This window comes from Chelonia mydas, chromosome 25, assembly GCF_015237465.2.
Source record: "Chelonia mydas isolate rCheMyd1 chromosome 25, rCheMyd1.pri.v2, whole genome shotgun sequence".
In the NCBI taxonomy this organism is placed as follows: Eukaryota; Metazoa; Chordata; order Testudines; family Cheloniidae; genus Chelonia; species Chelonia mydas.
In genome coordinates, this window is record NC_057858.1 from 4879777 (window position 1) to 5022843 (window position 143067).

At 50.1% G+C, this 143067-nt stretch overlaps 2 protein-coding genes across 9 annotated transcripts; both read right to left on the reverse strand.

Moving 5' to 3' along the window:
- Nucleotides 1-7740: 7740 nt before the first annotated feature.
- On the reverse strand, nt 7741-82447 carry REXO1 (RNA exonuclease 1 homolog). 8 transcript variants are annotated; one of them, XR_005223402.2, is made up of 17 exons: nt 82173-82446; nt 53510-55299; nt 48991-49092; nt 45626-45827; nt 41119-41282; nt 38525-38662; nt 37330-37453; nt 35529-35642; nt 32683-32820; nt 29400-29513; nt 27126-27199; nt 17933-18043; nt 16940-17055; nt 15758-15896; nt 12960-13080; nt 10922-11012; nt 7741-10063 (listed from the first exon to the last, which is right to left on the reverse strand). XR_005223402.2 is itself a non-coding variant. In XM_037886098.2 (16 exons), exons 1-16 carry the CDS (start codon nt 82336-82338, stop codon nt 10975-10977), a joined length of 3651 nt encoding a protein of 1216 aa, XP_037742026.1. In that variant the 5' UTR covers nt 82339-82446; the 3' UTR covers nt 7741-10974. The 8 variants fall into 8 exon arrangements, 6 of the variants coding, with proteins under 6 accessions (XP_037742026.1, XP_037742025.1, XP_037742027.1 ...); XR_005223401.2 differs by having other exon boundaries at nt 10922-11518; XM_037886098.2 differs by having other exon boundaries at nt 7741-11012.
- A 12216-nt stretch (nt 82448-94663) lies between these two features.
- Nucleotides 94664-117438, reverse strand: KLF16 (Kruppel like factor 16). Its single transcript, XM_037885639.2, has 2 exons — nt 116759-117438; nt 94664-104742 (listed from the first exon to the last, which is right to left on the reverse strand). Exons 1-2 carry the CDS (start codon nt 117168-117170, stop codon nt 104444-104446), a joined length of 711 nt encoding a protein of 236 aa, XP_037741567.1. The 5' UTR covers nt 117171-117438; the 3' UTR covers nt 94664-104443.
- Nucleotides 117439-143067: the final 25629 nt, after the last annotated feature.

Genomic DNA, 143067 nt, shown 5'->3' on the forward strand with positions numbered 1-143067 from the left:
CCTGTTCCTAACAGACATAGTTATGCCGGGAAAACTTTTAAGTGTAGACCAGGCCTTTCTGAAAATGTGGGTGTTTCTGAGGTCATGGAGTGTCAGAACCAGGATTAGAACTCAGGACTCCCTGGCTCATGTCCAGCGTACCCCGACACAAAGCAATTACACCTGGTACCCGCCTGACCGAGCCCTCTGTCAGCCAGGTCCTTTCCCACTGTGCTAGCACTTGGTGTATCAGTCCTTAAAGCTCACTGCCCTACTTCTCTCTGGGTCATACAATATCAAGGTTGGAAGGGTCCTCAGGAGGTCACCTAGTCCAACCCCCTGCTCAAAGCAGGACCAATCCCCAATTTTTACCCCAGATCCCTAAATGGCCCCCTCAAGAACTCACAACCCTGGGTTTAGCAGGCCAATGCTCCAACCACTGAGCTATCCCGCCCCCATAGGGCACAGGGACATAGGGCTCCCAGACACTCCTAACACAGGCAGTGCATGAAGTCCTAGAGGACTTTTACTATAGGAATGCGACAACCACAAGGGATTCCCATTGGTACAGTGTCTGGCAATGGCCAGACTGGGTCAGAGCAGGGTCCATCCAGCCCAGAGGCCTGTCTCCAACAGCCGCCAGAATCAACTGCTGGAGAGGAAGGTGCCGCGATGGGGTAACCTGCCACCCACGGTCTTTCCCCCATTCCCTGGTACTTAGAGGTCAGCTTAAAAGGGACCATAGGAGTGTAAGAGCCGGCCCTTGTGCTGTTCTATCTGGCACCCTCAGCATGCAAATACCGCCAGGCCCTAATTTAGGCTGAGCTGCATAACCCCACCCTGGGAGGCACGGAAGTATTACCCCCACTTTACTGAGGGAAACTGAGGCACAGGGCAGCTTGAGTGACTTGCTCCTGGTCACACTAGGAGTCGGTGACAGAGCCAGGAGTAGAAAAATGACGACGGTAAATCGATCTCAGGCTTCAAGGCTTCAGCCAGGTGTCTGCAGGGGTCAGGAAGGAATGTTTTCCCCCAGATGCACATTTGGCAAGCCGCATCCTGAGTCTTTTTTCACCTTCCTCTGGAGCATCAGAGATTGGCCTCAGCTGGAGACGGGACACCTGCGAGGTGGACCCATGCTCTGAGGTGGGACACAGAATCCTCTTTCTAGAGACCTGGCTGCTGGGTGTTGCTCACATGCTCTGGGTCATACTGATGGCCAGCTCTGGGGTGGGGAAGGAATTTCCCCCAGGGTCAGACTGGCAGGGAGCTTGGAAATGCTCTGGTCTGAGTAAAGGCTTCGGAGTTAATACAGAGGCTCTGGGTGAGATGCAATGGCCTGCGTTATACAGGCTGCCAGACCAGATGGGCGGACGGTCCTTTCCGGCTTAAAACTCTATGAAACGATGAACCCCGGCTCTCCCAGGGCCCAGTCCACTAAACTCATCCTTCCTCCTCTGAACTAGAAAAAATGAAGCCAGACTTTGGGGGGAACCACTGAAAACGAAGGGCCGGAGCAAGAAGCCTGCCTGGGGGCGGGGGGTGTCGATGCAGCAGCTCGTCTGGCTGTGAGGAGGGACAGCAGATGTGTTTGGGGCTCCCGCTCAATGAGAGAATGGGCCATGACACACTGGTGTCACTCGGTAAAGAGCTTACCCTCTCCACCATGCAGGGCAGAGCAGATTTCTCGCCAGCCCCCCCAATTTCTGATCAATACTTTCCCGTCTCCCCCTCCCCTTCTGTCACTTTCACGCCATGGCGTTAGTGGGGCCCCTTCCAGCCGCTCACACTTCTTAAGGGACCGGACAAAACGAGTTGAAGGCTTTTTAAAGACGGGATCGATCATCCCCGCTCACCTCTGACCCTGGGAGCCGGTTGGCTCTATGGAAAGAGGTCAGCTGCACAGACGCCCTGTGAAAGCAGCGCGGCGGGGACCCGGCTTCATGCTGAGCCGGCATTTGCCAGGAGAGCCCCAGCCAAAGCCAGCTCTTTCTTTACCAAAGGAGAAACGACCCCCACCCCCAATTAACCAACCCAGAGAGGTGACTCCCAGGGCACTGCAGCGTCCGGGTGCAACAAGGGCCCCGGGAAGTGCTCCATGCTCCCTGCCAGACGAAAGCACTTTGCAAACGTTCTCGGATTTATAATCCACTCATTAATCCAATGCTGCCCCCATTTCACGGAGGGGACCAAGGCACCCCGAAAGGGTGTGACTCACCTAGGCTCACCCGGCTAGTCGCTGGTAGAACCAAGCAGGGATCTCTGAGCTCGCTGGAGTCCCCTGCTTTAAAGGTAGAATCAGTGAATCCACAGTTGTGCACATGGTCTTCGCGAGGGAGCGCACGCCCAAGGTCCAGCCCCAAAGGGGCGAGCGGCTACTGCTTGAGCTAAAGCAGCATCTAGTGGGTGGCATCCCTCTGTTAGCTGCTAGCGGTAAAGGGTCTGTGACACACGTGATCAGTTCCAATTCCAGGTAGTAGCGGGCCGCGTGTTTCTCTCTCTCACACCCACACCCAATATAGACATAAGCATACACCCTGGGCTGCATTTGACCCCCAGCTGATGGTTGCTCTGGTGTGAACGACCACGCGAGGTGCAGGACGAGAGGAAACCAGACTCCATGTCCCGCTGGCTGGTTGCTAGACAGCATGTGCCCAGCTGCTGGGACTCGGGGGCAGCGTTCGCACTACAAAAGGGGAGCAGCACCAACCACACTGAGCACTTTAAACAAGGGGCAGAGTGGAAATCAAAAACCCTCTTCCCCTTTCTTGCGTCATTTGTATTGCACCAGTCACCACAGCGTCCAGAGGCTGCAGCTGAGGAGAGCTCTGGCTGTCTGGCCACGTGTCCTCGGCTTGCCGGGGTCAGATTGTCTGTTTGTGGTATTGATCTCCCCCCGTCACTGTAATATCCAGCACCTTGGAGCCTTTGATGTGTTTATCCTCTACCAGGAGGTAGAGCAGGGATGTAACTGAGGCACCAAGAGACAAAGTGACTTGGCCAAGGTTACCCAGAAATCTGTGGCAGAGCAGGGCCTCGAATCCAGGTCTCCCAAGTTCCTTGCTTTCCAGGGACACAAACAGCAGCTCGGCCACCACTGAAGTCAGTGGCCTGTGGGTTCATGGCTTCATCCATGCTTTGGAAACTCTCCTCCCAGAGGCACTTTAAAAAGATATTAATTCTCTATGCCCGGTGATTAACCAGGCAGTACACTGCAGTGAAAGCCCGGCAGACAACACTCTGGCACCAGCGTTCCAAGGGAAAGGAGGGTTAATGACAACCCCAGATCAGATTTCCTTTGAGCAATGGACATTGTCCCCTTGGATCATGTGCCAGCCCCCCTCGCCCACCCGCACACACTTCACGCTGCAGAGACGAGCCCTGACAGCCCGATCAATCCCCCAGCAGGTCGCTGCATCCGTGACAACCCCGCAGACAGAGGGATCCCAGTGGCACGAATTGGCCAGTAAAGAGCTTACACTGAGAAATTAACTAAAGACAGGCTTTAAGACAGGCTCAGCCTCCCTGATCGATACTCTGCACACCGCAAGGCTCTGGGCCGCAGTGCCCCACGGAGCACCAGCACGACAGGACAAAGGGGTGGGAGGTTAACGCCGGGGCTTCCGGATCGGCCGGATCGATCAGCTCCATCACCTCTGACCTCGAAGGGAGCCCGGATGCCACTATCAACGGGCACAGACACAGGGGACAAGTGGCATCGCCGCATCTAGGTTTGTTTCAGCGCCTCTTGTCTGAAGAGGACTTCTGGCACCTTAGAGACTCACAAATTTATTAGAGCAAAAGCTTTCGTGAGCTACAGCTCACTTCATCGGATGCAGCTTATGCTCTAATAAATTTGTTAGTCTCTAAGGTGCCACAAGTCCTCCTTTTCTTTTTGAGGATACAGACTAACACGGCTGTTACTCTGAATCTTGTCTGAAGATGACACAAATTCTTTCTCCGAGACCCTGTGCTGTGTCTTCATCCTGGCAGGTGCTGTTTGGCCATGAGTTTAAAGCAAGGCAGGTTGCTCCTGTGGTTAAGCCGCAGAGCCAGGACTCAGGAGATGTGGGTCCAATTCCCAGCTCTGACACAAACTCACTGTGTGACCTTGTATACGTCTTTTAATCTCTGCAGCTCAGCTGCCCACCACCAAAATGGGAAGAAGAAGCCTTCCTTTCTCTATTCAGACAGCCAGTTCTTTGGGGCAGGGCCTGGCTGCTGCTGCAAGACACGTAATAAATTATTATAAAGGAGACTTGGGAAAGGGTGGGTAAAGAACTGCAGGGTTTAGGTGTTTTTGTCGGTGCCTTATGAAGAATACAGAACCCTAAATATTTCTGCTCCTGCTTTTTGAACTTAAGAACAGCAGGGAGGTCAGGCCTTCCCTTCCCTGGCTCTGCTGGAGGACTCAGAGATATGCATCTTGGGAGCTGTCTCTGTCCTTCGCTGAGCGAGGGGGTTCTGGATGTGTAACAGAGACCCTTGCTCCCAACCCTTACTCAGGTGTTTGAGTTAAAGGGGTTCGGGTAAAAACAAACGAAAAACGACACAGGATTTTCGACAGCGTGAGAGAGCTTCCCTCCCCCACCCACTTAAATGGGTCTCGCTGTGCTAACAACCCAACGAGGTCTGCAGCTGATCCAGTGTCCAGCGCGAGACAGGGTGGACCAGGTGTGTGTTTCAACCCATATCGAGAACAAGAGCCTACTGACTGTTTGTAAAGCAGGACGGGCTGTTTTTCTAGCAGATCTGCTCTAGGAGTTACAGTGGGGGCTGGGCAATGCAGGAGATCAAACTAGGTGATCCCAGGGGTCCCTTCTGGCCTTAGAATTTATAAACCTAGCAGCAAACGGAGCAACTCCAGAGGCCTGGGCAGATCCCAATCCCCGCTGATGAGCCCTGCTGACAGGACCAGGGACCTTCAGCATCTAAAGCACCAGCCTCTGCCTTTGAGCTAACAGCAATAGAAGGCTGTTATCCTCTATGTGGATCAGCCACAAGAGGGTGACCGGCCGCATTTGCCCAACGTCATATATAAAGCAGCAAAAAAGGGCAGAGACTGTAACCCTGACCTACCCACCCTCACCCCAGGGACATGTTTTCGGTCTCACACTTCCGTACAATCGGCTTCCTGGAGAGTCAGCCAAGAGCGACGTGCAGACCTGGCCTGGGGCTTGAAAAGCTTCTCCTTAGGGGCTAGGGGAGCCGGAGGGTTTAATGCCAGTCCATAAAGGCTGAGAAGGGGTGAGACGCCTCCCCCACCAGCACTTTAATTCCTCCCCCATTTGGGAGATTGATGGGGCAGGAGTAAGGGAGCGTGGTCGAGGGGCTGGAACAGGAGCAGGGGCTCTGGGGTGAAGACTCCTGGGCACCCAGCCCAGCTCTGGGGCTGGGTGGGAGCTCGTGGTGAGCACAGGGGAACTGGGAGGAGGGTGTGGACCGGCAGGCCGGACTCCTGGGTTCTATTCCCCGCACTGGGAAAGAGTGTGGCCCACCGTTTAGGGGAAGAGGCAGTGAGGCCGGACTCCTGGGTTCTGCCCCGAGATCCGGGAGAGACGCAGGGGGCTGGGAGGCAGTGCGCTGCATAGCGCCGCTGGCCTGGCAACCCACGCTGGTTTAATGTGCAAGTGCGTTGAGATCTTTGGCTGACGGGGGCAATTGCTTTGGCCTTGATGCTGCAGGGCCTGGTGCGGGGCACACGCTGGCTGTGTTACACAGGCACAAGTGCCTGGTGGGCGAGTCTCAAGGCCCTGGCACACCGGTCTCCCTATGGCCCAGAGTAAAATCAGGGCAGGGCCTAGGTGCAGGAACCTTAGGCTATGGCTGCACTGAGCTCCACTCCCCCTTTGTCCCTGCCGGAGGACAGAAGCGCTCCCACCAATACCGGATTGGGGCCCCCAGCACAGCACCCCACCCCGTGCTGCCCAGGATGACGCCCTGGTGCACAGCCACGCCTTTCCCTAATGCTGGAGTGTGTCCCTTAGGTCGTGGTCTCCCCTGAGGAAACAGGAGTTGGATGGTGAGGTCAGGGGCCCCCCACTGCCGAGCTCCACTGGGCCAATCACACCTTTGGTTTTCAGAGCATTGATCACCACGAATTGCAGCTCAGTCCCTCCCCTTCCCCCTTGCTCTCCTCCCCCCAACCCATGAAATAGCAAATCCCTGCCCCTTACCGCAGAGCCAGGGCCCTTTCCAAACACTCATCTTCCTACCAGCCCTCTGTCATCACCAGCTCCATTGTACAGAGCAACGGAGAGTGAAGGGGCTACCCACGGGCACACAGCCAGGCTGGGGCAGGGCTGGGAGTGGAACCCAGGAGTCCTGACTGCCAGGGCGAGGCTGGGACCAAAAGGCCCAGCGTCTCTGCAGGTGTAAGAAAGCCGCCACACTCTTCGTAACGCAGCCATGGCTGCGGCGCAGGGAAGGCAGAAGTTCCTGTTGAAACCAGCCCCCTTGCCCGTTAGGCTGGCGGCTCCACAGAGCCTGCTGCTGCATTTCCCCTCTCGCAGCCCCACCAGCTCCAGCCGGGCTCAGAAGGTAGCAGCACTGGCCCCAAGTCAGACTTTGATGTGCGATGTAGCAGTAAAATCAAGCTGTTGGGAGAGTTAATGACTGAATGTAGCCCAGTGGCCTCAGTTACGAACTGACAGGGGTAGGGGGCGCTAGGCTGGATGGGACGAGACACGCTGACCATGCACCATGTTTAAACAGCCTACAGGGGGGTTAGGGGAATTGTCTGCTGTTCACTAAACGTCAGGCCTGGAGTTTCGAATGGCCTTGGTGCTCTTCACTTCCTAGCCAAACCTGTTGTGTGCTGTGCTGAGAATGGAAATTCCACCCCAGAGTTGGCTGCATTTCAGTCACGGGTGAAACAATCCTTCACTCCATACCATTTGCCTAGTGCATTGGGGGTGTTTGATGAAAGCAAATGTCACCTTTTATCCTCCAGGCAGTTTATGGGGTAGACAGTCTCTCTCAAAGGACCCTTGACAGCAAGTGCTCGGTACAGACACCGAGAGCCCTAGACGTACTTAGCCTCATGGTCTTGGTCAAAATTTACCCTCATGTCCCTCTTGTACACAGCAATGCATTCTGGTTACCTTCCCTCCACCCACTGCTCTGCATGGGGCTGAAAGGACACTGTTTGCAATGTACTTTGCAACCCCCGTGAGATGACAGGTGCCAGGCATGGTGTGTAAAATGCTGCACTGGTGCACTATTACAGATGCAGTGCACGGGGGTAGCAATAGGCGAGCCCTGGTCTAGCGGATAAAGCAGGGCACCGGTACAAGGAGATCCTTGTTCTCGTCCAGCTGGTGACCTGGGGCAAGTCTCTCTGTACTTCTGCTTTGGCTCTAAGCTCTTTGGGGCAGAGGAAGTTGATGACTTGGGGGGAGGGATAGCTTGGTGGCTTGAGCATTAGCTTCCTAAACCCAGGGTTGTGAGTTCAATCCTTGAGGGGGCCATTTAGGGACCTGGGCCAAAAATTGGGGATTGGTCCTGCTTTGAGCAGGGGGTTGGACTAGATGACCTCCTGAGGTCCCTTCCAACCCTGATATTCTATGAATATACAGTGGTGCCAACCATCTGATCTGGATCGACTCAAGGGATGCTCCACAGGAAAAGCTCTGTGAGCAATGGGGTGGGCATCTCCCACCCATGGCACTGAACTGACACAAGAACACAGCAACGCCAGAGGGACAGTTCCGTTTTGGGAGCACATACCATCCGTGAGCCCCAGAGCTAGCAGCCCACATGTTTATTCAACACCTTTTTATTAAAAATTATTACAAAAAAGGAACAGGTTACCATGTTTATATACAGTCCAAAAATCTACCCACTTTGCTGTTACAGTGTCCGATGCGCTTCAAAGAAAGCATTACTGAAAGGGGGCAGCCCCCCCATGCCAGCTGGTTACCTGCAGCAGCATCTAGAGTATGCCACGTTTCCGGGCGGGGGGGGGGGGGGAGAAGAGTAGAAAAAACAGGCAGTGGGGAGGAGATAGAATTAGTAAGAATACAGTTAACAAGAGGCCTGATTTTAATCAGCACAGTGATGACTGGCACCCCATAGCTGCTTCCTGAAATGGGACAGAGTGGGAGGAAGGAACGAGGGACTGCAAAATATATAAAGCAACGTGGAATATTCCAAGCCCCTTTAACTAACAGCCAGAAACCTCATTTTAGACTGTTGTCCAGTATGGGCTACTTTACAACTGAAGCCCGTCATGGTGGATTGAAAATTGAAGGGGGAATGGAAGGAGAGCCATCATTTCCGCTGCTGGAAACCTGGCATTAAATGCCTCTCACAACAGGCAAGAGGAATCCATCCTCTAGCCCTTAACGAGGGCAGCTCATCCGAGTAGATGTGCCTCCTACCCCTCCTCTCACTCTCCACCCCACCCCCCATTGCTACATAGGCCCACACAAACATTGTGCAGCAGGCCCAGCTGCAGCAGAATAGCTGGGGAATCACCCCTTGTGCCATTCGCCCTCACGGGATGGCATCCACTGAGGGGTGGTGATATCCACTACCCAGGCCACTTCTGCTCTGGAACAACGGCACTTGGGCCTTTCTGGGGGAAAGCAGCCGGGGTGGGCGCAAACGAAAAGCAGAGGTGTGCCAGCCTAAAGGAAAAGCTGACTGGAAAGACATCCTGAAGGCAAGAACCTGCCTTGAATCCCGCACTGCTCCGAGCTTTATTGCTAAACAATGCGGTTCCTGGCAGTAACGGGGGCTGGGACGCTCGCCTCTTTCTATAGCCAGATGAACAGAACCAGACTGGTAACAGTCCGCAGTGACAATCCAGCAGCGAAGCTCATTAGCAGTAAAGATGGTGTAACCTCTAAGCTGTAGCTCCTACCTCTGGTGGGGAGAGGGGAGGAGGAGAGAAACCCATTCCTCCCCAGTAAACTTCCTCCACGTCCCCACCCACTCGGCAAGCAGCACAGCGCAAAAGACAGTAATAATGGGGGATTTCAATTGAGTTTTCTATTTTTATAGCCACTCATTTCCTGGAGCATTTCCTGCGCTGAGGGAGGGGCTGGGACACAGCGTGTTAGCGAGAGGGGAGATGGGCAAAGTGGACTGGCTGAGCCACTTGGGGATGGATCTTCAGAGAAAGTGGCTCAAGACCCGTTAACCCTGCTTCCAACCACAAACAGCCAGGAAGGGCAGGAAAGTGATGGAGCCTCTGGCTGATGGCTTTGCTCATGATTGCAGGTTTTTAAGGGCAATGTTGCAAATGAAGAACCATCGTCCCCCCCAACCAACCCCCAAATCCAAGCAAGCACATGGAGAAGATATGGTGAATATGGTGGTGGAGGCTGTAGTTCCAGGGAAGCAGCAAGGTTATATAGTCTGTAGTGAGGTTATAATCTATGAACGGTAACTGAAGCTAAAATAGAGAGAGAGAGAGACACTTTACGTGGGGGGAAAATACATCTCCCAGTGGAACACAATGTATTGGTGCTAAGTTACTCCTTCAGACAGAGTTCATCTGTCGTATTCAGCCAGCCACTTTATAACGGGAACAATGCAGCAGGATGTACTGTAGTAATGCCAGTCCCACACATCAGCCTGAGCACCCCCCCCCCCCCCCCCCACGCACAAGGTGCTATAGACTCCAGGGAGCAGACGATCTGCCGGGGAAGGCCCGGTGTGGTCAGCACTAGGGGAAGAGGGTGTGAATTATTCACTCTAGAACAGACCCCCTGGCGCCGCAGAGGCCTGGAACAAACGGACGGCAGCTAGTGGAAGCGACTTTCAGTTCTGGTCGCTGTGTGTTTGCTGATGGAGGCGGCATTAGCAAGGCAGCGTTCTGCCCTTCTAAAAGCCAGAGACGGCTGGGCTCAGCTGCTGCGCTGATCTCAGCTCAGACAAGATTCTGAACCAATGACCATTTCTCTCTCTCTGAGCCCTGAATGCAAAGGGACTAGGAAAAGGGGTGCCATGAATATGGTACATTTAATGTCAAGTCATCAAAGCCCTTGCTATTCCTGTGCACTACTGGTTTAAAGTTACTATTCATAAATAAACATTTATACTGAGAGAGTATAGAAACAGATGGGGTGGGGGAGTTCTGTAAAAGAGGAGAGAGAGGAAGAGAGTGAACTGGGGGATTTTTTTTTTTAAAAAAAAAACCCCAATTTCCATGAAAACCAGTTTAAAAAGTCCTATTTTCACCTATTGCTTTGATCTTGCTAAGTCAGTCCCCCACTAAAGGGATCAGTCTGCAGGGACCTCTGAACATTTTCCTGTCCAGTAACAGCCAGTGCTACCACCACCCAGCTCCTGTTGACAACCCTTGAGCCTTGCTTCTGACAAACACAATGGAGATGCTCTGGCAGCTGAAGGCGTGACCCTAGAGGAAGCCAGCTCCTGCCACCCTGCTGACAGCCAGAGGATGCAATGAGGAGCATTTGCTGGATGCCACAACCTAGCCAGCCAGAGTGTAAATCAGGCCCTTTAACACCACCTGCCCCCTCAACAAGTTAATAAGTCTAAGTTCCTCCTGTCCTTGACAGCTGTAAGTTGCTCTATGGCTTCAGAGCCTTCCTCACAGTCCTGGCTACCTTCCTGCCGTATCACTGAAACTGACTGCAGCAGCAGGTGGTTATGGCTTCCTAGCTGTCCATGGAGCATAAGACACTTCTGGCTTCTTCACCTGTTGCCACCCAGGATCTACAGAGCCCTGCACTTGTTCAGAAGGATCTGGGCACAGCAACTGTGCAAGTCTGCTGAAAGTCATCATCATTCCTCCTCCTCCTCTTCTGCCCAGCGTGGCTGTTTCTATTCGCTGCCTTTCAGGGGCATGCCATACTCCCTTGCAGTGGGTTCTTGCTACAATCCCTTCTCGGCGACCCAATTCTCAACCCACCAGCCTTTCTGCAATTCACATGTTAGCTACCAAACGTTCCCCGTTTCACACCCTTCTTACCCAACTTTTCTGTCTGTTTCTCACTGTCCAGCCACTGGGGACAGCTGTTTGCTTCAGAAGACAGAGGCAGATGCTGTGCAACCCTTCAAATCTAAATCAGAAATAAAAAAAAGAGTTGTCTACCTTTAGCTTCACAGAAAAGATCATTTCAGATGTATCCAACGTGCCTCTGAACACTTCTCCTAGAGAATAAAGAGCCTCTCTCTGGCTTTACTACTCAAAGCAGCCTTGCCATGCCTACAAGGCAACTACCGCATCCCAGAGCATCTCTCTGGTGGAGCCGAGAGGATCTCAGAGCCACGACCCGGCCACGTGACCATTGCCAGCTGAGAGCCTGTACCCTGTAGCTGCGCCAGCAGCAGACTCTACGTTCCATAGATACCAGCGAGTGCATAGGGGGATCTGGAATACGGCATGCTGCTGGGTACAGGTGAGCAGTGTTACTCGGAGTATTTATTACACTGCTTCAAAGAGGCGGAGGAGGAACAGGAGAGAGACCGAGCGCAAGTCATCGTTTCACTTTAGCATCTTCTTTGATCTTCCAGATCATCAGCTCCATGCAAGCGCTGGCGTCCTCACTGGAGTCATGACCTTCCACTGGGGACAAGAGACACAAGCGCTACAGTTAGCCACAGCCTGACAGAAGGGACAGGCATCCTAGGCCCGGCTTCTGGGCACAGATTCTAGAGAACATTAGAGTTCCAGGTTCTATTGGAAGGTGGGGGGACTAACTCAGACACTTAATTGGGAGCTAGTGGCCTCGAAAGCCCCTGCAGTTACATCAGGATCATCGCTCTAGTTGCACAGGGGGTGGCCAGATTCCATGGTTCAAACAGAGAAACAATGTTGTCGAGCGACAGCTGTTCTGCACAGAGCGGAGAGGAGCGACTCCGCGCTGCATGCCGTGCTGGGCACCTCATTTCAGAGGGAGGCCTCAGAACAGTCTCCTGGGGGAGTCTAGAGCAAAATGCAGCAGACACAGTTACGCTCTTCGGGGGAAACTCTGAGCTGACAGATGCCAGCGGGAGTTTCACACACCCAAGAGCAGGGCAGAAGTACTGGGGTATGTTATGTGGCTCACACAGCTGAATTCCCCTTACATCTCAGCACCACCATCAGCTCACTAGACCCCTCTGCACAAGGAGAAGGCAACCGCTGACACTTGCCTTACAGAAACAGACACCTCAGAGGAGAGCGCCCTGGAGCCTGCGCCCTCCCCATCAGAATGACCTGACTTTGGCATCAGAACTAGGCTCAGATTAAGGCATTCTGAGCCTGACAAAAATGAAGGAGTGGGAAGGGTAGTTTAGGACCACATCTCACTCCTGGCTCCTCAATCCTCCCCTGCCTGAAAGATCAAAAGAGAACTCTCAAAAACTTCCTGCTGCTCCGCCCTGCAAGGTTATTTATGTAGAGCTGAAAATATACAGAGGGCTTAACAACAGCCAGGCCAGAGAGCAAGATCCCTGCCCAAAGGAATTTGCAGTCTAGAGGCCCCGGTGGGTCCCGTGCAGTTAGACAGAGACGCGGGAACACGACTCACTAGCAGGCTTGCAACGTGGGTTTTCAGAAGCGGTTTGGAGGAGAGGTGCTGCTGTGCTTTAGTCAGTAGGCTGTCTCAGTGTGAATGGGGACATGACTTGCAGCTTTGAGACACAGGGAACAAAGAGGAAGGGTGGCTCAGGAGACGTGGGATCGAGTCCCAGCCCTGCTGTAGACTGCCACGGGCCGTGGGCAGGTCACTTACTCTCTCTCTGCCTCGGTTCCCATCTGTAATGCAGGGACAATAATGCTTCCTTTCTCCCACCCTTTATATTACCTTGTAAGAGTGAAAGGTGGTTGGGGCAAGGGCTGTCTGACTAGGAGTTTGCACGGCACCTAGTACAGTGAGGCCCCAATCTGAGCTATGCAGAGGCAGCTTGGTGGTGCACACGTGGTGGTAAGGGCAGACGGGGAGACAGGAGTGGAGGACCTCACACTGTAGGTGGAATTAGATGGGAAAGCAGCGTTCCCGTTTTCCCCGTCTCTGAAGTCTCACCATTGTCCTGGATGATGCGCTTGAGGTAGTCAGCCATCAGCGTCCGGAGTGCTCGTTTGTAAGGCAAACCCAGCCGGTGGGGAAAGACGACTGCAGTATCCACCACTGTGCTATGGATAAGCTGCGGGGGTGGGGGGAAAAAAAAGAGGGTGGTTTCTTTTTCCCTCCTCAGAACAGTCAGTGCATTAACTGAGATTAACCACACACCCCAGGTAAGACCTTGATCACCCTCAGGTACCACCTCCACAGCGCTCCCACCAAACCAGTTCCGTGGGCGGCTCTGGCTGAGCTGAACCGAAGCGTCCTGAGCAGCACCTTCTGCCAGCCAGAACGCCTGCCGGCCAACGCACCGACTCCCCTCCACAGGCAAAGCTGCTTATATCCACGTCTCAACTCAGCCGTTAAAACTCCTCCAAGTCTTTTCACAGCTCGTTACACAGTCAGAGCAGCTCCTTGAGATGGGTCCCTTTAAACAGAATGAGCTGTGCTTCGCAACATACTTGGATTTAAGCCATTACCTGCCACACCTCTGCACAAGCAGACTCTTGCCTCTTTTAGAGACAGGTCCATTGGTTTCTAAGCTCTGGCTGGGGCTTTGGAAGGGAATCACTTATAAGAGTTTCAAATTAGCTTGAATGGTTCTGTTCCTGCTCTATCTGCAGATGGATTTAAAGAGGGCTGGATAATCTGATCGCGTGTGTCGTTTGTAGTTAATATAGGATGAGACAGGGCGAGCAGATCTTATGGGCAGGGCACAAGCAAATCACTGCAGAGGCCGGGAAGGAATTTCCTGCCACTCACGTACATAACAGGGGCAAAGAGTTAACTTGTCTCTAGTACCAAGCATTGATCAGAGCTGGAGTCAGGATAATGGCTAGATAGTGGGTGAGTGGTTCAATCCAGCATGACAGAGCCCATGTGCTTTTGAAACAGTCCGTGCTCAAGTTTGCTCTGCACTAGAGAGCTCACACATTAATTCTCTGTGCTGGCCAGAGGAGTGTTTAACAGGGGCTATGAAGACGCCAGGGTGAGAGAGAGGTGAAGTATCATAAGGACTGGATTTAAGAATGGGGTGCTTGAAGTACAGCCCTGAGACGGAGGTAAATTTGTACATCTGGCCAGCGAGGGCAATTCCGGGAGAGCTCTCTTCTTTAGGTTTATGATTCATGACACAGGATGACTTGAACAGCACTTTGACTCTTCAGCCGCCCATCTGCCCCTTACTTTGTCTAGGCACTTGCTAATGTTGCGTGACAACTTGCAACTTACTCGTTAATCGTTTCATAGCTGAGCTATGGAAATGCTTTAGAACAGCTGCAGTTTAATGGAAACAACCTGCCGCGCTCTTTGAAGTGTAAAACTGCCAAACATTATGGATAATCTCCTCTATAGCACAGTCAAGTTTGGCATCAGCCCAAGCAGAATAATTACTTATGTAGATCAGGGAGACTGAGGAAACGGGATAAGACAGCTTTAAATATAAAACTGAAATGCTATTGCTATTTGAAGCTTGCTGTGGCCATTATTGGGATGTCGTCTTTACTGCCAGAGCCTTTAGAGATTATGACTTTGCACTGCACTGCCTGTAAAGCTTTGCTAGATTGCTTTTGGGTTCATTCTCTTGGCAGTTTCTGTGATGCTAAGAGAAAATAATGACTTTAAGAAGCCAACACAGTCATCTTGTGCTGATGAGACTGTAAATGATTTTTTTATTGTGATTACTGATACTTTGAGATCCTGGAAAGGAGGGTGCTATAGAAAGGCATGAGTGCAGGAAACTTCACAACGCCCCCATGAGTTAGTGAGTATTACCCCTTTATCAAATAGGGCTACATGGATAAAGGATGGTCTTGTGATTTGTGGGCTTGAACCAAGAGTCGATCTGCCAGACTTCCCCTGACCTTGGGGGAGTCACTTAGTGTCTCTGTGTTTCCATTTCTGTACAGTGGGGCAATGGCCCTGCCCTGCCCCACAAGAGAGTGGTGAGGATAAAAGACTGAGGAGCTCAGATGCTATGGTGATGAAGACCAGAGAAGCACCTTAGGGTTTGTCTATACACGAAATGCTACAGCAGCACTGCCTATCCGTCGGCATAGGCAACTCGCCTCCCCGAGAGGCAGCAGCTCGGTCAGCAGGAGAATTCTTCCGTCGACCTAGCCCTGTCTACACTGAGGGTTAGGGCAGTTTAACTACACTGCTCAGGATGTGGATTTTTCACACCCCTGAGCGACATAGTTAAGACAACTTAATTTGCTAGCACAGACCTGGCCCCAGATAGACAGAACGGTTAAAATGATTTGATCAAGGTTACACATTAAGTCAGTGGCAAACCTGGGGCTAGAATCCAGGAGTCCTAGTAGCCAGTCCTCTCCCTCCCGCCCAAAACTCTTAAAAAATTCATGAGAACGCAGTCTTGGTTTCAGGAGACAGTTTGACAGGCCGGCCCATCTCTGGGGTAGGATCCATTACAGGCCTCCAGAGGTAAGAGAGGGGTTCTCTTTCCACAGCTCACTCAATCCCTGACCGCACTGCTGAGCGCATCAACAAGGGAACCATCTGGGCCGCTGGGGATGGTGTTTCTCCTAGGTACAGATCACTAGGTGACTTGAAACACGGCTTGTGCTCCTGCGCAACCTATTGAGCGGCAGCCTCCAACGGCTCAGGGAAGGATCTACAGTGATCTTTCGCTCTCATGAAGGCGAATCTTACTGCATTACAAAAGGAACAGACCAGGCATGTAACAGGGACACAGTAAACACAGATTAAAGAACAGGAAGGGAGGAGACAGGGTTTGTTACCTTTAGTGCAAATAAATCACTTTCCAAGCTGTGTCCTATCAAAATCGTGTCTGTGCTGAACATGTTTAATAGAACAGCTTGCACGTCTCGCAGGGTGATGCTCGCGTTCGCCAGGTCCTCCTCCGTCACACCTGAAAACCTGCAGTGCGACAGCAACAGGGGACTTCTCCTTAGTGGGGCTGAACCATCCACGTCCTAGCAACCCCCACACATCTGGGGCAACGAAAACTTCCCAATCTCAAAGTTCTCAAGAATAAGCTTTCAGCCAAGCGATCCAGACCATTGAGACTTGGCGCACGACATGGTGACAGAGGCACGTTTTGGCACCCGCCCCATTACTGTTTAAGGCTGCAGTTCTGGTGCGGAGGTCCTGGTCTTCGTGGTAATTGTGAATCACATCTGTGAAGCTCACAGTGGCAGCTCCTTTGCCCTCGGGGCCTTGCGACTTGGCCCACGTGATCACTGGGCCACTCGGGTTTGGTGTATCCGCCCCTCCATAGAAGGAGACGGGCAGGTGGATGCACCAAACCTGGGTGACGTTGCGACCTCATGGGCCAGGTGCTGCCCCGCAGGACAGCAGCCACTGCAGCAGGGTGAGCCCACTCTCCACACCCTTTCAGGACCCCTGCTCCTCCACTTTCCATGACACACCCTTGGTTTTCCCACACCTCTGCCACGAAATGCAGTAACAATTTTGTGGATAAAATCACAGCCTTACTCATGTTTTCTGGGCCGTTTCAGCACAGCTGCTGGTCTGTTACAACAACGTGATCCACTGAAATCAGGGCTTCACCTGAGTGGCAGCCACAGTACTCAGCATAGCAGGTAAGTGGCTGGGCTTGAGGGGAAGTCCCCATGCCCTCTGTACGAGAGGAAAAGCAGCCACGAATGAGCTTTGCAATTCCAAATTCTAATCATAAGCCACATGCTGCAGAGGCAGCGAACTCAGCTGCTGGGGAGGAACGGCTGGAGGGGACTTGAGAAATGCCTTGTCATCACTTCTCGAGCCAGCTAAAGAGTGGTGCTGCTGACAGGCTAAGGGAGGGGAGCCATGCCAAGATATCAGTGTTGGGCTGCTGAAGTCATTTATTATTAAAAACTCTCTCTCTCTCCAGAAAGCAGAGTCAAAAGCCTTTTTAATGGCTCTGGCCATATTCCATCCAGGGGAGGGGCTGCTCTTACCTGGTGTTGTAGTCCACCACTTTGTTGTCAGGTTTGACAAAGGTGTCATAGACCACTTTCAGGTCAGAGTTGATCACTGTTACTCTTGTCAGCTCCAGTCCTTGCTTGGTGTAACACTGTCAACCGCAAACAAGCAAAGAGAGCTGGTCTTAGCATGGGGTTTGCAGTCCAGATCTCAGTATTTACGTGCCACCCCATTCACGTTAGCACCAGCGTCTCCTGCATTAGGACGCTGCACGGCCGGCTAGCATACATTGGCTAACACTGCTATTTTTCAAAAGAAATTTATCATCTTAAGTATGAACAGCAGCTGATCAATTAAAAAATACATCTCCCACTAACCCCCAGAATGTGCTATGACATCATATAGCCTGATAATCACGTGGTCTGCCAAAGGAAAAAAAGAAGAGTCTTATTTGATGCTAAATATGGCAGGTGAAGGAGAAGAATCTAGGAGTTGTATATGTACACCACAGCATGGCCTATAGACAGGCAGATCTACAGTACATGATCTCTGGAGCACAGCATCGGGGGGGAGAATCAGTTATTCAGACAGCAAGGTAACCTTCTGGTATAAATATTAATAAGAGTTCCACAAAGAGGCTATCTACAATTTATAATCCACTTTTTAAAATAACTTGATACGCAGTGATCCTGAACAGGCTTGCTCTTAATAAACCGTATCAAAAGGATGCTCATAAGCACTGGATTAGATCGTCCTGATCAGTTACATCCTGAGCCCTGGCTCCTCTTGCAAATGGATGAGAATGTACCGTTCCCATTGCTGACGGATAAGACTCCCACTCAGAGAGTAACTGTTGAACAGCATGCTGCATCTCAAGTGCAGCTTTTCTTCTTCTGGGAGACTGACAGGAGGAAAGAGATCTCTACAGGAGAGCGCTGCAGAGAGCTGCCCTGTTCCACCCCAAGCACTAGCCCTATTTCATGTATATGTTCCCCTTTCAGTTAGGATTTCTGCTCCCGGATACCCACCATTTCACAGTCTAAAGCATAGATTCCTGGATAGCCATCGGTAGTAGGCAGTTTCTCAAAAGTTTTCACAAAACCCTCAAGGTTCTCCTTCCGGCCATCTTGGACATGTTGCTTTAAAAAGAAAACCACACACACTTGTAAGACAAGAGCAAGTCCCTGAAATCCCATCACAAGCCAGACAAGACTCAGAACTAACTTTCCAACAGATCAAATCTCAGATTGAAATAAGAAAATTTCTTTACGTTTCCAACAATTACAAATGAAGAATACGATTGGCTGGCAAAAGGTTCCAACCGAGCAGGTACCTTGTAGAAAGGCAACAATTACACTGCAGCCAGCGATTATACAAGCGTACAGGAAAACATTTTATAAAGCAACAATTAGTGCTGTTATACTACAGGAAATACACAAGGCTGAAGGCTTGCGGGCAGCAACAGATCGGAAAAATGCAGGTATTCTGCAGCCTCACGCCACATGGTGATCCACTGCTTCCGATAACTTTACCATGGATAGCAAACCTGGCCACATACAACCAGAATCTCACCTCCACATGTTTCAGAATAACAGCCGTGTTAGTCTGTATTCGCAAAAAGAAAAGGAGGACTTGTGGCACCTTAGAGACTAACCAATTTATTTGGGCATAAGCTTTCGTGAGCTACAGCTCACTTCATCGGATGCATACTGTGGAAAGTGTAGAAGATCTTTTTATATACACACAAAGCATGAAAAAATACCTCCTCCCACCCCACTCTCCTGCTGGTAATAGCTTATCTAAAGTGACCACTCTCCTTACAATGTGTATGATAATCAAGGTGGGCCATTTCCAGCACAAATCCAGGGTTTAACAAGAACGTCTGGGGGGGGGCGGGGGGTAGGAATAAACAAGGGGAAATAGGTTACCTTGCATAATGACTTAGCCACTCCCAGTCTCTATTCAAGCCTAAGTTAATTGTATCCAATTTGCAAATGAATTCCAATTCAACAGTTTCTCACTGGAGTCTGGATCTGAAGTTTTTTTGTTGTAATATAGCAACTTTCACGTCTGTAATCGCATGACCAGAGAGATTGAAGTGTTCTCCGACTGGTTTATGAATGTTATAATTCTTGACATCTGATTTGTGTCCATTTATTATTTTACGTAGAGACTGTCCAGTTTGACCAATGTACATGGCAGAGGGGCATTGCTGGCACATGATGGCATATATCACATTGGTGGATGTGCAGGTGAACGAGCCTCTGATAGTGTGGCTGATGTTATTAGGCCCTGTGATGGTATGTGATAGATATGCGGGCACAGTTGGCAACGGGCTTTGTTGCAAGGATAGGTTCCTAGGTTAGTGGTTCTGTTGTGTGGTATGTGGTTGCTGGGCTGTCTGTAGGCAAGGACTGGCCTGTCTCCCAAGATTTGTGAGAGTGTTGGGTCATCCTTCAGGATAGGTTGTAGATCCTTAATAATGCGTTGTAGGGGTTTTAGTTGGGGGCTGAAGGTGACGGCTAGTGGCGTTCTGTTATTTTCTTTGTTAGGCCTGTCCTGTAGTAGGTGATTTCTGGGAACTCTTCTGGCTCTATCAATCTGTTTCTTCACTTCCACAGGTGGGTATTGTAGTCGTAAGAATGCTTGATAGAGATCTTGTAGGTGTCTGTCTCTGTCTGAGGGGTTGGAGCAAATGTGGTTGTATCGCAGAGCTTGGCTGTAGACAATGGATCGTGTGGTGTGGTCAGGGTGAAAGCTGGAGGCATGTAGGTAGGAATAGCGGTCAGTAGGTTTCCGGTATAGGGTGGTGTTTATGTGACCATCGTTTATTAGCACTGTAGTGTCCAGGAAGTGGATCTCTTGTGTGGACTGAACCAGGCTGAGGTTGATGGTGGGATGGAAATTGTTGAAATCATGGTGGAATTCCTCAAGGGCTTCTTTTCCATGAGTCCAGATGATGAAGATGTCATCAATATAGCGCAAGTAGAGTAGGGGCGTTAGAGGACGAGAGCTAAGGAAGCGTTGTTCTAAGTCAGCCATAAAAATGTTGGCATCCTGTGGGGCCATGCGGGTACCCATAGCAGTGCCGCTGATCTGAAGGTATACATTGTCCCCAAATGTAAAATAGTTATGGGTAAGGACAAAGTCAAAGTTCAGCCACCAGGTTAGCCGTGACATTATCGGGGATAGTGTTCTTGATGGCTTGTAGTCCATCTTTGTGTGGAATATTGGTGTAGAGGGCTTCTACATCCATAGTGGCCAGGATGGTGTTATCAGGAAGATCACCGATGGATTGTAGTTTCCTCAGGAAGTCAGTGGTGTCTCGAAGGTAGCTGGGAGTGCTGGTAGCGTAGGACCTGAGGAGGGAGTCTAAAGAGCCAGACAATCCTGCTGTCAGGGTGCCAATGCCTGAGATGATGGGGCGCCCAGGGTTTCCAGGTTTATGGATCTTGGGTAGTAGATAGAATATCCCAGGTCGGGGTTCCAGGGGTGTGTCTGTGCGGATTTGATCTTGTGCTTTTTCAGGGAGTTTCTTGAGCAAATGCTGTCGTTTCTTTTGGTAACTCTCAGTGGGATCAGAGGGTAATGGCTTGTAGAAAGTGGTGTTGGAGAGCTGCCGAGCAGCCTCTTGTTCATATTCCGACCTATTCATGACGACAACAGCACCTCCTTTGTCAGCCTTTTTGATTATGATGTCAGAGTTGTTTCTGAGGCTGTGGATGGCATTGTGTTCCGCACGGCTGAGGTTATGGGGCAAGTGATGCTGCTTTTCCACAATTTCAGCCCGTGCACGTCGGTGGAAGCACTCTATGTAGAAGTCCAGTCTGCTGTTTCGACCTTCAGGAGGAGTCCACCTAGAATCCTTCTTTTTGTAGCGTTGGTAGGGAGGTCTCTGTGGATTACTATGTTGTTCAGAGGTATGTTGGAAATATTCCTTGAGTCGGAGACGTCAAAAAATAGGATTCTAGGTCACCACAGAACTGTATCATGTTCGTGGGGGTGGAGGGGCAGAAGGAGAGGCCCCGAGATAGGACAGCTGCTTCTGCTGGGCTGAGAGTATAGTTGGATAGGTTAACAATATTGCTGGGTGGGTTGAGGGAACCATTGCTGTGGCCCCTTGTGGCATGTAGTAGTGCCTTGCATAATGACAGGTTTCAGAGTAACAGCCGTGTTAGTCTGTATTCTCAAAAAGAACAGGAGGACTTGTGGCACCTTAGAGACTAACCAATTTATTTGAGCATAAGCTTTCGTGAGCTACAGCTCACTTCATTGGATGTATACTGTGGAAAGTGTAGATCTTTTTATACACACACAAAGCATGAAAAAATACCTCCTCCCACCCCACTCTCCTGCTGGTAATAGCTTATCTAAAGTGACCACTCTCCTTACAATGTGTATGATAATCAAGGGGGGCCATTTCCAGCACAAATCCAGGGTTTAACAAGAACGTCGGGGTGGGGGGGGGGGCGGTAGGTGTGAGCTGTAGCTCACGAAAGCTCATGCTCAAATAAATTGGTTAGTCTCTAAGGTGCCACAAGTACTCCTTTTCTTTTTACCTTCCATTTATATTCTGGGCCTTATAAGTAAATTTCCAAAGTGTTAAATTATTGTCCCATTATGAAGCAATAACCTTATTCTGAACTAAAGCTCTAAGATCAAGGAGTTTTAGCCCAGAATACAGTTATTACTGAGCTAGCAGGAAACACCCTCAAATTATATTGACATGAACATAAGAACGGCCATACTGAGTCAGACCAACTGTCCATCTAGCCCAGTATCCTGTTCTTTACTATAGTTTCAGCTAGTTTGCCTGGTACTGAAGTCAGGCTTACTGGCCTCTAATTGCCGAGATCACCTCTGGAGCTCTTTTTAAAAATTGGCGTCACATTAGCTATCCTCCAGTCATTTGGTACAGAAGAGGATTTAAATGACAGGTTACACAAAGTTACACGTTCTGCAATTTCACATTTGAGTTCCTTCAGAACTCTCGGGGGAATCCCATCTGGTCCTGGTGACTTCTTACTGTTTAGTTTATCAATTTGTTCCCAAACCTCCTCTCATCACACCTCAATCTGCAACAGTTCCTCTGATTTGTCACCTAAAAAGAATGACGCAGGTTTGGGAATCTCCCTCACATCCTCAGCCGTGAAGACCGATGCAAAGAATTCATTTAGTTTCTCCGCAACGGCCTTATCGTCCTTGAGCGCTCCTTTAGCATCTCGATCGTCCAGTGACCCCGCGGGTTGTTTAGAGGCTTCCTGCTTCCAATGCACTTACAAAAAATGCTGCTACTACTTTGAGTCTTTGGCCGGCCGCTCTTCAAATTCTTTTTTGGTCTCCTCATTACATTTTAACACTTCGTTTGCCAGAGTTTATGCTCCTTTCTATTTTCCTCACTGGGATTTAACTTCCACTTTTTAAAGGATGCCTTTTTGTCTCTCGCTGCTTCTTTTACTTTGTTGTTTAGCCACAGTGGCACTTTTTTAGTTCTCTTACCATGTGTTTTAATTTGGGGTCTACATTTAAGTTGAGCCTCTATTATGGCGTCTTTAAAAAGTTTCCATGCAGCTTGCAGGGATTTCACTTTTGGCGCTGGACCTTTTAATTTCTGTTTAACTGACTTCCTCATTTTTGTGCTGTCCCCCTTTCTGAAATTAAATGCTACAGTGTTGGGCTGCTGTGGTGTTTTCCCAGCCACAGAAATGTTAACTTTAATTATATTATGGTCACTATTACCAAGTCGTCCAGCTATATTCACCTCTTGGACCAGATCCTGTGCTGTACTTAGGACTAAATCAAGAACCGCCTTTCCTCGTGTGCATTCCAGGACTAGCTGCTCCAAGAAGCAGTCATTTAAGGTGTCAAGAAACTTTATCTCTGCATCCTGTCCTGAGGTGATCAGAAATATCAGATATGTACCCAATCAATATGGGGACAGATGAAATCCCCCATTATTATGGAGTGTTTTATTTTTATAGCCTCTCTAATCTCCCTGAGCATTTCACAGTCACTATCACCATCCTGGTCAGGTGGTCTGTAATACATCCCTACTGCTATATTCTTATTATTAGGGCATGGAATTACTATCCATAGGGATTCAATGGTACCGTTTGGTTCATTTAAGATTTTTACTTCATTTGATTCTAAGCTTTCTTTCACATATAGTGCCACTCCCCCACCAGTACGACCTGTTCTGTCCTTCCGATATATTTTGTGCCCTGGTATTACTGTGTCCCGTTGATTATCCTCTTTCCACCAAGTTTCTGTGATGCCTATCATATCAATATCCTCATTTAATATGAGGCACTCTAGTTTACCCATCTTATTTAGACTTCTAGCATTTGTATATAACACTTTAAAAACCTGTCACTTTTTAGCTGTCTGCCATTACATGATGCAATTGAATGGGCCTCTTTCATTTGACTGTTTCTCATCAGATCCTACCTATATTTTATCATCTTCCATCCTCTCCTCCTTATTAGGACATACACAATCACCATTAATAGATCCTCCCCTAAGGGATATCTCTGTCCAAGCCATGTGCTTCTCCTGTTGGCTTTCCCCCAGCCCTTAGCTTAAAAACTGCTCTACGACCTTTTTCAATTTTAAGTGCCAGCAATCTGGTTCCATTTTGGGTTAGGTGGAGCCCACCCTTCCTGTAGAGGCTCCCCCTTTCCCAAAAGTTTCCCCAGGTCCTAATCAATCTAAACCCCTCCTCCCTGCACCATCATCTGACCCACGCACTGAGACCCTGCAGTTCTGCCTGTCTAACTGGCCCTGCGCGTGGAACGGGAAGCATTTCAGAAAATGCTACCATGGAAGTCCTGGACTTCAAACTCTGACCTAGCAGCCTAAATTTGGCCTCCAGGACCTCTCTCCTATCCTTCCCTATGTCATTAGTACCTACATGTACCCCGACCATTGGTTCCGCCCCAGCACTACACATAAATCTAGATGTCTCGAAAGATCTGCAACCTTCGCCCCAGGCAGGCAAGTCACCGAGTGGTTCTCCCGATCATCGCAAACCCAGCTATTTATGTTTCTAATGATCAAATCCCACATAACTAGTACCTGTCTCTTCCTAATAACTGGAGTTCCCTCCCCCGGAGACGTATCCTCCGTGCGAAAGGATACCATGACATCATCTGGAAGCATGGTCCCAACTATGGGATCGTTTCCCTCTGCTCCAGTTGGATGTTCTCTTTCCCTTTCATTCTCTTCAACAGCACAGAGGCTGTCGGACTGGGGGTGGGACCTTTCTACTGCGTCCCGGAAAGTCTCATCTATGTTCTTTCTATTCTCAGTTGGCTTCTATAGTTCACTAGGCTCTGCCTGGCTACCACCCTCAACTCTCCAGCTACATGCCCACAACCAACACGGCTGCCTCAGTACCTCATCTCCTCCATACACCAACACACCTCACTTGTCTCCAGCAACTCGTTGTCCCATGAGGAATTAAATTACATCTGGCACTAGGTTTGGTGACTGTGCACAGAGAGACTAGAAGTCAAGGTGGCTGCATAGATAAAGATCCAAAGGCAGTAGGTTAATCAAAGCAGATGTTTCAGAGGTACCCAATAAAAGCGGAGAGAGTTACACGTTTGCATAAACAGGTGATTACTGCAAATCAGATGTGCTCACGTGGAGGAAACTGCACAAATGGGAATGAACTATGCAGCTGTGCATCAGTGACTGTACAGCAGCCCCACATTGCCAAAATTTCTCCTCTATATCGGTTTCTTCAAAGCCAACACTATTCCTGTATAGCTTGACCATTTCCATGCAGTCAACGGCCAGACCTGCCAGCACTGCATCTGTGCACACATATCAGGTTTATTTTGCTAAGAAATGGGAGGATGCAGATAATTACCAAGACTAGTCATTGGATATCAAGTGGGTTTTCTCTCCCTCAACTATGGCTGTAATATAACTGGGGTCAGTAAAATAACCTAACAGATTTGCTGGGACCACTGATAGCTAATGGCTGTCTAACTGTCTTTTCCCCACACCATCTGGGAGTTCACTGCCCCATGCTCTCTTACCTGCAGTTTTTAGATGGTGAGGAGAACCAGCCCTCAGCAGTTACTGTGAAGTACAGCACTTCCAGATGCACATTTATAGGAAAGCTAAAGTCATCTGTGCAGCTACAGTCTGCCATCTGCTGTTAGGTTTGCTAATTGCAATGCAGCTCAAGGCCTGTGCATCTCAAGTATGTTTGGCAGGAAAAGATGTAGAAATTTCACTGGGAGAAGAACAGCCAAATATCCCATTCACTTATAGAGTGCCTTGGCCACAGCTATTTGTTGCTTACAATGCCTGCCTTCGGAGTTGCTGAGAAGAGCTCACTTCCCTCTCCTTCCAAACACGCACATTCTACTTTCCCTCATCACACACGTGCTTGGGGTTACTGATATTGGCTCTGTCGTCAAGGGATGCTGTGAAAACTCACCCACTTTGATTGGAAAACAGAAAAGAGAGGATTGTTGTGTAGCAACCAGGAGATGGCGGTTGCAGGAGGATGCCTCAACCCCAGAAAGCCCTGCAGCAGGCTTCATGGAATAAGAGGCTACTAGGGTGATTGAATATTTCTTGAAAGGCTGTGAAGTTTTATGGCTTCGGGTGGCCTCAAACAGCAGTACAGAAGCCTTCAGAGAAGTCACGTTTCTATAAAGTCTTGTCAATGTCTTCTGACTTCCCCCCACTGTATTTTTCCTTAGATCACTGTCAGATATAACTGATTATTAAAAACCATTGTTTCTTTTCTACTATTTGAGTAATAAAAAATGAGAGAGAACAAAAGCCTAGTAAATTTAGTCTGTGCCCTGAGGGCCGGGGCAGGATAATTCTATACAGTACACACCCCTGAAGCCTTTTCTGTTCTGCAAAACCTTGAGTTTTACAGCTGCCCTCGTACTTCATGGCATGAACTATGGCTGCCTTTTGTTTGTTTCTCCTTTGCAAGCACTAGAATCAGGTTAACAGGATGCACAGAGCTCTCCAGTCATTACTTTATCATTGCTGCAGGGCCAGCCAAGGGCCTCAAAAACAGGGCGGGAGAAAATGAGGTCTATTGCTCCAGATTTTTAAAGACATGGGGCATATCAGACATTTTGAAGTTGATTAAATTTGGGGCCCAACAAAACTCGATAAGCCCCTTCTGTGTTCCCTCTTGCTTTGTTCTAGACCACATTTCTTTGTCTGGAAAGAAAATATCTAGCAACAAGAGAGTACAGAGAAGCCAGTGAAGCAAATGATTGAGAAACAGCTCAGCAGACCCAACAGGAGGAGCTGATGGACGGGGTGCTCGCTTTAGACAGTCATTCATTCCCAAGACTGGTCCTATGCCAGGGGTACGATTCTAGTTATAAGTTGCACATAGAAAGAGAGGCACCTTTTACAAACTAAGCATTTGGGAGCAACGCTCTGCTCTCTGGAGCAAGAGACCAGAGCTAGATTCCTGAGCTGGTTTCTTACCCACTTGGATTTCAGGTGTTAGAATCACTTTCGGTTACTGTGCCCCCAAGATTTGAGCAGCATTTATGGGTTCCAAAAGGACTCTCCCATCCAGTACTTTCCCAGAGAGGGGGAAAGTGTTGAGCACTGGTATGGAGGAGGACAGAACAAACAAGAGGTAACGAAGGTGCCCTGTAGAGGGCAGAAACCCCATACTCCCCACCCACAAAACAAGAGTGGCTTTTATAAGCGTGTGAGGAAGGGAACGCCAAGCGAAAAGCTGTGTGAGAGACACTCGTTCTGTCTAGGCTGCTTTGTGCCACCTAGTTGTTTCCAAGCCTCAGTAATAGCAGTGACTGTACTTGTAGTTCGAGCGCACCAACCTTCTCAGCCTCCCTTTCGCTAGAGCCCTAAAAGCAGGCCAGATCTGGACTCCCCGAGGATGTCATGCCTGGGAGTTTGCCTGGAATCAGTCAGTCAAATTCCAGGCAGAAACCCCTCCCTTGCCACATGATTCTCTTAAAGAACATTTCCAACCTCTTAATAGCGCAGAACGTGGAACACACAATAGCGCAGAACGTGGAACACACAATAGCGCAGAACGTGGAACACACAATAGCGCAGAACGTGGAACACACAATAGCGCAGAACGTGGAACACACAATCGCTTTCCCCAAAGAAGCCGGTGAGTCTTTTGAAAGCACACACAAGACAGTAAGCGACAAATCATCAGGGTCATGGAGAGGGAAAAAAAGCACAACTTACTTTGGCCACCTGGCATCCCGGTGAACCCACAGCTCCTGAACAGCAGCTATAGTGTGTTTCCCAGCCCCCCGGCACTGAAATGGCAAGAGACACGGGTCAGACATCAGAGACAGCAAGGAACCTTGTCTGCTAAAGGGTACATCTACTTGGCAGACGTGCTAGATCTGCTTTAGCTAGTGCCTAAAAAGAAAGGTGTGGCCACAGTGGCACGGACGGCAGTTAAGGGTAGCCACCTAAGTACAATCCCACCTGAGTCCCTGGGCATGTGCTGGGATGTCTATCCCGAGGTGCTGCCGTGGCCACGCTGCTACTTTGAGGCACTCCTGGAGCCAAACTAGAGTGTTCATGTCTACCTGAGCTGGGCATTAGGCCTCCCAGCTGCTGTGTAGACACAACGCAATGCTTTCAGGATCACTTGCTAAAATTTCTAGAGCAGTGAAAGGAAAAGATTGAGGAGTAAAGTCCCCAAACCTAGAGGGTTCAAATCTTCCCCTCCCAGTCAATCCGAACCAAGTTCAGCAGGAGGGTGCCAGCTTTGTTGTGGATCTGGTTAGAAAACAGGCTTGCGAAACAGAGGTATGAATGATGAAGACTCTGTGTGCAAAGATATATTTTGAAAGCTACGGCAAAGGTTCAAATTAAGAAGGCCTCTCTCTGGGAAAGAAATCAATAGAAAACACTGTGCTCTTGGGGGCAGTGACCACTACTCTGTATTGTTCACACAGTGCCTTATAAACAAGGACCCCGACTGGGGCCTCAGGAAGCTACTGTAACAACAATAAGACTAAAAGAAAAGGAGTACTTGTGGCACCTTAGAGACTAACCAATTTATTTGAGTATCAGCTTTCGTGAGCTACAGCTCACTTCATCGGATGCGTCCGATGCATCCGATGAAGTGAGCTGTAGCTCACGAAAGCTTATGCTCAAATAAATTGGTTAGTCTCTAAGGTGCCACAAGTACTCCTTTTCTTTTTGCGAATACAGACTAACACGGCTGTTACTTTGAAACCTAACAATAAGACTGGTTCAATAGATACAATTAATCCATCGGGGACCAGCATTATTTCTTAATAGGTCTTACTTCCACCCATCGGTTCTCCTTCCGACAGTTACTCATTCTGGAGATAGTTTTATCTCTAGACCTGGCTAGTGCATCCTTCTGCCATACACTGCCCCTCACCTGCCTTCTAGAAAGGAAACTAGCTTAAAGGCAGTACCCCATGCACAATAATGATCAGCCTGTTGATAGAGCGAGTCAGCTCTGCCCTCACCAGTACAGTACATGCCTTTGCACTGACTCCAAATAAATTATAATCATTTTTAGAGTTGGCCTGACCTATTTTGAAAGCCCACAAGACATTATCCTAAAAGGACAATGGGTTTAATAAAGGAAGATATAAGATCTAGGGAGGTGGGGGAGGGGAGAGAATTACCATAGGGCAATACAAAATCATAGAAATGTAGGACTGGAAAGGACCTCGAGAGGTCATCAAGTCCAGTCCCCTGCACTGAGCTATGACTAAGTATTATCTACACCATTCCGAACAGACGTTTGTCAAACTGGTTCTTAAAAACCTCCAATGATACCTAGGGAGTTTGTGGAAATTTGTTCTGGTGTTTAACTACCCTGACAGTTAAGAAGTTTTTCCTAATGTCCAACCTAAATCTTCCTTGCTGCAATTTAACCACACTGGTGGCAAAGAAAAACAATTCATCACCCTCCTCTTTATAACAACCTTTTACATACTTGAAGACTGTTAATCAAGTCCCTCCATAGGTTTCTCTTCTCCAGACTAATCAAACCCAATTTTTTCAATCTTTCCTCATAGGTCATAATTTCTAGACCTTTAATCACTGTTCTTGGTCTCCTCTGGACTTTCTCTAATTTGTCCACATCTTTGCCAAAGTGTGGTGCCCAGAACTGGACGCAGTACTCCAGCTGAAGCCCTATCAGTGCTGAGTGGAAGAAGTACTTCTTTAAATTAAATCTTTACTACAGCTGCAACGTTACATTTCATGGATCACACTACCACCTGCTAACATCGTGTTTTGCCAAGTCCACTCTTTTGTAATGTGTCGCGCCACCAAGTGGCAAAATTACATACTGACAATTTCCAGCTACAGTGCACAACTTTGGTAAAACCCACAGGAAACAAAAAAATGACAAAGCACAAAAACAAATTGGCTTTTGGATTCAAGTTTAACAACAGGTCAGATGTTAAATGGCAAAGTACAGCTAATGTTTTGCTGACACCTTCATCAAAGAGACCTTACCTCGCTGCTTGCGTAGCCTTCCCCAGTGATGGAGACACTCCTCTTTGCGAATACAGTTTCCAGATGGGGAGACCATGTATTCAGTACCACAGCGGCAGCAAACCCTGCATGAAGCTTTAAAACAAGGGCAGTTAGCTCACCGGAAAGTCTACATTTCAACCAGTTTAAACAGGGCAATCAGTAAGTTAAACTTGTTACTATTTCCAATGTCAAAAAGAAACAGGAGACAGTTTTGCCTAGTGTTTAGAGCAGGGACAACTGGGAATGAGGCTGCCAGAATTCATATGCCCCATCAAAGACTCAGGAGGTGACCTTGTGAAATTCAGTCTCTAGAGCTCAGTTTGCCCATTTATAAAATGGGTATAGTGCCACTTACATACCAACTTAGAGATGTTAATGCGGCTTAATGTTTGCTAATTGTTTTGCACTCTCAGTTCTGGCCTAGTACACACACATCCTGTGTATTTTGAGATAGCTATACAACCACAATAACTTAGGAAATATCCTGAACACGGAAATACAGGGTTAGAGGGAAAATATATATATACACACACACACACACACACACACACACACGTACGTACAACATGGCTAAGCCAACTTTGCAGTTGAAACGTTAGCTGATTTTCCTGAATCTTGCATGCTGGAATTTTCAACCTTAACGCTGCATTAATGTTTAGGTTTTGCATTTAATTTCCCTGATTTCACAAAAAAGAAAAAATGTAAACATGAAAAATGTCGTTTTAGTACCATGGCCTGTGTTCAGATGGCCATAAGCATTTATAGGCACTCAAAACCAAAGCATGTGCCAAACACTCCAAGCCACTTTAGAAACTGCATAGCACAAAGATGGAGAAAGGTATTAACAGCACATGTGAACATCATGATTCTGAAGTTCCTAAAACTTTATAAATATTGAACCAATTTTCTTCAAACTCAGCTTGCATTCTTTCCTCATCGCAAACTGTAAAACAAGCCTTGTTTGAATCTAAGTAACAGGTATTTGAAAGCACAAAGTCTTCAATTAGAATATATAGGGAAAAATGAGTACTTCTCCCACCCTGGTCTCATCAGTCCAGAGGGGGTCAAACTTATAAAAAAAGAAATTAATCTTGGGCTGAGATTAAGTATTGTAAATTTCAGCTCAAGAGGAACTTGAAAAAGTTAAAAACAACTAAAAAGGGTGCAGAGGAGAGAAAAGGTTTAGAATCGAAACTGGAACACAGTCTTAACTGTTGCATTTCCTACTAAAAATGCGGTAACACTTTTGCAGGCATTGGGAAATGCAGCTCCCTCTGGGGTCAAACATGACACTAACAGCACACCACAAACTAACACCAGAATAGAACTTTTCAAGGTATTTAGGATAAGTACAACATGAATTTTACCATTTAGAACTTGGCCCAAATCCCTGGAATACTACCCCTGCTCTTTCCAAAAATGTACCAGTGGATCATTAATGACCACAAGTGATAAAAAAAAATCAGTTTTGTGCATCACCTGAAAGGAAGAATGCCCCAAAACAAAGTGCTGGGTGATTTTCTCTTGTGCTTTCTACATTGTTCACTATTAAAAGACTACAAGGGAGATTCCAAAACCAAAAAGTTGATAGCAGGACCTCTAACCTCAATACAACAATTCCTTGCATTCTAGTCTGAACAATTTTCCCAAAAGCACCATATCATTTTAGCTAACAGGTCTGTACAGCCTTTGTGTCCTTCTTATCTACTTTATATTTTCACTCAATAGGTTGTAACAACATAATGATGTATGTTTCCAATGGCTTAAGTTACTGACAGCATCAAAACCAAAGTTCCCAATACACCTGCAAGAAGCTGCAGAGACACACTAGGTACTATGAACTCTGGACTATGTGAGGGTAGGTGATCGGTTAACTCAGAAGATAAAGCATTTAACAAATACAGTTCCTGATAGCATTAAAGCCAGATAACTTCAATGCAGGATGCAACAGTATTCACAGCACAAAAGTGGATGCAAGGTGTTAAATGGATGAACGCTTAACACGCTTTAGCCAGCTATCCCTCCATAACCAAATGACTGACTCCACTGAACAAGATACCTCAATTCCCTTTTTTGCACTTATAAATTCTGATAATGCATTTATATTTTTCACTTTGGCCTGACATTTTACTCAATCTATAGGACTCTGGTCTCCTCTTAGTTTAAAAAGAGGAAGTTTAATTCCTCTGAATGAACACCATTTTTCAGAAAATCAGATCCACTGCTTATTAAAGGGCCTTTAAAATTATGTGTAGTGGCACCCCCAAGTGACAGAATTGGCACTATTCTAAATCATGCTGCAGTGTTATTGGGGACCCAATCAGGCACCTCCTGCTGTTTATTAAACCACCATAGCAGTTCATGGGAGCTTCAGTCCTAGGTCTCCCTCAATTCCCTTGGACATGAACTTAGTTTTTAGTGCCCGCATGGAAACCCCTTAGGCAGCTCCATGAAAGGCTCTTTGTGAAACAATTTTGTCATTTGCCTTCCTCAGGGACGGCCTGCTAGCCCTGGGATAGTGAGAATTCCAAGCAGAGACGCTCACTATTTCTGGAGAGCGTGAAGTAGATAGGCAGTTCAGGGGACCTGCGGGAGGAGAGGAAGGACAAGTGGGAACTCAATTACAACGCGCTCCACCCTAATGCGGAGGTCTAGATACTTGTTGCCAAAAGCACAGAGCCTTTGCTGCCCTGAGGATTGACAGAACACCAGCCAAAGCTGGATGTTGAATCAGACACCTACATACGCGCACCTCTGAGGAGCTAACACTTTTTTTTTTTTTGTTGTTGTTGAGGTTTATAACCCAGTCGTGCTCCACGACACAGCAGGGAACAAGTGACTGCAATCCTGGCCATTTCCTCTGCGGACGTGGGAGTCAGCTGGCTTAGGAAGGGATACCAAAAGATTCTTGCCGCTGACAGCAGCTAGAACCACCATACATGGCATAGGAGGCTGCGGTGAGGCCAAAAGACATATGCCCTGTAGTGAAAATAGTTCTCGAGGCCATGAAACCTTAGGAACCTCTGGTTCATCAGAAAGATAGTCATTTGCAGCCAGCCTCATCTTCAGTATGAAGGGGCAGCCTGCAAAAACACTGGGTCCCAGCATACAAAGCTCTATCCTGATGGAAGTGAATGACCACATGCTGGGATCTGCAGTGACCTCAGGCTGCACCTGCGAGGGTGGCTGCGGGCAGCATGGGGCGTACAGGTGGTACTTTGGCTAACAAGCCTTGCTGGCCACAATCGCTAGCGGAGCTTACAGTCAGTTGTTTTCTTCTCTTCCACAGTGAAAACGACAGCACGGCCGGCTTTCTCTGGATGTGGCATTGGGTAACCATTTTCCTTCATCTGCTCTTCCGTCAGGAGATACTCCTTCAGTCTTCTGTACAAAGCAGCTCCTACGTACCAAAGGAAATGCTGATGTCGCAACACGGAAGCAGCAGGAATACCAATCATCTTCTATGCAGCAGCCGTGCTACTCATCACATCTCACACAGAGAGTCCCATTGTCTCAAACTTGCTTCTACATCTTCTGTTCAGTATTTAAGCAAATCTAAGTCAAGGAAAATAGACTCCAAGGCAACACAGGGCACATACAGACATGACCTGATTTGTAGAGTTGTTCGGCAACTAATTTTAGGCACCTATGTCTCAAAACTTTGACTCAGAACTGTTAAGGCATTCCAAAATGGAATTCCTCTGAAGGGTCAGACTCCAGAACATCTCAGTGGCTAGAGCAGAGGTGGGCAAACTACGGCCCGCGGGACCGTCCTGCCTGGCCCCGGAGCTCCTGGCTGGGGAGGCTAGCCCCCGGCCCCTCCCATGCTGTTCCCCCTCCCCGGCAGCCTCAGGGTACCACGTCACCAGCGCAGAAGGGGGCTGCACTGCGGGGCCAGGGGAGAGCAGGAAAGGAGGCTCACCTGAAGGCTCAGGGAGCAGGCAGGCAGTGCAGGTGGCGGGAGCGCGGCGAATGCAGACGGAGGACTCAGGAGGAGTACCGGTCAGCCGCACAGCCGGCCAGAGAGAAGCGGCACTTTGAAGGGGAACCGCCGCTTCTCTCCGGCTGCCTCTGCTCCTCCTGAGTCCTCCGCCCATGTTCCCAGGGCCGCATTCTGAAAGGGGCTTTAGAGAGGGGGATTGGATAGGGGGTGGGGTCCTGGGGGGGCAGTTGGGGCAGGGGGTCCCAGGAGGGGGCGGTCAGGGGACAAGGAGTAGGGGGGGTTGGATGGGTCGGGGGTTCTGAGTGGGGCAGTCAGGGGGTGGGAAGTGGGAGGGGGCGGATAGGGTTAGGGTTTGGGGAGGCACAGTCTTCCCTACTCGGCCCTCCATACAGTTTTGGAACCCCAATGTGGCCCTCAAGCCAAAAAGTTTGCCCACCCCTGGGCTAGAGTGTACACTTGGGAGCTTGATACATTATTTCAATTTTTAAAATGTTTTCACCATTATATGGTTAAGTGTGCCAAGCAACATGCCTTCTGCCACATCCCTTGGGAGACTACCCACAGCCATCTAAGATCTTGCTCTCAGGATTTTTTCCCTTATATTCAGCTTAGGTTTTCTTTTTGTTAATTTCATTCCATTATGCCTAGTTATAATTCCTTGTACCACACTCAGTAACTCCCCTCTAGGCTTTGTGTTCATACTCTTCACAGACTTGAAGACTGGTGGGTTTCCTTTTGATGTTCATAGAATCATAGAAGCATTATGGTTGGAAGAGACCTCAGGAGGTCATCTAGTCCAACCCCCTGCTCAAAGCAGGACCAACCACAATTAGTCACCCCAGCCAGGGCTTTGTCAAGCCAGGCCTTAAAAACCTCGAAGGATGGAGATTCTACCACCTCCCTAGGTAACCCATTCCAGTGCTTCACCACCCTCCTAGTGAAATAGTGTTTCCTAATAGCCAACCTAGACCTCCCCCACTGCAACTTGAGACCACTGCTCCTTGTTCTGTCATCTGCCACCACTGAGAACAGCTGAGCTCCAGTCTCTTTGGAACCCCCTTTCAGGTAGTTGAAGGCTGCTATCAAATCTCCCCTCACTCTTCTCTTCTGCAGACTAAATAATCCCAGTTCCCTCAGCCTCTCCTCATAAGTCATGTGCCCCAGCCCCCTGATCATTTTTGTTGCCCTCTGCTGGACTCTCTCCAATTTGTCCACATCCCTTCTGTAGTGTGGGGCCCAAAACTGGACGCAATACTCCAGATGTGGCCTCACCAGTGCCGAATAGAGGGGAATAATCACATCCCTCGACGTGCTGGCAATGCTCCTGCTAATGCAGCCCAGTATGCTGTTAGCCTTCTTGGCAACAAGGACACTCTGTTGCTTACCTGAGCTACACAGATCCATTTAAGCTTTCCTCTTATGTCAATCCCTCCAGCCCCTTAGTAGTTTTTGTGGCTCTTCTCTGATCTCCCCAACAGCCTGTCTACTGCACATCTCTGCGCACAGCCAATGCGACCCAACAACGATAATGCCGGTGGCACAATCCTTTGCATACAATTGAATCTTTTAGTACAATGTTGACAAACCACTGGAAAGAGAGTCCCTACAGAACATATGGAGACATATTAACACTGAACACAGACAATCTCCCCTTACGGTGACGGACCCAAAATAACCACACGCAAAGCACACCTTCTGGGGCAGGAAGGCAAAAGCAACCCCCAGTGCTGAAAATGGCAAGTCAGTGATATGGAGCATCCAAAAGGCATCTGCAAATCCAAACACATCAGACGAGTTTTCTGACCGCCCGTTAATGTTAAAATCAAAGCCATATGGGCAGGATCAATGAACTCGCCACAAAGGTGCGGCCCAGAAGAGGGAGGGCAGCTTGAGTGCACATCAGCCAGAGGTCAACTCCTTTTTCCTCAAGGGCTGGGGTGGATGCCAAACATGCCACTGGAGTGAATGAGCCTGCAGCTCTTATATAGACTTCAGCACCCAGTATAGGTTTTGCACCGTTCAGTAAGTGATAACATGCAAAGCTTTGACCCGACGATGATCACGTTGCCTCATGGATCAGCAAGATGCCGCCCTCCCCTATTCCAGCTCTGTGATACTCACACCTCTGACTTGCAAGATATGGAGCTAGAGAAAAAGGGACTTACCTGTCAAGTCCTCCGCCCGCAAGTTCCCTGACTGGTTTAGCGTAAAGCTCGTCTTAGCTGCGAGTTTTCCTCCTAGCACAGCTTCGTGGGACACCACTTTCCTGTTACTGGTCTCTGCCGTGAGAGGGGAGAAGAGAAACAGGAACAATAAAGGATCAAATCCACAGCTGCCACCTTTCGACAGAAGAATCTTCATTCCGGGGGTTTGGGGCATGACACACAGTGGGAAGCTTGGGTACTGACAGGCTGGGTAGCTGGAAAAAGGATGGTTCGATTTACTCTCTTGGAATTTCTCTCTACTTCAGGAGCTAGAATTTGTTTGGTGCTTTCAGGGCTGGCCGGTTGGTTGGAGTATCTGTCACAGGAAACCTGCTGCCTGTACTGTCAGTCTCCTGTGGTTTTCCCAGGGGCAGCCAGGATGTCTGTACAATTCTATAGTATAATCCCGGCAGCCGCACACTCGCTGCTCTATACCACTCAATCCTGTGCGATAGGAGAGCACAATCTGGTTCGCATTCCGGGGACATTGCGGCCATGCTGCAGGCTTTGTTTCAGCCATGGGAACCATGGCCTCTTCTGCTGCACAGCATTCCCATTTGGCGAAAAGAAGCAGTGAGTAAAAGTGGGCAATGCGGAGAAGAGAACCCACTACAGCAGCTGTGTAGCTAGGAAAGCAAGGCTGTTTCCTGGAAAAGCTCCTGAGCAGGGAGGGGGGGAAGAATTCATCTCTCCAGCATTTCTGCCAAAGACACCCCGCACCTCCTTTACTGACAAACGGCATCGCCAAGCCCCATCAAGAGGCCCAAGACACATCCCACGCCACAGCTTGCAGCTCCAACACCAAGTCCCTGCTGACCAGGCTTCCACACTGAGGGCTTGTCTACACTTACCCAGGGATCCACGAGCGGTGATCGATAGATCGACCACAGATCACTCTCCCATCGACTCCCGTACTCCACCAGACCGAGAAGAGTAGGGGGAGTCGATGGGAGAGCGTCTCCTGTCAACATTGCGTAGTGTGGACCCCGCGGTAAGTAGATCTAAATGACGTTGATCTGAGTTACGCTATTCACGCAACTCAAATTGCGTAGCTTAGATCGAATTTCCCCTGTAGTGTAGACAAGACCTGAACCTTTCACCTATCTTAAAAAAGAACCTCATTGCTTGGGAATATGTGCAACACATTAGATAATGGTTCACAGGTGCTTTTTACTAATCATTAACTGGCAGCGTTCCAAAAGGACAGCCTCCCAAAGTTCAGTCTGGCTGACTAATGGCTGTGAAAGGAATGTGTGTGGGGGAGGGGGCAGAGGAGGGGGGAGAAGAGAAGTGAAGGGAGGGGGCTGAGATCAGACATTTTTTTTCACAAGAAAAGCACAAATTGATTGTTTAATGTACCCTCTCGAGAGTCAATAATGAAATGTCTTAACCCTCTTCTTTTCTCTCTTGAAGCTTAATGTGTGTTACAGATTTCTGCGGTGATGGATGAGTCTCACACTTTGAAGGCACCATGTGAAAGTTACTCCATTAGCAGGATTTCTCATTTTAAGGAACTTGTGCTAAAAAAACCCCATCCTTGTGGCATTATCTCCATTTAGGTATAGACAGCCAGCAAAGCATTGCAGGATTTTCCTCTTGAGGAGGTCTATTAAAGCTTGCAAGGCTATAAAGTTAACTCGAGTTGCTTGCCTTTCAATCCTAATGTATCTGAAAAATGGCTCTGTCTTTTTAATGCGTTTCACTCCACTGCCTCTAATCCCATCATGGTTTTGGATTTGAAAATCCACAGTGCAGTACGTACTGTTTACACAAGGCGGGGAATTGGGCACTAGACTTCTTAGCTTCTTTAACGTATTCACTGCCACGTTCAGGTAGATGTTCCGGCTGGTACTGCGTTCATAAGCCACCTTCTCCTCTGACAGAGCCTGCAAATAATGTAGTTTGTTACCACCTGCTCTTTTATCGCATTCGATTTTAGTTGTGTGAGAGAGTGTGATTCTTCTTGAACACAGCGCCCTCTTGTGATAATACAGTGATTGTCCATACAACTGGCACCAACAAAGGGTTTCAGCAGCAATGTGCCAAGACACGAGACAAGAGACACTAGTTCAGAAATGGTCTTGTGGGGCAACAGTGTTAACAGCAGGTCATGGAGGGGATGCATTTGAACTCTAGACATGGACAGCTAGATTCATAACACAGTCCTGGATGCTGTCTTAGTAAAAATTGATCACTAGTCCTCCTGCAGCAACATGAAAGCACAGAGGTCTGAAGCAGGCAAAAAGGGAGGTTATCCAGAATGGCTGATAAGAACCCACTCACCCTCAGAACCATCCCCTGGTTGCAATAGGAACATATCCTACTGGGAGTGGGAAAGGGGAGATGTCACAAGAAAAACCCTCAGAGTTTGTCGTGCACCAGACACGTGTGGCATATGTTATTTTGAATTTACCCAACTGACTTCAGTGGTCAGGGTTTCCGAAAGTAAAGCACATGCTTTTCTCAAATCTGCCTTAGGAAATACTAATGATCCGTTAGCAGGTTACTGTGAGGCTCCTTAAAATCAAGGCACCGAGACTCAATAGAGAGGTAACACGAATTATGAGCTTTACAGATCATGTCTGCACCATATGCATGTCTGTACAGACTGACAATCTCCAGAAGGCCTTTACCAGCATACTCTGGGTTCAGAATAAAACTTGGGAAGGATTTTCTAGAGTCTAACTCTGGTTGTTTCAAAGTCTCGTTCAGGAACCTGGAAGAGATTTCCCTGGGACCATGCATGGATATCCCAGCGGAGAGCAAGGTGAAATTCCACTGGAATTGTAATCTTTGCCATTTTTCTAAGGATCACATGTATTTTTCACCTACTTCACTCCTGAATAAGTAACATTGGCTGAAGCACAGCTAGAAAACAAAACCCAAAATGATCATGACAAACAGAAAAAAGTCCCCCACTCCACATTTCATACTTAAAAGCGAATGCCAACACCGACCTTGTCAAACGCTTCCTGTGAGGAAGAGCAGAACTTCAGGCACTCGTCAATGAAGAGATTGAGATACCTTTGGCGAATGTTGGTTGGGACTTTGGCACCAAACTCAGTGGGAATAACGGGCCTCTTTAAGCTAGCGCTCTAAAGAGAAAAAGAAAGGAATGAAAGGTTGTGCAGGGCTTGAAAAAACAAATTGCTTTGGGTCTCTCATGTTTCCCAGGTGTTATTAATAGTGCTGTGACTTCCTTTCTGAAAACCTTCTCAAACCCCGGTACAATGTGTGTCATTTGCAGTCGCAAAAATAACATTTGCAACTGCTCAACTCCCCCACGGTATTTTTAATATAAAGAGGAATTGACATTTTTAGGGTGTTTTGTTACAGCCAAGTGGAATCGGGCCTTAAGATTCCACAAGGCAGCCAAGTAGCCTCAGTGGCGTTAGACACAAAGCTAGCATGTCTACATAGAAAAGCTTCCCAGACCATTAAAATTGTAGCACTTACATTAAAAGAGTCAAGGTTAGTGTGGTGACAAAGCATCACACTTCGTATCGGAGACATGATTGTATGAAACCAAACATAAAACCAATGGTCTGTGGTGCACATTTCCGATACTCCACCTGCAAAGAAGGGAAAATGGGAGGCTGGCAACACGCTAAGGGGCTGAGGTAAGATAGTTTGGCAACCTAACTGAATTTCCATACTCGCAATTTGGGGTTCTTGTAAGTTTAATTACGCTACTGAATTTCCTGACTTTGTACATTTTTGTGTGTGCCAACTACAAAGTGCTTGTAAGGACTTTTACCCTGAAGTAACTGATATGCACTTTCTCTGCCCTAATGATTTTTGTCTTGGAATACGGACTACAAATACTCTTTGTATTTGACTAGGATACAACCAACCACTGCTGTTTTCCTAAGAAGGTCTGTCTGCACTGCAGTCAGAGGTGTGACTGAAGCACCGGCAGACATACCCAAGCCAGTTGTGAGCTAATTATCTTGAACAACAACAGAGAAGTCACAGCAGCATGAGTAGAGGCACAGCCTAGCTGCCTGGGTACAACCCCGCCCAGGATCCTGCAAGCAGCTAGTCTGTGCGGCCATTGCTTCCCTGCTATTGTTGTTCGAGCTAGCTAGATCAAAGCTAGCTTGGGTATGCCTACATGTGCTGCAATCACACCCAATGACTGCTGTGTAGACATACTCTAAATGCCAGCTTATATCACAAGGGATATGCTTTTAGTCTCTTCCTACAAACTGTATGCCCACATCACAAAGCCACCCAACATAAACCCAGGAACATAATAGCCCACATGCTGCAAGTTAAGACCAAGGTGCACCAGGAGAGACTGGGGGTGTGAAAGGGACCTGCAGCAACAATTGCTCCAATGAGGATGAGAGTTTGTTTTATGTAGTGCCATTGGCCCTGTCTTGACAGGCAGAAAGGGTGCTTCTGTCAGTCATGTTTGTTCAATGAAGTTAACTTAACACCACTGAAAATCACTCATATTGCTAGTTAAGAGACAGCCTTATCTACATAGGAAAGTTTTTCCAACATAACCGAAGGTGTAACTTACAACGAATGTAGTTATACAGGTATAACTTCCTGTGTGGACACGCATTCAACATGCCTTTTCCCAATTTAGTTTGTGTCACTTGGGAAGAGTCTGAGGGTATGTCTACACAGCGCTGTGACATGGGCAGTGGAATTACGCTTTATCGCCAGGGGGGAGCTCTCCCAGCGATCAAAAAATAACCACCCTGAACGAGGAGCTCTCAGCAATATAGCGCTGTCTATACTGGCGCTTTTCAGCACTAAAACTTTAGTTGCTCAGGGGTGTGTTTTTTCACACCTCTGAATGTCTAAAATGTTAGCGCTGAAAGTGGCAGAGTAGACACAGCCTGAGCTAAACTGAAAAAAGCCACTTTTATTCTGGTATAAAAGAGTGTCCACAACGAGGGCTATACTGGTATAACTAGACCAGTTTAAATCCACACCTTATGTAAAACTAAAAAAAAACAAACAAAAAAAAAAAAAAAACACCAAAGCATTTCTATGTAGACCTCACTCCAGTGAGTTAACAAGATGGAAATGCACCCTTTTCGCCCAACAACAGAGTGGCACTTTTCAAACACACAGGATGACAAGGTCCGTGCCCCAAACAGCTACAAATCTACACAGACGATAAAAACAGGGTACAGCCACAAGATCAGAGATCAGAATTGGTATAAGGTTACAGTATATTTAAACATTAGAATTCAGTTGCAGATACATCCAGGTGGCTTTCAAAGGGTTATTTTTAGGACAGAAACCACTTCTGCCCTCAATGTCACTCTGAGTCGAATGATCAGAGAAGCATTTGATCAAGGACTTGTATGTTTATACGTTGCAGCCCCACTAAATGTTACAGTTATGTAATCCTAGGTAGGGCAAACACAATAAGAGTGGGAAACTCAGTCAGAACATGGCAGCAGCTAGCTGAATTTCACTGCTCCCGGAGCCCGCTGCAGCACACAGTTACATACAATCAAACCAGTGTGGAATGAAGGGAGAAAACATACGATGGAGATGGGTTTGATATGCCAAGAGTTTGTTTTACCTGTAGACTGGGAGCATGTGCTATTCTTTTCTGTAAAGCAGTAGTAGTGGTCTTAGATGTCATGCCAGTTAGCGTACGGGCCTTCAGGGTAAGAGCAGGTGCTTCAGAGCCATTGGGGGCTGTAACGCTGCTGACTGGAATGGTTTTCTTAATACCCACAGTGACTACAAGGTACAGAAAATACAATTTTAGACCGAAATTCCATCCACATTTTCATTTGTCAGACTGGGTACACAGAGCTCAAGGATTGCACTGCACATTGGGATTCAGGAATGGTAGCAAGCTTAATTCCTTGTGCTTATCTGCCACGTCAATGGAGAAACAACTCAGTGGGTCTGTTAAATTAGGTGATGTGTCCAACCCGTGTAGTGATGACAGAAGAAGTTTCTGCTGCAATGTGCTACACAGTTAGTCTTTGACTTGAGTGTCAGAATTACAGACGTCTTGGTTCCAATGCAAAGAGCACTGGCAGAAGTTAAATCCTGCCACACTCCTACTCATTGTGATCCGTGTAAATGCTCTTGGGTTTTTCTTCTTCCACACAACCTGATGTGATAAAATAGTCACTTTTACTGAATGCATGAATGTGATGTCCTCAAATGGTGTGGGAAGAGCAATTAAGAATATCACAGTGAATATGCCCTTACAGCACCAGAAGGTGTTCTGAAGAGTCTCAGGTGGACTCATTCATCACCTGAGAAGAAGAATTCTTGGTTGCTATTGGAAGTACTTGTCCCCCTCCTGAAATAATGGCTTCTATGATTCAGCAAGAGGGAAGGGCTCAGAGAGGCTAAGCTAAGGACTCAGTCACTACCATGGACACTCAGATACCAGAAAAGTCATTACAAAAAGATCTCAATGATGCCACAAATGCAGGAGAGGAAGGAGACAGAATACCCTGACATCTGCAACATGAAAGCTAGGTAGCAGAAACCACCTCAGGATGAGTCAATATTATGATAACAGAAAAGCAAAAGGGTGAACACACTGGGGGTGAAATCCCTGCCCCCACTGAAATCAATGGCAAAACCCCATTTACTTCAGTGGGGTCCGAATTTCACCTTCTGTATTCTCTTAAATACAGTTAGCAACGTTCAGCTGAATATATTGCATCTGATGTCTCACTTGTACAGTGACTTGAGTCTTGAAAAAAATATATGCCAACATCCCTCTTAACCCAAAGTTTATTCATATCCTTAGTGGACTAAGAAGATTGTCTTGTAGATCCTCTTCCCCCAAAACAGCCTTTCTAAAACACATCTGCAAGAAGAGCGTCTTGCCACTAATATATTGGGGCAATTTTTCCCCCTTTAAAATTCTGTTAGAGGACGTTGCTTTCACACTACACATGGAGAAGTGGCTGGCTCTCTTTTCACACATGGCAGGGCAGATTTTGTAAGCAGAAGGAAATACAGATGTCAGAGTTTCTGTTTCCAAGAAACAACCCAATAATTTTTAAAACATCTTTTCTCATCCAAAAAATCCTAAATAGAGGATTCTAGATTATAATCTCCAGACCTTCTTTGCCGTCAGCATGGGCTAAGGGTACCTGTAGTACTGACAATACCCAGGATAGGTAAGTAATGCTTATAGTGCTGTGAAAACTTTTACCCAGAAAAAAAGTCAACCCAGATTTTTCTACTTTTTGAACTTGTGTCATTCTGAAGTATTTATATGAACACGGAATGGACAAAGTCGTTTGTGACTGGAGAGAGAGGAGTATCTAGTGGGAGGATTCAGCGGTCACTGAATGTTGAAGAGAAGGTAGTAGGTGGAGTTATGAGTTGTTTGAAAGCTTGGTTCGCTAACTAGCTCTAGAAAGAGTCACACTGACAGATGCCCTGTCTAGAGGAACTCTATACACTAGCATGCAATTAGAACTAGTACGTTGACATTTCCAACGAGCATGAAAACTTAACACATAACACACATTTTATGCAGATGAGGGACCCAAAAGAAAGGCACTACATTTTAAAAAGTAGACATTTCAGGGGGACTTGGGAGACTACATACCACTGTCAGAGCCCCAGTGAAAATTTGACTTGAAGAAATTAAAAAAAAAATGGAACTACATAGAAATAAAATCAAAAAGCCATTCAGAGAAGTTACAGAACCTTTTCATTATTTTGCCAACATTACTGATCTCAAATACAAAGGTTATAGGTTGAACCACTGAAGCACTTAGAGGAGAGGAAAGTGATCAGGAACAGTCAGCATGGATTCACCAAGGGCAAGTCAGGCCTGACTAATCTAATTGCCTTCTATGACAAGATAACTGGCTCTGTAGATGAGGGGAAAGCAGTGGACATGGTGTTCCTTGACTTTAGCAAAGCTTTTGACACTGTCTCCCACAGTATTCTTGCCAGCAAGTTAAAGAAGTATGGGCTGGATGAATGGACTATAAGGTGAATAGAAAGTTCGCTAGATTGTCGGGCTCAACGGGTAGCGATCAATGGCTCCATGTCTCGTTGGCAGCCGGGATCAAGTGGAGTGCCCCAAGGGTCGGTCCTCGGGCAAGTTTTGTTCAATATCTTCATTAATGATCTGGAGGATGATGTGGATTGCACCCTCAGCAAGTTTGCAGATGACACCAAACTGGGAGGAGAGGTAGATACGCTGGAGGGTGGGGATAGGATACAGAGGGCCCTAGACAAATAAGAGGATTGGGCCAAAAGAAATCTGATGAGGTTCATCAAAGACAAGTGCAGAGTCCTGCACTTAGAACGGAAGAATCCTATGCACCGCTACAGACTAGGGACCGAATGGCTGGGCAGCAGTTCTGCAGAAAAGGACCTAGGGGTTACAGTGGACGAGAAGCTGGATATGAGTCAACAGTGTACCCTTGTTGCCAAGAAGGCCAATGGCATTTTGGGATGTATACGTAGGGGCATTGCCAGCAGATCAAGGAACGTGATCATTCCCCTCTATTCGACATTGGAGAGGCCTCATCTGGAGTACTGTGTCCAGTTTTGAACCCCACACTACAAGAAGGATGTGGAAAAATTGGAAAATGTCCAGCGGAGGGCAAAAAAAATGATTAGGGGATTGGAACACAAGACTTATGAGGAGAGACTGAGGGAACTGGGATTGTTTAGTCTGCAGAAGAGAAGAATGAGGGGGGATTTGACAGCTGCTTTCAACTACCTGAAAGGGGGTTCCAAAGAGGATGGATCTAGACTGTTCTCAGTGATAGCCAATGACAGAACGAGGAGTAATGGTCTCAAGTTGCAGTGGGGGAGGTTTAGGTTGGATATTAGGAAAAACTTTTTCACTAGGAGAGTGGTGAAACACTGGAATGTGTTACCTAGGGAGGTGGTGGAATCTCCTTCCTCGGAAGTTTTTAAGGTCAGACTTGACAAAGCCTTGGCTGGGATGATTTAGTTGGGGATTGGTCCTGCTTTGAGCAGGGGGTTGGACTAGATGACCTCCTGAGGTCCCTTCCAACCCCGATATTCTATGATTCTATAAAACCCTGAACAGGAGAAGTGGCCAAATCACGGCTGGTGGAACATAAGTTCATTCTTTCTCTTCCAGCATTTAAAACCGAAGATCCAGATTTCTACCTGTACCTATGTTTGTGAAGGCAGTAGTGCCTCAGGTCATTGTATTAAAATGATGGAAAACTGAGGAAGTAAAGTCACAGTAGACAGGACCAGCTGCATTCAGAATTTTGTCAATTTTTAGAAGACCTGAACCCCTATCCAGCCAGCTTAGCATGAGTCCAGCATGCTTTTAGAATATTCAAATTCTCCTGAACTTTGTAATAGGCTAGATATTGAAAAAGCAAATAAATTGGTAAAAATGTATCTATATCTAAGGGCAGATACAAAAGTGTGTTAGGTCTAACTTGTCAAGGGAGAGGAAATTTGACAACGGCATTCTTGTTTTGCTAAGACAATGGCAATAAATACACTTATGACATGGATTATGCAGCATACATTTTGTGTTTCATTTCATAAAACTTGTGTGCACTTCCTAGAGTTTCTTACTTTTCAGAAAACAAACAATGAACATAAGAACAGCCACAGTGGGTCAGACCAAAGGTCCATCTAGCCCAGTATCCTGTCTTCCCACAGTGGCCAATGTCAGGTGCCCCAGAGGGAATGAACAGAACAGGTAATCATCAAGTGATCTATTTCCTGTCGCTCATTCCCAGCTTCTGGCAAACAGAGGCTAGTGAACCATCCCTGCCCATCCTGGTGAAGAGCCATTGATGGACCTAGCCTCCACGAACTTCTTTTTTGAACCATGTTCTATGGGATTTTTCAGTTTGGAGGAGAAGGGAAAGAAAGGGAAAAAATCACAACATCCCTGACTTCTGGCCCAGCACACAAAGATTTGAACTTGGCTAATGCTACCTCAAATGGAGGAATGTTTCTGTTTTCCTGTATTCTCGCTGCAAAACACCTCGAGCTTTTATTATCTTTAAAACATTCTTAAGGAGACGGTGTCATTTTCACGGGAGAAAGTGAAAGGACAGCGGTTAATGGAGCTAGCGGTGACTTACTCTGCTTTGCTGCTGTGGAAAGCGCTACATTTGGCACGTGAGCAATCCTTTTCTTTTCTCCTGGCAAGGCAAGAGAGGCCCTTTGGACTGCCACAGCCAGCTGGGCTGCCTGCTGCTGTGCCAGCTGAATCCTCCGGTAACAGACCTCCTGGGCAGTTGGTGGACGGTACGGCCGGATTACTGGTTTGTTCGGGACATCTGCCTGCACAGATATAAAGGATTCTAAAATCAACCTGTTTGCTCGCTGAAGTCCAGACCCCTGGCCTTCATTCAGAGTAGAAAAGGGCAGAGGCTCTTTTACAACTCTAGGTCCCTGGATTTAGGCTATGGCTACTCTATGGAGCTTACACCAGTGCAGCTGCATCGCTGTAGGGCTGCTAGTGCAGACGCTCTAAGCCAACAGGACAGAGCTCTTCTGTCGACTTAATTATTCCAGCCCCCACGAACGGCAGTGGCTATGTCAGCAGGAGAGATTCTCCCACCGACACAGTGCTGTCCACACCGGCGCTTAGATCGCTGTAACTTACGTTGCTCAGAAGGGTGGCTTATTTACACCTCTGAGCAACATAAATTATACCGACCTAAGCTGTAGTGTGTACATAGGCTTATTTTGTTTATAAAGGTTTCCGTGTGTCAGCTGATGGAAGGGGAGGTCATGCTAGTCTTCCAGAATAGTTATCATTACAGGCAGCTCCCTTCAGTTTTAGTTTGTTTAAAAACCGAATTCACTTGAGTTTACAGCATCGGAACGGAACAACTAGAATTCAGCAGTCTGTTCACACATAGGAACAGAACCCTTCTGTCAAGGTTCCTTCCCCACTCTGAACTCTAGGGTACAGATGTGGGGACCTGCATGAAAACCTCCTAAGCTTACTTTCACCAGCCTAGGTTAAAACTTCCCCAAGGTACAAATTAATTTTATCCTTTGACCCTGGATCTCCACTGCCACCACCAAACTTTAACTGGGTTTACTGGGAAACGTAGTTTGGACACGTCTTTCCCCCCAAAATCCTCCCAACCCTTGCACCCCACTTCCTGGGGAAGGTCTGGTAAAAATCCTCACCAATTTGTATAGGTGACCACAGACCCAAACCCTTGGATCTGAGAACAATGAAAAAGCATTCAGTTTTCTTACAAGACTTTTAATAGAAGTAAAGGAATCACCTCTGTAAAATCAGGATGGTAGATACCTTACAGGGTAATTAGATTCAAACATAGAGAATCCCTCTAGGCAAAACCTTAAGTTACAAAAAAGACACACAGACAGGAATAGTCATTCTATTCAGCACAGTTCCTTTCTCAGCCATTTAAAGAAATCATAATCTAACACATACCTAGCTAGATTACTTACTAAAAGTTCTAAGACTCCATTCCTGTTCTATCCCGGGCAAAAACAGCATACAGACAGACACAGACCCTTTGTTTCTCTCCCTCCTCCCAGCTTTTGAAAGTATCTTGTCTCCTCATTGGTCATTTTGGTCAGGTGCCAGCGAGGTTACCTTTAGCTTCTTAACCCTTTACAGGTGAGAGGATTTTTCCTCTGGCCAGGAGGGATTTTAAAGGAGTTTACCCTTCCCTTTATATTTATGACACCTTCTGAGAAATAATACTCATGTGCAACAAAGCTGTGTATGCATTTTCTTTGATGCGGGAATTCAGTATGCAGGAAAGGTGCCAGAATGGACAGCAGCGAAGACTGAAACCTTCTAGCAAGAGAACAAATAAATACCAAAGAGGGAGCAGCAGTGCAAACTTCCCCACATTTCCCAGTCGATGTACCTCATACCTGACTCTTGGTGTCCACATCTAGTGTCTTTCAGAGGGGAGGGCAGTCTCTACAACCCATTAAGTATCTGGCCTTTTTGCTGAGACTGCAAACTAGGGAGCAAATTAGTATCTACTGGAAACTGGTGTCAGAGTAAACAGAGAATAGAGGGGAACTTTAGATTACTACAGAACTGGACGTGAATGGCTTTCTACCTGCTCACCAGTCCCTTCACTCAAAACCTCAACTAAGAGACACCACCTTTTTCTTCTGTTTCTACTGAAGTTCCTGAGATGTAAGTGGCAAGGAGCACAGCGCATACCATACCATTTGGATGCATGTAGCAATATCGTGAATCTAACTCCTCATGCATACACACAGTAAATGTTTTCTGACAATAACGGAAGAAGTGAAGGATCCCATGGCATGACATGAAAGCAAGAGGCATTATACCACCTCCTAGGCAACATTCTCTTCATAGATCAGGTTCCGATGTCTAAGTCTGGGTGCAAACCGTTGCTGAGCACACCAAGACTGCTGTTTGCCTGGACAGTGACTGCACTATGGCTACCTCACGGTTTTGAAAAGTGTTTTGGGGTCAGAAACTGCATTAAGAAAATTTATCTAAAGATACATAAATGCCTAACGTGTACATATTTACAATGAATATTTGAGTTAATGAATTTCCAACTCATTTACTTCAATCTCTTATCTCCTTAGTTTATAAAAAAGAGCCTTATCAAACAAACGAACTGGCTGAAGATATGTAATTAACTAAAATGCACTGCACTGACCTCAAGACTTAAAAGGTTAAAAACACCCTTTTCCAGACTGTGTGGAAAGGAAGAACAATTCATTTTGGAAATCCTGGTTAGATCAATGCTTAAACCTTCATTCTTCTCCTGCTGCAATATAAAACTGAATAATCTGTCTTCAGCAGCTGGAGGGAAAAACTATGGCAAACAAATGAAAAAACCTGAATGAAAGAAAATGATGATGGCCTATTTTCTTGTTTTCTGAAGATACTTTAAATTCAGATGTGTAGAAAAAAGTTGAAAAACGAGATACTCAGCTGGTTAAAATGGAGCAAATACAAACAAGGAAAACAACCCCTCAGATTTGCAGTGCTTCAAACTCAGGCAAATATGCTATGTTAACCTTTTTGCTTTCGCAAGACAAACTTAATAAGCTTTCTTAAATACCCAGGGTAACCTGTGTACAGTTAACTTTGATCTAATGAAGCTACATTTATACTGATGGAACATGAAAATCCTAGACTGTGTTAGTGCATCACAACATGCAGAAAGCAATTCCAGTTACAGGGCTGGTACCTGTTTTTGCTGAAGGCCAATGGGAGTTTTGCCATTAACTTTACTGGAAGTCAAACTGTATTTCAGAGTGAAGTTATTCAGTGGGGAAAAGAAAGACCTTCCACGTAACTGGGTTCCACTGCAAATATATCACAGTCAACTTCCCTATGTTTTGGTTGTTTCACCTACAGCCTGTGTGGTTTCCTAGTACATTGTGGTCATATGATGGGAAAGAAATCTCATTAACACTTTCTCTAAATTGTATTCTCATTAATGAGGTTTACACTTACGTTTCCTTGCTTGGCAAGGTGAGAGATCCTCCTTTTTTGGCCAGGAAATAGAGTGGTTAAAGCGTCATCCATCTTTTCTTCACTTGCCTCTTCTTTCAGTGGCTACAAAACAAAAGAGCAAACTTCCAAAATTGAATTGACTCAAGTGTCTGCTCCATGGGGATGTTTGGAACGCCTCCCTCTGAGATAATGGAATCATAAAGGGAAATTACTTCCAGACAGCAGGTGAGTACAAACTACTACCAGCTGCTAAACTACTGAAAGAGAACCAGCTTTCAAAATAAGAGGCACCAGTGAAGCAAATGAATAACGGTATTACTGTTCCCACCCATGCAGCCCATTCACGGACCTTACGATAGGATGCCTTGGTTTAATCTATTACCAACACTACTCTCTTGGCCGTCCTTAAAGACCGAATGCTTCAGCAGTGCTGTTTACCTGCCAACCACTTACATACCTCCATGTGTTAGCAACGTTTTTAAAACCAAGGAATTTAATTAAACTCTAGATGAGTTAATTTCTTGGTCCCACATAATTATCTCTCACAGAGCAGGCCTTGAAAAGCTGCAGGTCACTGAGCCTCCAGTGTCACTATTCTGCATTTAAGAAACAATGCACCCCTGCAGCTATATACAAGACTAATCCATCGAGGGACTGTGGTGCCAAATGCAGAGATGCTTTGTTCACAAGGCAGAAACCCCAGAATAGAACAACAGCTTTGCATTAGAGAAGATGCTTATTAAAGCTCCTGTTTCCAGACACTTGATTTGCCAGATAAAAAGCCACTTTGGGGCTGACACCTCAGGCTTGTTCCTAGCAAACAAACAAATCTGTTTAGAAATGTTGACAAAATTCTCTTTAGCTATTTGAGTTATACAGGCATGTACAGTAAGTGTTGCACATATTAACTTTTTTAGAGCCATATCCATGCTCTGATCATTCTTATTTTTAATGCTCCAAAAGAGCTACTAACAGAGTTCTCAATGGAGCGAAATTTGACATTCGCAAAGAAATTGAGTTTAGACAAAACTACAGAAGTGATCTTAGGAAAAGCTCAGTTCTCACTTAAGCAAGGGCCAGATTTTCAAAAGCGCTCAGCCCCAGCAGTTCCCATTGTGACATTTATGACCAGGTTTTCAAAATTGGTCAGCTCCTAATTATTTAGGGGCCTCAACAGGAGATCAATTTTTTTTTTTTAAATCTGACCACTTAGAGTTCCGCAGCGTTTAAGGCCAGAAGGTACCTTTAAATCATCTAGTCTGACCTCCTGCATATCACAAGCCATTACATTTCACCCAGATACCCCTATATTAAGCCCAAATACTTGAGTTAGACCAAAGCATTTCAGTCCTCGAGAGACTAAACTGTATGCCACAGGCAGAGAACAGGAAAGACCTATGTCCGAGGCCCCTGCAATGGTAGGGAATGGATTAGATGAGATATATGCAGATAATCCCAGCAGGATGATCCTGTTAGGTCCCTAAATAGGAGCTGTTGAGTGCTGAGCTCTTTTAAAAATCTGGCCCTATAAATACCTTCAAAATTAACAACTCACTGAGATCTGGGGCTCCAGGCTGCTTTTAGAAATGAAAATAGGTGTCATTTCAGTGTGCAATCTTACATACATACTACGTATAGATAGAATGTGTATGTATTTTATTTTTTAAAGCAGAACACACCTAAATAAGCACCTACTCAGAGGGATCTCGCCCTCTTAAAAGACAAATTTCTCCATAACAACTCTCTCCTCTTAATCTTCAATAGATATGGGGTGCAAGGGAAGGAATCCTTCTCCAAAAAGGGAAAATTAAAGCCTTGATGAAGGAATATAAAATGCTGTGCCTGCAAGGTCCAGTTAGTTGCTGTGAGAATGTTGCCCTATGAACATTTCCATTCTGCGCCAGAACACTGCATTTGCACAGTTTCATTGAAGTGAATTAGAGCCCTCATTTCTGTACTTTTTCAGGGGAAGAAGAGTTATAAGAACTCCACCATTTTTGCACTATGCAACATTTGGAAAGCTCGAAGATGATAAACATTTCCTGCTATAAGCAACTCAGCATGTTGTTAAACTCTTTTCTTTTAAAATTGGCAAGGTAGAGTTTATTGCTATTGATGGGACCTTCTTATTAAAGCGCGAGGCTTTTGACAATGGAAGCACAGACAATTAAACATCTCTTACCTACCCTTTCCTAAATACCATAAAAAGAACGCATGTGTTTAAGCAGTAATTATTTTCTTCTGAACTATTAAACCAGCAGAATCAAGTAACAGGGAAACCTCCTTTATAATTTCTTCCACCAAGGTTCTAACATGAGTGTCGCAAATGTAATTTTACCTGTCAGCAAGAGAGAACGTTAGGCTCTGATCAGTGCCATTACAGCAAGTAATATCTGGAATCAGAAGCTTTATTAGCTGATCATTCTTTCATGGGGCAAAATTCTCTTCTCCTTACAGCAGTTGTGGTTTCAGTCAATGACAATCAGTGACTTCTCAGTTGCTTAGGAGCATTTGTATTTTAATATCATGCTTTGTTCAACACATGCCGAATGCATCTAGTTATCTCAACTTCATCTATGAAGCCTTACTCCGGACATAGTGAGCCCATACAATACACCTGTCTCAGCTAAATGTAACTCTTTGGTACCCTTCATTGCAGTCAGATGTGCCTAAGAGATAATATTGGCGATAAAGGTTTTCGGGGTTTCTTTGAATAAAGGAAGTCAGGTTTTTTCTAGAGTCTATTCCCAGTTTGATTTCCAGAAACACCTGCTATGGTGAAAATGAAGTGATCCCCAATAGAAAACTTAACAGCATTATGTTTGACATGAAATCATGTGCTTCTGTTCATTTACAGCCAGACATGCATTTAGCTGAGGGTTTCTCCTCATTGTCTCGTTAACTTGGATGTCAAAAAGATGGAGGATAAGATTAGTTTGTTTCTACCCTATCATCCCAGAGACCACTAAAGGATTATTACTGACAGCGTGTTTTCTAGTTCTTTGCCCTACTTAGTTTTAAATGTCTCCATGGATGGAGCTTTCTACACTTAATTTGGAGACTATGCCACAACCATAGGGATCTCGCTGTTAGGCAGCTTTTAAGATAAATGTTCTTTTTCTTTATTTTATCCCATTCCTCCAAATACCTTTTGTATCATGCTGAGTAATTCTTCCCTCCACTTAAGAGTTTACACTATTCATGTATGGATGGATGGGAATCCTTATTCAGGAACTGAACTATGAGAGTTTAAAATGGCAGACATGTAGGCTTTCAGAGGTTCCCTTTAAAAGTATCAACTGGATCAGCGGTTCTCAAACTGTGGGTCCGGACCCCAACATGGGTTGCAACTTCGTTTTAATGGGGTTGCCAGGGCTGGCATTAGACTTGCTGGGGCCCAGGGCTAAAGCCCAAGGCCCACCGCCCGGAGCCAAACCAGAAGCCCGACAGCTTCAGCCCTGAGTGGCAGGGCTCAGGTTACAGGCCCCCAACCTAAGGCTGAAGCCCTTGGGTTTCGACTTTGGCCCATCTGCACAGAGTGGTGGGGCTCAGGCTTTGTCCCCATTCCTGAGGTGGCAGGACTCGGGTGGGCTCAGGCTTTGGTCCCACCTCCTGGGGTCATGTAGTAATTTTTGTTGTCAGAAGGGGGTCACGGTACAATGAACTTTGAGAACCCCTGAACTAGATAATATCCCAATATCCAACTAAATATTGGTTATGGGCTAGGAAATGCTATGGGAGGAAGTAGGCTACCTGGCTGAATTGTCTAGGTCCTGGGTTTCCTACACACCCAATCCCTACCTGGCCAGTTGCTTCCCCATTAAGGAGGGCTCTTTCTTCATTCAGTCCTCCAGGCAATTCAGTAAGCGTCAGCCATACTAGCTTACTTTCTCCATCAACTTATTGCCTTAGAGGTTGCCCTGCTGTTTCTGGTCACGCTGCACTCAGTGGAACCTGTTGCATGAAGGAGTGGGGGTCCACAGGCTATCAGCAATGATGCTGGCCTGGGTTACCTCTGAAAGGCTGGGAAATTCTCTCTTAAGCTTTTGATGTATCCAGCTAGACAGCTGGGGTTGTCATTACACTTGCTGGAGACATAAACAACTGCCAGTTCTGCTAGGGTGAAACTTCAAAACTGATGGATGTCAAAACTCAGATTCCAGTGCTGTGTCCATCATGTGGCAGGGAGGAACCATCCCCCAAAATTCTGATTTGGTATAGCAAAACACACAGTAATAGTAACTAGATAATACTTCCGATACCCAATTAACTACTGGTGGGATGGGAATGGAAATAGATAGCACACTCAAGCCACAACTACTTTCAAGCATTGGTCAAAATTATAAATGAAATAGCAATTTAAACTCTTTGTAGGGGAATCCCCACCCTGTCCCCCACCCCCCAACTCCTTGGGAGAGGCAACAAAAATAGAATAATGACACTAAAGGCAGTTGGTTTAACATCTAAATTTGGAGGCAGGGGAATGATTGACTAGTGCTGTATTCAGAATGAACATTACCTGCTTCCCTAGCCTTCCCTTGTCTTCTGTTTTCACATCCGTGGATTCGTTAAAAATTCTGAGGCACTCTTCCATGGGGTCAGAGTCATAATCCAAATCTTTCTCCAGGACGGAATAATCAATGTCATCAGAGGATGAGGAGGATGAAGATGACTTGGACAGCTTGGAGCGCTGAATGCTCTTTGTCCCTTCATTATCACTCTGAAAACCACAGGAGCCATCATCTCCATCGGAGTCTGAGCTCATGTTTGGAAATGTAGCCGGAGGTTGGCCCACCTTCTCCTCCTCCCCGCTCTCATCTCCAAATAGGTCAACGTGGCTCAACGTCCGTTGTTTCGGCTTACACTTGCCTTTTGAGTTCCCCACTTTCGCAGGGCTTGCCTTCTTTTTTGGACGATCAGAGGCAGAAGTCTTGCCCCCTTTATCTTTGTGTTTATCCCTTGAGGCTTGTTTGCCATTTTTCAGATCAGCTGCCTTTACTATGGAGTCCTTCGTGCTACCTTCCAGCTTCTCTGGGCTAGCTCCCTTCCAGAGCCCCTCACTCTTGCTTTTCCCTGAGCTGGCTGCACAGCTGGTGGACTTCGACTTTTCTTTCTTAGCCACTTTTTCCAATTTCTCTTTTTCAGATTTCTTCAAATTTCCATCAGGTTTTGCTTTGATGCTTTTCTCTTTACAGCTTTTTTCTCCATTTTTAATTTTCAATTTTTCTTCTTTCTTGACTGTTCTCTCTTTCTTTGTGTTTTTACTTTTCTCCTTGCCCATCTCTTTGTGGCAAGGGGGCTTACTGCCATCTGTTTTTTTCTTTTTCATTTTGTCTTTTGCAATCTCTTTGCTGTCTTTGTCTTCAACATTCTGTTCATTCTTGCTAGAAGATGCCTTTGCCAATTTCGTATTCTTCTCTGACAAGTCTTTGACAAGATTTTTCCGTGGACTTTCAATATCTTCCATGTCATACTGCACTGCCATTTCTTTCATCTCCCGGGAATTTAGGTCTTCCAGTTTGGTGCTCTTTTCTTTGACGGACAACCCATCACTTGATTCATTTTCAGAACTGACTTTAGATTGTAAACGGCTAACAGAGGTTGGCTGGTATTCCAAGTCAACATCCTCTTCAGAGTCAGAGAATTTGGCATACGTTCCATAGTTATTGGATACATTACAGTGCTTTTTCCGTGAAGGAGAATAAGATTCTCCATAACTAGAGACCTTTCTCCTTTTGGTCCCCTTCTGCTCCTTTGTGCTGGCTTTGCTCAAAAGTCTTGCTGAGTAATTTGAAAGAGGGTCATATTCCAAGTCCGTAGAAGGCTTAGAGTCATCAATCACATACTTATTGTTAGGGACAACGCTACTGTATTTTTTAGGCTGAGCTACGACCTTGGGAACGTATTCCAATGAACTACCTTTGGATTTGGCATTGTCAAACGTATCCAAGGTGTATTTACTTGAGCTAGCAGCAGCCAAAGGCGTAGGGTTGTAGTCTGTGTTATTATTCAAATTATAGCTACCTGGGTTATATTCTAAAGAGTCTGTTTTTGTCACAGCAGCTGACACAGATGTTTTGGAAATAAGTGAAGAAGCCTCAGATGTGCTGTATTCCTTTGTTGTCTCCAATAACTCCTCATACTTTTTCTGCTCTCTCTCAACTTCATATCTGACCTCTTCGATGGCCTTGTTGACCAACTCCAGCTGTAGAATGCTAGGGGTTGACACTGCAATGTCACCCAAAGCACCATTAGCTATTTGGGTTGAAGGCTTGGGAAGCTCAGGGTTATATGGATCATAACCAAGCTCTGTAAGGGGAGGAAAAAAGAAAAGTACCTTAGATCTAGCAATTTGTCTAAAGTAAGATTATCCTTGATTTTGTATGAAGTGTCTATTAAAGTCTAAAAGAGAAGCTGCACTGTCATCAGATCCCAGCATTGGAAAGACATGTAACAAGCAAACAAAAAAACAACCAAAACCATGCTCTTGCACGTGGAATGGGACACGCTAGCTGATCAACGTTCTCCGGCTTGTGTGAAGCTGGAGGTCAAACTAGGTGATCGCAATGGTCCCTCCTGGTCTTAAAGCCTACGAATAATACACCGTTGTGAATCCAATGCCTTTATTACTTACTACAGTTTTGAAAAGCTGTACAGGTAAAATTTTCATTTGGGAATTTAAAGTTCAATTTTCATCAAAATGTAAACTAAAACTCCATCTTGTTACTGCACATATCTGCTTCTTATATTTCTCGACGTCCTATCTACTTAATGTAATGAGTTTTTAAATTATTTTTATTACTGTAAGCACTGCAGAGCTAACATGGTTACACAAGAACAAACTGTATTTTATTTTGACAAAAATTGCCAGCTAAGTTCTAGTTATTTTTTACTGTTGATGCCAGTGTCTGAAGCACCAAACATCTCCAATTTCACTTGCAGTCCCCTGAGGTTGGTGACTGCGAGGGAGAAAACCTTACGCTGGCTGATAAACTGAGCAAATGTGACAGAGAAGTCACTGAAATGGAAGTACCACCATTACCGGGTCTTTTAGAAAGGTAAAACTACACTTCAATTTCATAGAGCAAGGAGATTAAGACACGTGTATTAACTACTCTCACAAAATTTAAAAGATAACCAGAAATATCTGACATTTGTCTCTCCACAAATCTCTTTTCAGATGTTGCAACTTCCTCAGATAATTATAACATTAGAACTGTCTGAGAATCTTGGTGAGCGCAGACTCTGAACAATCAACCTTGGCATTTAGACTAATTGTAGTGATATCCTACCACTCCATTTTATCTTTTACATAGAAATAGAGAAGAAAGATTTGCTGGGGAGATTTTTTTTGGTGAATGTATTTTTACTCTTGCTGTATAAGTAGTCTGCACATCACTTGAAAATTATACATCTATTTATCCAAGTAGGAGATAGCAACTTTCAATTGAGACATTAAAGTCAAAGAAAATCAGTAAAGCACAGCCTGGTATCTAATCTGCTCACAAGGCACCCATATTCTAACCAGTGCACACAATTTTGTGGTAATTATGTAGTCAGCAAGCAACTTGCTCCCTCTCTAAGTACCAGGCACAGAGAAAGATAATTTTCTCCTCTCTAATTAACAGAAGTTCATGACAACAATCATGATGCAGGGCCACTAAGTACTACTAAACTGGCCTGTTCATCCCCATACATTTCTAAAAAACGAACCAAGATCTCAATCAAAATGATTCTGCTGAACCCACGACATTAACTTAAGAAAAACTTACTACTTTATACTGAAAGCAGGATGTATTTTAAAAGTAAATCAATAAAAATAATGAGTTTGGTCTCATGTTAAGAAACCAATGGCTAAGCTTTTGTGCAAAACCTGGCTAGAGCTCAGGGCTCTGCAGAGATGAAAAACAAGATGGTTCTTCATGTTGCTTCCTGAACAAGGGCTACTCAAGGCAATACATTAAAACAAACTGCAAAAATTGAAACTGAATGAATGTGAAGACTCAATTTAGGTTTTACTCTTGTAAACTGACTCAAAACTAGAAGAGACAGAATATTCTTTCATGGTATTTACTGTTTATGGCCAATTATAAGAATATAAAAAAGAGTTCCCATACTTGGTCAGACCATGATCCATCTTGCCCATTATCCTGTCCCCGATACCATACCAGAGTTTCAGGGGAGTGTACAGAACAGGGCAATTATGTTTTCCACTCCAGGGATAAATGATCTTTTTTTAATTCCTATCATAGGATGGAGGCAAATCCTAGGTAATGAACTCTTTGAAACATAAAAATTGTCAGCCTACTCTCATTCTATTAATCCAGGGGTGGGCAAACTTTTTGGCCCGAGGGCCACATCTGGGTATGGAAATTGTATGGCGGGCCAAGAATGCTCATGAAATTGGAGGCTGGGGTGTGGGAGGGGGTGAGGGCTCTGTGGTGGGGCCAGAAATGAAGAGTTCAGTGTGCAGGAGGGGGCTCAGGGATGGGGCAGGCGGTTGGGGTGCAGGCTCTGGCTGAGGGTGCTGGCTCTGGAATGGGGCTGGGGATGAGGATTTGGGGTGCAGGAGGGTGCTCTGGGCTGGGATCAAGGGGTTCAGAGGGCAGGAGGGGGATATAGGTTGGGCGTGGGAGGGGAGTAAAGGGTGCAGGCTCCAGGCAGCGCTTACCTCAAGCAGCTCCCAGAAGCAGCGGCATGTCCCCCCTCCAGCTCCTACGCAGTGGTGCAGCCAGGCAGCTCTGCACACTGCCACGTCCGCAGACGCCGCCCCTGCAGCTCCCATTGGCAGTGGTTCCCGGCCAATGGGAGCTGTGGGGGTGGCACTTGGGGCGAGGGCAGAGTGCCAAGCCCCTTGGCTGCCCCTACGTGTAGGAGCCAGAGTGGGGTCGTGCCGCTGCTTCTGGGCTCAATGGGTAGCGATCAATGGCTCGATGTCTAGTTGACAGCCGGCAGCAGGCGGAGTGCCCCAGGGGTCGGTCCTGGGGGCGGTTTTGTTTAACATCTTCATTAATTATCTGGATGATGGATTAATTGCACCCTTAGCAAGTTCGCAGATGACACTAAGCTGGAGGAAGAGGTAGATATGATAGAGGGTAGGGATAGGGTCCAGAGTGACCTAGACAAATTGGAGGACTGGGCCAAAAGAAATCTGATGTGGTTCAACAAGGACGAGTGCAGAGTTCTGCACTTAGGAAGGAAGAAACCCATGCACTGCCTACAAGCTGGAAGACCAACTGGCTAAGCAGCAGTTCTGCAGAAAAGGACCTGGGGATTACAATGGACAAGAAGCTGGATATGAGTCAATAGTGTATCCTTGTTGCCAAGAAGGCCAATGGCATACTGAGCTGTATTAGTAGGAGCACTGCCAGCAGATCAAGGGAAGTGATTATTCCCCTCTATTCGTCACCGGTGAGGCCACCTCTGGAGTATTGCATCCAGTTTTGGGCCCCACACTACAGAAGGGATGTGGACAAACTGGAGAGAGTCCAGCAGAGGGCAACGAAAATGATTAGGGGGCTGGGACACATGATTATGAGGAGAGGCTGAGGGAACTGGGGTTATTTAATCTGCAGAAGAGAAGAGTGAGGGGAGATTTGATAATAGCCTTCAACTACCTGAAGGGGGGCTCCAAAGAGGATGGAGCTCAGCTGTTCTCGGTGGTGGCAGATGACAGAACAAGGAGCAGTGGTCTCAAGTTGCAGTGGGGGAGGTCTAGGGTGGCTATTAGGAAAAACTATCTCACTAGGTGGGTAGTGAAGCACCAGAATGGGTTACCTAGGGAGGTGGTGGACTCTCCATCCTTAGAGGTTTTTAAGGCCCAGCTTGACAAAGCATTGGTTGGGATGATTTAGCTGGGGTTGGTCCTGCTTTGAGCAGGGGGTTGGACTAGATGACCTCCTGAGGTCTCTTCCAACCCTAATCTTCTATGATTCTGTGACTGGAGTGCCAGAGCAGGGCAAGCCCAAGACCCTGCTCCCCAGCGGGAGCTCGAGGGCCGGATTAAAATCTCTGAAGGGCAGGATGTGGCCCCCGGGCCGTAGTTTGCCCACCCATGTATTAATCTGTTTCCAAAGTCCAGTTATAGATGTTTTCTGCTGGCTATTGCCAAGTTAGTCATATTGCGCACAGTGTGTGCAAATGTGACATTGCTTCTCAGGCAGCGTGGAAAAGGGATGGCATTTAGAAGTGGGAGTGTCCACTGTACCTCCTAGAAAAGGAATGGATTTTGGCAATGTTGTATTGTTACTTCTGACTGTCCTGCACAGCAGCATCTTTTGGAAAGTGCAGTCCCACCCTATGAAAACGTGGCAACAGGAGTAACCTTTGCAACATGACACATTTCCAAAATGACAGGTCAGCCAGTGGATAGAGCTGCTCTAGCAGAGGAAGGAGGAGCAACCCAGAGGAAGACACAGATAGTTGGTAGTCAAAACACCTACACCTCTCCGTGCTGCTAGATCTTCAATGACAAGAACACACATGCCTCTCCAGCCACTCCCACAGGCCTATCCCATTCCCTGTGGAAAGATGAGGTTTTATATCTTTCACATATGCAGCACTGGCAAATCCACTGCTCTCCCCCCTTTCAAAACCAGGGTATCCAAATTTGGCACGCTTTTCAGTCGCAGGTTTGGAATACTACACTTTGGCGCACAGCTTCACAATTTTAGCTGTGATGAACTTGCTACTATAAATAAAACACAGTCCATTTTACAGACTACTTGAAGCTGCAGGTAAGTTATGCAAATCGGGTGCAGCCCTCTGGCTGCTGACAAATCGCCATTATGGCTCTCTTGTAAAATCTGGATGCTCTTATTCTAAAGCAACCCTGTCCTGTTCTCCTTCTCCAGTGGGACAGTAACAAAGCTGGCTCTCACAGGTGGGTACATAAAGCAGGTGAAAATCAGGGCCCTAACAGTGATGCAAAGGAGTCATAGAATCAAAAAAAATATCGAACAAGTTGATATGGGCAATTTACTTCTCTTCCTCAAATGCTTACAAGCCTAACCATACAAGGTTGTGTGCTTCCTCTGAAAGGTGCTGAGCTCTCCTATCTCCCACTGAAAGTAAGAATTGAGGGTGCTTAGAACCTGACAGAATGAGCCTGCAAGTGGGTGGAATAGAGACACTGGTTTTATGAAATGCCTTTCATACTCCAAGTCTCTCAAAGCCTTTTACAAAATAATTAGTCTGAAAGCGCAGGGACTGTGTGGGCAAAGGCGGTACGTAACTACATTCCGAGTGACAGCTCAAACGGTCTTCAACATTAGGAACACAGGGCATTACTTTGAAAGAATGAATATTATTTTACATTTACATAGCATACGCCCCCCTGAAAGATCCCAAAGTGCTTTACAAATCAAATATAGACAGCGCTTCTGCAACGCAGCCATCTTTGAGCAAGGGTGGCAATCTACCAGCCATAAAATCTGTCACGTCCACACATGGTAGACAGAACTTCTGTGTTTAATACCTAACTGAAAAGACAGCTACACCACATGAACTGACCTCACTTTATCTTCCCCAGGAGGAGGAAGGGCTGAGTGAGCCCTACGGGGATTTTAAAAAGTGGTTATGGAGAGCCTCAAGCTAAGACTATACTTAAAATGCTACAGCAGCACCACTGTAGCACTTCAGTGTAGACACTCACTACAGCAATGGGAGGGGTTCTCCCCTCCACGAGAAGCCATCGCTAGGTCAGCAAAACAAATCCTCCACTGAATTAGCGCTGCGTACACCTGATAGACGCAGCTATGCTGATGTAGCTTTTCTGTGTAAATTAGGCCTCAGTGTCCCCTCCTCCAAAGCAGAAGACACCTCAGAGGGAGGTGGTACATACAACCAAAGGTAGTCAGAGACCACATTCTCACTGTGTCCACACTACAGAGCCTATGCCAGCATAGCTATGTTGGCCTAGCTGTGTCGGTATAGCCCCCTAGTGTAGACGCAGCGTACACCAACAGAAGGAGTTTTTCTGCCCTCAGAGAGCAACACTTCCCCAAACAATGTTAGCTGCGTCTACACGGGGGGTTTTGTCAGCATAGCTATGTTGCGGGGGGGGGGGGGGGGGGGGAGTGGGAGGGGGGGAGTGGCAGGGTTCATGCCCCTGATGCCAGTATAAATTTTAAGTGTAGACCAGGCCTCAGTCTAACAAGAAGAAACTGGGAAGAGACTTGGAGGGAAAACGGGAGTAAAACCAGAAACAAACTGCTTAATCTTCAGGGTGAGAATTGTACTGAACTAACTACCACCATTAATGCAACTGGTAACCTCCCCCTTACCCCCGCCGTAGCAAAAAAAATGCCTATTCCAACATCACAGAGAGAAAGAATGTGGTGGGGTGACCCGAGATGCTAGCAAAGCTTTTCTTTCCAGTCCTTACACTCTAGAACAAGATGAAGACCCACAGTCCAGTGTACACCATTTTAAGACAACTGGAGGAAAACTGGCAGTTTGCACTAGGGTAATATTAGGTGTCTAACAAGCAGCTGTGAAAGAGATATGGGGACCGCATCTAAACGTTTGCCAAAGGGTCAGTGAAACAAGGCAGCGATGCATGTCCACACGCAGAAGTTGTACTGCTTTAACGACACCGCTATTGTCAAAGCGGTACAAGGACATGTTTATACTGCTATAAAAGTGCTAATACCAGTATAGCTTATTCCTGTACATGACAGGGAATAAGTTACACTGTTAGGGCATGTCTACACTTGCAGATGTAGAATGCTGAGAGTTAAACCAGCCCTTGGAGAGCGCAGCAGGGAAAGCGCTGCAGTGTGTTCACACTGTCAGCTGCAAGCGCATTGGCATGGCCACATTTGCAGCACTTGCACTGGGAGCGGTGCATTATGGGCACCTATCCCACAGAGCACCGCTTCCCATTCTGGCACTGAGGCTTGTGGGAAGGGGGCGGGGGAGTGCGGGGCATTCTGGGTCCTGTCCCAATGCCCCGATATGCATCGCTTCGCATCCCAGCGATCCCTGTGCTTCCATCCACACTTGGCGCCATCTTTCAACGGTTTTTGTACTGCACACTCTGTCTTCCCTTTCGGTCTGCAGGAATGGAGCCCAAAGTGCTGAGGAACATGCTGATGGGTCTCGCCAGCGTGTCACGAATTGCAGTCGAGTTACTCCTTAAGCTACAAGCTGACAGTGAGGAGTCCGACGATGATGTTGACTCACATAACGTATATGAACCAAGATTGCTTGTGGCATTCACGGACATGCTCACCACCGTGGAATGCTGCTTTTGGGCTCGGGAAACAAGCACTGAGTGATGGGATCACATCGTCAGGCAAGTCTGGGATGACGAGCAGTGGCTACAGAACTTCTGAATGAGAAAAGCCACTTTCATGGGACTGTGTGCTGAGCTCGCCCCCACCCTGCGGCGCAAGGACACGAGATTGAGAGCTGCCCTGACGGTGGAGAAGCAGGTGGCTATTGCAATCTGGAAGCTGGCAACTCCAGTGAGCTTCCGATCGGTCGCTAGCCAGTTTGGAGTGGGGAAGTCGACCGTTGGAATCCTGTTAATGCAAGTTTGCAGGGCCATTAATCGCATCCTGCTCAGAAGAACCGTGACTCTGGGTAACGTGCATGACATTGTGGCTTTGCAAAAATGGGTTTCCCTAACTGCGCCGGGGTGACAGATGTGATGCATATTCCAATTCTGGCACCAGCCCACCTAGCCTACGAGTATATAAATCGAAAGAAGTATTTCTCTATGGTTCTCCAGGCGCTTGTGGATCACTGTGGGCGTTTCATTGACATTAACGCAGGCTGGCCCGGAAAGGTGCATGAGGCAGGCATCTTTCAGAACACAGGCCTGTTCAGGAAGCTGAAAGCTGGGACTTTCTTCCCAGACCAGAAGATCACCGTAGGGAAAGTCAAAAGGCCCATTATAATCCTTGGAGACCCCGCTTACCCTTTAATGCCGTGGCTCATGAAACCCTACACAGGGAGCCCTGACAGCAACAAGGAGCAGTTCACAACAGGCTGAGTCGGTGCAGAATGACTGTGGAGTGTGCTTTTGGCCGTTTAAAGGGCCGCTGGCGCTGTCTGTATGGGAAGCTGGACCTGGCCAATGACAACATCCCCACGGTTATACCTGCGTGCTGTACCCTCCACAACATTTGTGTAGGGAAAGGTGAAAGATTCACTCAGGCATGGAACTCAGAGGTTCAATACCTGGAGGGGGAATTTGAACAGCCAGAGAGCAGGGCTATTAGAGGGGCCCAGCGCAGCGCTGCAAGGATTAGGGATGCCTTGAGGGAGCAATTTGAGGCTGAAAGCCATCAGTAATGTTTGGTGCCCTGCACGGGAGCGAAGTGCAGTGGTTCCAATGTTAGTAGGAATCTGCACTTCGTATGATACGCTGACTTGCAGTGCCTGTTGCTTTCCTGGACTACGGTATCTTTTACTTAATGCAATATTAAAGAATGTTTTCAAAGCCAAAAAATTCATTTTTTGAAAATAAAATTCATTTATTGAAAAGAAACAACTGCTTGGGAAACAGAAAGGGCATGACATATCTGTGCTGTTTGGGACAAGGGAACGGGGTTGGGTGGACAAGGGAACGGTACAATCACAGATTTGCATATGTCCTATCATACTCAGCCTTCCTGTCTGGAGTGCTGTGCAATGAGTGCTGCACTTCAGGGTGGCTATACTGCACGGTGATGGGGGTTGAGTGCAGTGGGTAAGCGTCGTAGTTTGCAGGGCTGGGTGGTGAAGCTACAGGTGTTGGAGGCAGCTGGTGGTGATAAGAACCTGGATCCTGGGGAAAGTGGGTTGGCGGTGACATGGGGACACAAGGGAAAGAGTTTTGTGACAAGGGCTGCAGAGGGGGATGGGCGCGAAAGTACTCCACCCTCATTGCTACGAGCACCTGTAGCAAGTCCGCTTGGCGTTCCATGATGCTTAGCGGCCGCTCCGTACTTTGGTGCCGGCAATCCGCATTCTGCTGGTGGACCCTCCTTTCACTCTACCACCACTCCTGCACTTATTGATTTTCATTAAGGGAGTGCTGCATTAGTTCATGCAACATGCCCTCTTTACTTCTACATGTCTGCTTCCTGATTCTTTGGAGTCTTTCGGCCATTGATAACAAGGATGGCTGGGATCTCAAGGTTGCATCTGTAAAGCCATAATACAACGCTTAGCAGAGTCAGCATTGTTCACACCAGACAGAGAAATGATTTGGCCGTACTTAAAGTACAGTGTACACAATAGCAGAAAGTGCCCGTCCCAAAGCAAGCACACACAACCCACAGGAGCCCGAAAATGGTGAGTAAGCACAGGGGCAAGGGGGACTGTTTGGTTCATGGCCGTACTGTCCTCTGGGGTTCTGTACCTTGGGGAGAGCCAACAGCTGCAGGAGGCCCCTATATTGAACACTGTCCCCACATTTTCCACAGAATGAGTTCGTCCCGGAAGATATCTCGCTGCTGAGGGTGACCTGGGAAGCAAGGGAGAATCTTCTACTACTATGTGGCTTCCGTCCTGGCCCACATGCAGCTTGCCTGTGTGCAGCAATGGTCCCCCCGCCCGTCACAGTGGCACGGACATGTTAGCCTGACTGGGACAAGGAGCACAGTAGCTCTGCTAAGGAACCTGCACAAGCGGATTGCCCAGCTTCTGCATGAGACCGTTGAAGAGATCACTGAGGCCGATTACCACGATGTGATAGAGCACATCAATGCCCTATTCTGCATCTAGGCGTGCATGCAGCCCTAACCCTGCAACCCTCCTCGCCCCAAGAGCCCGCACCAAACAACTTCCTTCCCAAAATAAAAGCCGCTTACCAGGCACCTCCTCTGGTGTTTGTTCTTCCCCAAGCATCATCTGCTGCGACTGGCTACCTTCCTCCTGGCTTGAAAACAGCTCCTGGCTGCATGCATCTAGGGATGCCGGGCTGTCCCCCTCCTCCTCAGCACCCTTGCTCCCACATTCCTCCTCCTCCTGCCGTGTTGAACTGGACTCTGAAGTGTCTATAGTGGTCTTCGGAGTGGAGGTGGGGTCGCCCCCAAGTATCGCGTCCAGCTCTTTGTAGAAACGGCAGGTGGCGGGGGCAGCACTGGAGCGGCAGTTTGCCTCGCGAGCTCTGCAGTACGCATTCCGCAGCTCCTTCGGTTTAACCCTGCAGTGCATCTCGGTCATGGCCCTTTTCCATCATGTCCCTTGATATCTGCCCGAAGGTATCGTAATTCCTACGGCTGGAGTGCAGCTGGGACTGGACAGCTTCCTCCCCCCAAACACTGATGAGGTCCAGCACCTCGCCATTGCTCCATACTAGGGCTTGCCTGGTGCGTGGCGGCATGGTCACCGGGAAAGATTCACTGAGAGCGCTCCATGCCTGGCTGAGCAAATAGGAAGGGGAATTTCAAAATTCCCAGAGAATTTAAAGGGTGGGTCTGACGGTTGGTCACCTCAGGGCAGGGCAGTAGAGTTCAAAGTGATGACCAGAGTGAACAGGCATCATGGGACACTTCTGATCAGAGCGCATTAATAGACCAGGGCATCCACACTGGTGTCGCGGCGCTCCAGCTGGGAGCTTCTAGTGGAGGTGGATTACCAGGAGCACTCCAGCCGCGGAGTCAGAGCGCTTTATGTGCCTTGCCAGTGTGGACGCGTCATAAGTTAGGGCGCCCAGGACTGCTTTAATGCGCTCTAACTCTCAAGTGTAGCCAAACCCTGATGTAAGGCAGCTTTATGTCAGGATAACTCATCCACGCCAGGACTGTATAAGTAAAAGCCACCCCCTTAACTGAAACATTTACACCAGTACAAATATCTACGTGTCGACCAGGTTTTAGACTAATGCAGTTTGTATTGTAATACTCTAATGTACAAATCAGTTTATTTTATTTTTTACACATTTGACTTTAGTGGAATGATCAGTTTGTCAGCTACAGAATAAACCCTGAAAATATCAAGGGTCTTGTGAGATTTCTTCTTAAAAGAGCTCTTTTGTGTGTCAGTGGATAGTTTGATTGGATTACACAGAAAATGTGGTATCTGATCAGCTTTATTCCTGTATAAGACACATGCTTAAGTGAGCTCCACTATACTAATTAGGACTGTTACCTTCAGTCGTGATGTGTTTGCATAATGCACTAGAAACACAAGCAAAGATTTTTTTAAGAGTGAATGTCTAGAGTATGGCAAACTAAATAAGCTGCCTCAAGTCAGGCCACTTATTTAAGCACCTTACTGTAGACTTCATATGGAACCTAACTTTACATGCTTAAAAATCTTGGCCAGTGTATTAAAAAAACACCCCTATTTGCTTTTTGCATTTGTTACTTTCAGTTCAGTACATAAAACATTTAAGAAAAATCTTTATAGTTAAGGAAAATAACTGCAGAATAAGTGATCTAGTTTCTGCTATTTCAGCTATACAATAACCCTACGATAATTCTGTTAAAACAAAATGGGCAGATTAAAGGTATTACTTAATGAAATTTCTCTTTTTTGATGAGAAGTTAAAGAGAGATGTTTCCCAGGAATATCACAAGGCAACCAAACTTGAGATAGCAACTCCCTGTCTGATGGTTAGTTTAATTATGATTAAGACACTTTTTAAAAAAAATTCAAATTATTTTAAGAATAAATACATCTTAGAATGAACATATTAAAATACATCTTCCAATGCATCAAAAGGAAGTAAAACAGAAAAAAATAATTCCTTTTAAAAAACATGTTATAGCTCTATATAAATGCTTATCACTAAAACCAGAAAATGTACTAAACTCAGATGTATTCCAGAAGAGACCAGTGTGCTTTGAAATGAATCCCACTTAAAAACAAACAACTTTTCTGGGCAAGAAGAATAGAAAATGTGGAACAGGCTTCCACATTACCCTTAGTTGTAGTTATGCTGGTGGTGTTGGGTTTTTGGTTGTTTGGGTTTTTTGGGGGGAGCGGGGCATGGAGGGGGTGTCAATTCTGCAATGGCAATGTTATTCAAACAGCTTCATTTCGGCTAGGAGCAAAAGGCTGTAGCATCTTCTCCAGTATAATGGTCATTCTAGTTTTTGCAACACAGATGAAGATAGCAAATGAAGACTGACATTATTTATTAAACATGATACAGCCAGTACAAGGTCGCCTATTTGATTTAAAAACTTATTTTCCAATGAATCATTCTGCATCAATAGATGCTTTGTTTAAAGGCAACCTAGGAGTGTGTATATAACATGCTTTTTATTTGGAATACAGAGCCCTGCTGTTTGATAATTCCTACCACTGAAGTTTATAATTTGGGAACAGGCTGCTTTTTGCATCTGTATTGCTCAAGAGGGAGCAAATATCTTGCTCTCAAAGGCAGCACAAACTAGAGGAGCTAAGAGGTAGCTGCAGGGGAATCAGAAATATTAAAATTTTGGGCAACTGAAGTCTCGCAATGCCAGACTTGTAAGCAAGACATTAGTCTTTTGTTACAGTGACTATCAGTCTCGGGCATCTAACCATTCAAGGTAGCGGTTTGGAAACATTTTCAGAAAAAAACAGCCATTTTTGTGACAGCCAGAGCAACTGTGCTAGATTAACACCATGCTTATGTTCACAATGTTAGTGCTGACCATCCCGACAACCACTGCAATTACCAGAAAAAATTATCCCCACTGGAAGAATATTTTTGAGCTTTGCCTTTAATATTTCTAGAAAGAGAAAAGCAGTTCCCACAAGAAGATATTATTTCACAAGAGGCTCTGCTTTTCTGTGAAAATGGCAAGATTTCGTCCTAGCAACAAAGGCTTGGCTCAGCAGGTTGAACTTCGTGATAAAATACCACAAGTATGTGCTGGTGGAAATGGTGACTTCTGCCAAAGACCTTACTCGCAAATACCCAAAGCAGAGTTTGACAGCTTTACATAGCTCCAATGGTGAAGCTTAAATCCCATAAAGGGCGGAAAATAATTAATAGTAGAACATTTCAAATAAGTGGTTCAGATTAAGTAGGTTTGGGAGAGGGGTACATAAGAGGAACCAAAAGCAAGTTTTTTTATTTAAAGTACAGCTGCAGTCAGAAAACTCACACTGTAACCCTTCTTATTCAATGTACCTGCTCCTCGTGTGTAAGTCTTACCTGCATGTTTATTCATTCATTGATAGTGCACCAAACACCATAGCATCCAAGCGCATTACAAAAGTATCAATTTATAAACAGAAGAATAAAAGAAGATAATGCCTTAGCAAGAGATTTGACAAAACTGTCTCACTTAAATTGCCTGATTTTTTCAACGTACTATTGCTATAAATAACACCCAATGTGTCTAAGTGAAAGATGACTTCACTGTATTTTTTCAAGTTTGCTTACCTAGCACATCTGACAGCACTTAGTGCATTGTAAGTTCCATGCTTTCCCCTGTAGAGACAAGCAGTTTCTCCTGTTTGTGTGGACCTTTCACACAGCAACAGGGAACAGAGAAATGCGATTATTTTTTTAAAAGGCAAAGTGTAATCGTAAAATCACTGGCAGGGGAATCAGAGCAGACACATTATCTAATTTATTTAACTTATGTTTTAAACTGAGTAGATTTCAAAGTGGCAGTGCCCCTTTAAACTCAGGCTTCAAGGGCGCATCTGTGACAGGTTCCCCCAGGGTGCCACCTGGAACTGGGGTACCACTGAGCCCCCTGACCCACCAGCCTGGGCTCCCTTCTACACTGTACAGTACTGTTATTGACAAGCTGACAAGCCCTCTGGGCTTCAGCCTGCACTTTCACCAGCACACATACAGGTAGGGACATACCCAGCTGCAGTACATGAAGGCAGGTTCTTTAACAGGCCCCTTCATGGGATGGCTTCAGCCAGGGCACCTCCCAGTTCCTAAGGAACACACTCCCTCTGGAGTATAAACCCAAAATTATACTGTCTTGCGCTGCACAGGGAACTGTACAGAGTAAGCTCATAAAATTCGCCCCCTCCCTCAATGTGGAGAGGAACATGCAACAGCTTTCTCCCCCTGAGTTATGACTCCTATACACTGGTTTTAGATAAAGCAAAAACAAGTTTATTAACCACAAAAGATAGATTGCAAGTGATTATAAGGGATAGCAAACAGATCAAAACAGAAACAAAAAAGCAAACTAAGCTTAATATATTAAATAGACTGGATATGAAAAGCAGATCCTCATCCTAAGTGATGACACAAGCAGGCTGCAGATTCTTAAGGGGCAAGCTACACATGCTTACAGCTTGGAATCCCCAGGTGTTCCATTCACAGGCTAAAAATCCCTTTAGCCTGGGTCCAGCACTTCCCCCAGTTCAGTCTTTGTTCCTCACGTGTTTCCAGGAGTCTTCTTGGGTGCGTAGTCAGTGGACAACCAAGATGATGTCACTCCCCTGTCTTATATAGCTTTTTGCATATGGCAGGAACCCTCTGTTTCAAAGCTTGGTTCCCACACCAGTCAGTGGAAAAATACTGACATCCCAAGATGGAGTCCAGAACCAGGTGACCTGGTCACATGTCCCACAGCCATTCCTCACGGGCTGTTTGGAGCACTCACAGGAAGGCTCACCAGGTGGGAGCTAAGCTTCTCCTAAGGCCTATTGTTTCTTCCTAATGGCTCATTAACCTGAATGGGCCCTTCCCAGCCAGCCATCTAGACAAAGAGCATTTTGCCTAGTGGGCGTTGCCCAGGAATAGCTACATGTGAAATAGATACAGAGTCAATATTCATAACTTCAAATACAAAAATGATACATGCATATAAAAAGGATATATTCAGCAAACCATAACCTTTCCAATGACACCTCATGTGCCTTGCCTTGCATAAAATACATAACTATGATATAATTATATCATACTAATATCATTATGAAAAATATGGCGTGCAGTGTCACAGCATCCACACTAGGAAAGAAGGTTAGTTTGCATCTCCTCCTCCCATCTTAGCTAACTTACTGTGGACAAGGCAGGGTTTTAACATGTTAGCAGGTCAAAATGAACACTATATTTTACCACACATTCGCTAACGTGTGGTAAAAAGCCACCTTTTTTCCTAATGAAGACCAGGCCTAAGAAGCCACGAGAGGGAGCAAGATCAACAGCCTCTACCAAGAGCATCTCCTTGACAGTTCTCTTTTTGCTTCCAGTTCACAAGAGGGCATCTCTACCCAAGTGCTTGCTTTACTCTCGGGGCACTTTCAGAGACAATACTGCTGTGAAAGAGGCTGCAGCGTTCTATGCTGCCTCACACAGACCTCTGCAATGTCAGCTAAATCTTTATTGCTAAAAGATGCAAGAGGCCAAAATAACAGATAAAAAAAATAACTGATAGCATCCACTGTTTGTCAGGCATATACAAAAACAATAGTTTATGCGGCTTCCATTGCAACAGTTATTAATGCCCCTGAGCTGTGATAATGTGAATGATACAAAAACCACCAGATTAACGTCAAGCTTTATGGCGGGAAAAAATCATTCCAAAGGGGAGACTCTCAGTAAGAAGGAAATTTTCAAAGTTGCGATAGACCACCACAAAGAATTTAAATATAAAACTATATTTAAAGAGTGCTAGTGTACTTAACAGAAAAAGAGTGCACAAAGGGAAGACAAGTAAATACTGGGACTGTTGCCCTTAGATCAAAGTGGCCTTCCTACCCCTAATCTTTCGTACCAGACAGATTAGTAGTTGTCTGGTAACTTTTTTACACTCTGTGACAGGATCTTAAATATGTTTAAATTCTTAAAGAGGAAATCTAAAGACCTCCAATTAGTCTGGCTTAAAAACAATTATTTGCCCTCCAGTATTAAAAAAATAAAGTTTAAATTAACTATTTTGAAAAAGCACGAGCTGAGAGTAATTTTCTCTGATTCAGAAAACAAAAGCACCTGTAAAGTTTTCAGAGCCCACTACAAAAATGGCATGTTAACTTAAAGCTGCTACTTCAAATAATTATTAGTAAGTTAAGTCTTGCTTACAGTTAGTGGAACCAAAATAAGGATCTTTTAAATATTCTGATATCCTCTCTTCTCATTCAAGTATCTCCTAGAAGCTCACTTTTGCCATAACAGCCACCAGAAACAACAATTTTTTCTCTGTTTAATCTTCAAAGTCAATTCTTCCCTCTGGGTTTCTCATTAGGTCCTTTCTTCTTAGTATCTGCTTTTTATTTCTTTAAACTCTTTAGGGCATAAACAACCTTATTTTCTATGTCTTGTGCTGCACTTAATTAAAAAGACGTAGTACTTCAGTGGAAAGTCAGTTATTCAGACTTCTAGAAGAGCAAAACTGAAGTTAACTGACATGTAAAAAGAGCAGTTTTCAAACTTGAGGGTGTTACAGTTTAAAAAAAATCAAGTTATCTAATGAAAAAGTTTGACTAAAAACAAAACTCAAACTGTATTTAAAAAAAAAAAAAAAAAAAGATTTCACTGACTCAAAGCCTATATTAGAACAAAGTAACTGATTTACAATTTTCAAACACCTGCAGCTCAATCTTTCCAGATACCACAATTAGTAAGTACAACATTCTTCAGGTGGTTTTAAGCATGGAACCTATGAGTTAGTTTCTCGGAAAAGGGTCAGATCTTTAAAAATACTGGAAATATTATATATCTATAACTTCCAGAACAGGACTGAGGTTTTGGGTAGTCTATTTATTTAGACAGGATTCTATTCTGAGGGATAGAAGTATGATGTTAATACACAAAAATACTTCAATAGACAGAAGTTTGCTTGTAGAAAGCATTTCTCTGTAACTGCTTCATGTACTGAAATCCACATCAAATCACAAGCCAACTCCAAATATACAATAATGAAAATTTCAAAGAATTACCTGATTTCTCCATGGTTAATAAATAATGAAGATATTTGTTCATGTTTTGCTTGAGGATTTTAATATCTATTTTGTATAGTCAAGGCATTCAAACAAATGCTTATGTCACAATGTGCTGCTGATCAGTACACTGACAGCACCTTCTGGGTCGCAAAGATAATTGTGGCAGGAGGGCAGGACATAGTAACTTGCTGAAGTCCCGCCCTCACCCTCATTTACTCTAAAGCGAAATTATCATTTCTACAACAGTTTCTCCATCCTCCTGCCCACCCCCCTGGTTTCCTTATCAGTGTTATTAATATCACCTAGGGAAATTTTTAAAAAGAATTTATTTTCAATATTTACTCTACTTACTTTTTATACATCACTCAGCTTAGACACTGAAAATTGACTAGTCAATTTCACTTCCTGGCTCTCATGCATTAACCCAATGTTGCAAGGTTTGATCTGTGAAAATTACAGGGGAACCATTTAAATATGAAGCAAAATATTTCTAATTAGAGGGATCTATAAAAGCCTTTTTGTTAAAAAACATGCACAAAATCTAATTACTGAGCCTAAATTACCTGAGAGCATGTCCATTTAACATCATACAGGCAGGTCTCAATTGACAACAAAATTACAAAACGTAAATGTAGTTCTGTTGAGTTCAATGGAATTAGTTGCCTAAGTAAAGCTATGTAGGCACATACATGTTTGGAGGAATGGAGGCTAAAATACTGGACCTTTCACAATGCATAAAATAAATTTAGGATAACAGCCTCTGATAGTACTGAATAAATGCTTCCAAATGAACACTTGTCAAAGAAGCCTTTAGAACAATCAGAGCTGGATTGTGCCTGGTTTTATGCAAGTGTAAAAGGGAGAGGGTATGGGGGAGAAAAAAACAACACAATGAGCCTTCCTCTCCACCACAGCCCTACAGCCCTGAGAAGAAGCTGCACCTAATCTGCTCCTTGCATGAATCTAAGCACAAGGACTTCATGAGGTTAGCTGTGACAGCAGGACAAATCTCTCCCAAGTGGGTGGGGAGAGCCAGGGATCTGCCTCCACCAGTGGAGACTGCCCTGGGGGAGCACATATTGCACATTTGCAAAAGGTGGCAAAGTAGTAACGCTTCCAGGAACTGCAGAAAGCATCATGTCTGTACCAGGGGAAGAAAATTTGCTTCAAGTAAGTTTCACATTCTAGCAGAGATCAAACATGGAAGATTTCCTCCCCCAAAAATAAACATTTTAGGAAGTTATGAATATGTGAAAACACAAGTTTGAACAGAAATTGTTTTGCATATTTACCAAATGAGGGCACTACATGCAGCCACTCTGAAAAGTGAGGTATTTTAAAAGCTCCATATCTTGACATTCTCCATTCACAGGGAAGTGAAAGATGTTACAAAAGAATAAAACATTCCAAGGGGCAAGTAACATGTTGAATTCTCAACTGTTTTGCCATGTAACATTGCTACATAATTTACCATATCTGGCAATTTAATGAAATGACAAGAAATCTCTGACTACTGTAAAACCAATATTAAGATCAGTTTATTAAATGAAAAGAGACATGCTCTTGACCTTGCTATCAAGTGGTTTTTCCAGTCTTCATTTCACAAATCACAGCTGTAATCATTACCTATCTTAAGTTGACAGTATTTTGTTAATTACTTTCGTCAGTGCTAACAGATACTAAGCCTTCGGAGCTACCAGCCAGCATGACTTCCTAGCATAATGACAGGTTTCAGAGTAACAGCCATGTTAGTCTGTATTCGCAAAAAGAAAAGGAGTACTTGTGGCACCTTAGAGACTAACCAATTTATTTGAGCATAAGCTTTCGTGAGCTACTTGCATCCGATGAAGTGAGCTGTAGCTCACGAAAGCTTATGCTCAAATAAATTGGTTAGTCTCTAAGGTGCCACAAGTACTCCTTTTCTTTTCATGACTTCCTAGAGTCTTCAGAGAGCCTTGTCAAAAGATTCTACCCAACCTTGGAATCCACTTAAAGTATGGAAACCCACAATAAAAGCCTGCATTTAATTGATCTGAACTCTATTCTACAACTACATCTATACTACGAGCTAGGGGTGTGATTCCTCTGCTCATGTCCACATGCTAATGGGAGTACAAACAGTAGTGTAACTGCGGCAGCACGGGCAACAGAACCAAAGCTTAGCTGTGCCAAGTTCAAACCCGCCTAAAACCAGTGCCCGGACCTCTGCTGCTGCTAAACATGCTACTGTGGCTACACTGCTATTTATACTCATTCTAGCTTGATGAGAGCTAGTGCAAGTGTGTGTCCACAAGCAGAGGAATCACACCCCTAGCTTGTAGTGAACACACAACCCACATTTGTTGCAAGAGAAGATTCATAGAATATCAGAGTTGGAAGGGACCTCAGGAGGTCATCTAGTCCAACCCCCTGCTCAAAGCAGGACCAATCCCCAATTTTTGCTCCATTCCCTAAATGGCCCCCTCAAGGATTGAACTCATAACCCTGGGTTTAGCAGGCCAATGCTCAAACCACTGAGCTATCCCTCCAAAGTTTACCATTTCTGTTAATTCTATTTCCCTTTCCATATAGCATTAAAAAAAAAAGTTTCCTAGGAGAAATAAAAAGGGCATTCCCAAAATTCATTACTGAATGTAATAAGCCCACAGAGTATTAATTCAGATGCCATTACAATATGTGATGTATTAAAAACCAGAGAGATCAGACAGATAAAACAGAGGCCTCAGTCCTGCAAACACTTATGCGTGTGCTTGGGACTACTTATACAAGTGAAGCTAAGCACCTATGCAAGTGTTTGCAGAATCAGGAAAATATTTTGCATTTCGCAGCATGCTTTTGTGGATTTTCTCACTATTCATGTTTTTTCCTCCACCCGGAATAAAAGTTTTGTTGTTTGTTTTTAAATGTGTGCATTTCACTCATTTCTTTCCTAAAGTTCATAACAGGTTTAAGAAAAGTATTTAATTTAAATTTATAGGAAAGAAATGCAAAGGTGTGTGTCATCAAGCTTTTCCATGCAAGCAGCAGCTATTCCCCTGCTCCCTATCTTATCTAAAGATATAAGTAAACTTCTCAGTTGTGTTACTAACATGTCAGTTATTAAAACAAAGAATTTAAATTTATTTCTCCCTTCCCCAATTCTTCATTTCACGGAGCTAGGTCACCAAAACCAGGCTAATTAACTTCTTGGTTTTTACTTTAGCAAAATGGTACAAAGTTTCCAATACACACACTGCAGGAAACTGTGTAAGTATTTTCACTGACATTCTTTACATTTAGTAATAATATTTCTATTAATAGTTTTATCCCTTAATATTGTGTATATTTTGGTAATATCCTGCTTCTATCACCATAGCAACTGAGAACCTTCTTTGTAAAACTGATTGGCAATAGCAGAGTTTCTAGGTGACTTTCTGAATCCCTTTGGGTTTACTAAAATTTCTGCTTGGAGTATGGTTAGGTTTTTGGTTGGTTTACTTATTAACTTTGGCTGTCTCTGCTTGTTTTTGGGAGGGGGTTTTAGGAAGAAGGGGCAGGTAGAAAGAGGGGTTATTGTTGTGTCATTCTTGTGATGACTGAAAGACTTTGTCAAAATGGAAGGTTCTGCAGCATCTCCTAAAAGGAGACTGCCAAGTTGTTTTAACATTTAAATTATCTCCTGTATTTTATTAAGTATTACCCTGCACTTCTACAATCTAACCCTCTAGCATTTTACAATTAACCCTCAACCTTCCTGTGAGGTAAGTATTTGTTTTATAGATAAGGAAACCGAGGAACAGAGACATGAAGTGAAGGGCACACTGCATCAGTGACAAAGTCAAGAACAGAACCGAACAGTCCTGGTTCCTACTGTTCCCAGCTTTAATCACTAGACTATACTCCCTTCTTTAAAGGAATTCTCAAGGATGCGTATTTTAAGTAAAGAATTTGCAAAATCCTTGGAAGCATTCTAAACATATAACACACCCAGCACAAAAAACCACCACAGGGTTTTGATCTTTGTTTAGCAAAGACGCTTACTCATGGCTTAGCCTGGTCCACTACCATACAGATGTTCTACACAATGTAACTATCTGTATGTATTGTTCTAATGTAACTGTTTCCAGGCTAGGCACTAAAACTTCTGGTCTTTCAATCCTACTCTGATAGCAGAATCACATAGGTAATGAGAACCTCAGAAATCCATAGCTGGATTGTAGCTTTGTTTTCAAACCAGGACAGAGAGCACCAGTCTTCTGAGCATGGTCTTTGCTTGATGCTATCAAAAAAGTCAAACAGAAATAAGGTTTGGTTTTCTTTTTTAAATGTTCACAAACAAAATCTTTGTTATGCTTTATGTCTTTTCAGCTCACACAAGTTCTAGACTTTCACAAAACAGAAAAACTGAATAGCTGGGGGGTCCCCCCCCCCCCCAAACCACAGCTATAGAAAGCAATGCTTTTGGGAAAAAAGACAGTTATTTGCTTCCTACATTTTCAAAGCACTTCACAAACATTCACTCATCTTCACACCCTTCTCATGTGCCAAGTGGATATTACCCTCATTTTACAAATGAAAAAGTTAGGGCAAGTCATTTCATGTAAGGTCACACAGCTAGTCAGTGGCAAAGTCAGGATTAGAACTCAGGATTTCCTGATTCCCAATCCTGCACTCAATCCTTCTCACAATGCCTTCTCCCAAAAGGCATATCTGATATACTATTTCAAGTGTATTACACATCACCCCCAGGAATTTACCCACCTTTCAGGAAATATTTTAGAGATACTCCCCTCAAACCGGACACAATTTCTATTACTGCACAAATGGAACCCAATGGTTAATAAATAGAACTTAATATTTCTACTCTATTCATATACTTCAGTATCCAGTTCAAACTTGCCCTCACTGGGCTAAATCATAGAATCATAGAAGATGAGGGTTGGAAGAGACCTCAAGAGGTCACCTAGTCCAACCCCCTGCTCAAAGCAGGACCAATCCCAACTAAATCACCCCAGCCAGGGCTTTGTCAAGCTGGGCCTTAAAAACCTCTAAGGATGGAGAGTCCACCACCTCCCTAGGTAACCCATTCTGGTGCTTCACCACCCACCTAGTGAAATAGTTTTTCCTAATAGCCACCCTAGACCTCCCCCACTGCAACTTGAGACCATTGCTTCTTGTTCTGCCATCTGCCACCACTGAGAACAGCCGAGCTCCATCCTCTTTGGAGCCCCCCTTCAGGTAGTTGAAGGCTGCTATCAAATCTCCCCTCACTCTTCTCTTCTGCAGACTAAATAATCCCAGTTCCCTCAGCCTCTCCTCATAAGTCATGTGCCCCAACCCCCTAATCATTTCCACTGCCCTCCGCTGGATTCTCTCCAATTTGTCCACATCCTTTCTGTAGTGTGGGGCCCAAAACTGGACGCAGTACTCCAGATGTGGCCTCATCAGTGCCAAACAGAGGGGAATAATCACTTCCCTCAATCTGCTGGCAATGCTCCTGCTAATGCAGCCCAATATGCCATTAGACTTCTTGGCAACAAGGGCACACTGCTGACTCATATCCAGCTTCTCGTCCACTGTAACCCCCAGGTCCTTTTCTGCAGAACTGCCACTTAGCCAGTCGGTCCCCAGCCTGTAGCGGTGCCTGAGATTCTTCCATCCTAAGTGCAGAACTCTGCACTCGTCCTTGTTGAACATCGTCAGATTTTTTTTTGGCCCAATCCTCCAATTTGTCTAGGTCACTCTGGACCCCATCCCTACCCTCCAGGGTATCTACCTCTCCCCTTAGCTTAGGATCATCCAGCAACTTGCTTAGGGTGCAATCCATCCCATCATCGAGATCATTTATGAAGATGTTGAACAAATCTGGCCCCAGGACCGACTCTCTGCTTGATACTGGCTGCCAAACAGACTTTGAGCCATTGATCACGAGCCATTGAGCGCAACGACATAGCCAGCTTTCTATCCACCTTATAGTCCATTCATCCAATCCATACTTTAACTTGCTGGCAAGAATACTGTGGGAGACCATATCAAAAGCTTTGCTAAAGTCAAAGTATATCACGTCCACCGCTTCCACCATATCCACAGAGCCAGTTATCTCATCACAGAAGACAATCAGGTTGGTCAGGCATGACTTGCCCTTGATGAATCCATGCTGACCGTTCCTGACCACCTTCCTTTCCTCCAAGTGCTTCAAAATGGATTCCTTGAGGACCTGCTCCATAATTTTTCCAGGGATTGAGCTGAGGCTTTCCAGGGACTGAGGTGGGGCTGACTGGTCTGTAGTTCCCTGGATTCTCTTTCTTCCCTTTTTTAATGATGGGCACTATATTTGCCTTTTTCCAATCTTCCAGGACCTCCCCGATCGCCACAAATTTTCAAAGATAATGGCCAATGGCTCTGCAATCACATCAGCCTATTCCCTCAACACCCTCGGATGCATTAGATCCAACCCCATGGACTTGTGCACGTCCAGCTTTTCTAAATAGTCCTCAACCTGTTCTTTCACCCCGAGGGCTGCTCACCTCCTCCCCATACTGTGCTGCCCAGTGCAGCAGTCTGGGAGCTGACCTTGTCTGTGAAGACCGAGGCAAAAAAAGCATAGAGTACTTCAGCTTTTTCCACATCATGTCACTAGGTTGCCTCCCCCATTTAGTATGGGTCCCACACTTTCCCTGACCACCTTCTTTTTGCTAACATACTTGTAGAAACCCTTCTTGTTACCCTTCACATCCCTTGCTAGCTGCAACTCCAGTCGTGCTTTGGCCTTTCTGATTTCACCCCTGCATGCTCAAGCAATATTTTTATACTCCTCCCTAGCCATCTGTCCAAGTTCCCACTTCTTGTAAGCTTCCTTTTTTTGTTTAAGCTCACTGAAGATTTCTCGGTGAGAAATCATAGGTGGGTTTTCCCTATGAGTAAGAGGACAGAAAACTCCCCAAGTTTCCATTTGCTGGGGTGCTTTCACATCAGGGAGGGAACGATTGGCATTTGCAACCTCTGTGCAAGGCTGGAGGGGGTTCACCCTTACAACCTGCAGATATTAGGAGCTCTTCTTCTGGAGGCCAGGGCTCCTCCATTTGTCACCCTTCAGAGGACACAATTTGATGACTTCAATAGCTCAGACATAGGTGAGAGGTTTTTCGCAGGAGTCGTGGGTGAAATTCTGTGGCCTGCGTTGTGCAGGAGGTCAGACTAGATGATCATAATGGTCCCTTCTGACCTAAATATCTATGAATCTATGACAGGAGTTCGGCCCACTGGGAGTGTGCTATGTAAATTACAGATATTTTAATGCTATCCCCATCAACAATTCGTTCGGGAGGAGGTGGGGGGGAATAATACTACCTGTGGTTGGAGAGGGAAGGAGAATGATGCCATGAAGCAGGTATTCCCTCTTATGCCCTCCCTTCATCTAGATCTGCCTGGGGTTCATATCTTCTACTCAAATGGAGTAGACGACGATTTGGCCCCTTCTTTTAAAAGCGCCATGAACTGCCTGCAGTCAGTCAATTGGACTCACTCTCCTCCTCCCTCCCCGCAGAGATCTGCATTGGATAAACTCCTGAATATTTTTTGGGTGGCACAATAGTAATGGCAGACCCAATGTACTGCTTGGGCACCATGGTTGATGTCCATCTTAGAAGCAAACACCCTATATACACTGGATTTGTTAGAGCTTTATTATTCTTTACCCCTGATTGCACCCTTGGGAAAAATCCTATTTGCTTGCAGGCTGCTTTTTCACTGCTCTGGCCTCATATGTTTTCATGATCTTTTGTAAGGCTCCTTTACAATACAAGCAATTCAATTGACAGACAGCAACTCATCTTGAATAAGAGAAACTGTCTGATCTCAAAAAGATGGTTGCTTTCTAAAGAAAGTCAGAATACAACAGAGAAAACACCACCCTCTAGTGTAAGTTTTAAATGTAACCTCACAGATCAGGGGAAGTACAATACTGCACATGAAAGGAAATACTAAATCAAAGCATAGTCTCTTTAGTCTAAATCCATCTCAGATCAAATGAGCTAAAACAAAAGGGTGGTTCCCTCCTCCAGATTTTAAAAGTATAGAGTACTTTGTTCTTAAAGACATTACACACGCTAACAGTAGCAGTGCCAGCAGCCGCCTATTAAAGGGAGTGCCTTGGAGTCGATTTATAATTACTCTCCACTTCTCAACCCAAATCCACATATATAAAAGGGTTCTACTGAAAAGAATCCCTCACAAGAAGAATGATCAAAAAAACCAAGGTTATCTTTCAGACATCATGCTATATGAATGTATAGGTTTCAGAGTAACAGCCGTGTTAGTCTGTATTCGCAAAAAGAAAAGGAGTACTTGTGGCACCTTAGAGACTAACCAATTTATTTGAGCATAAGCTTTCGAGCTGTAGCTCACGAAAGCTTATGCTCAAATAAATTGGTTAGTCTCTAAGGTGCCACAAGTACTCCTTTTCTTTTTATATGAATGTATAGATTCTCTATCATCCAAAAGGAACTCTGAGTGCTGTAGATACTACAGAAATTGCTTCACGTTCCATCACACAAATACCTGAATAAAGTTGGGTTTGGATTTTTGGGGGTTGAAAAAAAGGGTGTGAGGGGAAGAGCATAGAGTTGGTCCCGGGCACCTAAGTCAGTCAGGCTCTTTCGAAAATGCCCACAAACTGATGGAAAAATATTTCCAGCAATAATCATCAAAATGTACAGATCGGCAAAGTAAGAAAAATGCTGCTTGAGAACTTTTAAAGTCTGATTTAAGGATAATTACACTGGATTTTGTTTGCTCATTGTGATGTCGGCAATTAATTTAACTGTTATAAAGCTTTAATCTTTTGAATCCCAATGTTTACGGTCATTAAATAATTACTATCTCCCATAATTTCCCACAACTGTGAAAATTTAAATGAATAAAAAAATGCTTCAAACCTGTAATTCTGCATAACTGGGAAATTTTAAATTGATAACAATCAAAGAAGATGCTTAAAAATCAACCTCAAGCGTATCCATTGAAATTATAACAAAATTAAAATTGATTTCTGCGAAAGCCTAGGTATATAAAAAGGTCACAAAAGCAGCAGGACGAACAGACTAGGTGACTTAACAGGTCGCCTCTATGCCTATCACCTATATGATGACTAATAAAGGACCCTTGGAGCATAACAGGGTGGGAGCTACCCTGAGGGGGACTGCAGTTAAGAAGTGAAAGGAAACTGTCCCCTCAGCTGACCTGTCATTAGGGACAGGGTGACAGTGGATGAGCGATACATGGAGCTCTCACTGGGGAGTGAGGGCTGGGAAGGGGGGAAGGAGACTGGTCAACAGAGCTGTCACTCTGGGAAGAGCTACAACCTGTCCCTATGGTGGGAGGAGAGGGGGAAGAAGGAACCGGTCATATTTTGTGGGAGACAAGGAACTTGTCACTATTTGCGGGGATGCAGCAAAGAAGGAACCTGCCACTAAATTTTGAGGGAGGATGGGAGGAGAGGGCACCAGCTGGTACATATCAGTGGAGGAAGGGAAGGCACCTGTCACTATATTGGGGGGGTGGGGAGAGGAAGACACCTGTCGCTACATTTCGGGGGGGGGAGGCATGGGCCATATATTTGGGGGGAGAAAGCATCTGTGACTACATTTTAGGGGGCAAAGGGAAGACACCTATCGCTACATTTCAGGGAGGAAAGCATAGGCCGTATATTTTGGGGGAGAAGGCACCTATCACTACATTTTAGGGGGCAAAGGGAAGACACCTGTCGCTACATTTTGGGGGAGGGGGGAAGGAAGGCATAGGCCATATATTTCGGGGGAAGGAAGGCACGGGTCAGTATATTTCAGGGGGGGGGCAGGCACCTCTCGCTCCATTTTGGGGGGGGGGGAAGGAAGGCACTGGTCAGTATATTTCGGGGGAGGGGAAGGAAGGAAGGCATAGGCCGTATATTTCGGGGGGGGGGGGGGGACAAGCACCGGTCAGTATATTTCGGGGGGGGGGGGGAAGGAAGGCACGGGCCGTATATTTCGGGGGGGGGGGAGGCACCGGTCAGTATATTTCGGGGGGGGGAGGAAGGAAGACACGGGCCATATATTTCGGGGGGGGGGAGGAAGGAAGGCACGGGCCGTATATTTCGGGGGGGGGGAGGAAGGCACCTCTCGCTCCATTTCGGGGGGGGAGAGGCACCGGTCAGTATATTTCGGGGAAGGGAAAGAAGGCATGGGCCGTATATTTCGGGGGGGGGGAGGCACCGGTCAGTATATTTCGGGGGGGGGGGGGGAAGGAAGGCACGGGCCGTATATTTCGGGGGGGGGGGCAGGCACCTCTCGCTCCATTTCCGGGGACCGGGAGGCCCCGCCGCCCTGTTTCGGGGGGCGAGGCCCGGGCCGGGGGCTCCCGGGGGGCCGGCGGGGCGGTACCTGCGCCGGGCTTGGCCCCGGGCTCCGGGGCGGCGGCGCCGCGGGCGGCCGGCGGGTGGCGGAAGTGGCAGTGCGGCCTCCGGCAGGGCGGGCCCCCCGCGCCCCGGCCGCCGGCGCCGAGGAAGGGGCAGTCGATGCCGCGGAAGTAGCCGCTGGGTCGCAGCATCCCGCCGGCTCCGCGGGGCGCCGGGCGGCTCCGTCCCCGCCTCACACGGACAGCCCCGGCCGCGGCCCCGCCAGCGCCGCCATCTTGGGGAGCCGGGCCCGGCCGGCCGAGGACCCCGGCGAGGCCGCTGCCAGGAGAGGGCTGCCCGCGCCGCGCCTGACTGGAAACCCGCCGGGCGGGGGGCGGGGGAGGCTCAGTGATGGGGGAGGGGCTCAGGTGGCGCGGGGGGCGGGAGATGGGGGTGGCAGGTTTTCCCTCCGCCGCCCCCACGCTCAACTCTCCCATCCACCCCCACACCGATCAACTAGCCCCCCCCCCCCCCCCCCCGGCTCCGTAAATTCGATCACCCCCAATTCCTGGGGAAAGCTCAGACAGGATGCAAGGGGGAGGGGAGAGAGATGGGGTGTAAGGGGGAGGGGAAGGGAAGGAGATGGGGTGCAAGGGGGAGGGAGATGGGGGTGCAAGGGGAAGGGAAGGAAGGGAAAGGGGGTGCAAGGGGGAGGGAGATGGGGGTGCAAGGGGAAGGGAAGGAAGGGAAAGGGGGTGCAAGGGGGAGGGGCAGAGATGGGGGTGCAAGGGGGAAGGGAAAGGGGGTGCAAGGGGAGGGGACAGAGATGGGGTGCAAGGGGGAAGGGAAGGAAGGGAAAGGGGGTACAAAGGGGAGGGGCAGAGATGAGGTGCAAGGGGAGGAGAAGGAAGGGAAAGGTGGTGAAAGGGGGAGGGGAGAGAGATGGGGGAGCAAGGGGGAGAAGAAGGAAGGGAAAGGGGGTTCAAGGGGGAAGGAGATGGGAGTGCAAGGGGGAGGGGAAGGAAAGGAGATGGGTGCAAGGGGGAGGGAGATGGGGTGCAAGGGGAAGGGAAGGAAGGGAAAAGGGGTGCAAGGGGGAGGGGCAGAGATGAGGTGCAAGGGGAGGAGAAGGAAGGGAAAGGTGGTGAAAGGGGGAGGGGAGAGAGATGGGGGAGCAAGGGGGAGAAGAAGGAAGGGAAAGGGGGTTCAAGGGGGAAGGAGATGGGAGTGCAAGGGGGAGGGGAAGGAAAGGAGATGGGTGCAAGGGGGAGGGAGATGGGGGTGCAAGGGGGAAGGGAAGGAAGGGAAAGGGGGTACAAGGGGGAGGGGAGAGAGATGGGGAGCAAGGGGGAGGAGAAGGAAGGAGATGGGTGCAAGGGGGAAGGAGATGGGGATGCAAGAGGGAGGGGAAGGAAAGGAGATGGGGTGCAAGGGGACGGGAAGGAAGGGAAAGGGGTGAAAGGGGGAGGGAGATGGGGCAGTGGGGTTGGGAGAGGAAGGGAAGCAGGGCCATGGGGGGAGGGACAGACAGCCAAAGGGTGGGGCGGGACAAGGAGGAAGAGGAGGCAGATAAGAGGGGAGTGGGTCGAAAGGCTAAGGGGCTGGGGTGGGGGAAGGGGAGTCTCCAGCCCATAGGACCAGCAGCAGCCAAAGCAGGAAGAGGGGGAAATGAGCCGCACAGCATCCCTCTGGATCAAGGATTGCAGAGGATTCCCCCAACTCTGCGGCACTAAGAGGCAGGCAGCATCTTCCCCCTCCCATCCCACCAGCCATGGGTGTCTGGGGGATAAGTTGCACAAGAACCCACTAAAATCTCCAGCCAGTTGCACAATAGTGTCCAAGTTTCACTCCAGATTGTCCGGTCCTCCCACTGGATGGGGAAGGGACATGGCTGCAGCAGCCCCAAGGTCGCTGTATATTTCCTGGTTGGAGCCCTTTACAGGGAAGTCATGCAGGAGAATTATGTGACTGTGGCCTCACTGGGATCCCCCATCCCTAAACCCAACCTGATCTCATGCATGGAGCGAGGGGAAGAGCCATGACTCCCAGATCTCTGGGGGGAGGGAGATCCTCAGAGGCACCAGCGCAGCAGGTGACTGGACAGTGAACTCCCCAGCTAGGACATCCAGAGTCAGAAGAACTACCCAGGACAGTCTCGGAAAGGTACAAGGGGAACATCTGCCAGGAAAAAAGCTGCAAAAATCAGGGCAGGTTGGAGGAGCAGCAGGGAAACCCACCCAGGAAGAGCGAGGATAAATCCACTCCTGGAGAGGGAAGTTTCAAGGAACTTGAAAAGCTCTTAGTCCTTAAGGAGAAGTATAACGGAGAGACGGAAAATGCAAGCACTGAATGTGGACGGGGCTCCCAGTGATACATCAGGGAACCCATAGGGGAGGAAGATCCTATAGATGTGGGGAAATCTTCCAAAAGAACTTCAGAGCATCCCCATAGGAGAAAGAAAAGGAGTACTTGTGGCACCTTAGAGACTAACAAATTTATTTGAGCATAAAAGCTTTCGTGAGCTACAGCTCACTTCATCGGATGCATTCAGTGGAAAATACAGTGGGGAGATTTTATATACACAGAGAACATAAACAATGGGTGTTACCATACACACTGTAACGAGAGTGATCAGGTAAGGTGAGCTATTACCAGCAGGAGAACGGGGTGCGGGGGAACCTTTTGTAGTGATAATCAAGGTGGGCCATTTCCAGCAGTTGACAAGAACCTCTGAAGAACAGTGGGGAGTGGGGAATAAATATGGGGAAATAGTTTTACTTTGTGTAATGACCCATCCACTCCCAGTCTTTCTTCAAGCCTAAGTTAATTGTATCCAGTTTACAAATCAATTCCAATTCAGCAGTCTCTCGTTGGAGTCTGTTTTTGAAGTTTTTTTGTTGAAGAATTGCCACTTTTAGGTCTGTAATCGAGTGACCAAAGAGATTGAAGTGTTCTCCGACTGGTTTTTGAATGTTATAATTCTTGACGTCTGATTTGTGTCCATTTATTCTTTTAGACAGAGACTGTCCAGTTTGGCCAATGTACATGGCAGAGGGGCATTGCCAGCACATGATAGCATATATCACATTGACCAAACTAGACAGTCTCTACCATCAAAAGTACCATCAAATTGTCCACCCAATCAGCACTCTCACAAAAGTGACATTTTGCTACCATTTCGGGCTGCGTTGAGGAGGGCCTCCCCTATTTCAACTTCTGGGTCTTCACGTCCAAGACTGTGAGATGAGCCCACTCGATACTGGAGCAGGTGAAAACTCACCAATTATTTTTCACAGGAACTTGCAAAAAAACCAAATTGTTTTTCAAAAATAAAATCCCTGAAAAATGGTTTTGATGAAACATGTTGACTAGCTCTACTCAGCACGCAGGCAAAGTTGCTAGTTCAGTTTGCATCCAACTCAGGAGTGGCCAGACTGGTTGTTCATTAAATGGCTTGTGTGTCATTAGTTGGCCACATCAGTTCAGTTTCCCAAGAGTGCCTAGCACAAAAACATCCCCGAATGGGGACTAATTTGCAGTCTCGACTCCTGGGAGACAAAGGCATGTATCTTATATGATTCTCCATTATTGCAGTGTCTGAGCACCTGACAGTCTGTGATGTATTTATCCTCACAACCCCCCTGTGTGGCAGGTTAGGGCTATTGTCCCCATTGTACAGATGGGAAACTGAGGCACAGAGCGAAGCAGTGATTTGTCCAGAATCATACAGGCTTGAGTCAGCAGCACAGCAGGGAATTGAATCTGGGGCTCAGACTAGTGCCCTAACCACTGGACCATCCTTCCTCCCCTTTAGGGCTACTGCCTCCAGCTCAGAGTGGAGGCACATGGATGGGGCGACAGGGATGAACACACCCCAAGCTGCGCTTGTCTCTGGGAATGACCAAAGGACATTAGTCCTCCAGGCAGTTTCGGGGGAATGAATCAACAGATGGGGTCCTGTACTTGGACTGTTGTATTTTTATATCATGCACCGCCATCACTGGTGTCTGACCGGGCAGTGTCCCTAAAGCACTGGTCATGGGGCGTCTATGGGCTGGCTACAGGGTTATAAGATGCCACCCAGTGGCCCAAATGTGCCCCCTGTTCTTAGCTCCTCCTTCAACAGGGACATGTTTACTAGGCCTCTTTGTCTTCTTCGATCAGGTGAAGTCCAGAAAGGCCATCTCTTATTAATTCTTCTACCTCACCCACATCTGTCAAAGAAAATGAATCCCCCTACCCTGGACACAGACAGGATTTTTATCCTTCAGGAGGCTGCCTGGGTTAGGGTTGCCAGGCGTCCGGTTTTCGACCAGAACGCCTGGTTGAAAAGGGACCCTGGCGGCTCTGGTCAGCACTGCTGACCGGGCCATTAAAAGTCTGGTCAGCCCCAGGCAGGCTGGGGTGTGGGAGGTGGGGTTCGGGGTGTGGGCAGCACTCAACTCAGGCACCTACTGGGAAGCAACGACACGTCCCTGTGGCTTCTAGGGCAGGGATGGCCAGGGAGGCTCTGTGACTTTCCCCCGGCTCCGTCCCCACAGCTCCCATTGGCCGCAGGTCCCATTGGCTGTGGTTCCGGCCCAATGGGAGCTGCAGAGCCGGCGCTTGGGACTCCACACCCTCCCCCTGGCTCCGTCCCCACAGCTCCCATTGGCCACGGTTCCGGGCCAATGGGAGCTGCGGAGCTGGCACTCGGGACTCCACATCCTCCCCCCAGCTCCACCCCCGCAGCTCCCTTTGGCTGCGGTTCCCTGCCAGTAGGAGCTGCAGAACGGGTGCTCGGGAGCAGCGCACGGAGCCTCCCTAGTTGTCCCTGCGCCTATAAGCTACAGGGACACGTCACTGCTTGCCGGGAGGTGCCTCAGGTAAGCGCTGCCCAGAGCCCGCACCCCTCCCTGCCCCAGTCCTGAGCTCCCTCCCGCAACTAAACTCCCTCCCGGAGCCCACACCCAACCCCTTGCCCCTGCCCGTAGCCCCCTCCTTTTCCCCAAACCCCTCATTTCTGGCCCTATCCTGGAGCCGCACCCCCAGCTGGACCCCTTGCCCCCTCCTGCACCCCAACCCCCTGCCCCAGCCCAGAGCCCCCTCCTGCACCCTGAACCCCTCATTTCTGGCCCCACTCTGGAGCCCACACCCCCAGCCCTCACCCCACACCTCCCCGCACCGTAATCCCCAACCCCAGCTCGGCAGCCCAGAGCCCACACCCTGAACCTCCTCCGGCATTCCAACCCCCTGCCCCAGCCTGGTGAAAATGCACAAGTGAGTGAGGGTGGGGGACAGCAAGCAACAGAGGGAGGGGGGGATGGAGTGAGTGGGGGGAGGGGCCTAGGAGAAGGGGAGGGGCCTTGGGAAGGGGCAGGGCAAGGGTGTTCCGTTTTCTGCGAATAAAAAGGTGGCAACCCTAGTTACCGCAGGACATCTTGCTACCAAGCAATGGAAACCGAGGCTCGCCGCTTGGTATTCTTCAGCTGCAGCAGCCGGCAATCCTCCGCGAGGTGGGAGATGTCAGGAAGTAGCTGGAGATTTCAGAGCCGCTCTCTGAAGTGGTGCTGAATACACAGTGCGTGTGTAGGTGGACCTGACAGTTCCTTTATCGTCTGGAGCCACCAGATAAAAATAGATACACCCTGCTTGTATAACAGACATTTCCTGCAGACAGTGGTACCGTTATTCATTCTCCTTTGGGCTGTGTGGCACGTAAGAAATAGGTAATCTCAATCAATACACTGATTAGAGAGTTCTCTAATGTTTTCTCACTGGCAGGGTGGGCTTTCCCTCTTTGTTTATGTGCCCTCCGATCCAGGGGAAAGTTGGGGATAGTTACTGCTTTTGCAGGGCACACACCTGCAAAGGCACATACAGATCCCAGATATTTAGGTCTTCAAACTGTGGCCAGCCATGCTTCACACCCAGAATAACACAATCACACATCTCTGGGCACCTACTAACTTTCTGGTTGTCGCTGTGCTGTGCACCTGAACAACCCAACAGTCGTGGCACTCGAATCCAGATCCCCCTGGCTGGAAAACAGAGGCCTCAAGAGCCGAAGGAGAATCACCATTAGCGTTTAGCAGGGTAGAACCTGTGACACCTCGTTGAGTGGTACAGACGCTATCCAGTAGGGGGCAGGGCTGTACACTAGGAAGGGGCTGTTACGTATTGCCCTGGGTAGGCAAGGAATGACCGACTGGGGTCCGGAGGAGTTTTTTACACGGCCGCTAAGTTGTCTCCATGCTGCCCTCTGTGGCCATTCATGGGAACAGCTTAAATTGTTCTCGCCGGCATTTACAGTTTCGGACGCCCATTACCTCGGTGTCTGGGCAGAATTCACATGGTTTAAAACTGAGTCAATTAATTGGATCCCAAATGAGAGGAACAGAACCCCAGGCTCCCCTGCTGCGCCTGGCATTGAATCACAGAACTGGAAGGGACCTCAAGTCCCTCTGATCTAGACCATCCCTGACAGGGGTTTGTCTAACCTGCTCTTAGAAATCCCCAGTAATGGAGATTCCACAACCTCCCTAGGCAATTTATTCCAGTGCTTCACCACCCTGACTGTTAGGAACTTTTTCCTAACGTCCAACCTAAGCCATCCTTGCTGCAACTTAAGCCCATTGCTTCTTGTCTTATCCTCGGAGGTTAACGAGAGCAATTTACCTCTCTCCTCCTTGTAACAACCTTTTGTGTACTTGAAGACTATCATGTCCCCCCCTATCCCCCAGTCTTCTCTTCTCCAGACTAAACAAACCCAACTTTTTCAATCTTCCCTTCGTAGGCCATGTTTTCTAGAGCTTTAATCATTTTTGTTGCGCTTCTCTCGACTTTCTCCAGTTTGTCCACATCTTTCCTGAAATGTGGCCCCCAGAACTGGACACAATATTCCAGTTGAGGCCTAATCAGTGCAGAGAATCTGGGAACCTAGCTGGGAGCCTAGATGAATGGTTCGGATACTCCTGCTGCAACGGCCCTGGCCCTAGTCACTCAGGCTGGTGGTAGACGCTCCCATAAACGGTGAGTAGCATGGTAACCCATCACACGCAGCCCATCAGTTCTGATTCCATCCAGGAGGGGGCAGTGGTGCTAGGCAGTGCACTGAGAGAGCTTTATTTTGGGGGCAGCTCTGAGGAGCGCTGTAGGGAGTTTCTGTTGGATCGTGGACAAAGGAAGCCAGCGGTGAGTGGGATTAAACTGCACTCTTCACTCAAGCAGGCACACACAATAACACAGCTCCCACCTGCCGGTCTGCTCCTGTACCTTTCCATCAGCGCCCTCCAGCGTTCTCAGTTCTGTCCTGCATTTTTCCCCGTCCCTGGGCTGTTCTAATGGGAACACAGGCATTGTCAGACTGGATCCAGTCCTGTACGCTGTCCCCAACTGAGACCAGCACCGGATGCACCAGAGAAAGGTGCAAAAAACCCTGTAGTGACACTTATGGGGCAACCTGCCCCCAGAGAAAGAATCTTCCTGACATCCCTTAATTGGAAGTCAGTTTATGCCCTGAAGCAGGAGGGATTAATCTCCCTGCCAAACTCTTATTTTTAATATTTATAATTCTAGCTCTATTTGTCCTCATTAGCCATATCAACCCCTTTTTTGGAACCCTGGTAGGCTCCTGGCTTCAGTGAGATTTTTTGGCAAGGAGTTCCACAAGCTAACTGGGCATTGTGCTAACCTAAGCCACAACCATTTACCCTACGCTGGTTCCAGTTCAGAAAGTTTGTCTGAAATTTAACCATCTAGAATGCCTGATCTTCCATCGCTTCTTTTCCAAGGATCAAAGAAACATGAGGATTTGCCATTCTGGGTTAGATCATTGGACCATCCAGTCCAGTATCCTGCCTCCAGCAGGGGCCTCTACCAGATGTTCTGAAGAAAGGAAAAAACCCTCCCATCTCTGGTGCCCAGATACAGTGACCAGTGCAGCAGTGTCTTGATCACATGTGGCCATTTTGTGTCCCTGCCCTTCCAGGCCAGATCAGCTAAGTGTGCAGCATACTCAGGTCCTAGATTTTCAAGAGGGACTAATGCTTTTGGGCGCCGCTCCAGTGCAAATCAGGTCCTTTAAAGTGTCTCTGTTCAGGCATTTTGGCCAAGAAAAGCTCTAGAAAGAGCCAAACTACCATTCAATCTTACACTCAAACAGTGGTAAATCACTTCCTAGCAACAATGCTTAAATTCCTCTTTGGGTTTTCATTTCCTCTTCTTTCCCTTTTCTCTTCCCATTCTCTCCTTCTAATCATTTTTCTCAGACCAAAATCCCAGGAAAAGCATAACTTTCTGGCAGACATTTTGGCTTTGACTTAAGTATGGTCTGAACACACTGCCAGGAACCTGCCTCTATCTGTGACCTTGAAAAAGTCATAGAAATGAGTAATTGCCTCGTAGAATTGGACTCAGGGTCCATCTAGCCAGGTGTACTGTCTCTGACCACATGCTTCAGAGGAAGGTGCAAGAACCCCGCAGTAGCAGATGTGGAGAATCTGCCTCCCACCCACCTCATCCTGCTCTCTAATGGAGCTTGGGTTAAGCCCTGATGCATGAGGCTCAATATCCCTTCCAAATTGTCTGCTGCCATTAATTATGATATCTTATGATGTTCTTGGCTTCAAAATATTCCTGCAGCAAGGAGTTCCACAGTTTAATCAGACTGAGTCAAAAAGTCACACATACACACACCTTGCCATGCCTCAGTTTCCCCATCTGTAAATAAGGGGTAATATCACTTACATTAATTAATGTTTGGAAAGTAATTAGGACATACTTCCTAATAGTAATAAAATGAAAACTTGGTGATGAGGCCACTGGTTATATTCATTAATTTTTATCTGTATAGCACCATCTTTGAGCCAGGCATTTTACAGACAGGTTTGAAGCCCTGATTCCTGCCCTGGATAGCTTGCAATGTGTTTAGGGAGAATAGCTCTGAGAGAAGGAGGATGGAATGATTTGTACACAATTAATTTCCACAGAGTCATAGTTAGTAATAAATATGAATGGTTTATTTTTTGCAGAGAGTCAGACCCATTACACCCATTGTCCAGATGGGGAAACTGAGACACAATACAGTCTGACTCCAAAAAGTGACTATGGAAAAAATGGCATTGTGAGATTGCATGCTTATTGTCCCTTGGTGACTGACAGAGACAAAGTGACTTGCCTAGGGTCACACAGTGACAGAGTTGGGAATAAAACCCAGACCTCCTGACACCCCCAGTCTCACTCTAGCTATGAGGTGGAGAGGCCCAGCCTTTGTTTTGGCAGACTTAGGTACTATTCCCAGCTCGACTACTGGCCTGCTGGGTGACCTCAGGCAAACCATTCTCTCGGTTTCCCCTCTAATCCTGGCTCTGTTTTCTTTGGCTCATAAGCCGTTGTGGCAGGGATTGTCTCTGACTGTGCATATGTACAGCACCTAGCGCCATGGGGCTCTAAGTGGCCCTGTCGTGCAAACACCAGCTCGTGTCCCTACGTGGTTGGTTTAAACATCTCATGCTAATATCGAAGTAGGGGGAAGTCAGAATGCACCGGCTGCGGAGAAAGATTTAGGTTGCAGGCCCCAAGGAACCCGCTCCTCCTCCAAACCGAATTCCACGCTCGGCTCCAGCTGGCTTTGCCTGGAGACGCACAGGAGCAGAATCTGCCCCCCTGAGTCCTGTCGAGAGGGGAGGGGTCCAGGAGGAAACCCCCGTAAAGCCTCTTCCTTGGAATCCCCTGCAATGGGATGAAATGCAGCAATTCTCTGCTGCCCGTTTCCTGCACACGGTGGCTGGCGTGAACAGGGGTGGGGGGCAACAGTGCTTGCCCTCTGCACAGAGCATTCTGTGAGCCCACCCCCTCCCCCAGCCAGCCCCCTCTCCCCCAATCCCCACTACACTTCAGCCAAACCTTGGTCACTCAGCCTAGCCATCAGTGGTTTAATTGGCACCTGTGAGCCCTGGCCTAGCTCCAGTGTTTGTCTGTATCGCTGTTTCAGGGTGCGGTGGGATTTTCTGCTGCTCCAGTAAAATGGATGCCACCTCCCTAGTCGTGCAACAGTTACTTCCAGTCCGCTGGAGAGAGGCGCTTTGTAGCAGCCTTACTGTCCTTAGCGGAATAACAACACCAGGAGGAAGGCCTGGCCCGAGGCAGAGCTGCACCCGCGCCCGGGGGAGATTGTAATGTGTTAGCTACACTGTCTCCTCAGAGCAGTACCTTTGTGGGTGTAGATCAACGGGCACAAGCTAAATCAGTCTCACCCATTTGAACCCAACAGAAGAGTCCACACACAAAAGCTGCTCTGGTTGAACTATGCCAATTTTAACGGTAACAGGTGCAACCTGCGCGTGTCTAGACAAGCCCGAGGAAAGAAACGGGGCAGCGCTCAACCCATCCCACCTCTGCAACAGGTGAAGGCTGCTTTCAGTTGCCTAGCGATCGGCGAGGGAAGCCTGCCCGTTGCCTAGCAGAGAAGCGTGGGTGGCACTTTCATGCAGGAAGGAGAGACGCTCCGGCTCTGTCTACACTACAGTCACCACGGTGGGCCAGCGACCACGCTGCACCTTTGCCGCGGGAGTGCCGCAGAGCAGAGGTTTCCAGCGTGGACGGAAGGGGGGGGGGGTTTCCGCCGGCACAGTTAATCCCTCTCTGCGAGAGGCGGCAGCTGGGTCCATGGAAGGATGGGTGCTCAGGGCGCGCAACCGGTCCCAGCCGCGAGCGGCATTGCTCGGTCAAGCCAATCTTGAAGCACAGACCAGGCCTCGCTCGTGTGCCGCTGCGCACTCCGGGCTCGCTGGCAGGGGTGGGATTTTCCTGCTTCTGGCATCACTCAAGGGTGGCACCAGTTTTCAGACCCCAGCGGCTGTAACCTGGGGCCGACGCACCCCGGAAAGGCTCAGGAGCAGCAGCGAAGGCCCGCTGCCATGCAGAGCTTTTTCAGGGAGCCAGGCAAACCCTGTTACTTGCTAACAGTGTCTTGTGTGGGACTGAAAGGCACTGGCCTGCCAGGCCTGCTGAGTGAGGTCCTGTTTCTCCCCAGGACAGGCACACCCTGGCCGGCCGCAGCTGTGCTGAGACTTACCTGGGGTGAGGGGGCCATTCTGGGCCATTTGGTCCCTGGCCTCCCTGCACCATCTCCTGGGTGCCAAGTCGCGCCATTGGAAGGGGCAGTTTGCACGTGGTGACACCTCTCAACTGGGAGCTGCCTGAGACCAACAGACTCATTGTATGCAGGGCACTGAAGGCCACTCCTTGCAATTGCTCCTGAATTCGATCTGGTGACCTAGAGTTCTTTATCCAGGAGCCGTTCTCCAAAGCAGCCAGGCCCCAGGCTCCCCATCCCCGGGTTGCAGTAGGGTGTGGTCCCCTTCTGGAGTCTTTGCTCTGCACTTGGAAGTGCAGCAGACTAGTGTAAACGTGGTCAGCTTTTGAGCTGCATTTGCCAACCTTAACTACGGTCACAAAGTTTTCTGTGGGGCAGTTCCCAAGTTCTCCTTTTTAAATGAAGAGGATTCTTTCACATGCTGCAGGAAATCTTCTTCCACTGCCCCCTGGGACACAGCTGGGCTCAGGTATCTGTGTTTAGATCAGACCCACCCCTAGATACAAATCCCAGCCACCTCGCAGCAGCATGCACGGGGTAACCACAGGGTGGGCTCCGCTGGCAGGCACTAAAGTACTGATATGGCCCCCAGTAACCATACTGTATTTCTCCTCAATGCCCCAGAAAGGAGCTGCAGGGCTCTGGGGTCTATCTGCCAGCCAAGTTCTACCTTGGTGATTGGTTACTATCATTATCATGTTCTCTGTGTATATAAATCTCTCCACTGTATTTTCCACTGAATGCATCCGATGAAGTGAGCTGTAGCTCATGAAAGCTTATGCTCAGATAAATTTGTTAGTCTCTAAGGTGTCACAAGTCCTCCTTTTCTTTTATCATTAAGAAGGGGTTGCCAATGTCTTAGCTTCTGTAGACAGAGCTTATTATCCACAGCAGGGCTCCTTACGGTCCTCCATTTACCCCCCTCTATTTCAGGGACTTCCTGCACTTCCCTAATCTCTCCCTGGCTAGGGGTTTGTGTGGCCCCTCTTCATACCTCCTCCCATCCCCTGTGAGCAGCGGTGTGCATCCCCATTCCCCCAATGGCAGGGTCCCCCAGTCCTCCCCCATGGTTCTGTGTGGCCCCCATTCCTGCCTGCACCCTACAGCCGCATCCCCCATTTCTCTCTCCATGTCGGGGCTACATACACTTTCCCCTCTTCTCTTCCCCCCTACTGTGGTGTTCAGAAGTTATTGCATTGCAGACACATGCCATCCCTCTGAGGGTCAGGCCTCATGAGCTCAGTCAATTACAAGCTCCGTCAGCAAGGTGGGCAAGCGCCCAAAAGAGGGCAGGGCTGGGTCCGATCAATATCCTTTGGGTTGGGGCTAGAAGCAGGCTGGGGCACTGCCCTGGGGGAAGGAGGATGTGGGAAGAGGGGACAGATGAGCTCGAAAGAAGCATTCCAAACCCCAGAGCAAGAATTAAGTGTGGCCACGAGTCAAAATATTTCACTGACTTATTTAATTAAAAAAAATTTATTTTAAAATACAGCACCAAGACAGTGCAACGCTTTCAACCCATCCTTCCACGCGCAGCTCCCGGGCCAGCGAACTGAAGAACAGACACCTGGTTAAAAAAGGGACCGACTGACCAACCCCACGTTTTGCAAAAGGAAGTTCCCTAAGAGGTCTGCTCCCGCCCAGAACCCCGCTCCCACCTGAGAAGGCGACACCGGCTTCCACTGTCCTGGCAACGCCCAGGATCGTTCCCATCCGAGAACTGGCAGGCCGGTGACTGACACATTCCTACAATGCTTTGGCTGGACCGGCCCGAGTTCCACCCGCCATCCCAGCAACTGCGATTCTCTTCCCCGGCCTGTGCCCACAGCAGCCGCCTCGGTTTAAAAGCTGCATTGGTGTGTGTTATGGGAACACAACACCCGCTATGCCAGGGAGGGGGAGGCCCAGGGTCCACTCCCCCTCCTCCACTCAAACAGCAGAACGGCCAGTCAAGCTGTACGGTTTGACCCCACAAACTGCGTATTAGACAAAATCTCGAGCTTCCTGCTGGCAGCGTCCCTTTGCGAGCAGAGAACCCATCTCCTTCCGAAGGGGCAGGGATCCTCCCCGCTCCCAGCTGGATCCTGAACAGGGAACTCGCGGCTCCTGCCGACAAGAGAATTGGCCACTGGGTGGGGAGCGGGAGGTCTGGCGGCACAGGGAAGAGGCTCCTAGCTCAGTGTCCACCAGCTTCCCCTGCAGCCAGAGACACCGAGAAATAGGAGACATCTTGTGCAAAAGGCAAGCCAGTGCTCCAGGCCCGGGAGAGCAGGACGCCTAGCTGAAGCCACGCTGCCATGGGCTGGGATCTGTGCTGGGGGCATCATGGGAACCCAGACGCAGTTAGCACCAGGGAGGAGCAGGGGAACACGCCATGCATCACCAATTCTTCCCTTTAACAGGGGGACAGACTGATCGGGAAGGACATCCACATCAACCTTATTACTAGCTGGTGAATTTGGCCTAGCAAGGAGAGAGGAGGGGACCCATCAGTGACAGACAGATAGCCTTTTCGACTTCATTTCTTCCCCCACCTCGTTTCAACCCACGATCCCTCGCCAGCTCTGACAAGACAGGCAGGCCCGTGTAAAACACAAAGCCTCCCGCATTAGGGATTGAGCCACCCCACCTAAGCTGGGCTCAACAAACAGGAGAAAGGCCACGTTTGCCCTTCCATGAGGATTTCTTTCGGCCTCTAAGCAAACTCAGAGCCAGTCACAGTGGAGCGTTAGAGGAACTTCTGAACCTACACTGGTCAAGTGGGCTTGAAATTTGCCAAACCAAGGTCATTCTTCCCTAGCTCGGGCGTAGACGCCAGAGATCGCAGCCTCGTGGCAGGGTCGTCTCCAAGGGTTTGGGGAAGCAGCTGGCGAGGCACCCCCAGTGCGTCTTAAAAATAATCAGTTGCTAGAAACGGAGGCGGAAAGGTACTCTTACCCTTTCCTAACAAGGAAGTGATTTAGCAACAATAAACCACTCCCCAAAAGCTCTGTCTGCTAAGATCCAGCATCCGCCCCCCACCGCGCACGCCCTTGGCTTTGTGGCTCTTTAAATAAACACAAACACACAGAGAATGAAGAGACCAATTAACAAGGAGATTTCTCTTTGGGGAAAGTGGCTTCCGTAACATTAAACCTCCTTGACCTCCCCAGCTATTCCTGCTCCCCAAGGAAACGTTCAGACAGGATCCATTTCTCCCCCCCGAGCTCATCGTCCCTCGTGTGCTCCGTTGCTGACCGGAGCTTTGATTGCACAGCGACACAGCGCCTGTCGTTTTGCAGCATGGGCGAGTGGGGTGCAAACTGCGCTCAGGGATCCCTTCACCCTCCTCCTCTACCGAGGAATGGGGCAGCGGCTCAGCAGCCTTATGCAGCCGATTAGGAAGGGAAGTGAAAACTACCTCTCCCTGACAGTGCTGTCTGGGGAGCTTCAAGGAGGCCGAATGCAATGACTCCAGTGGGAATTCAGCCAGGACGCCAAGATTAAACCTCGGACTCTCGCCAAGCAGCGTGATCCATTCTAATGGGGAGAGTAGCCACTAGGAATGTGGGGTCCCTGGGTTCTATTCCCAGCTCTGACCTTGGACAAGTCACTGCCCCTCTGTGCCTCAGTTTCCCCCCACCCCAACTATAAAATGGTCATAACAATACTGACCCCCCTTGCTTTGAGATCTATGAGGATAAGAGCTAGGGGACTATTCTCAGAAGGGCCACAGGCTCTCTGCTGAGCACAAGGCGCCAGGCCTGGGCTTTAAGTCTTGTCCCAAAAGAGGGTTCCTCCTGCAGCATAGTTCTCCTTAACGGGCCTGCAATGCCCATTGCATCGGCACTCCCTAGAGATCTGCTGGCCTCAAATGGCCCCAGGCCAATGCTGCTTAGCTTGTTGGCCGAGCGGCTCATGGGAACGGCTCCCTTAGGTCTGGGCCACTCTAACCCCTCAGTCCTCCAGGCCAGTCGACATTAGTACTCAGCCCCGTTATGGCCCTTTGCATCTGAGGATCCCAAAGCACTTAACCCCGGGTTCCGGGGTAGGGACGACACATTCATTTGTGGCCTGGGGGTCTGGAATGCTCTTCCTCTTCCACACCCCGCGGCTCGGGGCAGACGGGGAAGGGCCACGTCCTGAAAGCAAGCAGTGCGTCAGGCCAGGAGATTGGGCAGAGGATAGGACGGGACGCAGAGAACCCCTGCGTTCAGGAAGTGGGCCAGGATCTGCTGTGCTGTATGAAGCGGGGTATAAGCTGTATGGCATTTCTGCAGTCAACTAGAGACGGGAGGTCATTTTATCTCAGTCTTTGGCACTGGTGTGACCGCTGCTAGAATAGCGCATTCAGGCCTGGGGTGCACACTTCAAGGAGGATGCTGATAAACTGGAGAGGGGTCAGAGAAGAGCCACGAGACTGACTGGAAGATTAGAAAGCCTGTCTTACAGTGACCAAGCCCTGACTCTGTCGAGCTTAACAAAGGGAAAGCTAAGGGGGGACCTGATCACAGTCTGTATGTATCTACACAGGGAACAAATATTTAATAACGGGCTCTTCACTCTCGCAGTGGAAAGTCGAACACTGGAAGTTGAAGCGAGGGAAATTCCGACTGGAAATAAGGCACACATTTTTAACGGTGAGAGTAATTAACTATTCAAATCACTCCCCAAGGGTCGTGGTGGCTTCTCTGCCACTGGCCATTTAAAATCAGGATTGGCTCTTTTTCTATAGGATCTGCTCTAGGAATCATTTTGGAGCAGGTCTCTGGCCTGTGCGATGCAGGAGCTCAGAACAGACGATGCCAGTGGTTCCTTCTGGCCTTCACATCAGTAGAACATAAGAGCGGCCAGACTGGCCATCTAGCCCAGTGTCCTGTCTTCCGACAGTGGCCAATGCCAGGTGCCCCAGAGGGAATGAACAGAACAGGGAATCATCAAGTGATCCATCCCCTGTCGCCCATTCCCAGTTTCTGGCAAACAGGGGTTAGGGACACCATCCCTGCCCAATCGCCATTGATGGACCTATCCTCAAGGAACTTATCTAGTTCTTTTTTGAACATCGCTATAGTCTTGGCCTTCGCAACATCCTCTGGCAAGGAGTTCCCCAGGTCAACTGTGCATTCGGTGAAAAAATACTTCCTTTTGTTTTAAACCTCCTGCCTATTTATTGACTCCTAGTTCTTGTGTGAGGAGAAGGAGTAAATAACACTTCCTTATTTACTTTCTCCACACCAGTCATGATTTTATAGACCTCTATCATATCCCCCCCCTTAGTCACCTCTTTTCCAAGCTGAAAAGTCCCAATCTTATTAATCTCTCCTCATAGGGCAGCCGTTCCATACCCCTAATCATTTTTGTTGCCCTTTTCTGAACCTTTTCCAATTCCAATATATCTTTTTCGAGATGGGGCGACCACATCTGCACACAGTAACTAGAAGCATTTGAAAGGTCAGGCCCAAGGACACAAGAGGCCACCTGGTGCTTCTCTGCCACCAGAGGAGGTCAGGAAACATTGCTTAACCTCATGCCAGGGCTATGAGGTTTCTGTGTCACCCTGCTGCCAGTCTACTGAGGGGAAACTGAGGCACAGAGAGACACTGCTTGCCGGAGATCGCACAGCAAGCCAGCGGCGGAGCTGGGAATTGACCTCAGCTACCAGTCATGCGCTGCAATAGGCAGAACTGGCAGATGGGGTGAAAACAGAGGAAGCTCCAAATTAAGCGTGGACCGGGCCGGGGGAAGATCTAGCTGTATCAGGGCTCTAGTAATCCTGCGCCTTCGAGCCACTGAATACTCCGAAGGCCTAGACACCAATTATGTCCTGTTTAAGCCTAAGCCACATGGTTGATCTTCTGCCTCAGGGGTCAGTTTCACATCTAAAACGGTGCCTCCTCTCATTAGATCTGCTTAGCAAGGGCCCCTGGGACAAGCAGATCCGATTTCGGACCTCTCCCCCCTGTGATTGCGGGGGGGGGGCCGCGCGTCAGGATAGGAGCTCCCCCTGAGAGCATGGAACTCGAGCTCCCACTCACGCGTGCCAGCCGGCTCCTCGTCAGCCAGTCAGTCCTGGTTCCAAACCGCTGTATAAAAGTCGCACTAAAAAAGTAAGGGGTCTCCCCCGGTTCCCCCCCCCAAAAAAGCAGCAGCATTTGATTTTACTGTATAGAGATCTATTTATATAACTCCAGCTCTGATAGAGAAGAGACTCTGTAGAAATATCACACGCACACAGAATAAAGTTATTCCCTCTTGTAAGAAAAGAAACCATCTCACCACACTTATTAAAAATCACAAGCCAGAAAAATACCCACTTTGCATGGAATCTGGGGAGCCCAGATATAAACCTGCATCTTTCGATTGCTCTTGGTTGAGACGGATCTTGGTTACGCTAGGTGAAGGGACTCGGTCTTTTCCATATGGGAACCACCCTCCAGTTTAACTGGGACCCATCCCCCCTTTCCATTTAGCAGTATGAGAAGAGAGCAGAACCCCCAGGAGAAGGATCCCCGACACCCCTGTAAATCCAGAGTGACTCCACTGGAACCAGGGGCGTTCTAGATTTACTCCCCATGTAACCAAGATCAGAATCCAACTGCATAGGCAGAGAAATAGCGGAGGGGAAGGAAAGCTGGGGGAAGGGAAGATCTAGGGCCCAGACCTTAATGGAAGCTTTGCATGAGTAAGGACCTCAGGGATGGACCCCTAGCGAGGGACGCTCCCAGGAACAGCGATAGCAAGGAGATTATGCCCCCATGACAACGGAGTTTGCCCCATTCCCCACCCCTACAGGGATAAAGGGACCGGATCAATAAAGACACTGAAAGCCAACCAGCTCCTCGCCCCCAAGGAAATGCCAGGGGCGGAGGGCAGAATACAGAGAACCTACATTACCAGAGGGGCAAACACACCGCTGCTCGTGGCAACCTACGGCAGCATCTGGGGGGGGCGACTGCATTGTATTCTTAAAGGGCCTATAAAAACAAACACTCTCGAGTGCCAGAGAAGCTTCTCCACCGCTGGGGCAGAGCATCCAGCGGGCTGGGCTCGCCAGCTACAAGAGGTGGCGCGAAGCCGCGTTTCTAGAGCTGTCCCAGTGCAGCCTCTCCACCCCCCACCCGGGGGGACAAACCATCGGAAACGCGTTTGCCTCCAAAGCAGGAGCCGTTCGTCGGGCCGGGTGAGGAGAAGGACCCATTCCAGTTCAACTCCTTGGGGGAAAAGGGAAAAATCAGTAATAAATAAGGAGGAAATAAGTGCATGGAGGCTGGGGGAGGACCCCTTTGGAGCTGGAGGGGGGGAGGAGAAGGGAGGGCTGGCATCTCCAGGCTGCCAAGGCGGCCCCATGCTGCACAAACAGCCTTTAATAACCATTTCGGCCGGTGGAGGCAGTGTAGCCCCTCCCCCCACCCCCAGTTCACTGGACCCCCTCCTCCCCCACAATACGGCGTTCTGTCAGTCCCTATCCTTGGAAGGGACCACACACCCACTGCCCAGGTTATAGCAGGGCCCTTCCTGATCTAGCTTCGGTGGGGGCCAAGTGACCCTGCTCAGTGCTATGGCCACCTCTCACCGCGATGGGGAAACTGAGGCCATGCAGGTCACTGGCTGTGTATGGGCCAGCAGGGAACCAGGGCAGCCCGCAGGCTTCAGCGATGCTTCCTCGGGTCACCAACATCTGCCTTGGCAGGTGCCGTCAACACTAAGCAAAAGCAGCCCTGCCTACGAGGGTCCCCTACCCCTGAGTCCCGTCCCCCACGCCAGCAGTGATGCCAAGCACCTCAGGACAGGAACATCGGGGAACCCAGCATGCACTGGTGCAGGACGGCTAAGGCGGGCTGGGTCAGAATCGCTCCAGGTCAGGGCTACGAACTGGGGACACCGCTGGCTGCTGCAGAGGAAAGAGCCAGTGACAGCCCTGCACCCGGTGCCAGGCTTATCTTGGGAGGGGAGACGCCAGCCTCACCCGCACCAGCTCAGGCCACTAACCACTTCACGCCCCAGCCATGGAGCCCTTCTTGAAAGGTTGTTTCTAGATCACCTGCTTTTGCCCTCTCCCCACTGGTCCATCAACTGCCCTCCTTTCCTCTCCTCCTCCACCCACTTAGCCATTCATAAGCCACTTCCCTCCCCCCCCGGCCCTACCCCCATCACAGGGGCCCTGGGACCGCCCCATAGAATAGTCACCCAGCGACACCCTTGCATGAGACAGCTGGTGGGAAAGGTTGGGCTCCTTCAACAGTTCTTGCTGGAAACAGATCCCCCCTGAAGCATCAGCCGAAAGCAGGAGAGAGAGAGACAGGCAGCTCCCAAAAGGCCAGTCAATTTGTGAGCTGCAAAGCCCGGCCCGATGGGCGCGGGCAGGAAAGGATGCTTGCAGGACACTGACGTGAGAAGGGACATGCTGGCTAATGCAGTATGGTTCAGTGTATTCTAAAGGTGGCCTTTGGCGAGCCGCCCCGAGAGGCGGCCGCTGCTCCCAGAACCAGGGTCCTCCAGCTGGGCTGGCGTCTCTTCCCGGCAGCCCCAGTTCAGGAGGCCAGAGACAAGGTCCAGCCAGAGGAGCTCCGCACAGTCCTCGAGCTCTGGCGCCGGAATCCTGGCCGCTGCAAGATCGGGCCCCAATCCCAGCAAGCTGCTGGCTCCTTCGAGACAGTCCAACGACCTGGGCCACTTGAGACAGTCCAACGCCACCGGAGATTGGTCCTGCAGAGCTGGGACCCAGGGGCCACGCGGAATAGGGAGATGGGGCAAAGGAGTCCGACTCCCAGCCGTGCCAAGCTTGAGGAACTCCCAGCAGACCCATCCCAGACACGTCTCTGAAACGTTCCTGGGGGCGAGATTCTCTCCACAGAGCCCAGGGAAAGCACTGGGGGGAGGGGGTTTGCTTCTTGATCTGAAGCATGGCTGGACTGTAATGCTTGAGAGAGGCGTGGGTGCGGAGCAGCCTATGCCCAGAACAGGTGCGGTGTGGGCATTGCTGGGGCCAGTTCCCTCCTTGGTCCAACGCAGGAGGGGAGAGCCATGCCAGCTACACCGATGGCTTTGTTACCCAGGCAGTGGGACCCCGAGAACTGCCCGCGACCCAACAAACTCGCTCCACCAAGGCCAATCGGCCTGGGCTCAAGCTGAAGCCCTGGAAGGCTGCAGGCTTCGTGGGGATAGCTGATGTTCAACCTTCTGGCCAGCGGCACACGAGCTTCCAGCCCAGTCGATTCCCAGTGCAGGCAGAACACCCGCGTCTACAAAATCACGCGGGGCAGCTCCTTGTCCCCCTCTAGTGGTCAGACCCCAGAGTCCGCTACTGCGACGGAACGAACAGAGCTGGGCGCTTAGCTCAGGCGACAAACTCACTGGTTTTAGAGCCAGAGGTCCCAAGTTCAATCCTTGTAGCTGACTCAACCAGGGGCATTACTGCACCCCACCCTGCAGCCCCGACCTACCTCAGGGCTGGGTCTACACTGGGAACTTACACCAGCACAGCTACGCCTCTGCCGGGTGTGAAAAAATCCACGCCTGAGCGGCGTAGCTAAGCCGACCAAACCCCTGGTGCAGTCAGCACGCGGGCGATGGGAGAATTCATCCGTCGACCTAGCTACCGCCTCTCGGGAAGGTGGACTGCCAACAACAAGGGGAGAAGCCCTCCCCTCGGCCTAGGTGGGGTCTACACCGAGCATCCCACCGGTGCAGCTGCAGCAGGTTGAGTGTAGACACCCTTAGTGACCCCAGTGCAGCTACTTGCGGCAGAGTCAAATGGAGCGTCCCACGTGGCTGAGACAGGCTGCTATGTAACCGCTGTTGGGCCAAGAAACTAGTCCACTCTGATCAATGCACTTGACCTAGTGCAGTTCTGGGACAGGCCTGCTCTCGATGGTCTCCAGGCACTTGGCCCTATATTTCCAGCAGTGACTGATTGATTTTTTGGGGCGCCCCACCTGACCCACCTCAAAGGGGCTCCCTGTGTCTTTAAAGTGCTGAGCACTCTCTGGGGAAAAAATTAAATTACAAGTTTTCAGGTCTCCGGTGGAGCGCGGAAAATCTGTGGCAACCCCCAAATCACCGAGAACCTAAACGCAGGCCCAAGCTCCCCTTAAAACAGCTGCACACGGCCAGGGTCCAGCAGCAATATGCTGCGTAGACAAATTCTCAACCCGCATCCCCTTCAAAGAGGCTGGCTGAAGCGCCTGTCACACCCCCCCTCTTTACCCCCGCCCCCTGATTCCACAGCTATAAAAACCAATTCTGTCCATAAATAGATTCCTGCCTAAAAAGCCCAGCCCCACCCCATGGCAAGGACTGGACTGAGCGTCACTCGAAAGGTACATGACCCACCCAGTGCCAGTCACTCAGTCTGTGTCCACTGGCCAGATACCCACGGCTTGCAAAGGCCTCAGAAGGTTGCAGCTGGGGGGCATCAGTCCGTATAAATAAATATTCAGAATTCCCCTCTGGGAGAGGGGGAGGGAGATATCTATATATAGATATATATATAGATAGGTTGGGCTTCCCGCAGAAGCAGAGGGGAGAATTTCAGGGGAGCAGGTCCTGGTTTCCAGAAGGGGAGGGGAAGTGGGAGACGCAGGGGACTTCGGCCACTGGCCGTCTCCTCCCTGAGCAGCCTTCTGTCCCAAGAGTGAAGCAGTCACGGCCTCTGGGGACGGGAGGCAGAACTGGCCTGGTTTAAGCTGCCTTTGTCAAGGGGCCCCCAAGGTGTAAGCTGGAACCATCCCGAGGGTGCCCCCTGCTGGGGAAGTGTCATTGCAGAGAGGCGGCAAGGGCCCTGATTTGCCCCTCAGCATCTCCAGGGCGTAACAAGTCAAGCCAGTAGAGTCTGGCACGGTGGTAGCCAGGGGTTCCCAGAGAGGTGCCACGTCCCACCACCATGCAGGAGTCTGCCCCGGGGAGGGGCGAGGTCGTGGCCATCCCCCCCCCAGCCCCTTCCACAGCCGTCAAGGGGGCGCAGCACAGCCCGCGGGACTGGACGCCCGACCGGTGTGCCATGCAGGCCGGGGGTGGGGGACGCTGGACGTCACCACGAAGCCAGGTGGGGAGAGGCTGCTGCTCGAAGACACCCAGAACACGGAGAGGAAGGGCCCCGTAAGCAAGACCCCGTCAGGGAGGAGCGGACGGTTCACTCCCCCGACAGATCCAAGGGCAGCCTTGGCACCGGGCCCTCTCAGCGGCTTCCTGGGCTGGCCTGGGCCAGGCGGCACCTTTTGGGGTCCGTGCCACTTGCTCCCCGCTCGGAGCAGCGCCAGCCCCTACAGGAACTTGGCCGGGCTGGGGGCAGGGCTGGCGACAGGGCTCCCCGCCAGGCTGCCGGGCGCTGAGCCGCTGGGGGAGACGCTGGGGCAGCCCTGCCGCTTGACCATGGAGGGGTGGAAGGCGGGGTGGCGGCGGGCATGCTTGGTGAGGTGGTCGCTGCGCATGAAACGTTTCTCGCAGAGCGGGCAGGCGAACTTCTTCTCCCCGGTGTGGGTGCGGTAGTGCCGGGCCAGCTCGTCCGAGCGCGCAAACTTCTTGGAGCAGTAGGGCCAGGTGCACGGGAACGGCCTCTCACCTGCGGGGAAGGGAGGGAAGAGGGTGAGACACAGCAAGGAACCCATGGGGGATGTCCCTGTGCCCCCTGCCCCGACCCCTTTGGACTCCCCCAGGCAGTCTATGTGACCCCCACCCCAACCCCTTTGGACCCCCAGACAGTCCCCAGGCCCACCCTGGCCCCTTTGGACTCCTCCACATAATTCCCATATCTCCCACCCCACCACTAACCCACCCCTTTGGGCTCCCCCAGACGGTCCCTGTGCCCCCCCACCCTGACCTTTGGCCTCCCCCAGTCCTCCTGCTCCAACAGCACAGGCTCTTAACACTTCAGCTCAAGGAGAATCTCCACTAGCCATTCACCCTATAGGGTCTATGACACACAGCTGAGCAGTTTCAATTCCACCCAGTGGAGGGCAGTGTTACAAACACCGGTCCAACAACAGTGTTGGACAAACAACCCAGGTGCATTGTGAGTTGCAGGCTCCAAGTTCTCGGCATTTGCTCTAGCCAGGGGCAGCTGGCTTGGCAGGCCAGTGACATGATCTCATGCAGCTCTCATGTGTGAGCTCCGAGTCCCTGGACTGACCTGGGGAAGGGCTCAGAGCAATGCCGCTTGGAGAACGAGGCAAAGAGAAAGGGAAAGTTAATCATTCATTTCAGCTCCTACCCCTCCAAAACAATCTCCCGTGTCCCAGCTAGATGGCAGCATGCTAATTAAGGACACTTCAATCTCTCTGGTCACTCGATTACAGACCTAAAAGTTGCAATTCTTTGGGGGAGGGATAGCTCAGTGGTTTGAGCATTGGCCTGCTAAACCCAGGGTTGTGAGTTCAATCCCCTGAGGGGGCCATTTAGGGATCTGGGGCAAAAATTGCGGATTGGACTAGATGACCTCCTGAGGTCCCTTCCAACCCTGATATTCTATGAACAAAAAAACTTCAGAAACAGACTCCAATGAGAAACTGCTGAATTGGAATTAAATATGCAAACTGGATACAATTAACTTAGGCTTGACTGGGCGTGGATGGGACATTACACAAAGTAAAACTATTTCCCCGTGTTTATTCCCCTCCCACCCCCCACTGTTCCTCAGATGATCTTGTGAACTGGTGGAAATAGCCCACCTTGATTATCACTACAAAAGGTCCATTCCCCAACCCCGCCCGCCTCCTGCTGGTAATAGCTCATCTTAAATGATCACTCTCCTTACAGTGTGTATGGTAACACCCATTGTTTCATGTTCTCTGTGTATATAAAATCTCCCCACTGTATTTTCCACTGAATGCATCCGATGAAGTGAGCTGTAGCTCACAAAAGCTTATGCTCAAATAAATTTGTTAGTCTCTGAGGTGCCACAAGTCCTCCTGTTCTAATTAAGGACGGTGACACACACCACATTTCCCTGGGTTTGAGGATACTTCTGCCACATGAGTCTTTTTCCCCCCGCAGAGTCAGAGCGCGGATCCCGGACAGCTGCGATCAGCGTCTCACGTCTTGCGTTACCAGGGGACCGTGAGCGTGCGCGCGCCTCGCTCTGCTCCCCGTGTCTCCGAACCGCCCTGCAGCATAACTGGGGACGCCGGGAGGCACTGAATTGGAACAGCAGCGGGGGCTGCGGGGCAGCAGCAGAGCTGGGTGCAGGGAGATATTCGGGAATAGCAGCAGGCGTGACAGCCATTCTCTGGCAAACCAGGTCCGGTCAGGCTATCGGGGGCAGAGGGGGGTGTCTCCTTTCTCCCCAGGAAGGGGCAGTTCCGTTCTCCTGCAACAGACCCACCTCCCCGGCTCTGGGCTCTGACACTGGTGCAGGGCTTGTGCGAAAGAGAGAGGCTCGGGGGCGCTGTGCTGGGACAGGCCCAATGCCCACTCGCCCCGGACAGACAGCCCTGGAAACACAAACGGCGCATGCACCCCCCCCACCCATGGGCAGCCCGCTCCGGCGAGCCGAGAGGACAGCTAGGACTACGCCAGGCCCGGGAACTAGAAGTGCCCAGCAGACAGCCTCAGCCAAGGGTTTCAAGCCCACCCAGCCCCTGGGGATTGTTTGCTGGTTCTAATCCGCCCCCATCTGCCTAATCCTGACACAAAGCAACTGACCTGAGCAAGAATTAAAAAAAAACAGACCCAGAGAGGATGAAGGCAAAATTAAAACCTCAGATTAAGATGCGGCCGGCTCCGGCCTCCCCAGAGACTAATTAGATGCTGGGCACAGGGCTTCCAGCCTTGCCCCCAGTTCATCAATCTCTCTCCACCCAGTGACTGCTGCCTCTCTTACTAGGGCGCCCCCCGCTGGTCAGCTGCAGACTATGCCTGGACTCGCAAACTTGTCCGGACTGAAGGTATTTCGAAGAGAACCGACACCCCATTGAGATCAAGGGGGCCAGGAGCATCAGTACCAGAGACACAAGGACCGTGCGTTCTTGGGGGCCTGTGCAAGGGGCAGTTGGGCTGACAAAGCCGAGAGCCACTTGCAACGAGACGCCGAGAGAACCCCAGGGCTTAATCTCACTAGGCTCTGTTCCAGGTTACAGCAGGTTTCTGCAATCACAAGTGTGACAGGATCGTCACCGGATCAATAGTGAGCGAAATTCCAACACAATCTGCCACTTGCGTCCTTTCTTCCGGTTTAACCCACCCAGCCCCTCGCCCCCAGCAGAAGGGTCCCAAGGCCCAGGAGGGGAATATCGCTGGACCCATGGCTGTTTCAGGTCTGATCCTGACTGACCCCTCCAGGCCACGTATCAGCGGGTTACCACTGTGCAGTTGGACAGTTACTGAAGCACCTGCATCTACAGGTGCAGAGGCAGAGACTAGGGCCAAGTTAAACTTCCTTAAATGTTTTTTTTTTTCCACAACGTATGACACAGGTGGACTGCAGAGGAATTGCCAGACTGGATCAGAGCAGGGGCCCTTCTAGACCAGTCTCCTGTCTCAAACAGTGGTTAGCACCAGCTGCTTCAGCAGGAGGAGCAAGAAACTCAGCAGTCATGGGGTAATCTGCCCCCAGCAAAGCTGGCTCCTGACCCCTATGGCCAGAAGCCAATTCATGCCCTGAGTTGGGTTTATCTCCCTGCCAAAACGCTTGTACCTTTAAACCGCACTGTTGAACTCTGGGTGATCTTTTTTTTAATCCTGCAAAACTCTTGACCCTGGTGATCCCTTGTAGCAAGGAGTTCCACGGGCCAGAAAGAAGATCCTTCACCCATCTGTCAGTGGTCGAATGATGAGGTGGCCAAGTGTCAAGGTTTTAAAGTCAGCATAGATTTGGGGCGACCAGCCTCCCCCACCCACTGCTTTGCCCCTGGTAAGCGACACGACTATGAAACATTTAAACCATATCACCCTGCTCTGTGAATCCCACGCACGAGAGGCTTTCCCCTGACTGCACAATCACCAGTTGGCACGATCTCACACAGCGGTTTTCGACAGGAAAACACAGCCCCCGTCACTGGTGTTACAAATAGCTTCTCCTGACTTGCGTAAGCCCAGGGCAAAGGCGCTGGGCGGCGTCAGAAGCGGCTCCAATTTCAAGAGCTTTTTCCCAGCCCCAGCGTGAGTCACAGCCCAAGCTTGGCAGAGGAGCGTGGGATGTTCAGGGGACCCTTTCAAGGTAAAATGACATCAAAAGTCTTTGCTTATTCCTGTAGCCCCCAACCCTGCAAACCGCTCCTGGCAGGCTTACCCGGGCTCCCTTGGACTTCAGAAGGGCTTCTCAGAGTGTCATGCTAAGCACATGTCGTAGCAGCTGGGCCTAGGAGAGCTGACAGACCACTGGCCACCACTGACCTGAATTTAACAGGCATGTTTATTAGCGTTACAGTAGCACCTGGCGGCACCGATCAGGGGCCACGGGCTAGGGCGACCCTACGTTCCGGTTTGGCTGGGGCAGTCCCCCTTTTTAAGCCCCATCCCAGGTGCCCCGACGTTTTTGGCAAAACTGGGCACTGGTCCGGTTTGCTCTGACCAACTGATCATCAGCTGGACCAATGCCCAGTTTTGCCCAAAGGAGGGGAGCCCGCCCCGCTATGGGGGCATGGAGGAACGTTTGCGGGGGGGGGGGGGGGGTGGCAACACCAGGCAGGTCGGGCTGGTCCCACGTGGGCGGGACGGGGAGGAGGGGGGCGGCGAGGATGACTTGGGCCGGCCTCGCACAGAGTCCTGTTTTCACTCTGGGAAATCCGGTCACCCTAGCGAGGCCCCCGTGCAGTAGGCCCCCACCACAGAAAGAGAAGGGCCCTGCCCCGCCTGTGATGCATTATGTGGTTTGTTATTGCTGCCTGGAGTTTTGTATTAGTAACACCACCACAGACGATTAATAACGAAAGCCTTGAAAGTCTTGTTTGCTTGTCTGTATTCCCAGGCTCGCATCCCCACACGAGCCACTGGCCGCTTTCACGTTGCGCTTCTCAAGGCCCACCTCCTTCGCCCTCTTCATTAAAATACTTCTACTCAGCTCAGATTCTGCACAAACAAGAGGGACGCAGGGCAGCAGCTAGATGGGCGAGAGGCTGTAAGAATTCCTGGCTCTACCACCAACTCACAGCGTCACCCAGGGCAAGTCACGGCTTTCCTGTGCCTCAGTTTCCCCATCTGCGAAACAGGGATACCACTACTTCCTCTGTGTTTTGAAAAGCTTTGCTCCCTGACGTCCGGGACGTGCTCTGAAAACCCTGGTAACTCGACGGGAAAGGCGTTCGGCTGCTCTGTGCCCACCAAGACTGCAGCACGCAGTGCGAGTCAATGGTATGCCTACTCTTACACCGTGACAGCAGTGGGAGGGGTTCTCCTGTCCCTGTGGTTAACCCCCCGCCCCGAGAGGCAGTAGCGGGGTCAGCAGAATTCTTCCATCGCCCCAGCACGGCGGGGAGGGTGGGGAGGAGAGAGGGGATTTGTCACACCTGGAGAGATGCAGCTACGCCAATGCAAGTGTTCAGTGCAAACCAGCCCTAAGACACCGGTCAGCGTCCCTTTGAGTTCACCCTGCCCCTGGATCCAGCCCTTTGGTAGGGAGGCCGAGCCCTGCCGCCCCTCCCCAGCACACGAAGAGAAATGCCCGCTGCCCATCCGTGCCCACTTACGCCTACCGTCAGACCCCAGCTGGCGCCTGCTTGAAACGCATCCGCTGCTTCGGTTGTCCTGCCTCGAACCGGAGCGAGCCAGACGCTCAGGGCAGGAGGCAAGAGCGGGGGATGGGAGCGCACACTTCAGGCCCCAGGATTTGCAGCCCAGCCCCCAGCCCTGGAGAACAGCTTGTGTCACGCAAGAGGCCAGAGAGCCGCGCGGTGTCGGAGCCGGCCCATCGCTCCGCATAAGTGTCAAAAGCTCCTCAGGTCAGGCATAACCTCCCGCCCCTTCCCTGCCTCCCACGCTGTGCCTGCTGTCTGCACGGAGGGGGAAGCCAGGGGACAGCAAGCGGTGGGGGAAAGCAGCTACAGCTGGGTTTGCCAGCGGGCTGTGGCTCGAAGGGGACACAGGCTAGGCTAGCCGCCAACAGAGAGCAGGGTGGGCTGGGCTCCTGGCAGGGTTGCTCCCCGGCGGCGCTGGGCCTGGACAGTTTTTAAAACCAGCATCCTGTGCAAGGGGCTAAATCCAGGAAGATCTGCTCTGATCCCTGTTCATTTCACCATCCCTACCCGCGTAAAGCCCACGGCCCCTCCCAGCGCATCCAGCCCGTACAGAGCATACCCACAGCGCTTTCTGGTCACTGCAAGGCACTGAACGGACACTGAACTGCACCCAGGTGGGCAAATGCCACTGACACTTAGCTGGGGGGTGGAGGGGGGGCCCAGAGGTCACCCGCACAAGGTCACAGCGGACACCGGCAGCAGAGCTGCTAATGGGACCCAGGCATCCTGAGTCGTGGCTCGCTGCCCCGAGCGCACGCCCGGCCTGCCTCTGCTGCCACGTGAGCGAAGCTGCCCACGGCTTGCCAAGCTAAACACTTGGGTTTCCCGTTGGCTACGGCCAAGGCATCGTTCAATGCCAGGGGGCCCAGGTGAGGGGCGGAGAGGAGGCCCTAACCTTTGAACTTCAGAGGGCGTGAGACCAAGCCCACCCGACTAATTCAATGCAACCCTCCCCGCTAGGAGTAATTGCACGCCCCTTCCTCCCCCGCAGCTCTCAGGGGCTGCTGAGAGGCTGACAGGCAGCATGGGGACTGCCCCATGACTCATCCTGCCAGCCCAGCTCAGCAGGCTTTGGGTGCAGGCGCTGGGAAACCCTTTTGTCTTGGAGCAAAAACAAACATTAAAGCCAGGAACAAAAAACCTCACCCAAGCCACCAAAGGACCGAGCCCCAGGCCAGACATTACAGCTCAGGCTGATCCTCTCTAGAAGGGGAGGAGAGAGGAGGCCCAAACACTGGCGGGGAAAGAATTCAGCGCAGGAAGGGCAGCGAGGACAGGGCCCTGGCTCCGGGTGGCTGCTCCGGGGGTGGGAGCCAGTGATAGAGGTCCCAGCGCTGGCTCTGGGTTCACAGAGGCACGGTTAATTCCTGGCAGGGGATTTGTGGGCAGGGGCGGGGGGCAGCGCCAGGAGCTGCTTTGGGAACTCCATGGGTTAACGCCACATGCAAGCGACTCCCTCTCCCGCACGCCGCGCTCCAGAAGAGACAGGCACATGGGCTCCCGACGCCGCGTGCAGCCAGGGAATCTCACGCACCATCTGTGTCACCAGCACTGAGCCAGCTCCGTCGCAGCAGCGGGGTGAGACGAGGACAGCGGCTCCGTCGGCACGGGATCGTCCGGCTCTGCGGCACCGCCAGCCCTCCCGGAGCGTGGAGGCTGCCCCCTCCTCCACGCCCTGTGCTTTCGTTCAGCGGTTCAAGCCCTGCTCCAGAACCAGGGCGTCCGGGACTGTGCCCACAGGATGGTCCAAAGGCAGAGGAGAGGGAGTGGGGGCGGGGGGGTCTGTCAGGGCCCAACCCAGGCATCTTAGGGCAGCTCCAGCCCCCGCAGTTCAGCCCAGTGCAGAGATAATCTCGCCACTCAGGGGGTTTCCTAACAGCCGGGATTTAAAGGGGACGGCGTCAAGCAGTTTAAACCCCAGGTTCCGCACCCCTCGGACGCTGCGATCGGGCACCCTCCGTGCTCGGTACCAACCGTGCCACCTCCAGGCAAGCACACACCGATTGCCACGCGCTTCCAACACACACACACCCCCTCCCCCCGGCCATGGAAGCACCAGCTGCCCCCCTGTTGCGGCCGGGGCGTGCACAGGAGCTGCAGGAGTCAGGCATCCACATCGCCCTAACGGTCGGGGGGAGTCGAGAGTAACTCCCTCGGGGACTCTGAAAATCCCAGGCAGCTCCCGTGCAGCTCTGTTTACCTGCAGAACCTACAGTCAACAAGGCAGGGGGCTGGGAGCGAGAATGCAGCTGTTCGATTCCCGGCTCTGCCACCGACTCACAGCACGAGCTTCAGTGAGTCACCCAACCACGCTGTGCTTCTGGGGAGAGGGGGTGCAGCGGTGGAGACCCCAAGAGAGAAACAAGGTGTTCAAAACAGGGGGCAGGGTGGCCTAGTGGACTGGGACTCTGGAGACACTGTGGCGTCCAGGGACCAAATGCAAGGACTTCCCGCTGGACGGTCTCTGTCCCCCTCCACACTGGGGACAGCTGTTCTGTAGGTTCTCGCCTGTCTCCGGGCATCTCCCGCTCACTAGGGTGCTACCGGAGGAGAGGCCTTAGCAAAGGGCTGGCTCCGACATTGATCCACGTACGGGCCTCAGCCTTCCCCTCCTCCGCTCCCTCCTGCCACCACGGCTCTGCACCCAGGCTGCCCCATCCCTCTCTGTTCGCCCTCTGGGTCCAGCCCTCTGCAAAGGCCGAACTCGCTCCCCCAGCAGCCCCTTTCCTTGGAAAGGGAGGACAGAGCCACTGAGGAAATCAGGTTTCTCTCCTGGGGCTTCCTCGGTTGTTTTGCCAGCAGCCTGGCTCCAACCCCCCACCGCCCCCAGGGGACCTGGCTTTTCCCCACCTCCCTCCCACCAGAGGCTCAGGTTACAAGAACCCTCTAGCCCAGCCACTCTCTAGCTGCTCCTTTGTGTGTGTGTGGGGGGGGGGGGGGGAGGCTCCGCTGACGTCCTGAGCAACACCCCCCCCCGCAGCGCCCCAGCTCCTAGTGCCTCTATTTCAAACCACGCTGCCTCTTCAAGTTCAAACCGTCCCGAGTCCAGCCATCACACCACAATGGGGCCTTTTATCCCCAACGAGGCGACAGGAGACCCCGCAGCTCAGTGCCCAGCACACAATGCCACGGGCCCGAGTCCGGCTGCCTCTCTGCGGGCACACCAGAGCCAATCCGCGGGGGAGCAAAGCCCCCCGGGATGCCAGCTTGGGGTAAGCAAGACACACTCAGTCCGCCCCGACACAGGACCCCGTGAGGGGTAGCTGGCCAGCAGAGGCGGGGGCGGCCCTCCCAACGGGAAACTGGAGCGGCCCCACCTAAGCACGAAAGGGAAAGCAACACACGTCATGGGAGGCATCCGGGAAGCGCTTCAGGCAAGGCCATTTTGGATCAGGTCTGGAACCCGAAGCGCTCGACAGGAAGGGTACCCAGTACAAAGCCTGGTTTCCAGAGCACCCACAAGCCACACCCCGTGGACACATGAGGAAAGGAGTAGGAAAAACCAGGCAGAACCTGCCCACCATGGGGATTTCAAAGGGCTTCAGAGGAATTTTAGTAAAACTGCTCCATCTTCTGTCCACTCCTCGGGTCCGTACAGCTCCTAGCACCACGGGACCCCAATTTGGGGCCTGTTCTACACCTAAAATCTAGCTCGATATAGCTATGTCTCTCGAGGTGTGCAAAATCCACAGCCTTGAGCGACACAGCCCTATCTCCCAGAGTAGACACAGCTAGGTGAAGGGAGAAAGCTGCTGTCACTCGGAGCGGTGGGGTCCCTGCACTGACGGAAGAACCCCGTTCTGTACAGCTGTGTCTACACTACGGGGTTATGCTGGCACAGCTATGCCAATATAGTCCCCATAGTGCAGACATACCCATAGTTATACCAGGGCAAAAACCGTATAGTCCAGCCCTCGAATACTGCATGGACCAATGGCTTCACATCCCCACTCCAGACTCCGCAGGGCAAGTTTCCTATTCACTGTGGGCTGGGGCATTTTTCAAGCCACACCTGTAGATCTCTTCCAGGCTCTAATTTGGGAAAGACTTTATCACACTGGGGATGAGTATTACACCCCAGGAGGGCCCCCTTTACATATGCACATTACCATTAGCCAGCTACTACCCTTCCTAAATTAATCCAGCATATGGTCAGCCCTCAGAACTCACGGCTGCTGTGGCCTTATCTGAAGCCAGAGGAAGGCGAACCCATGCAGGTCACCGTACATCAGTGCATCCGCACTTCTACAGTAGGGCTCTGCACTGGTGCACACCATCAGTGTAACTACCCCCGTCAGGGTGAGGCCCGTTGACCAGGTCTCTCTCCACGCAGACCAGGAGAGGTCACTCCCAAGGTCCAGCCCCCCTCCTCCGTGGTAACAGGGAGCCAGCGAACCAGCATGGCAGTTCCACACTGAAATCAAAGGACAACAATGTGCTCTCAGCAAAGCTAAACCAACGCCCCCACCCCCACAACTGATTATACACACCATTGATCAAGGCAGGGCTCATGGGTCATGTCGGACAGCAGATATTTGTAGGCAGTTGCTCCCAACTGGTACCACCATCGTTATGGTGCCTAAGAGGACTTGGAGTGAAGAAGCCAGCCATGGCTTTAAATGCATCCTCACTGGGACGCCAGGTTTCACGCCTCGGCATCTTGCTGACTGATAACTACGGTGGCAACTGTGGGAAGAAGCTGCTGACTCCATGAGACCCTCTGCTCCTCCTGAGGTTGGGCAGAGACACTGCAGGCCCACTCCCAATCTCCCACAAACCCACCTGACCCCACCGATTCCCTGGGGAGAGACAGGAGTTGGGCTGGGCCCAATTGCTTTGGGTCTCCGTATAACCCCAAACTTTCACGGCCTCTGGGTTGGCGGCAGTCCAGATCTGAACTCTGCCAATGATGCCTGCCAAGACCAAAAAGAAGTCCTGGATCCAAACGCTTCCTAACGCTGGATTGCAAGACTCCCCACAATGGGCCGGTAAAGATCTTCCTAACAATAAGCCACTTCCTACCATATATTTCCGTGCAGTTTACATTAAGTGTGAGTTTAACACTGCAAAAGGGGCCAGTGACAGCCCAGCATGACCAGCTCACGGCTCGGGGCCAGGCAGGCCTGATCGACACAACAGACTTCTGCCAGCATCCCCACGTCGGTCAGGGGTGCGATCTCTGACCGACTCAGCGGGCCCCTCATATAGGCACAGTTATCGCCGCAAAGAAGTGCAGTTTTACCGGGCCAGCTTATTTCACTTGAGGGAGCACACAGCGTTGAGGATATAAGCTGCATCCGCACGAAGAGCGCATCCCTGGGGTGGTCTCCAGTACCTGGCCTCCGTCTCCCCAAGAATCCGCAGGTAAGGCCCACTGAACCCATCCTTAAGAACAGTAACCCAGACACTCATTCAACCCCTGCCCTGTTCGCCCTGTGGCTAGAACCAAGGCTTACTAATAAGGGCCTCTTATCTTTCCTCCCCCATGCTGCCACCCTGCCCAATTAGAAACAACAAGCGGGGGGGGAGAATTAATCACACTCCCTCCCTGATCTCCTCTGCTCTGTTCAGTGCCAACGCTCCACCCTCCTTGCCTGGCACCAATGCACGTGCAGCAGCCTCCCCAGTGCACCAGGGCGAGACAGAGAAGCAGGAAACCAGGAAGCTTCTGCCCTGTGCTGGGATTTTGCCCCCTCCCCCTTCACTTCCATTTCTGCCTCCTGCCTCTCACCAGCCCCACCCTCCACCTTAGGCAGAGAGGCACCAGGCGACCTCGTGCCCAGGGGAGAGCTGCCCTAGGGATTCCTGTGACCTACCCTGTGCCTCCCCGAGAGCCGGCTGCACCCCACAGACTCAGTGCGCAGGAAGCGCCAGCCCCTGGATTCGGGGGCAGGCCAGGCCCCCTGCCCCCGACTACAAGCCACACAGGGCCACTTTCAAAAGTCAAAGGGCTTCAGCCACCTCCAGAGGTCAGCGGAGATGGGCGCTGCTCCCGGAAACCAGGGCCAAGGAAGAGATCCGTGGGGAGGAGGTCACAGAGGGCAGCAGGCACCAGGACCTGGTGTGCGCACACTTCAGTACCAGGTCCCCCACCACGCACACAGAAAGAAAGCTGCACAGGGTTGCATGGCAGAGAAGGAAGGGAAGCGTGTCACAGGCCAGGGCCACGCCTCCCTGACAGCCCAAGCCCCGCCCTTCCCACAGAAGGGTGGGGGGAGGGGCAATAGACTGGGGCCCTGGGCAAGCCCCATGACCCTTTGGGGCTGCAACTCTTGGATTTGAGGCCAATGGAAATTAAGTGGCGTTGTTCCACGCAGCGGGGCGGGGGTTGGACACAACTTCAGACGGCTTAACCCCCCCCCCCTCCCCCGCCCCAGCAAAAAGAAGTGACATCACCGTGGTCCCCCCCGCCCACCCGCCACGGGGAGGCCTCCGGGGTAGGTCACGGGGGCGGGTGCCTGGGAAGCGGGGTCACAGCCCCCGGGGCGAAGGAGGGAGGGAGGGAGATCGGTGCAGGATAAAGCCACCATCTGATAAAGCGACGGGGGGGGGGGGGGGGGGCGGTTCCTACCTATGGGCATGAGGGCGTGGGGGGGGACATGGGGTACTGGGGAGATGCGAAAGGACTGGAGCGGTGGAGTGGGGTGGCGGGACCCCAGGAGGGAAAGGGGGTGCAGGAAGAGGAAGGGGAGGTGGGTAAAGGCGGGGCCCCTCGTGGGTGGGGGAGGAGGAGAACACGCGCGCAGGAGCAGGGGGGAGGAAAGTGGGGCCGGGGGAGGAGCGTGAGAGCGGAGGCGGCGGAGAGCGGCGAAGGCAGGATGGGGGGGCCCGCGCAAGGAGGGGGCAGAGTCGGGTGCAGGTGGGGTCCCCACGCGGGGAGACGGGGCAGAGTGGGGGAGGCGGCCTCACCTGTGTGCGTCCTCAGATGCGCCTTCAGGTGGGACGATTTGCCATAAACTTTGCAGCAGCCCTGGAAGTGACAGCGGTGCCGCTTGCCCGGGGAGGAGAGGCTGGGGCTGTGGCCGGGCAGCGGGGCGCGCTGGGGTCCGCCGCCCCCGTCGGACAGGGTGGTGTAGCCGCTCTCCAGGTCCCCCCCTCCGGCCGACGAGGACGAGTTGCTGCTCTCCGAGTGCGCCGAACCGGGGCGCGCCCTGCAGCCGGCCGCCGCCTGGGCTGCGCCCCGGAGCGTGTCCCGCACCTCCCGGTCCTCGCTGCTAGCGGGATCGGGGCTGGGGAGGCTGGAGGCGGCGGCGGGGTGGATCAGAGCCCCGCTGGAGATGGACACCAGGCACTCGGCAGCTAGGTAATCCAGGCAGGACATGGCTCTCCAAGGGGGGCCCCGGCGGGACTGAACAGGGGGGGCCCGGAGCTGCTCCACTCGCCTCGCCCGGCTCCGGGGAGAGATCCGCAGCCTTTGTGTCTCCAGGCGGCCGAGAAAGCGGCGGCTGCTAAGGCTCGGGTGGCCCCTGCTCCGCCTCCGAGCGCACCGAGTGGCTGCGCCGCGCCCTGGCGCACGGAGAGAGACGGGGACATCCTTCCCCGCCCCGCCGGGAGCGCACGCACCGCACCGCCCGCCCCAGGGCGTGGGCTGCAAGGGGGGGGCGGGCCCCGCCCCCAGCCCAGGGCTCCCCCCACTCTCCGCCAGGCTCCGCCTCTTGGCACATCGGCCCACACGCCGGCGGGAGGAGCGCATGGGGGGTGTAATGGCCCCCGGCGAGGAGAGGGGCCGGCGGCGGCTGCTGGCCCGCCCCCAACTCCGCGCGTCTCAGCACAGGGCGGGCGGCACCCTCCTCCCCCAGGCACAAGCGGCAGCAGGGTGCGACCCCTTCCCACCAGTGCCATGCTGCCTCTGGCCTCCCAGCCCGCCCCTAAAGCCGGCACAGCCTGTGATCTCCTCTCGGACCAGCCAAGCCCCGGGGACCTTGGAGCCTCCCCTCGCCCCCCACGCGTGGACATGGTCTCCTCTGATCACCATGATGTGGAGTGTGTCCCCAGTGCTCCATCCCTGTGGCCTCTGGACTAGGCCCACGGGGCACATTCCTTTCCTCTTTCCCCTTGGCTGCCCAGGTCAAAGGGGCCCACGACCTCTCCCCCAGCTCCTGTCACAAATTCACAATCCCCCCCGGGTTATCCAGGATACCCTGCACGCAGTGGGAGATCCCAGCGTTCCCCCCATCCACCCTTGGTCTAGTTATATGTGCCAGGCCAGCTCACCCAGCACCCAGTTCAGCACCTGCTAAGACCCTGTGTTTGCAGCACCCTCACTGGGCATGGACAGACACAAACGGCCACAGGCAGAGTGGAGAAACAGCCCCCAGGCCCAACTCACCGTTCTGACCAAACCAGGATTGTTCTCCTGCTCCGTGGGGGATGCCCCTGAGCTCTTCAGGGTGTGTTGCCCCTCTGGTGAGGCTCATGCCCAGTCCCCACGTTGGCCTTGTGGCTCCCAGGGTCGAAGTGGGGGAAGCATCAGGGTATCTTGGCATTAAAATGAAACCACACTCAGGGCAGATCTGTGACTGTGACCCCTTTTTTGTGTGTTGTCATCAGTGAAGCAGTTAAAAACATTAAGGTGCAAGGATTCATTACTTGGGCAGCTGAGTAACAGGAACGGGGCACATCACACTCTCAGAGGCCCTGTTTCGGGCTGGCGGGCCGCAGGTTCTCAGACCTCACTGCATTCGTTACTCACACGTTCATGCGTTTCTCTGTGACCCTTATGATTAGGGGGCTTTTCCCCCGCTAATGAAAGCTGAGATTCTAACCCTCCTACTCCTGGGCTGAAGCCAACCTCTGCCTTCTGCGGGGCAGGCAGCTGGAGATAGGCAGGATGGTCTGATTGGTCTGGCCATGCCTCCGGAGGACACGATGGCAGCCTCCAAAGAGGGCCACTCACTCAGCCCAATACAAGTCCTGGGTTAAGAGATCCTTCAGACTTCCTTTAGGGTTTGACAGGAGCATTCATGCGCATGGGGTGAAGGAACAGGTCCTATCGCATTCAAGCTGCCTCCTTAAGATTTTTAGTTCCCTTTAGAGACACAGGGCGTGGGGCAGTTATTAAGCCATCCTGGAGAGGGCTGTTCATAACTAACTGCTGGGCCTGGCCCTTTGGTGGCTGCTTGTTAGAGCCGGCGTCCCAATCCCATATCCAGAGGTGGGACCGTCCTGCGGGTGAGAGTCTCAGAGATTCGTTGCCATCTGGAGAGGGACTCTGAGTTGGAATTCCCCTGCTCTGGCCAATAGGATCCAGGCCAAGCTTGCCCCAGCTGGGAGTCACCTTTGGCATCTCATCAGGGTGCTGTATTCAGGAACCGTGGCGTCCTGTCCCTTGCTGCTCACCTGTCCCCTTAGCAGTTACTCAGTGTCTCTAATAGCCCATACACACGACCCCTCCGTTTTGTGGATCACTGGTTACAACAGAGCCAGACAGAAAACCTAGCCATAGGCATTAGGCAGAGTAGCTAAAGGGCATTAGAATGCCAGCCATGCTCTGCAGGGATCTGTAGAATGGGGCCCCCAATTCTTATAGGGGCATTTGGGTGCTTCCATAATCCAAGGTTAACAAGGTCACCGCCAAGCTGTTCTCAGCTCATTGCACTTTAGCACCCACTACTGGTTTAGTGAAGGCAGCCCGTGGTTCTGGGGTGAGAGAGCAGCGATTCCGAGGCAGATTTGCAGTAAACTGCAGCAGCCAGCATGGAACAGTCTATGCGGGGTGTCTCAGACAGCAGGTGTTTTGCTGCCAAGTGAGATTGTCTGGCATGTGCGTATTAGGCAGGGGAGGGGAATAGAACCAAGCACACAAGAACAATAGAACACAAGGTGATAAGGCACTTTCCTCTACTTCCTGTCCTCGCTCCTGGCTGGTAGTGTTGGGGGTTGTTAAACAGGCGCAGTTAAAACCCAGCGTCAGCTGCATTCCAGAAGCAGGTAGGATCCCTACATACTTGCTCAAGAGGTTTGTGCAAACCACAGAGGCCTTGCAAAACTTACCAGACACTTACTGACCAGATTTGGGGATGCAAGACTCAGGACAATTAACAATTCAGCTCCTGTTTATCCCTGAATATTGGAGATAGGGTTGTCTAGCCCTCCCCAAGTCTAGTTTTCCTGGGTCTTTCTCCACTGTGACCAGCTCAGTGCCTGCACCATGATTATCAGCTTCATGGCTGACCATAGAATTGGAGTCTTGTGGTCATTCCACCACTGTTGCATGGGAAAAGCAGTAGCAGAAGAGGCGGCACGCTGCCCGTCTGCAGACTCAGGAAGACAGACAGCACTGCATCAGGCCAAATGGCATCTCTGCTAAAGACCTTTAACTTGGCCTCAGACGTTTAAAGCTGGTGTAAGTGAGCTTTTACAAACCCCAAGTTCGGACTTTTTTCCACATCTTTGTAATAAACGAAAATAGGTTTTTTTAAAAAATGCTCTGTACCTCGGGGGGACACCCTACACCCCCATGTTCATCTTTATAAAATGATTGTGTGCTATCCAATGCAAAGTTTGTCATGTTGGGTGTCTTCGGAAGGCTCATAATGCACTGAGCATTGTTATAGTGATTGATTGTTACTGTAAAGTTATAGTAAGGTTATAGATTATAATTTCATGTATATAGTTATGAGGCTGAAAATGTGTCCTCATGGCTTAAAGCAAGCCCATGCAAAAACTCTCCAAGAGCAGAGAGGCAGTTCACACCTCCTCAGGGCATGGATGGGACAAACCCAGGCCAGCCTCACAGGAACTATGGACACTGTCTTAGGCAACAACAAAAGAATCTGTTAGACCCTCGCGGGAGTCACCCCCTTCCTTTGGGCAGTTTGGGAGTGCGATGAGGTAATGCTCACCTGACTCTGAAGGGGGGGGCAAAGCCAAGAGGAAAGAAAGGACATGATAAAAGGGAGAGACATTTTGCCATGGTCTCTCTCTTCCACCTCCATCTACAGACACCACCACCACCAAGCCACTGAAACGCTGATCAAAGGGGAGAGCCTGGCTGAAGAGCCAGCCTGTGGTGAGAAGCGTCTAAGCTTGTAAGGACATTGAAAGTGTTAAGATCAGCTTAGAATGCGTTTTGCTTTTATTTCATTTGACCAAATCCGACTTGTTATGCTTTGACTTATAATCACTTAAAATTGATCTTTATAGTTAACAAATCTGTTTCTTTATTCTACCTAAAGCCATGCGTTTGATTTGCAGTGTGTCAGAGACTCCCCTTGAGATAACAAGCCTGGTACATATCAATTTCTTTGTTAAACTGATGAATTTATATAAGCTTGCACCGTCCAGTGGGCATAACTGGACACTGCAAGACAGAGGTTCCTCGGGTTGTTTCTAAGACTGGAGATATTGGCTAGTGTCATTCACCTGCAAGTAACTGGGAGCAGCTGACATGCCAGAGGCCGTCCGTGAACAGCCCCGGAGTGGGGGTTCTCACAGCAGAGCAGGGTCAGGCTGGCTCCCAGAGTCAAGGACTGGAGTGGCCTAGCAGATCACCGGTCCAGACAACACCAGAGGGGAACGTCACAATCCCCCAGCAGCATTTGCGGCCCAAACAAGAACCTGAAAGTGAAACAGATTTTGCCAATTCTCATTGTCCAAGGCCAGAGAAATGCAACGCGAAATTAGTGACAAGCAAACAGCTAAGTTTAAAGGGCCGCTGTCAACTGAAGAGGCATGACAAACGCCCCCTCTTCTCAGCACTCGAGAACAGCAGCTTTGCGCTCACGCTGGCAAGGCCTGCTTCTCCAGAAGCTCAGCTTTCATTTGAATATCTCAAGCAAGGCTGTAGCTGTTACGGCTGTGGAGAAACACTCAGCTCCCGTGGGTGAGGCTAACTGATGCGGAGATGAGGCTGCACAGAGCCTGGAACACTGGCTCTGAGGGGTGTGAGCTGCCCCCTTCATCTCACTGGGTGGCTGACTCAGATGCCCAGTGATCATTTAAATGTCAACACTGTTACCTGTTGTGTTTCTCATGCAAGAAAGGAGCTAGAGGCATCCCGGATCGACACAATTTTCTGTGCGTGACGGCTCATTTTACATCCACCCGCTCCCTAGCACACCAGCGCACAAGCACTGCTCGCACTACCAGAAGGACGGGCCCGAGTCGTAAAGCCGGGATCCAGAACCAAACCCGGGGGTGTTCAGATCTGGGCTTAAGGGATGGGCTGCTACGTTCCTACCCCGCTCGCCGCCCCCCCCCCAGTCTGGGTTTGGCTCTGGGGCTTTGGTCCTGTCCATATAGTTCCCAGGTGTTTTACTTTCTGGGGCAAGGGAACCGGGGACTCAGCACAGGTATTCTGAACTTGGGGAGCACATTCAGATGTCAGGGGGTCCCGACCACCCTCTCTTGGTTTATAACGCGATCGGAGGGGGCTCTCAGGTCGTTTTCCTGTTGTAACCTGGTACGGAATGGCCCTGGTATGGCAAAGGTTGAAAGCCACTGACTCAGGCAGTCGTGCCCCAGAAAGCCGGCACGTTTGTTACACGCCTTGTGCAAACTCCCCGAGGCAGAGCCCGGCATTGGCAGCAGCTGGCCACTCCCCTCCTGCGGGGTGACTAGCGCTCGCCTAGGACGAGCCAGGGCCAGTATCTGAGCAAGCCAGAGCTGGGGATGGCACAGAGCAGTAACAGCTGCCATGGAAACAGTGAAAGTGACAATGTCTGTTCCCTGAGCGGAAGGGTGGGCTGCATTTTAACCTTTCTTCCCAGGGCAGTCACCCATGGCCCCACGGCTGGACCAGGATTGTGTACAGCCCCTCAGGCAGTGACATAACCTCACCCAGACACTGCAAAACTCAATCTGTAGGGCAGGCCTTGGCATCACATGGGGAAACAGGGGCAATATTCTGGATGAGCATCCGGAGTGCCAGGCTCCAGCCACCCCCCGATAACCATCTCCCCAGACTGCAGCCACACAGCCCAGCCCCGGCTTTCCAGCACCCTAGACAGCATGGGGCAAGGGGCTGGTGCATCCAGGAAAAGCCTCTCCCTGCCGCTACGCTTGTTAGCTGCCCAAATTTAGTTCCAACTTAATCCATGTGTAAGGGGACAACAGTCCCCGTATGGACAGGTTCCAGAGTAGCAGCCGTGTTAGTCTGTATCCGCCAAAAGAACAGGAGGACTTGTGGCACCTTAGAGACTAACCAATTTATTAGAGCACAAGCTTTCGTGGGCTACAGCCCACTTCATCAGATGCATAGAATGGAACATATAGTAAGAAGATATATAGATATACACACATACAGAGAAGGTGGAAGTTGCCATACAAACTGTAAGAGGCTAGTTAGTTAAGATGAGCTATTATGAGCAGGAGAAAAAAACTTTTGTAGTGATCATCAAGAGGGCCCATTTAGACAGTTGACAAGAAGGCGGGAGGATACTTAACGTGGGGAAATAGATTCAATACGTGTAATGACCCAGCCACTCCCAGTCTCTATTCAAACCCAATGGGGGTGTTTTGGTTGCTAGCTCCCAGTACCAATAGAAAGGGGAAGGGTCGATGGGAAATCAGGACCCTGAGATAGATGCACTTAGACACTGCTTCCCAAGTCAGGCCCTGTTCCAAACAGAGGAGGAGGAGACCCTAGTGCCTGCCTTCTAACGATAAGCCCAGGGGTTGGGGCATGTGCGTGGGATGTGGGTGACCCAGGTTCAACTCCCCCCTCTCCATGAGAGGTCTCCCCCCTCACCACAGCACGTGCCAACCCACTGGGTGATGGGACACCCTCAGGTGAGGTTCCCTCAGACGCTCCTGTTGAAGCTGTTCCATGGTGGGTAAAGAGCGATTGCAGCAGGGGAAGTGGACCTGGGGTCTCCCACTTGCCAAGTGGGGTCCCTAATCGCTGGGCTAGAGTCAGTCCCGTGCTCTGGCCCGATGACGGTTCCACTGTGGATAAATATTTTGATCCTCAGGGGTTGGAGCACCCTGCTGAGCCAGGGCAGATCCCTGCTCTAATCTTTTTTCTCTCTCTCTCTGGCAGAGGGGAAAATGGAATCTGGGTCTCCCCCATCCCCGGTGAGTGCACTAACCACAGGGCTAAAGGTGGGTACCACCTTCTCCAGGCCCATGCTTAGGATTTATGGGGCCCTACGCAGTATTATTAAACTGGTGCCCCCACGCTGGCGCATTCAGCTCTTTGAATACGGCCCCTGCCTAGTAAGGAGCCGACCGCTCTTACCTGCTGTCCTGGTCATAGGCGCAGACTCTGTGGGTTGGTGCTCCGGGGCTGGAGCACCAACGGGGAAAATTTAATGGGGCACAGCACCCACCGGCGCCAGGCTCCCTCCCTCTGCCCCCCTCCCCCCACGCCTTTTGTGCGCTGACGGCCCCGCGCTTACCAACTCCTCCCGCTCCCTCCCAGCGCTTCCAGAGCGCCGCGAACAGCTGATTCGCAGCTTTCAAGCTCCATGAGGGAGGGGGAGAAGCAGGGACGGGGGAAGAGGTGGGGCGGGAGTGGAGCTGGGGCGGGAAGAGGTGGGGCGGGGACTTGGAGGAAGGGGTGGAGTGGGGGTGGGGCCTGGAGCGGAGCAGGGGTGTCGAGCAACCCCCCCGCCCCCCCCCGGCCAGATGAGAAGTTGGTGCTTATGGTCCCGGTGGTGCCCTAATTTTTCGGGTGCCCTACGCAGCCACGTATGCCTAAGGACGGCCCCGGCCTTCTCCGTGTGGCACGAGCCAGGTGCCACAAGAAACACCTGAGGCACCTACTCCATTAGAGGCCAGGAGAGGGGGGTCCCGTTTGTGGATTGCTAACAGATCTAGGCACCTCCTTGCTGCTCAGACTTAGGCGCCAATCTCCAAGAGCGGGGCGGGCAGGGCTTATCAAGCACGCCCCTCATCGGAGTCTGTCCCAGGCTAGCTTAGGCTTCCCACCGAGCACCCTGGTTTTGTGGGCACCTGTCTCTCCCCATCCATAGGATAGGGAGCCTCGGTGTCTAACTCGGCTTTGCGAATCCCGGAGCATCGCTGTGGTTGTCTAGGCGCTATGACGTCCAGCATTGCAATGCCTAAGTCCCTTCGTGGGTCCCACCCTGACTAGCCCCAGGTCACAGGGAAAGTCCTCAGCAGAGCAGGGAATTGAGGACTCCAGCACTCGACCAGCCTTCCTCTCCTTCTGCTTCCTGTGTCCCTCCCTTAGTCCTCCACTGCTTGCCAAAGTCCTGCAAGAGAAAGTTCAGCTGGACCTGACGCTTCAAACCCCAAATAAACTTTAGTGCTCAACCGGCCCATGAAAGGAAACCAAACCAAACTTTGAAGCCTCTTCGTGGCTCCTAACGCAGCCAGGAAGGGGACAGACAACCAAGGGGCTTGCCTTGCCCCTCATCTTTATAGACAAAAGAGCCGTAAGGGGGGAGCTGCTGGTGCACAGCACCTCTCACAACCAGGCTTTGAGTGGGGTGAAAAAATCTTGTCACGCTCGGGGGGGGGGAGGCGGGGAGGGGACGCTGTGAGAGTCCACGGATGAAACAATGTGACACTGTACGCAAGGGGCGGGAAGGAGGTTGCTAGGCAGCGAGGGAGGCGGGGCAGACGTGGGCGTGGGGCTGCCATGGGAAAGGACTGGCAATGGGGCAAACCAGCGGAGGGGAGGGGCCCAGAATCGACTGAATGCGGCAAGTCAGATCCCGGGATGTGGAATTTCCTGGGGCATCAGCCTTACCAGGAATCCTTCCTGGCCATCCACACCTGACGGCAACCAGCTCCCGGTGTGGACACTCCCATTCCAGAGTAAGAGTGCCCTTCTCTGCCTTAGCTCAATCCACTTCCATTTATCCTACAACAGCTCTTCTGGTCAATTTCCCCGTGTTAGACAAGCCCCGGTATCATTCTACTGGTATAATCTCTAGTGTGGACACAGTTATATGGCTATAAAGGTGCCTTATTCCTCTTCCTGTATGGGAGTGCTTATACCAGCAGACACTGTGTCCACACAACGTGGGTTGTGCTGCTTAATGCTACTGCTCTAATTAAAGTGGGACTGATTCTGTGTGCGGGCAAGGCCTCAGGATCTGATCTTGTGCCATTGACGTCAAAGGGTTCACTTGAATGGGTGCAGGACCGACCCTTCGAGTCAGGCACTGCGGGGCTTAGCTCCTGCACAACGAGCGATCCCCTCGGAGCCAGGGAGCCTCCTGGCTTGAGCGGAGTTTGCCCACACGTCGGTCGGAGGACGTGGCCAGACAAGGAGTCAGCACACAGCCAGCTGGGGTGTGAGTCTCCCGCGCACTAGCCTGCCGTGCAATAACTTCCCTGCGGACCCAGCAGCCGGTTCCTCGTGCGCTTGGACGTAGTGCGCTTTGGAACGGGAACCGGTCTTCTGTCAACCGACCTGCGTCTTCACTGGGGGTTGGGTCAGCCTGGCCACAGCGCGCCGGGGTGGAGATTTTCCACATCCCTGGGGACATAACTATGGCAATTTACATTTTAAGTGCAGACCAGGCCTAAGAGAATCCACACCAGGATGTAATATGGTTTAACTAACCCATTTTAAAAGTTAATTTGAATTGACTTGCCTGAGTGCCCCATGTAGACAAGGCCAGGCCAGCGAGAAGGGGACAGAGAGCCTTGCTGTGGAAGCTGATAGCAAGCTCCCCACCCCCGAGCTGGGTGACATCAGTAAAAGGTGTTGAGAGACTGTAGCCTGATTGCCCACCTCCCCTGGGGATGGGTGTTAGCCACACAACATAGAGCCTGACATAAGGATCAAGGTTCGAATGGTCCTCTCCTTTCCTGAGGCTGCTGGCTCAGACCCAGGGCAAGTTAGAGCAACCCCGAGGTTCCTCCTAACTTGTGCCCTGCCTCAGTGGTTCCTTGCAGCATGGACAAACAGCCGAAGTGTCACATGCTGGCCATGCGTCCTCAGGCCTCCAGGACATGTTGCTCAGAGCCGCCCCTAACCCTGAGGGTGTTCCCGAGGTGGGGGCTTAGGGCTGCAAAGGGAGCACTGACGAATCCCGCAAGCCTGGATAGCTGCTACAGAGGAGAACTCGTTCTGCATGAGCCCTGCCGGCTGTGGCTCTGGGATCCCCCGTCAATAGCTTCCAGCCAGGCCTAGGCACTGCCGGAGAAGGTTTGGTAGGGGCAGTAGTGGAACAACGCCCCCTAGTGGACATGCAACCCAGCAAAACAGTCCTTTAGCTTGTGGAGCGTACACCGGCTTCCCAATAACTAGCGCTGGTTGGAAATTTTTCAACAGACCGTTCTGCCATTGGAAAATGGAGTTTGGTCAAAAGTACATAAAAGGTTGTTACAAGGAGGAGGGAGAAAAATTGTTCTTCTTAACCCCTGAGGCTAGGACAAGAAGCAATGGGCTTAAATTGCAGCAAGGGCGGTTTAGGTTGGACATTGGGAAAAACTTCCTAACAGTCAGGGTGGTGAAGCACTGGAATAAATTGCCTAGGGAGGTTGTGGAATCTCCGCCATTGGGGATTTTTAAGAGCAGGCTGGACAAACACCTGTCAGGGATGGTCTAGATAATATTGAGTCCTGCCTTGAGTGCAGGGGACTGGACTAGCTGACCAGTTCTATGATTCTATGAAAATCGAAACGTTTTGCGGGAATGTGTCAATTTTGAAGACATTTTCCAGGTGAAAAGGACTAAACAAACCCTTTCGAGTTGCTCGTTTTGATAATGTCAAAATGTTTTGTTTCTATGCAGCAAAAACGTTTTATTTCAACTTTATTGTCTGGCTTCATTTTGTTTCAGTTTTGATATGAACTGTTAATATTAATGACAGGTTTCAGAGTAGCAGCCGTGTTAGTCTGTATTCGCAAAAAGAAAAGGAGGACTTGTGGCACCTTAGAGACTAACCAACTTATTTGAGCATAAGCTTTCGTGAGCTACAGCTCACTTCGTCGGATAAATTTGTTAGTCTCTAAGGTGCCACAAGTCCTCCTCTTCTTTTTGTTAATATTAATGTTCACTGTCTCAACGCTGACACAATGACTGACTAATGATGATATGGTGTTGTCTTTTGTGCCCTCGACATGCTGTTTAATATTTTCTCTTACGGTGTTTGTAGTCACTTTATCGAAAGGAAATGCTTTTATCCCCATTGAAACGAAACGTTTCAACGGAACGAAATGGGTCAGAATTGACATTTTTTGGAATTTTCATCCCATGGAAAATTTTGGCTTTTTTTTTCCTATTCGGAATGAAAACAAATTTGGAAACAGCATTTTCTGCAGCTGGGAGATTGCGTTTGCCAGCTGTAGAAATTAGCTGTACTAGTAAAAGGACTATTTTGCTGGCATAATTGTGTCTACACTTGGGCTTTTGCTGGTATAAATATGTCATTAAAAATCCCCCTCTCCCGCAACCGGCATTACTTTGCTGGCAAAAGTTTTAGTGTAGCCCCAGCCTGCCTCAGTTTCCATGTTGCTGTCTGCAGACAAGTCCCTGTTAGTAGCTTGGGTGCAACTGCCATGAGCTGAGAAGCGACAGGGCCCCCCGCAGCATGATCCCACACAGGGGTGTCCTGCCAGCCCACACGCTCCCGGCTCTTCACCATCCCACAGGCAGGAAAGGCTGCAGCTGGGAGGGGAAGTCACTTGCTCTGCTTTCATCAGGGCTGGCTGCCTCCGGAAGCAGAGTTCAGGCAGGTCCCAGGGCCCAAGATGTGAACGTCTCCGAGACGTCACTAACTCCCTCGAAAGATAAGGAGCCAGGAAAAGAGAGCGGGACTCTGCTTCTCTGGAGCAGCAGTTTGACAACACCCAAGCAGTCAGTAAATATCATTGCCCACCATTTTCCAGAGGGATAAACTGAGGCACATGGATTTTCTCAAGGTCCTACAATGGCTCAGAGTCAGAAATAGAACCCAGGAGTCCTGACGCCCAGCCCACTCCTCTAACTGCTAGCCCCCCATCTCCACCCATAGCCAGAACCCAGGACTCCTGACTCCCAAGCCACTGCTCTAACCACTAGACTTGCATCCTCTCTTTGTCCAGAAAGCAGAGAGAACGAGGGGCTGTATACCAAGGGCACAAGAAGGCAAAGCGGAGAGCTGGGATGGGGCTGGTTTCCTAAACAGGCTCTGATGCGTCCATTGGAGCTTTGTGGGTGTCCAAGGACGGGACCAGAGCGGAGCAGTCAATCCAAGCCCTGCGTATCGAGAGCTAGGACAGGGTGTTGGGCTTAGCTGCTGCAGGTTCTGGCCATAGTGTTGGCTCTCCCCTGCAGCAGGACCTATGAGGTTACTGACAGATGCCCGCCAACAAAGCCCCAGGCCATGAAGGAGAACATGGGTCTTCCTTGCCCATGGCTGTGGGGATCTGGAGTAAACCCGCACCATGGTTCCAGTTTTGGACAGCGTGGGAAAGAGCCAGGACAGTTCTTTAATCCAAACCAGATTTGAGTGGCTAGTTTCACCTTGTTAGCCATTGACCCCAGGGCAAAGCGAGTGTCAAACACCTTTAGATCAGAACTGTTGCCTCGTGCACTCACGTTGCCCTGGCGTCACTGACTGCACAGGGGACAAGGCAATGGTGGTATCACCAACCCTCGTGATTCTACCACCAACCCTCATGATATGTGGGGGTTTTCTTAAAGCCCCAGCTCCTGGAGTCATGAGAATTTTGGCTTTCATTTGGGCAGATCCTCAGCTGGGGCAAGTTGTCCCAGCCCCGCTTCAGTGGCGCTGTAATAGTTTACACCGGATGAGGATCTGCCCCTAGGTTTCTAGCCCTCCTGGCTGTGGACAATGGGATCAGCATGCAGCCTGAAGGAAAATAAAATGAACTCCAAATGGCTTTTAAAAAGAAACAAAAAATCTCAGGGGCTTAAGAACCTGCACGCACCCCAGCTGCTGTGTTGGAAACTTGCAGGGAGCCTGAGGCTTGTACCCTAATTTACATACACATTTGCATTAAAATTAAACTCCCGCCACCCTGCCCTTGTCTCTTCCCTGATGGATGAGCAGAGATCCTCGATCTGAGAGCCAGGAACGTCCGTGGATGTGGAGCCCACTGTCTGTGTTATAGCTGCTGCTCTGTGCCGGGACCTCGGAGGATCCGAGTCTGGTCTAGGCCCGCCTGCTTTTGGCGCTAGACGCCCTCAGTTCAATCCCTGGGGTGTCAGCCACCCACACGGACCTGGGGAGAGGCTGCAGCGATCACCAGCTTGGAAGGCAGGGCTGCCGGGGAATTGCAAACCGCAGCAGGCTCTGGTTGCGGGGTTCCGGCCTGGCTGAGTGAAGGAATGGTGTCACCGGGAAATCCAGGCACTCCTGGCCTTCGTGCAAAGAAGATCACCACAAACCCTGCAGCTGGTCACCTTTGTTCTCCCCCTGCAGCGACAGAGATAGGGAATCCTACAGGCCGGGTCTGCCAGTGTTATTCACCAGCACTATCCAAGACAGTGTGGCCCAGTGGCTAGAGCACCCCACTTGGACTCAGGACACCTGGGCTCTTCCCCTGGCCTGCTGGGTGATCTTGAGCAAGGCACGTCCCCTCCCTTTGCCTCAGTTTCTCCATCTGTAAAATAGGCACCAGCTGTGTAAAACACCTTGAGATCTCTGAGTGAAAGGTGCCAGGTAAGGAGAACTTGAGAGTGAATTCAGCAAGAGGCTAAAAGCAGGGGTGATAGCTAGCCGGGAGTGGTACCAGCTTCTCCCTAGTCACCTCTGTCCTGACCTGCAGCACTCACTTCTTATTCGCTCCTCAACCTTTCTTGATCAAAGGCTCAATGGGTGTGTGGAGCAGCGAGCCTGGATCACTGAGGCAGGATTTGAACTCAGCCCCCTAGAGGTGAAGAAAGAATGCATAGACACATGGTGCTTAGCTCCTCATAGTCCAGCCTAATGAGGATATACTATATATGTAATGGTGAAATAGTGCGCTGTTAGATTGATAACTCTGTCTCTCAGTAAGGTAGCAAGAGTGCCCATAAAAGGTCATAATGACTGCCCTCCACTGGATGGAATCAGTACTGCTCAGGTGTGTGTCATAGGCCCTGCAGGGACAACAGCAAATGGAGATTTTCCTTTAACTCAAGCAGCAGAGGCTTGTGCATTTGGGGCCTGATTGAAGTCAATGGGAGCTGGAGTGGTCCTTTAGAGCAGAAGTATCCTGGGTTCTTTCCCCAGTGTTGCTGGGACATGCTTAGGTGGTTATGGATTTATTACAATATATACTTTGACCAAACAATCTTGACCACTGTAGCCCCCCCCCCCCCCGCCTATGTGCTTAAAGATGTTTAAAGGGCCATTCTCACACTGACATTATATTTTAGAATACTTATTGCCATTACTTATCCTACTTTAGAGTATTAATACCACAATTGCAAAAAAACCTCATGAACTTGTTGGGGGTGAGGACTTTTTAAATTTACAGTGCCTGATACACTGATGTCCTGATCTCTGATATGTGCTACCAGAGTACAAATGGTAATTGTAACAAGTCAATGTTATTTTATACAGTAATGCAGTTTGTTTGCTTTCTGCATTTCAGCCAAAGCAGCCTGGTCAGTTTCCCTTTCTGTTTATCATCAGTTCCACTCCCTGATTCTCTGGCACTTCAGCAAAGCTGTCCCCTTCTGCAGAGAAAGTGGGGCCAGGATATCACCACAAGCATTCAAAACCATGAGACTGACTTAAAAAGATCATGATTTAAAAAAAAGTGTTATGGGGAGAGGGTATTTGCTTTGGGGTTTTGAGAGTTAGGGATCAAGTGGTCAAGCTTTTCTCGCAGCAATGATGACTAGCAATTTACTTTGTTTTTAAACAAAATCTGAGATTCTCACATAATCCCATGACTCCAGGAGCTGGGACTCTAAGAAAAAAACACCAAATAGTGCAAGAGACAGTTATTTTTTTTAATGCACAGAAGTTTTCTAGTCATAGTTACTTGTTACAAAATGCCCCTTTAACACAAAGTCTGAAGGCCAGATCCCACCATCTTTATGCACCCTGAGTAGTCTCTTTCTCTGAGCATTGCTCCATTGAATGAACAGGACTACTTTCAAGGTGCTATCCAATGGGCATAAGGCCTGGTCTCTATTCAAAGTACTATCAGTTTAATTTTAAATCAGGTTAAACACCAGTTTAGTTAACGAGGTGTCAGCCACTGAGTGGACACATTTCATTGGCTTCAAGTCGGGCTTATGCATTTTTTTGTTTCATTGATAAAGGCTCAAATTAGGCTGAATTGATATAAGGCTGGTTTAATTCAGATCTAACATGTTCACACTGTGGCTGGCAGCTGTTGAACTAAATCAGTTTTAAAAAAAATCAAACCTTACCTTGGCTTAAACTGATGCAATTTGGAACACAGATGAGGTCTAAGACCAGCAGTAGGATCTACCTCAGGCATGCCGAGAATGACACCCTGAATGGCTCATGTGGTTAAAAATTACTCTGAAAGCAGCTGGCTTTTGTAAACCATTTATTGGTTTGGCATCATTGGGGATCAGTATTTAACCTCCCTTCCCTCCAGTGTTGCCCCAATTACTGGAAAACTCACCTTCCTTCCCTTCTCATAAGGGCTCCTCCCAGCATCGGCTCTAAAGCCCTGGACCTCAGAGTATGCCCGGCAATCGGGGCAGGGAGCAGGCCCGCTCTGCATGGGGCTCACTGTGGCCTGCCTGGCCGGGGGCCCAGCGGTCTCCTTGGTTCTATGTCTTCCCCTGTCCCCCCAGTCCCCTCGCTGCAGCTCTGGAGTCCAGTGGGGAGACAGGGTGGGCTGGGCAGGAGCTTGAGGCTTTATCTCCAGGCAGCCCTCACCTTACAGGCAGCCTGGGGCAGCCACAGCAGGGGTGTTCCTGGCAGCTCAGCTTACGAGCAGGCCCGGGGCACAGCCCGTGTGGATGAGCCTGGAGCATTGCTGGTGCCCGGGATCTGCACAGACCCTTGGGGGAAGGCCTCACTGCCTCTTGCATGGGGTCAAATCCCCCTGATGCAGTGGAGGGGGGAAATCCTCCCAGAGACTTCCTCTCCCAGAGCAGCAGATCACATCATCCCCCCTGCCCGGTCAGCAGAAGGCTGCTCTCTGCACTCTCCCCGGGTGGGTACTGAGGGACGAGAACCCCCAGAGATGCCATTTCCTGGCAGCAGCTGTGTGATCGGGCAGCCTCCCCTACATCAAACAGTGCCCAGTGATTCACCCATTTCCTGGGCAGGGCGGTGCTAACACAGGCTGGGATCTTCAAAGGGAGCATCTGGTTCCCATTGAGTTCCAAGAGGAGCTGGACAAATAACTCCCCATCGCGCCTTTGAAACTCCCACCAGAAGCGGTATCACCCCAGCTCCTTCCCGAGCTGGCTGGGGTGTCACCCAGCAGGACCCTCTGCCCCTTCTTCTGTCTCTCTGGGTATGTCTAGACTGCAAAGAAAAACCCACGGGGCTGAGTCTCAGCGCCTGGGTCAGTTTGCAGTGCAGACATGCCCTCTCTCGCCTCAAGGAAACTCTCGGGCTTCTCTGCACCTGAGTGGGCCCAGTGGGACCCACCTGATCTGGCTGCCAGGGTGAGTCAGCAGAACAGCGCTGCGCCCCCTGAAGCCTGATGCCATCACAGGCTGGCTCAAATGCTCCCCCTACCCCATCTCCCTGTGGTAGTCCCCTTGGGTAGGACAAACCCTCCAGTGGCCAGGATGGAGGCGAGGCCCCTAATGCTGCCCTTCGCGAGAGGGCTGGTCTTGGCTCGCAGGGAGGCTCCCGTGTGCTTCATCCCAGGTCCTTTCTGGCGAGGGCTGTGGGCAGCCACGTGGGCTTCCCTTCACCGTCCCAGCCTCCAGGCATCTCTCAGGCATAGGATGACAAAGGGAAGCTCACAGGGCGCACCGGAGAGGCCCTTGGTGGAGGGAACTCGGTGCCCTTCCTCAAATCGCCCTCGCTTGCTCCACAGATCCAGAGCAGGGATGGGGGGCGAGGCAGTGAAGGGATTCAGAGTCCCAAGCCAGGGGAAGGCAAAAGTCAGGGTGGGAGGAAGGGAGGGAGAAGCGGGAGGAGAGAGGTGGGAAGGCAATGGGGGAAGGGGAAAAGAAAAGGACCCAAGGGAGGGGGGAGGGGAGGCAAAGGGGAAAGGGAGAGAAGTCCCTTCAGCATCACAGCTGCAAAAGAAAATAAACAAAGGACAATAAATCTCTTATTTCCTAGAAAGGAGCCACGTTAAAAAACACCCGAGCGAGGTGGTTAGAATGACAGGTCATGTGCGTGAGTATACGTGCACGTGCAAAGAGGCGTGTGCGTGCAAAGATGATGTGTCTGTTCAAAGGGGGGGGCATGCAGGCATTCAAAGCTGCGTGTCTCTGCAAAGGGCTGGGGGGCATGGGGGTGGGTGTTAAGGGTGGAGGGGAGCCCTGTGCCAACGTAAGGGGCAGCAGGACCAGTCTTTGCCCCACTGGCAGGAATCTCCCCCTGCCAAAGCACTGGCTGAAGAAGTCTACCGCAGAGGGCCCTCATCTCTCCCGGCACGGGCCTGGTGTGTCCAGCCCCGCCCCCCCTTCCTAGTGCTCTCGAGGGCCCCCCAAGCCACGTGGGTTGGGGGGGCTACCCCCACGGCTGGGCGGGGCTGCAAACCGGAGGGCTTTGTTTGTAACGACAAACCTTGCCTTTTCCAAACTGAAACGCAGGTGAATTTCCACCAGCCACTGGGCATCGCATGGCTTGGTGCAGCATGGGCAGGGGCACAGCCCTGCCTACCTGGACGCCAGGATCGAGCAACCCCCGACTCCAGGCCCTTGGCTCTGTGACTGGGATGTAGCACAGTTGTTTGGAGGCCTCAAGGTTGGCTACTACCAAACCCCCTGCCCCGCGCCAAGCCCAGAGACACCCCGCTGCCTGCGGACTACTGCCCAGCGGGCACGTTCCTGTACTAAGTAATACTGTGATTAGAGCCAACACTAGCGGGTGCCCCAGACCCCACACATCTAGGGTGACCAGAGAGCGTGTGAGAAAAGTCTGGACACGTTTTTTTTGGGAGGGGGGGTATAGTTGTGTAATAAACCGAAGTCGCTAATATCGGGACATCAGGTCACCCTATCAGTGATGCCTATTAGTCCTTACTGCTCCGGATGCTTCGTGACAGGCAGGGGGGTCTCTGGCCACCGTCCGGACACAGATCCAAACTGTCGGAGCTCCCGGGGGTGCTGTCTCTGCAAAGATTGGGCTTGGGTGTGAGATTCCCAAGGCTGCCGACTTGCGAGACCGACCCAGAGCCGCCCCTCTCCTGGCAGTGGGGCTGGGGGAGCAAAGGAGGGGATGGAAATTGTCCAGACTCATTGGAATTCCCCCAGGCCCACCGTGCTCCCATCACAGATCAGGAGTTTATCTGGTTTCTATGGTGACCAACCAGTTCACACCCACTCCAGATTGTGCGGATCCACCACCTTGTATGGTGAGCAAGGGGGTAAGGCCCAGAGGCAGAGCTGGGCTTCAGTAATCATCCCCCACCCCATCCAAATCCTGGCATTTCCTGTGCGGCCTTTTCTCTCCAGCCCCTCCCACTGCAACCCTGCTCTGCTCCCCACTCATCTCTTGTCTGGCTCCCCTCAGTGCTCCCCTGCACCCTTCAAACGTAACTATCTGCCCATCTCTAGCTCTTAACACGTTTCATCCATAGATCTCAAAGCACTTTACGAAGGCCAGGTTCATTGCACAACTGGGGAAACTGAGGCACAGGCAGGCAAAGCGACTTGCCCCAGCTCACCCAGCAAAGCTGTGGCAGAATCAGGAATCGAACCCAGGTCTGCCTAGGGGTACCTAGAAGGAACCACGGAGCAGCAGAGTTTTGTCTATTCACTTTTTTAACCCATGGAGTGAATTTAGTGCTGGCAACATGTGCCAGGCTGGGACTGAGGACCCTGAGTCCGGTTTGCAGAGAGAAACAGCAAGAGAAGTAAGGGCTGTCGTTGCATTCAGAGCTCTGAGCTGCTACAGCGGCGCCAGGCAAAATTCTGTCACAGAAGAGTTATTTTGATGTTAAAAGAAAACATTTTGAGAAGCAATCAAAAATGACTGCAGTTTTTTTGGTTTCCTTGTCAATTTTCCATTGTTTGGCTAAAATACATTGCATTGTTTCGTCTCAGTGCAAACTGGAAATGTTCATTTCTTTTTTGGTTTTTGAAAGGCAAAAGAAACGTTTCCTTTTCCTAGTTTTCTCTTTTCGTATTTTTTGGGAGTTCCCCCCTTTCTCTCCCCCCCCCCACAAAAAATCAATCTGTGTTTGGATGTCAAAATAAAATAAAACAAAATAAAAATGTTCATTTCATTTCGTGTCATTTCGGTTTGTCAAAAAAGCGGGAAATTCCACAAAGTGTTTCAAATGGAAACAATGGTTCGCCTCTTTCAGAACTGTCCATAGAAAATATGTACCTGGCTTTGGCCAGCCCTGATCTCCATCTTGAGCTGAAGAATTAAATCCCCCTCCCCAGCAGGCCGCCCCATAACCTCAGGGGCAGAGGGACTGCACTGGGGTATGCAGGCTTCCCAGCCCTGCCAGGCCCCCCCTCCATGGGTGAGACAAAGGAATTTGGCCTCTATGACTCATTTATTCCTTGGCCAACGCTGCCAGGAAAGGAAAGGTTGAGATATGAACAGCAGCTCCCTAACAGAGGGACTGGAACGCTTCCCACTGCCTTTCACACGGCAATAGCCAGCAGCTGGCAACAACAGCATCTCACCTGAGCTGGATTTGAACCCGTGACCTACAAGTGGAAGGTGCTACAGAGCCTCTTATCAGCCTTATTACCGATCTGGGGAATGTAACCACACCCTTCCCTTCTAGCCTATGTGACTAGCTGGCCCTTCCAGAGGGTCTTTCCTCTGTGGACCTCACAGCGCCAGTGAGGTACCATTAAAGATCACTAACTCTGTTCCAGATGGGGGAAACTGAGGCATGGAGCAGGGGGCTGCTTCACAGCAAGTCAGCGGCAGAGCTGGGACTGGCTCCCTGCTCTCCTGGCGAGGCCGTCTGCCGGGGCCTGAGCAGCGTGTCCTCCTCGGCGCTACGCCAGGATCCTGGGGTACAGGAGACAGTGGCAGCGGGGCGGGGAGCTGGGGCTCTTGCTGCCTGGCTCAGCAGCGGGGAAAGGGCGCGGCCTGGTCTCTTGCCCTCAGTCACCCCTTCCATGCAGCGCACGTCTGCCTGGAGCCTCCCGCAGGCGGCGGGGCTGTGTGGGGGCCGCGTCCCTGAGACACGCCGTGAGCTGGGCTGGGGGGATTCCAGCAGCTCCCTTTGCCCTAGTCTCCAGGCCTTGGTGGGGAGGCAGAGGGCCAGGTACCTGCTGAGGAAGGGGCAGATGTCGAGTTATTTCCAGTCTCGGCCCCATCTCACAGGCTTCACGGGCAGCCAGCTGCTGCTCCGTGTCCAGCGAGCCCCGGGGGACCCTCCGCCTGCCTTCACAGGACCACCCCGTCCCCCACACGGGGACGGGCAGAGCTCGTGGGCCCCGGGGCAGGTAATCCCCTCCCGGCTGAGCCGGCGAGCACAGAGACAGCTTATGGCAGTGAGTCCCACAGATTATGTGTAAAAGCCTTTCCTTTGATCTGTTTCAGTTTGCCACCTTGCCATGTCATTGAGCTCCCCCTTGTTCTTGGACCCGATGCGCTCTCTCCTCCAGGCTGGGCCCCTGCACCCTGCTGAGCCACGGGCCGTCCCTGGAGACCACTTCCGCCGGGGTGGAGTGTGGCCGCTACCCCTGCTCAGTGGAACGGGTTGGAGGGGGAGCTTCCAGGCCAAGCTCCGCGCACTGCTGGCTTCCCATCTTCTCCCGTGTGCCGCCAACCTCTAAACCTTTATGGGCTGCCTCTGCCCCCTCTCTACCACCCCCTCAGCCCGCTGGGAGATAACTCCCACCCCAATGGGCCAGGCGACGGTACTGACCCGGCTGGAGCATCTCTGCAGCATATACAGGGCTTCCTCTTCGTAGCCGAGGGCCAGCTGGCTGCTCTATTCTGCGCCCCGGATCAGCCAGCTGCTGCCCTCTTCCACCCGCTGCTCTCCCTGGCCGTGTGGCTGCAGAGCCAGGAATCAGCTCTGGGCTACTAGCCATTGCTTGGTTCAATCCCAGACAGCCCCGCCCTCAGCCAGTGGCTTCTCTCCTGGGACAGGCCCCCCGTACATCAGCAGGGAGGGCGGCGGTGGGATGGCGGCTGGTGGCAGAGGCATGCTGGGGCCGGTAGAGGTGGGGGAATTCCGATCGGCTGGGTGGCTCCTCCGCCTCGTGCCCTTTGGGTTCCCATTCGCACGGGGAAGTGCCAATCAGAGGATAAAAGCACTGCCGTGTGCCTTGGGCGCCCAGGTGCGTGCCCAGGAGAGCGAACAGACGAGCCGTTTACGAAAGCCCCTTCCTCCTCCCCCGACGCCAACATTGCTTCTCTTGACCCATCTGTGTGACACAATCGGCGAGTGTCGCACTGGGGCTGGGGAGTAATGGGGGGGCTGCACTCACCCTGAATTATATTCCACCCAGCCCTGGCCTTCCCACGCCGACCCCCCTGCCATCTAGCTTGGGAAACCCAACCAACGCCGCGGCCCTGTTCGCTGTCCACCCAGTGCGGCCAGCGCTCCCAGGACTTACTGAGCCGCGTGCAAACCTGGACTCCACGGCCTCACCCACAGCCCAGGGGTGGGCCAGACTCACGCCAGCTTCATCCGCCAGCATGCCCGGCGGATTTTCTCTTTTCTCTCCATCTTCCCTTGGCACTTTGCAGAGCCCAGCACCTTGGTGTCCCCCTCCTCCCCTTGGCTGGGTCTCGTCTCCGCAGCCTGAGTCCCTGCTGGAATCCCTCCCCGCCCCGGCCCTTTTATACCTTCTTTGTTCATATGACAAGCACGTGAAAACCACAGCAGGGAAAGAAAGAAAGCTCCTTAAGAGGCCGTAATTCACTTTCCTGGGTCCCATGACCAGGCTCGGCCTGTGAACGGGGTCTCATGACTGTGACATGCAGACCCAAGCCATCAAAGGGCTCATTTATACCCTGTGCTAACCTAACCGGGAATTAAACCCCTATTGCTGGATCATTTACTGGCCATGGCGAAGCACGCTGCACGCCTCCAGAACCACCACCCCAGCCAGCACCAGTCCATTTGCCTCCTGGGGAGCATTCCATGTGGCTAGGAGATGATTGCTACCCGTCATCTGGCCAGGCCTACGCCATGCATGTCCACACTCTGAGCTGAGAATGGCCCCCACATAAACCATCCGTGCCAGCAGTGGGCAGAGGCAGGGTAAATGGGATCCTGGTCTGGATGGGGAAACTGAGTCAGCCCGGGGGAGCGAGGAGTCCAGGGGGTGGCAGTGGCAGGGAGGATGAGATGTATTCAGCCTCCACTGGCCTGCTGCACAAGCAAAGCAAGCAGCCACTTGGGATCACCGCCAGGCGCCCCAGACCCCTAACCACAAGGAGAGAATACCAGAGTCAGGGCCCTGGATGGAAAAGGCCCATCTCCCCCAGCTCAGGACTCTAAGCTGCGGTGATCAGCATGCCTGGTCCTGCTGCTCTCAGTAGCTATGATGGGACATGAGGCAGCTGGCTGGACAGCTCTCATCTTGTGTGGGGCTAACTGAGAGCTTGCGGCTTTTCCTAATTGCTGCAGATCTCAGCACAGTCATCCGGAGGAATCTGGATTGGACCAAGGGCCCATCTATCCCCGTATCCCACCTCCAACACTGGCCCACACCAGCACTTCCAAGGCAGCTGGAAGAAACCCTGGAGTGGATGGGTTAAGAAGCCCACAGGGAATGTTTCCTCCTGACCCAATAGTTACAGGTCCGCCCAAGCCCTGAAGCATCTTGATTTATCTCTCTGCCAAAGCTTCTGTTTATTTTTTAACATTTACTCTTCTGGCTCCGGATGGTCTCGTTCTCCCCAGAAATGTCCCATCCCTTTTTGAATCCTGCTAAGTTCTTGGCCGCAACGACAGCTTGTGGCAGTGAGTCCCACAGATTATGTGTAAAAGCCTTTCCTTTGATCTGTTTCAGTTTGCCACCTTGCCATGTCATTGAGCTCCCCCTTGTTCTTGGACCCGATGCGCTCTCTCCTCCAGGCTGGGCCCCTGCACCCTGCTGAGCCACGGGCCGTCCCTGGAGACCACTTCCGCCGGGGTGGAGTGTGGCCGCTACCCCTGCTCAATGGAACGGGTTGGAGGGGGAGCTTCCAGGCCAAGCTCCATTCACCGCTGGCTTCCCATCTTCTCCCATGTGCCACCAACCTCTAAACCTTTATGGGCTGGCATTTCAGAGGTGCTGAGCGCCCTCCAGTGGGAGCTGAGGCTGCTCAACCTGTCTGAAACCAGGCCCTGGATGGCTTAGGCCTGGCTGCTTTCCAGAGGGACAGCTCCTCCCAGCCATGTGGGGGATGAGCGGAGCACCAGGAGGCTGGGGGAGCTGGGTGCGAGATTCCTGACTGCCTGCAGGCAGCGGCTCTGGCTTCCTTGGGCCTGCAACATCAGGTGGTTGGTGGAAGGGCCGTGCTACGGCGATCCCAAATCCTCCTCTGCACTCCCCAGCGCATGCACTGGGGCTGTCACTGCTCACCCATGAGAAGACATGAGCCAGGCCATGCAAGTTACAACCCCCTCGTGCTAGCTGAGTTAAGGCAGAGCAGAGGCCGGATGGGACCACAGGGGACTGAGATGGGGGAGGAAGCACCCGTGTCCAGACCTAACCAGAAGACTCCATCTCTTTACCGATAAACACTGTGTGGGAGTTGGAGGCAGGCTGGTAAGGTCCAGTTCCTCACCGGTATCGACTCCCCTTGAAATCCCACTGCAATGGGAGTTAGGCGCCTAAATACGGTGCAGAACCTGGCCCAAAAGGTCCCAGACTCTAGGCAGGATCCTGATTAAAAGTCCCCCTGGGCTTTTCAGCTGTAGAGGGAAGTGTGGGTGCCTGTTACCTCCCAGGTTTCAGAGATACCAGAGAGAGGGGCATGGACCATGGGTCCCATTCGCCGCTGCCAGCTTGTGTCGCCATGTACCGCAGGGCAGAGCGTGCCTGCATCACCATCATCTGGGGCAGTGGCATTTGACTCCCACTTTGCACTGGTGTCAGGGGCTGCCCAGGCTGGAGAATCAGGCCCACTGAGCTCCACCAATCCCAGCTGAGCTGCGTGCAGAACCCAGCAAAGCCTGCTCCCACCATGCACCGGGCTCGGCATGGAACAAAACCCTGGGGGGGAGTTGTGTGCTAGGGTCCTGCCTTCTCCGCAGCGGTTCCAAAGGCTGCTCAGGAATCTGGACGGGATGAGCCCGCCTGAGGTGCTGAACTCTGGAAATCTGGCTCCCAAGGCGGGTGCTGAGTATTCACTGCTCGGGCCTGGGCCTCCTTCGGGAGCGGCACTGCAGGGTCATGGCACAACGTCACCTCGTCATGACGCGGCAGGATAACAGGGGGCCTAAGCCCTATAACCTCGGGGCCAGGCAGAGAAGACACAGAAGCACGGAGCTCCTGCTCTCAGCTTGCTGGACCACTTTCTCTTTCGCTGGTGATATTTTGCTTGTATGTTGCCCGTCTAGTATTATTTCTGTCTCATCTGGAAGCTCACAGCCCCCGGCTGCGTCTACACTAGGAGCACTTCACCGACCCAGCGATCCCGGTACAACGTGCCAGTTAACTGTTCCCATTGCTGCTGCGTCGTCTACAGGCAAAGCTGTGTAGTTTATTCCAGCCTCCATCCCGCAAACAAACCAAGCCCCCCCGTAACGTGTTGTGCGAGTTGAACCCGTCCCTCGATTAGGGGCTCCTGCCAGCACAACTTTTCGGTCAGGGATCACAGCAGCCATGTCAGAAATATCTAAAGATAATAATCTAATTGAATCTATCATCTGATATCATTGTCTCTCAATCGTCTCATTCAGCACTGTATTGAATCTGTTTATGTATCATCTAATATATTAAATATTACTTTCATCTATCAATAATTTAGTTGAATCTACCAATTACAGTACTGTACTATAGCCCGGGGTGGCCAAACGTACTGACCCGCCGAGCCACTTATGACAATTGCCAGAAGTTTGAGAGCCAGGGCACGCCTGCCAGGAGTCAGGGCTTCAGCACCTGGGGAGGTGCCTGCCAGGGCTCGGGGCTCCAGCCCTGCTCCTGCTCCAGCAGGCCCACCTTGTGGGGCTGAAGCCCCAAGACTCCCCTCCCTTTTGGGCAGAAGCCCCTAGCCCCACCAACCCACTGCAAGGCAGAGGTCCTGAGCTCCCCCCACCCCAGTCTGGTAGGTGGAGTAGAGGGGAGGGCATGGGGGGCACTTTAACTGTAAAAGAACCGCATATGGCTTGCAAGCCACAGTTTGGCCACCTCTGCTATAGCCAGTATCCTTCTAATCTATCTCTCTGCCATCTACTCTAATATAATCTCTCTTCTATCTAATCTATCAATCTGCCTTTCATCTATCAGTCATCTAATCTGCAGCTCTGATCTATTCTACTGTCATCCATCAGCCGCTTTATCTAATCTAGCTAATCTAATCTGTCCCTCTTCTGTCTGTCATTCAGTCTAAACTCTCATCTAGCTAGCTATCACCTAATCTCGCATCTCATCTAATTCATTCATCTAATCCCTATATTCACAGCTAATGTATTCTAATCTAGCTATAGAATTGAAATATCAATCATCTCATATAAACCATTTGTCATAGTCCAGCAATCAGCTCAGCTCAAATACCCAATTCATCAATCACCTTATCGCCCCCATCCCAGGGGTGTGCACAGAAAGGCTCATGGGTTAGCGGACAGGGTACTAGGATGGGAATCAGGAGATGCTAATCCCAGTTTTACCATTAATCCGTAGTGGGGCTTTGGGCAAGTGGCTTCACCTCTCTGTTTCTCTGTGCGCCCTTGGTCTCCATAGGTCATTAACCCTTCAGGGCAGGGATTGTCCTTCACTGTGCCACACCCAGACCCCGGGGGTCCCCAGTAACGTGTATGAAGTGCCAAGCACTCGATTACTAAACAGTAGCTCCTTCGCTGTAGGGTTAGACCCCCTCCTTTCTTTCTATTTTGGGGATCAGTTTTGGTGGGCTGGACCGTCCCTCTCCCGAGACACAGTAAGTAAAACCCCCAAGCCTCGGCCCTGCTGCACACAGTTCTGGAGCCCAGCCTCCAGGCCGCCGGGCTCGCATCAGCGCTTCAGGGGTCTTTATAAACAGGAAACAGGCAGCAGTAAGAGGATAAAAATACATTTGGCGCAAACAGAATGTTTCTGTGTTAGGATTAGGTCTGGCTCATTGGAGCCAGGGAGGGTGGTGGCTGCAGACAGAGGGCAGCAAGGGGGG

Coding starts and splice junctions, on each gene's coding strand:
- REXO1 (XM_037886097.2), bottom strand. CDS start 82,338: ATGCTGCGACCCAGCGGCTACTTCCGCGGCATCGACTGCCCCTTCCTC. Junction 35,643..37,329: donor TTCCCCGCCTTGTGTAAACA/GTACGTACTGCA, acceptor CTCTCACGGCAG/AGACCAGTAACAGGAAAGTG. Junction 13,081..15,757: donor GTGATTTATTTGCACTAAAG/GTAACAAACCCT, acceptor CCACCCCCGCAG/CTTATCCATAGCACAGTGGT.
- KLF16 (XM_037885639.2), bottom strand. CDS start 117,170: ATGTCCTGCCTGGATTACCTAGCTGCCGAGTGCCTGGTGTCCATCTCC. Junction 104,743..116,758: donor GCATCTGAGGACGCACACAG/GTGAGGCCGCCT, acceptor CCTTCCCCGCAG/GTGAGAGGCCGTTCCCGTGC.